This window comes from Jaculus jaculus, chromosome 3 (genome assembly GCF_020740685.1).
Source record: "Jaculus jaculus isolate mJacJac1 chromosome 3, mJacJac1.mat.Y.cur, whole genome shotgun sequence".
NCBI lineage: Eukaryota > Metazoa > Chordata > Mammalia > Rodentia > Dipodidae > Jaculus > Jaculus jaculus.
Genome location: NC_059104.1, coordinates 84,870,208 through 85,014,386, shown reverse-complemented (window position 1 = coordinate 85,014,386; position 144,179 = coordinate 84,870,208).

Here is a 144,179-nt window from a genome sequence, read left to right as displayed (position 1 = left end):
TTCATTCAGGTCAGGGACATTTATTCTAGGCTGGATTTACAGGGGAACAATGCCATTCCTAAGCCAATGTAAGGAAGGAAGAGATGCTGTCAGAATTTCTAGGTATAAAATGAATAAATATTTAGCACAAAACTGAAAACTTTGGGGTACTAAGGGAAATAAAATTGAAATGTAGATGACATGGAGGAAGGGGTCGTGTCAGTGGAATTTCCCAATGTAAAAATATCTGTGCCTCTGACTCCCTGGGTCTTAGAGTCCCCATTAATTAAAGTAAAGGGAATGTAGTGAAATCACAGGGGATAAGAGGCACAAGGAGTTTCTGTGTACAGCAGGTCAGGTGCATTAATGTAGAGAGTTACAGGACCCATGTCAAGGTGGAAAGATAGATAATGAATATCTTTTGAAGACATTTAAATACTGTTGTGGGCTGGAGACATGGGACAGTGGTTAAGGTGCTTGCCTGAGAAACTAAAGGAGCCAGGCTCGATTCCCCAGGGCCCATGTAACCCAGATGCACAAGGTGGCCTATGCATCTGGAGTTTGCTTATAGTGGCTGCAGTCCCTGGCACACCCATTCTCTTGCTCTGTCTCTATCCTTCTCTTTCTCTCTCAAATAAATAAGTAAAAATAAAAGTATTTAAATACTGTTGGATATATTCTTGGAGCCAGTTTCACTTTAAGCTCTGGGGCATTATTTTATAACCTTTGGACTCAATTTATTATTTAACAAGCATTTATATCTATAAAGTTATCTATTATTTCTAATTTTCAGTCATGAGAAGTTCATCAAATTCTTCTGGATTTTACAAGCTGTAGTTTGAAAGTAATCTATATTTCACAGTCAGAATATGTGGGTCTTAAACAAAACTGCTGCAGTAGCTTTCCCTGGGGAAGTCATACTACTCAATGACCCCAAAGAAGGTTTGAGGTAGAGAATGAGTTATTGACTTATACTCTTGGTGGCATTTGGGTGTTCATGTCATCCAAAAGTAGGGGTTCAAGCTGTTCCCAGGAGCTTCAGCCTGGGACTCATGTCTCCCATGGCCACTTGTTGCTTTAGGAATGGTGTTCCCTCCCTCTTCCTTTCCTCTTGTCGCTCCAGTGATAGGGAAGTTCCTATGAGGGTACCATTTGTTTTGTATATGCATGTGTGTTTTCTTAGCTCAGCCCTATGGGTCTCTCTGGGAACTTACAATAGGACCACACACTTGATATCCCAGAACAGTGAATCCCTGTCTGTGTGGCCCCACCTTTGTTTTCATGGCCAATGTTCTCTTTGCCTCTAGAGTGCAGCAAGATACTAACTTCTCTAAAGCTTATACTTTCTCCTTGTCTGTGGTTGTTCACATCCTTCATGGTGGGATCCATGGCTCCAGTGAACCATCATTGAGCAACCCTCTTTTTTTCCTGCTACTTCCTGTCCAGGCTAGAAGCACAGGCAGGGAGAAGTTGGTTCTTGTAGCTCTTCTGTGTTCTGAATTGTTTATACTTCCCAGAAAAACTAATGGGAGGTGATGAGCTAGCTTCCTCCACTGGGAAATCCTGGAGGTTTAGATTGTTTCTCAGCAAACAATGGTTTGTTCAGATTCTACCAGCAAACAGGAAGGCCTCACTCTTTACTTTTGGATATAAGAGACCTTTGTTTTACTCTCTCTAGCATGGCCTCAATCTTTCTTCTTCCTGATATGGAAATTGGCCCAAATATCTCACTTTTCACTTTCTGTTCCACTTGAGTTTAAAAAGGCAGCAGCAGGAGGAGAAAAACAGCATTTTGACCTTCTTTCCACCTCTACTTCTTTTTTTTGAAGTTTGAACGTGAGGTCTCATTCTGTTTCTAGATATAACAGTTATTTTGAAGATTTCTGGCCCTTATTATTATATCTCTGGGAGAATTCACAATAGATGGCTTTTCTCTGGAGGTGTCGTTGAAAGGAGGAGCTGAATAATTTTATGTTGTTCCTACAATTTCTGCTCCCTGCTGATATGTTACTTCATTCTCAAGATGTAATTGTGTGCTTCTTGGGAGTGGCTCTCAAGAGTATAGAGACCTATTTAATTAGTACAGTTCTGAGGAAGAGTGCTCAGGACTGTCCCTAGAAGAAGGCTTTGAGCAGAACTAGAGTCAATTTTTCATTTTTATAAAATGGGCATAATAAATTGTATTTTCTTCAATTGATGTTTTGAAAAAATATTCTAAGGCATTGTTCTGTCTGTTCCATGCCTATCTGTGCACGAGACCCTCCGTCACCCAGTCAGGGCTTAGGACCAAACCCATGTGTTGAAGTACCTACCTGCATAGAAGACTGAGGTACAGAGAGAGAGAGAGAGAGAAACAGGCAAAAGAATGACTCTAGTAGTTATATCTTAAATTCCTGGCATAGGAGCCACTTTGATCACCCACTATGAAACTGGGACAGTTTTTTTTTTTTTTTTTTTCTGTCTTCACAGTGAGAATTTTTGCCCTATTCCCACACATGGCTGAGAGACCCTGGCATCTTTCTGCTCAACCCTTCACCATGTAAGACAATGTAGTCCCAGGTAATCAACCATCTAGGGCCCAAAGGAAATCAAGAGTTGGTCATATTGTAGCATGACAACTTGCAAGCCTTATAGTAGCTGAAAATTTAAATTCAACTAATGTAGATCAACTGGATTCAAAAGCACATTAGAACTTATGTGGTGGAGGCAGGGGGATTGCAGGTTTGAGGCCAGCCTGGGCTACATAGAGAGACTTTGTCTTAAAACAAACAAACAAGGAAGCAAACAAAGAAACAAACAAACCCAAAGCACCTAGTCTAGCTGCTTGTTTAAAAAAAAAATTGAACACCAGAGAAGACTATTTCTATTTTTCTTTAACATTTTTATCTTTGTGTCCCCTAAACCTCCCCCATCAAGATTCCCAGTATTTCCTTTTGTCTAGGGAAATGCCATGTAAAATTAAAGTTTGAGTTACTTTGAGTTTCTTTGCTCAGAGGGTTTATGCTAAAAAAGATCAATAAATAAAGGAAAAAATTCTTAACAAAATATATTTAATCTTCATATGGAACTTTGATTTCAGTGAGCAAGATATATTTAAACAGAGGGTCTTTGCAACGCAAGCTGAGAAATCCCAATCCTGTTTTGCTTCATCAAAGATCAGCTGTGGGGATCCAATTTAATAATATTACTATCAAATATCATATAAACAAACAGTACTTGTGGGACGTTTGACTATGGCCTACCATTGATTTAATGCTTGCAATGTTTAAACTTGTTTAGTAAATGATAGCAATGAGATATTCTGTAAGTTGAATGCTTCACTCATTCCTGGTTAAAGATGAGAAACCCAAGACACGAGCTAATGAGAGTGACTTTGTGTTAGGGTCTGTATTGAGAGTCACAGTGGTTACTAAGAGGGCTCAAGTGCAACCATTGTTTGCTGGAGCTCAACATCCTGGGTCTGTGGGAGACCTGGGAATGTGTCATTGTCCTAGTGTTCAACTTATCCCATCTGAGGATGGGGAGGATTTGGGGAGGGCTAGTGAAAGAGGAACCCATAAAGCATCTGTTTTTACTTCAGGCATCATTCAACAGAGTCTGCGTGGGCTCCCACATTAGAGTCCAGGGACGGCTGGAGGTAGCACTCAAGTGCATTGTCACTTCTGTGTCAGGAAAAGTGTGCAGGGAAGTGCTATGGAAATAGAGGCAGTTGGGCAGTTATTCTGGCTTTCCTGTCCTCCTGCTCTTGCTCAACCATTGTCTCTGCTTTGTCTGTTTTATTTTTATTTTTATTTTTTGATGCAGTTTCACTCTTGATCAGGCTGATCTAGAACTCACTCTGCAGCCCAGGCTGGCCTTGAACTCTCTTAGAAATCCTCCTACCTCAGCCTCCAGGTGTCTGCTTTTTCTGTGTGCATATGTGGTGCCTGTTCATATGTGTGTAGGTGAACATATACTTGTGTGCACATGCATGTGGAAGCCAGATGACAACCTCCAGTGTTGGTCCTCAGGAATACCATTCAAATTTTTATGAGACAGAGTCTTTCATTGGCTTGGTGTCCACTAATTAGGCTAGGCTAGTTGGTCAGCAATCTCAAGGGACCCTACTCTTTTCACCTCCCACAGCCCTGGGATTACAGGTACTCACAACTACACCTGACATTTTCACATGAGTGTTGGGGATCAGACTCAGATTAACATGCTATTTGCTCCCTGCCTCGGCTTTGAGAAATCCAACCTCAGTTTACAGGTGTTTTCTTTAAGGCTTTGTTTTAATCAAGACCAACAATTCATTATGAGAAAAAGAAACCAATATGGATTGGTGTCTTCTCTACTTAAGCCTTGCTTCTTTCCATTCCTTACAAGTGAGGGTGGGGAGGGTGAACAGCTTTCAAACAGGCTCCATCACACTGTTAGCTAATCAGGGCTTCCTCAGAAGGGGCTCCAGCTACCTTTCCCACTGGAGCTCTGTGGGTTCTGTGGCTAAGGCATCTAGACTTCATTTTCTCTTATTGTTGCTTTGCAGTTTTGTATTGTTTCAATTTTCTGCCCTCTGGGAACTTTTCAGAGACATGGAGCCTCCATTTATTATAATTTTGCATTTTGTTATTTAGATTAAGAAGATTGTGGGTGTGAGCAGCTTAGATTAACATTCATTATGTCCACAAAGTCATGCATCAAAAATTTTAGAACCTAAGAAGTGTTTTTGTACCTTAGTATGAATAGGTAAGAATGAAAAGGAGTGCCCATGGCTATAGAAAATGTATTTCTTTGGTTTCTCTGCTTCCCAGTCTGAGGCAGGCAAGGGGTTACTAGAGTCATTCTACAGGGACGAATTTGCCAGGCCAGTGTAGTTCTTCAGCTCTTAAGCTATGCAAAAAGAATAGTCCCTCTTCTCAGTACAGCATTTGTTCTGTGCCTTTAAAATAGGCAATTTGAACAAAGCCCCATACTTAAAATTGATCAGGAAACTTGATAGTAAGAATATAAGAACCTTAAAGCATTCAGCAATTACTGTGGAAGACTGGTGAAAGTGAGAGGTTTTGGTGTTGTTGCTCAATTACTAGAGACACTCTGGGGCAAGTGGAGTGGGAGAATTCATTTTTATCAAGTATCTGTGGGGACCTACTCTATCACAGGCCCTGAGATTACATAAAGATTCATAAAATGTTCCTTAACTTTTTAAAGTTTATGTTTACTCTTGTGTGCATGTGTGTGTGAGTGCACATTGTGTGTTTGTATATGTTTGTAGTGCTTACACACCTGTTTCTTTGCTTCTCCAGTGCTAGCAGTGCAGTTGTACGTGGCCACTATTGGCATTTATGTGGGTTTTGGAGATCCAAATTTGGTTCGTCACTTTATCCACTGAGCCATCATTCTAGTCTATTTTTTAAATTTAATTTTATTTATTTACTTATATGAGAGAGAGAAAGAGAGTGACAGAAAGAGAAAGAGGCAGATAGAGAGATAGAATGGGTGCTCTAGGGCCTCCAGCCACTGCAAACAAACTCCAGATGCATGTGCGACCTTTTGCATCTGTCCAGCCCATTTCTTAGTTTCTGAGAGCTTGAAATCAACTTGGGTAATTGAAGGTGTGCATTCCACAATTTTTCACACACAACCCAGGACAAGATTTGCTTTATGATATTTGGATATGAGACTCTGGAAAAGGCAGGATGCCTAAATGAGATTTAGAAGGAACATCAGCTTCTGATGGATACAAAGTGGAGGCTTTCAGATGAGATATTGCATGTCCTTGACCTGTCCCATGATGCCAAATAGTTATAGGTTTGTTAATTTCATTCCAATGTCCCTCAATCCATGATCATAGTTATAGTTTTGTGCTTGTATATTTACATACCCCAGCTCATTCAGGGTAAGGTGGTAAAAACTTGGATAGAATCACACTGTCTTGAAGAAATAAAGAGCTTGGGGAATTTTCAGCAGCTTGACTGTCAAGAAGAGGGGACTCAGAAGGGACATCTTCTACATCCTGAGGACAGAAACAAAGTTTGCTGTGAGTATTGCAAACTGGCCTCCAAGATATGCTTGCACACACATAGCTCAGCAGGCCTGCTCACCTGATCTCCAGCACAGTGAAAGCAAAATAAAATTGAACAAATAAAATGACTAAAACAAGGCAGAACCACAGAAATATACATGCACTATCACACACCAAACATCCTAGTTACTATATAAAGAAACAACAGAGATTTAAGCTGCTTCCAACAAAAATGCATTGAGTTTAAAATGTGTCCAGTTAAGTTAATAATTACTAATATAAAATAAATACAACTCTCTGTAGCCATGTAAGGAATGGATCCAGAGCCACTACCATATAAGTATTTAGAAGACAATTTAAACTGTATTGATTTGACAAGGGAAGTGTGACAACCTGAATTCAAGGGAGAAAGCAATGCACTGAGACAGATTTTGCAGATGAATTGAACAGGGAAGGATTTGAAAGCATCTCCTGTGACTATGTTTAGGATTATAAAGTAAGCCTGTAATAAGTGAACAAGTAGGGAATATCACAAAGATAAAAATTCTAGAAATAAAGAATATGAAATCTTATGATAAAATACTTCACATAAGCTTAGTAGTATATTAGTGATGACAAAAGCAAAAAGAAAAAAATAAAGTACACTTAAAAATATACCAGTAAACAGACTTTCTAAAGATCAAAGAAACAAGTACTTTAAAAAGAAGCCTGAGATGGGCTGGAGAGATGGTTTAGTGGTTAAGCGGTGAAGCCAGTTTGAGGCTCGATTAGCCAGGACCCCATGCTAGCCAGATGTACAAGGAGGCGCATGTGTCTGGAGTTCATTGGCAGTATCTGGAGGCCCTGGCATGCCCATTCTCTCTCTCTCTCTCTCTCTCTCTCTCTCTCTCTCCTTCTTTCTCTTGTTTGTTGCTCTCAAATAAATAAATAAAAATAAAGAAAAAAATTTAAAAAGCCTGATATATCTTTGGCAAAGTACAAAATTCTAACATATGTTTATTGGGCATTTTAGAAGGAGAGGAGAAAGTGAGAGTGGTGAAAAAGTTACTTGAATAAGGAAAGAATAAAGTAACTTTCAAATTTGATAAAACACAAAGTTACAGAATCACTCCTTCCTAAAAAGTCCTAGGAAGGATCAAGACTAAGAAATTCATATTTAGCAAGTCAGAGTATTGAAAACAATCAGTTGAAAGAGTCTTGAAAACAGCAAAAGGAAAATGACACATGGGGGTCAATGACAAGGTAAAGACACACTTGTCATTAGAAACAATAGATACCAGAAGGCTGAACACTGGCCTCTTTAAACCTGCTAACTGGAATTCTGTACTAAAAATATGCTTTTAAATTAAAGACAAAATTCAGAAATTTATGAGCAGCCAATCTGTATGACAAAAAATACTACATACAGTTCAGCAGGCTGAAATGAAATATTTGATGAAAATTTGGATTTTCTGGGAGGAATGAAGAGCATGGGAATAGTAAATGCATAGATAAATATAGAGTTGATTTTTATATTAACTTAGCAAGTACATATCACTAAGTAAAACTTATAATGTTGTATATTGGGATTTGTGGTAGTTTAGATGTATGTCCACCATACACTTAGGTCACTTGGGTCTCTAGCTGCCTGGCTACAGGAGGTATCACTGGAAGAGGGTCATGGGGTCTAGCCCAAAAGTGTGTTTGGGGAAGGATCTGATTTCCAACAAAAAAGTATGCAGAGAGGTCTGAGCTCTGGTGGAATTTTGTGTTTGCTGGTTGCTAGTGGTTTCACTACTTGGATTTATGAACCAGAGCCAACTTCTTCTGTCATTAATGGAACTTCCCTTGGATCTGTAAGCTTGAAATGAACCCATTTCTCTCCTGAACTGTGTTGGATGTTTTTCCCAGAAACATGAAAGTGTCTAATACAGGGTCTATAACAGAGGTTTGTGCAATGCAGATGGTAGCCAAAGCAAGGGGTTGAGAATAGATTCATAAAATTGCAAAGAAAATACAATTTATTTGATTTGGTCTCAAATTAACTCTATGAATGTCATTAAAAATAAAATAATAAATTTTAATCCCTAGAACCTACCAAAAAGTGGGGAAAATGTCACTTTAAGAACAAATTGACAAGAGCTGAGGAGGTATCTATCTTAGCGAGGGCACATGTGTGGCATGTGTCAGACCTAGTGTTTGGTTTTCTTAGAAAAGGTCAGGAAAAAAATATAGAAGAAGGTAGAAATATGAATTGTAAGAACAACATAAAATAATAGACTTCAATCCAATTTGTGGAAAAATAGGTGCTCCAAATTAAAGGCAGGATGATAATAATAACTAAATAAACACATTTATATTCTATCTTCCAGAAAATTGTTTTTATTATAAAAAATGGGGATAGCATGAGAGGCATTGGATGTAAACAGCATGGTATGCACAGAGCAGGCATGGGAGGCTTCAGTGGCTACAATAACACCAGATGGAGAAGTTCTCAATACAAAAAGTGATGCTGGAGATACAATGGTCGTATTTCATGACAATAAAAGGGCTTATTCTTTCATAACACAATGCATAAAAAGCATGAAAGGTCTGCATTAAACAGTAAAGCTCTAAAAGATAGAATGTCAATATTAATAGAATTAAAAGAGATAGAAAATTCCAGTGTTTTCAACCACAGTGTTATTCTATTTTATTAAATACTATTTATTTGAGAAAGAGAAGAGAAAGAGAGAATTGACTATGGACATGCCAGGGCCTCTTGTAGATTCCAGACATATGCTCCATTTTGTGCATCTGGCTTTATTTAGGTGCCTAGGAATCAAACCTGTTGCTTCAGGATTTGCAAGCAAGTACCTTTAACCACTGGGCAATATCCCCAGCCCTCAATCACAATTCTATTTCCTCCTGTCAGTTACAGTTAGAACTACTTGGACAAAAACATTACTGAAGTATAGAAATCTGAACTACATAGTCAACAACCTGGATTTATTTAATATTCACCAGGGACTATGCCCAGTAACTATGGATAACAATTTTTCCAAGCACATATGATGTGTTCCCCAAGTCAGACCATATGTTGGCCCATCAGTCAAACCTTAGAAATTTAAAAGGATTGAAATTACACAGATCATGTTCTCTGTTTACAATGGAATTAAGTTATCAATAAATAATAATATGTCTAGAAACCTTGAATATTTGAAAAATAAGCTATGTATTTCTAAATATTCCATGATCAAAGATAAAATCACAGAGAATGTTAGAAATGTAATGAAGTGTGCGCTCTACAGTCCTCCACTCTACCAGCTGAGCTATCGAAGGGTGCACATGGTACCATAAAATTCTACTTCCTAAAAGACAGACCAAATGACTGAACCTTCACTAGTCCCTTACAGGAAACACCTGAACCACAAGACACTGGAGAGGGTAGGATCAAGACTGACCTAAATCTCCTACATCTTCCTTCCCTCCCTCCCCCCCTCTCCCCTCTATCTCTCTCCTCTCTAACTCTTGTATATTAGTTATCTTTTTCCTCAAATTCTTAGTGGACACTGACCTGTAACCCCCACTTCCAGCTTGGGCCTACAATCCACAATGAGCTTTTGATCAGAGAAACCTACAAGGTTTCCCAAAACAATGACAGACTTCTGTCAGAGTAATTGATGACCCACCAAAGGCCAGTGGTAAGACCCTATTGCTGAAGACTCCATACGCAGCTGACACGTAAAATGGAATGACATGGCTGGAAGCCAGGAGAGAGTCAGTCCCCAGACAGTCAGCGTGTCTAGTGCCAGAAGGCACTACATAGGCGACTGGGGGAAGTGACCAAGATCTGTCCAAGCAACACATTGTTTAACCTAAGTAGCAACAATTAACCGGATGTGATACCCACACAAGTGCAATAGTGGTACACAGCCATGGTGAGGAATCAATTGCTCTTGATTTGGCTAACTGATCCACTCAGTGGTACTAGACCCTTAGCTGGAGCTGGGAAACAAGTCAGAACCATACCCAAACACAAGCCCACTCTACAATATCAAGCTACCATCAATCACGGGGTATAAGAGGGCCTACACCTATCAAACTGTCTATCAAAAAAGTAAGTGTTATCTCAATTTTCTGGGTGCTAACTTACTCTCCGTTGGAGAATCTGCTTCTCTTTTCCAGATAGATGCAGATCCTAAGAAGAGAGCTGCCCCAACATACCTCAGAAGGGGCCCAACTGAAACTAAGGACAACTGGCGAAATAAGCAAGGGTGATGTTTTCCTGTGAACTGGATACCAGCACAAAGGGGAAGGAGATCAATGCAGGGAAAAATCAACTCCTACCAAATCAGAGAGCCAGAGCCTCAGAGGCCCCCAACACCTCAGCACTGAAGCAGACCAAAAATGAACCCAACATGGCTCAGGGAAATCTTGCGGAAGAGGGGGCGGAAAGAATGTCAGAGTTACATGTTGGGTCATGATTTTCAGAGACATTTATCATACTAATAACTGGGGGCTAACTCCACAATGCACGACCCATTTTCAATAACAAGGAGGGTCTAATGGGAGGGGTTAGATCACAGATGAGCCTAAATAATGGTACCAAACTGCCTGTATTTACTGAAAAGAAAACTAATAAATTAAATTAAAAAAAAAAAAAGAAATGTAATGAAGTGGTAAGGAAAATATCGTGTGTCACAGCAATTAAAGAACTGCTCAAAGGAAAGTGATACCATAAAAACACTTGTTAGAAATGAAGGAAGGCATAATATTAATAGCCCAAGAGTATACCTTAAGAAGAAAGAAAAAAAAAGAACAAAGTAAACCAAAAATAATTACCAATTACTGAAAAAGAAAATCGACACAGAGAACATTATCAGAATGCAAAGTTGGTTATATGAAAAAAAAATCAAGAAAATTGAGAAACTTCTAGAAGGAGTTTTTAACATCAGTAATAAATATGGTATTACCAAGGTTATATGTATCTATTCATATATAAAATATTATGTGGATATATATTATATTGTATGATGAAAGATTTAGTGTCAGTAATTTCAACAACTTATAATATTCTTTGGGAAATGCCATTATCAACACTAGTTCAAGATGAAATTGAAAATCATTATAGCCTTCTATCTCTTTATTAAAGGGGTTGAATTCATAATCATATGGATACAACTCCAGGCCCAGATGGTTACATTGATAATTTCTTTCAACAGTAAAAAAAAAAAAAAAAAAAAAAAAAAAAAAAAGTAAATTTTCACAAACTCGTCCAGGAAATAGCAGATAACATTCATTGATTGTGAGCTTATTAACCATGCATAAGGCTAAGAGTTTCACACCTATTAACCTTGGTTCCTTAAATAACTGCATATATTATATAATATATAATGGACATGAATGAATTCATTTAGAAAGGAAATGCTATTCTCATGATTTGAAAGAGAATCAGATCATGTATGAGTAGCATAATACACACAGAGGCCTTGGGTTGTGTTGTATCTCATTGGTAACTTTTGCTTATGGGGATCCTGAGGTAATTTCTAGTCTCTGTACCCTCTTGTTCCCTGTGCCATAGACATTCTTCCATCTAGTTGTCCCCAGTCCAGGGAGTGGCCTGATTCTGTGTGCTTCAGCTCCCTCACTTCCTCTCTCACACTGATGAACCAACACACATACACATTATATGGGGCTGGGAAGGGCTTGATAGTTGAGAGTGCTTGTTGCTTAAATATGAGGGCTTCTTGGGCTGGAGACTGCCAAGTTCAAATCCCCATAACTCTCAGAAAATGCTGACTGTGGTCACACATGTCTGTAACCCAGTCCATGGGAGGCAGAGTCTAGGGAATCACTAGGACTCACTGATGGACAGCAGCTCAGGGTTGAGGAAAAGACTCATCTCAAGGAAAGAAATATGGATGAGAAACATGAGAAGGATCTACAGTCTCCTCTGGCCTCCTCATGCATACACATGTGCACACATTTGCATACACTACACAAATTAATATACACATGACATCACACATGCATGCACACACAAAAACAAAAGAAAACAAAATAATCTTGTCTAATGTTTGACATGGTAGAGCACATCATGGCACTCAGGAGGTAGAAAAAGGTTTATCATGAGTTTGAGGCCAGCTCTGACTACATTTAATTTGGGCCCACCCTGGGCTACTATATCTTAAGAATAAGCAAGTAAGCCAAAACTTTATGTCATCATTGAGTTCCTTTGGACTAGGTTGCTGTGTTGTGTGGTGTTGGTAAGTGGAGCTACTCAAGACTGTATTTGTTATGTGTGGCAAAAATGTGATAAAATAGCTTTTTAGAAACTGGCTAAAAGTTATGATTAGAAAAGTGGCGTTTATTAGAATCAGAACTATGATTTTTTTTACATGTGATTTTTTTCTACATCTGCTACTGGGAGACTCTGGCTCTTCCTGTGGGCCTGAAGCCCTGCGAGTAACTCATTCACATTCACTCCATGTTTGTGTCACAGCCAGAGGTGCCAAGTGTCAGCAAAAGGGGGAGGCTGAAAAGCTGATGAGCTAAGCAGAACGAGTCTGGACAGGGTGAAACTGTGGATTCCTCATTGGCAAAAACCACTCTGAGTTGGGAAAAGGGGGCAGGAGACAATAGCCCTGGACAGCCATTCCTTGGGAGTAGCTTTAAGTGCTTAGTGTCTATTTTCCTTGAAACTGGGGGCAGAGGGTTTTCTTTCTCTGTTTTAGTTTTGTTGATGAAAAAAATATATATCACGAAACTACCTTAGTTTAAATTTACAAATCAACAATATCCATACATTGAACCACTGCACATACATCAACACATTCTAGGTTCAGAAAAGTTTTATCACATTGAAAAGGCCTTTCATGCCCAATTACCATCAAGTCTCATAGTCACCCCTTCCCAGACAACCAGTGAAATTTCTGTCACTGTGGAAATTTCTAACTGGAACTTTGAATATATAAACTAATTAATAAAAAAATTAAAAAGAAAAAAATTAAAAAGAAAAAAGAAAAGCAAATTAAAAACAAAGAGCACTTCATTCTTGACTAGGAAAAAACATGAGTTTAAAACTGAGTTAAGAACTTAGTTAAAGCTAGGTCATATGTAGGAATTTTTCCCCTGTGCTGGGTCAGATTTCAGTGGCACTGAACAAAAGTATACCCTTGGATACTGGGAATAAAGTCAATTTTTAAACTATAAAAAAATATATAAACAATTAATACAGTTTGTGGCCTTTTTGCGTCCAGTTTCTTTCACTTGGCATTGCTTTTCCTTTTTAATTGATGACTTCCTTAATTGTAAACAATATCCCATGGTAATTCCCCCCAATCTTTCCCCTTTGAAACTCTACTCTCCATCATATCCCCTCCCCCTCTCAATCAGTGACTCTTTTATTTTGATGTCATCATCTTTCCTTCCTATTTTGATGGTCCTGTGTAAGTAGTGTCAGGCACTGTGAGGTCATGGATATCCAGGCCATTTTTGTCTGGAGGAATGTATTGTAAGGAGTCCAGCCCTTCCTTTGGCTCTTACATTCTTTTTTTAATTTCATTTTTAAAAATTCGTTTTTGGACTGGAGAGATAGTTTAGTGGTTAAGTGCTTGCCTGTGGAGCCTAAGGACCCTGGTTCAAGGCTCAATTCCCCAGGACCCACGATATCCAGATGCAAAAGGGGGCACATGCATCTGGAGTTCGTTTACAGTGGCTGGAGGCCCTGGCATGCCCATTCTCTCTCTCTAAAACAAAATAGTTTTGTACTCAGTGAATATAGTCAAGTTGGTACCATCGTTAGCACTTTGGGTCAAGCAACCATAGCTCTTACGTTCTTTCCGCCACCTCTTCCACAATGGACCCTGAGCCTTGGAAGGTGTGATAGAGATATTTCAGTGCTGAGCATTCATTTGTCACTTCTCAGCACCATGGTGCCTTCTGAGTCATCCCAATGTCAGGTTCATTGATGTTGTAGACTGCATCAGTATTTTATTTCTCTTCCTTTCTGCATAAATTTTTATATCTTAGCCATGTAACATTTTATTTATCCATTTACCTTTTTGAAATATTAATGTATATTTATATTTGATTGTTTTTATAAATAATTTATTTATTATAATTTATTTGAGAGAGAGAGAGAGAATAGGCACATCAGGGCTTCCTGCCACTGCAAATAAACTCCAGATGCATGCACCACTTTGAGCATCTGGCATTACATAGGTACTGTGGAATTGAACCCAAGCCATCAGTCTTTGCTAGAAAGCATCATTAACCACTAAACCATCTCTCTATCCCCTTATGAATAATTTCCTACACTGCACTTTCACTTGTTGTTTGGGTTTTAGGTGAATATATATTTTAAATATAAATGACTATGAACTCTATTAGGCAAGAAATGAAAATACCTTTCTCCTCTCTGTCTCTTTGCCTTTCTCTATCTCTGTCTGTGTGTGTGTGTGTGTGTGTGTGTGTGTGTGTGTGTGTGTGTGTATTCACAATACAGATACATTAGATACTTATGTACATATGCACTAAACTACTTGATGTTGTAGGAGTGATATAAAGTGGGTAAAGTCCTTCTTTCTACAAGGCTTCTCTTCTCTTTGAGTGAGATAGACAAGAAGGAAAGGAGGGGGAAGGAAAGGAAGGAACAGAGGAAGGGAGGGAAGAATGCTATGGAGACAATGAAGTTAATCAAGAGTAATAATTAGATACATGGCTCTTTAGATTCACTACCAAAGAGTGCCTCTTTGAAGACTTGCTTGAGGTAAAGTCTGGGCAATGCTAATCTATGGGCACAAACAATATAAATATTAGAGGGCACTTTCGACAGCCAATATTGTGTGTTCCCCGTAGGTTCCATGATCTTCCCAGTTGTAGGTTTTGGAATTGTTTTTCAGTACCAAGGATAAATTCTCTCCAAAACTTGTGTCTGCTATCCACTGAGAGAGCAGTTGGTAATCCCATAGTCCCCACAGCACTCACGTCACCATGGCACTGATGACTACCTTTTGCCTGCTAGTCAGTTGTGCTGTACAAGGCTGATCTACAGCTGGCTAAACCTGTTGATGACTTTTCTACTCCAGCAGCCTACATGGCATTTTCCAGTTAGGAGGGAGAAGGCTTTCAGCTCAGTGCCAGCTTGAGTTTTCAGTATACTGCAACTGATGTTTTTGGTGTCTTCAGCAACAGGTTCTTACCATCTGTTCATGGTGTGGAACCAGTAGCCTTGGTAATAGCTTAGGTTGTTTTGGGGGTAGCAGGGGTCTCTATGCCCAACAATTCACTGGGAGGCTTCCCCACTCTTGGCATTGGGACTTTCCTATTACCATCTCTATGGAAGGAGCATTATCTAACTACATAGGAAGTTCTTGCCCTAACTATAGCCCTCTCTTTTGTTCGCAGTTATATTTTTAATTAGTTAGTAATGGAGTGTGTTGCTTTGTTTCTTTTTTATAACATATTTAGTTTTGGTAGGCTTGCCCCCAATCTGTCCTCTCCTCTGTTCCTCTCCCCTGTCCCCACTTTAAACTTTTCCATCCCTCTATACAGACAGACCCTCGAATTGCATCTTTACTGTACCCTCCCCTTAAGCCCTAGTCTCACTCTATGCATTCTTTCTAGATTCCTTGCCTCCACTAATGACTTTTACTCTGACTTGCATAAAAATCAAAAGATTTTAAGTTAGGATGCACTTGCATATGAGAGAGAAGATGTGGAATCTGTCTTTATGAACCTGTGCTACCTCAGTATGATATTTTCCAGGTTCACGCTTTTTTCCATAATTTTCACAATTTCATGTGTATTTATAGCTGAATAAAACTCCATGGTGCATATGTACCACATCTTCATTGTACATTCATAAGTTTATGGGAATCTAGGCTGATTTTATTTCCTAGCTAGTATGAATAGAGCAACAGTAAACATGGATGAGCAAGTATCGCTGAGAGTCTAAAGTCCCTAGAGCATATGCCCAGGAGTGGTATAGTTGGCTCATATGTTAGATATATTTTTATCTTGTGAAGAAACCTTATGCTTATTTCTATAATATTTTCTGTGTAACCAGTTTACATCCCACCATTAGTGAATAAGTGTTCCTCTATCCACACATACTTGTGAGCATTTGTTGTTATTTTATTTATTTATTTATGAGAGAAAAAAGCAGATTATATATATATATATATATATATATATATATATATATATATATATAGAGAGAGAGAGAGAGAGAGAGAGAGAGAGAGAGAGAGAGAGAGAGAGAGAGAGAGAACAAGCACCAGAGCTTCTAGCCACTGCAAATGAACTCCAGATGCACATGTCACCTTGTGTATCTCACTTATGTGGGTTACTGGGGAATCAAACCTGAGTCCTTGGGCTTCACAGGCAAGCACCTTAACCATTAATCCATCTATCCATCCCTAATTGGAGTTTTGATGGTAGCCATTCTGGATGGAGACAGGAAAAATCATAATGTAGTTTTAATTTTCATTTCCCTGATAGCTGAAGATGTTTAACATTTTTGAACAAGTTCTTTTTTTTGCCATTTGTATTTCTTCTTTTGAGAACTCTCTGTTCAGTTCTATAGCCCCCCCCCTTTTTTTTGGATTGGGTTATTTGTTTTTTATTGTTTAGTATTATGTTATTTATATCTTCTAGATAGTAATTCTCTTCATCTGGTGAAGATTTTCTCTCATTCTATAAATTGCCTCTTGATTGAGTTTCCTTAGCTATGCAGTAGTCTTTTAGTTTCATGAGGTTCCGTTTGTTGATTGTTTGCTGTATTTCCTATGTAAATACAGTCCTTTTCAGAAAGTCCTTCTCTCTACCTATATTACCCTTCTGCCCATATTTCTCTACTTGTTCCTGTAGCTGTTTCAAAATATCAGGTCTTACATTGAAGTCCCAGATGTATTTGGATTTAGAAGTGAGAGAGAAGGTTCTAGTTTCATTCTCCTTTATGCAGTTATCCAGTTTCCCCATCATCATTTGTTGAAAAGGCTATCTTTTATCCAATATGTGTTTTTTGTCCTCTTTGCAAAAAATTTGCCATGGAATTTTAATTAAACCATGTATTACTTTCAATAGTCTTCTTTTTTTAAAATTCTTTTCATTTGTTATGGACATAGTATGTAAACATCACATGTTGGTACCATTCTTTCCCTCATTCCTGTACCCCTCCAATGGAGCCCTCCTCACTGAGGATGCTGATTCTCTCCATGGGTATTATGGGTTATACATTGTGGGGCCAGCAGTCAGTTATAGGGAGGAGGCAATGTCTCTGTGCATAATGTCCCAACTTGTATCTCTAACAATCTTTCTGCTCCCTCTTCCACAAATTCCCTGAGCCATGTTGGGTGCAGTTATATTTTAAGTCTACTTCAGTGATGGGCTCTTAGGAGCCTCTGGATGTCTGGTTTGGTAGGTGTTGAGTATCCTCAGTGTCTATCTCCTTCACCCTGTGCTGATATCAGGTTCACGTAGAAAGCAGCACTCTTGTTCATATCTCCAATTCCTCCAGTGTTTCAGCTGGGACCCTGGTAAAGTGTGATGGGTTGTTTCTTTCCCCAGGTATGGATCTGTTAGTCAGTCCATGAGCAGTTGGTTACCCATAATGTCTGTGTATCACTATTGCACTTATGTAAGCATCACATCAGGTTCTTTATTTCTGAGTAGCTTAGATCTTGAGTTGCTGAGACAGATGTTGGCCACTTTCCCCCAGTAGCTCATATACCACCTTCTAGCACTAGATGGGCTGTTTGGGGACTGGGTCTCTTCCAGATTCTAGCCAGGTCTCTCCATATTCCATATTGACAGCATAAGGTGTCTTTAGCAGTATGGTCTTACCATTAACTTGTGGTGGGTAATCAAGTGCTCTGACAGAGTCTTGTCTTGGGAAACCTTGTAGGTCTCTCTGATCAACAGCTAATTGTGGGTATTAACCACATCCTCGTACTTACTGGCAGTTACAGGCCCACACCAAGTGAAGAGAAAGAAGAAAAATAAAATAACAAACAAGAGAAATTTAAAGTTGGGCTTCATCTCACCTTATTCAGGGCCCTTCAGTTCAGGTGCTCTTTCTAAAGATCTGTTGAAAGAACAGAACAGTGTTCTTTTTACTGAGCATAGTATTGGTTAACTTGGGTATTTTGTGCTGTCATATGAATTTTAGGATTATTTTTATGCTTCTGGTAAGTATAGCAATTTTTATTTGGATTGCATTGAATCTGTATATTGCTTTTAGTAGGAAGCCATTTTAAGAAGATTAATCCTTTTAATGTATTAGCATGGGAGATATTTCATTGTCCCATGTATTTCCCAATTTCTTTCTTTAGAATTTTGAAAATTTCATTGTAGAGGTTTTTCACTTCCTTAGAAAGGGGTATTCCAAGTTATTTATTTTTTTGTGTGTATGATTATTGTGAATGGGACTGCTCTGATTTCCTTCTCAGTATGTTTCTCATATTAGGCTATGGATATTTGTTTGTTAATTTTGTATTGCCATTTTACTGAAAGCTCTATGAGATTTCTGGTGTGATATTTAGAGTCACTCTCTATAGAATCACATTGTTTAAAAATCAGGATAGTTTTTCTCTCTTCCTTCCCTCTTTGTATTCCTTTTTTTCTCTCTCTCTTGTCTTATTGCTCTGGCTAAGACTAAACACCATATTAAATAGAAGTAGAAAGAATGGCCACTCTCATCTTGTTTTTTGGCTAAATAGATACATTAAGCCCATCATATTACTTCCTAATGTATATATTTATGCTCATTTGTTAATGCTGTTCTTATTTTTGTTTTGAAAAACTTCTTTTTATAGGTGGTGGTGAATACTGGACAGACACAAGACTCATCAAGTTAGTGAGAAGAGAAAGCTCAGTTCTTAGCACTGGATGAGTCATCTTTACCACCCTCTTCAGGGCTCCAGGAACATTGCAGAGAGGTGGTAGAAAGAATCTTAGTTGCTCCTGTTGCTATTTAGAGAAACTTCTCTAAGGAGATAGCCGTAGACATCAGGGAGATTCAAAACTCAACAAAGCTGAAAATAAGAGGCTTCCAAGAACACATCACTAAATTAAACAACTCTGTCATGACCTCCAAAGCTCAAGAAAACAGGGAAAAAGAGGGCAGAAAGAATACAAGTGCCACAGCATGGGAAGGAGTACTTTGAGCACAGTCATCTTGACATGAACTGACTAGTGAACTGACCTCAGAGGAGTTCTTTCCTCCACAAGACCTGCACAATTTTGAGCCCCCCCCCCCACTGCCTTTTTTTTGGTTTAGTTTTTTCAAGGTAAGGTATCACCAGCTCAGGCTGGCCTGGAATTCACTATGTAGTCTCAGGGTGGCCTTGAACTCATGGCGATCCTCCTACCTCTGCCTCCTGAGTGCTGGGATTAAAGGTGTGTGCCACCACACCCGGCTCATCATTTTGACATAGAAGATAGAGGATGGCAAAAATAATGAGTCATCAAAACGGAATGAGGGCTACTTGGAAATAGGAGGGTGCTCAGTGAATATTGGTGGGGTGGGGGCAAGTGAGTAGTAGGACAAGAGTATGAACAATTACTGTATGTGCATGTATTAAAATTATCAATAAATATATGAAAACAAAAAGCAGTATGGGGCTAGGGAGATTGTCCTGCTTGGTATACAGTCATGAGGGCGGGGCTGAGAGGGGTTGATATGCCTGTATACAGCTTGGCATAGTCATGCATGCATACGACTTCAGTCCTGTGGGGAGCAGAGAGTGAAGGACTGGGGTCAGCCAGTCTGACCAAAAACAGTGGCAGCTTCATGTTCAGTGAAAGACTATGTCTCACAGAAACATGCAGAAGAATGATAAAGGAAGACACCTAATGGTGTCTTCTGGCCCCTGCATGGTTACTTGCTTCTGCACACACACACACACACACACACACACACACACACGCATATGCTTCTCCTCCACCTCCTCTTCCTTTTTTCTGAAGGGCTGGGGATCAAACCCAGAGTCTTGGAACCACACTAGGCATTCATTGTGCCACTCAGCCTCAACTTTAGCCATAGAGAGACAGAGAATAACTATAATATACATATATTTCTTATTCCACACATTCTGTCTGTTTAGAGATACTTTCTTTAAAGTTTCATTTCTTTCTTTTTTTTTAAATTTTATTTATTTATTTATTTATTTGAGAGCGACAGACACAGAGAGAAAGACAGAGAGACGGAGAGAGAGAGAATGGGCGCACCAGGGCTTCTAGCCTCTGCAAACGAACTCCAGATGCGTGCACCCCCTTGTGCATCTGGCTAACGTGGGACCTGGGGAACCGAGCCTCGAACCGGGGTCCTTAGGCTTCACAGGCAAGCGCTTAACCGCTAAGCCATCTCTCCAGCCCAAAAGTTTCATTTCTTAAAAGCTCTAAATGCAGCTTATAAATGAACTGTGAATGTGCGTGCACACACATGTATGTGTGTGTGTAGGTACCCATTTTTTACTCAATTTACTTGTTGTAGCAAGCTATACATAACATAAAATTTTACGACTTATGTTGTTTTTTGTTTTGTGTTTTTCATTGCTGAGGAATACTGCCAGGGTCTTGCACAGAAATTGTAACCATTTTTAAATGCATTATTTAGAAAATATGCATGAACACACACACACACACACACACACACACACACACGAGTGCAAATGGAGTTTCTGACACTGTGCTTCTAACACTTTTTTAGATGGGATACTAAGAAAATATTTGTTCTTTTATTTTGCTTCCTGACAGAGCTCCTAAATACCTTGGAATCTCCAGAATCCCCTGTGTTTTGAGGCATCTTTTGTACTAGGGTGACTGTTGGTGGCTTCTGGATAGCCTCAGGATGGTATCCAGCTTCTACTGAAAACAACTGTGATTAAAGGACTGCAATCTTCACTCTTACTTCAACCTCTTGAGAAGAAGTGGTATACAGGGACCAGAGAGGAACTTAATCCCCAGTGAGCAATCATTCCTAAGGTAATGACCTTCCATCAGAATCCAAATTGACCCTATTTGGAGACCATGTAGACAGCTGAAGTTGGGCATGGAAAAGCCACACCCTCCTCCCATACCTTGCCCTTGTACCTCTTCACTTGGCTGTTCACCTATGTCCTTTGTAAGAACCAGTAAGGATGTTTCTTGAGTTCCAGAGGTGTCCTGTAAAATTAAGTGAACCCAAGGAGGAGGCTGTGGAAACTTCTGTTCATAGCAGGTTGTTCAGAAGTATACGTGAAACTTACTTCTTGTGATTTGCATCTAATGTGTGTACAGTCTGTGGGGCTGAGCCCCCTCCACCTGTGCGATCTCTTGCTATTTGTATGTGATGCTGTGAATATTGAGTTGAATTATATGACTGGAGAACTGGGTGAAGTGTTCTGAATTAAGAGTGAATGCAGAGGAAAAACAGCCAAGTTTTCTGTTATTCAGAATGGCATGAGTGAAATCCTGACAACAAGAAACATACCAGTCAGAAAGGGCGCCATCAGGGTCTAGCGCATTCAGGCAGAATAATCAGGCAAAGTTCAATGTTAAATGTTTGTGGGAAGGGCTTAGGGAATCTAGCAAGGGATGCCACATCACTCTGGGTAAGTGACACTGGGGAGTCAGCCTCACCTCCTAGCTGAGCAAGCCAGAGGAGGGAGTGATAGGGCATTAACTCCACAGGGAGAGGTTGCAGGGCAAGGGCTGTCTAAAAGGACCTTGGTCTTGAATCCATACTCAGATTCTTTACCTTGTGTGCCATACAAGCAGAAGTGCCCCAGGCTCTCTGTGGACAGGGTGAAACTTCTGTGTAAGGCTCTATAACTTTATATCTCATTACGGCCTTGGCGATAATCCAAGGTAATCGTGGTGGGAGGCAGCAGTTGTCCCAGGTGTCAGTATTGCCTTATAAAGTAGTTCTCTCATGGAAAGCCTGAGATGTTTGGCTCAGAAGTCAGGTACTGACTGCTGAGTGGTAGCTGCTTCTAATGACAATGGATGTGATCCCAGTTCTCAGATTCTGGGCCCTTCTGTCTATCGTCACCCTCTCATACCACAGGATTCCACTTCTTCCTACCAGTGCCCTATCTTGACATAAGACACCTGGCCAATTGAGATGTTAAATTGCCACTGTGACTTTCCTCAGCATATGTGCCCCACAGCTGCAGAGATGAGGGTCTCATTCAGAACTTTCCTGGAGTGTTTAGATTCTCCACCCAAGCTGCAACTTGAAGAACTTTCTGTATACTCTCTTAGCCTGTTGTGAGCAATGTCATGTGATCTTAAAGGTTTAGAATCATTGTTCTCCTCATAGCTGTTTGATCATTACAGGGTTAATTTCAGTCATATCCATACCATTAAAGTTAGGTATCCAGAGTCTCATTTCCTGTTTTCAAGATGGGCCTGAACCCTTCAAATGCACACCCTCAATCACCAATAAGTTTCACTTTCTTAGAGCCACTCCTAACACCGTTATTCTATCAGCCAGGGACTTAGCAAGGATCATACAGGTTCCAGTTATTCAAACCACATAACTGAAGAGAATTTAATAAAACAATTGTCTACCAGACTATGGTTACTAGAAAGTGGCCAGAGAGCTTAGTTAGGAAGGCTTCCTAACAGCACCTCAACTTTTAGAATAAAAATATGAGATATATTGATAATTCTATAATGATTTTCTTCCTGCTGTCTGATCCATTGGAAAATGGCTAAACCCAAATATAAACCAGAAAGCAAGAAAACCCCCATGGTTTAGTTTCCTGGTACTCAGGGCAGCCTGGAGAAAGTATAGGGTACATCTTGAAATTACAACACAAATGTACAAAGAGAAAGTTTTCAGCTCAGCTGGAGATCAAGTTTGATTAGCAAAGAAAATCAGGAAGCTAAGTTTGTGGTTTGTAAAAATAATTTGGCCAGGACAGAGAGTCCCTTAACAGACAACAACCTGTGTCCCCCAGTGCAACTTTCAGCAGGTAATAGATTGCCATTTTCTGTTATTAAACACTACTCCTACTACTGAGTAAATTTTAATGACTAGACCTCTATTTATTGTATGTTTCTGGTGGCTTGGAAGTACAAGAGTATAAGGCCAACTTTTGCTCAGAATCTGAAGACCTCCTTACTGCATCCCAACATGATGAAGAGCATCCCATGGCAAGACAGAGCAAGCATGCTAGTTCATGTGTCTATTCCACTTCTTAAAAAGCCAGCAGTGGCATGGGAGCCAGCCCCATGACCTCCTCTAACCCTCATCACCTCTCGGAGTACCTCCAAGTCCATTAGCACATGACTTTCAGGATTAAGTTTCCAACACAGGAATTTTAGGGGACACATGAAATCCATACTCATGGATAGAGAGGGCTTTTGAAATGACATCATCAGAGGTATGTCTATGATACAGTAACATGCTAATGCTGTGGGGGTGGAGTATACTGTTAATGGATCTGGAAGGGGTCATCACTACAATCTATGATTGTAGTTTAAATGGGAGTTGGCAGGGGACTGTCTAGTTGTTTAGAGAACAGATCATAGTAAATTAATTTAGAGGCAGAATTGATAAGCATTGGAAACTGATTAGCTGTAAATGACAAAAAGGCACATTCTCCAAAAAGAGGGGCTGGAAGATTTTTTGCCTTGTGCAATGTGTAGACTGAAATGGCTGTTAGCATTCTCATTATGAAGAAAACTGGTCTTTTCTAGACCAAGTTAATATAGTTTGATGGGAAATCCTACCAGGCCAATTTGATTTTCCTATGACATTATTAAGATGTTAAAGAAAATGATTAATAATAGAAAATTCTATAATATGAAAGAGATCACTTAGAGGAAACATTGAAGCAATGATATTAATCCTTAATATGGAGATGACATCGTCTCCAGGACTGAGTGAACATATTCAACATGGACTATTAATATTTGACATGCCAACTGAAACATTTGCAACCTATGCTCTGAATATGCTTGGAAGATGATATGTTCTAGACATTTTTCTAGTTTAGGAGAGCCATATGTTCACTGACATTTACTGGGTCTCTGGCAAGGTCTTTCAGCTTTAAAAGTTAATGGGCCTTTGAGAAAAAAACTTCCTTCTTTTTCTACATGTTTGATGTTGAAAAATAACAATAGCAACACCAATAGTAATGATAATTTCTAGTGTTTGATGACTCTACATGCTGGTGCTGTGTTCAGGACTTTCTTTCTTAGTCCCTACACAGCCTTCTAATATGGAAACTATTATTATTTCAGTTTTTACACATAAAGGACTTCATTAGTTATCCAAGTCAGACACTTAGCCAGTGGTGAAGTCTGATTAAGCATACCAGTGCTGGCATTTAACTCTTGGCAGCCTGTAAGGTCAAGTATGAAGCCTGACAGAGAAGTGGATAAAGGAACTGGCTATCAAGAGATGTGACCCTGGGCAAAGGGGGATAGTGAACTTGGGGCAGGAGATGAGGGAGAAACGCTCTGCTGCAGCCTTCTCCTGTCCTTGATTCTTTTGTTCCTCCCGCTGGTGGGTCCCATCTAGAAGGTGCATGGTGGAAGATGGCAACTGACAGCTAGAAGATGAACATGTTGACTTTGGGGCAAAGCATCGTGGGCAGTAGCTGAGCAATCCTGAGAATTGGATGACTTTCTGGAGAGGCCTGATTATTTGCCCCCCACTCCTGTTTCGTATTGTCTGTAAACCATAGAGAACCAGAAATGAAACCCAGCACTTTTCTTCTCCCCAAATCCACTTGTACACACTGAAGTTGTGAGGTAAAAATATCTTTTTTTTTTTTTTTTTTTTACTCCAGAGGTAGGGTCTCATTCTAGCTCAGGCTGACTTGGAATTCACTATGTAGTCTCAGGGTGGCCTCGAACTCCCAGTGATCCTCCTACCTTGGCCTCTCAAGTGCTAGGATTAAAAGCATGTGTCACCACATCTAGAGTAAGGTAAAAATAAAATGTCCCATTAGATAAGTCTGTTCTCTTTAGTATCTGCCTTGACATCTTTCAGCTCCTAAGGTACTGGTTTCCCACCCTGTGGGTCTCTTATACCTTGACTCTTTTTCTACTCAGTATAGTTCACTTTTCTCTGGCTCTGAACTTGACTCATGCTATGGACATTTAACTCATCTGATAAAGGATCCATGTGAGGACATGGTCACTCGTTTGAGATTACATTCCCCTACTATTTGTGGGTATAGCATATGTGTGTGTGAAGTAAGTGTTTATTATTTCCACATATATACACTGAAACTGAGAGATGTCTGACAAGAAGCATAATTTCATGGATGTTGAAACACTCCAGGTTCCCAGATATTGCCTTGAACTTGGAGATATAGCCTAAATTCCCATATTTAATTTTATTTTTATATTTTTATTTATTTATTTATTAAATAGAGAAAGGCATGGGGGTGGAGACAATGAGTGTTCTAGGGCCTTCAACCACTGCAAACAAACTCCAGATGTATGCACCCCCTTGTGCATCTGGCTAATGTGGGTCCTGGGGAATCGAACCTGGGTCCTTTGGCTTTGCAGACCAATGCCTTAACTGCTAAGCTATCCTTCTAGCCCAATTCCCATATTTTAGAATATGCAATTAGAAATAGGCTTAAGTCCCAGCCCCCAAACTAACAAGTTTTACCACATAGATTATTTAAACTCAAGCTGACCATAATGCATTCTCCCCTTAGTTTTGTAATATAATTCTGCTCCAGTCTCTTGTGTTACTGCACATTTTGCAATGATTCTGATGCCTTGTTTTAGACTCCTTTAAAAGAATTATTGCACATAGACATTGCTCTGGAAATGAATATGAGTTTCTTACCATTCAGTTCAATAAAGACAATACCTGCCTTCAGAGGAAAGGATAGGCATGCTTAATTCCCCTTCTAAAAGATGCATTCCTTAAACTTAGGGTTTCACTCTTCTAATGTAGTTTACTGCATGATTAGGAACTGTGTTGAGGGAACTGGGGAAATGCTGTTTCCTTAGCCATGACTCTCCTGTGAACAATTGTCCTTTGTTTCTGAACTGATAGTTTCATGTTTTCTACCAGTGTTCATGAGACTGTATTGCAGTTACCTTCTTGTTGCTGGAACAAAACACCCAACTGTAAGCAGCTTATAGAAGAAAAGAATTTATTTAAGGCTTATAACTTCCAGGGAAAGCTTCATTATGGTGGAAGAAGCTGGACTACATCATTATACATCCATAGCAGATAAAGAATCAACAGCCACAGCTCATGCTGACTCTGAACATGCAGGACTGGACTGAACCCCAAGGTCCACCTTTGGCGACACACTTCCTCCAGCAGGGCTCCACCTCTGAGATGCTTTCCTAGGTGAGGACTGAGTAGGAAACGTAGTCACCAACATTACATTCAAAATCTACACACTGTATCATGTTAACTTTTAGCGTAAGATTTGTTCCATTTATTTTATGAAATTTTGTTGAGACAAAGTCTCACTAAGTAGCCTAACCTGGCCTCAAACTAGCAATCATCTTGCCTCAGCCTCCAAGGGTGGCAATTACTGGCACGCACCCCAAGTGGGGTACTTGCTCAGTTTTTGATTCTAGCATCTCTTAGAGCACTGGGGAGTTTAAGAGAAAGCACTGGATGCTGCACTAGCTAAGCTTTGGAGAAATCATGTGAGTGTGTTAAGCCTTGGTTTCCTTGATATATCAAAGAAACTTTTATGCTTTTCTAAACTTTTAAACTTTTTATTTCCTATAGCCAGAGAACAGGATGAAAACATGTCTTATCTGACTTAGTGTTTCTTGGAGAATTGAGCACAATAATATATAACAATAACGGTACTGTATTATGGTGTACAACAGCTGTCCTCTGAACATACTCTGTAAGGGAGCACTTTCTTTCTACTGTAGATGTGGGGAAGGACCACATTGGCTGCATAGCAGGCTCTAATGAGAATGGACATTTCTTATTATTGATATTTGGTTTGCTTCCTATTAAATTTAATAATAATGTACAACTAATTCCATGTGTTTTAAGATTTTGAAATAATAATTTCAAAGAATAGATATCAGTGAACTGCACAGGACACTTCAAAATTGAACAGACGAGATTTTTTTGTGATTTAATTGCTAAGAGTTCCTAATGAGGAAAGAGCTCAAGAATATGCCAGGCTGTATAAAAGGAAAATGTCACCAGGTTCAGGACCAAAGGGATGCAGATCGCTTAGCAGCTCAAAGCGTCCACTTGAGTGAAGACAAGCTGTATGGGATATGGTGTTATCAAGCCATATTAAACAAGGATCCTAGAAAATGGTGACTTTATGTTTTTTTTTAATTTTTTTGTTCATTTTTATTTATTTATTTGAGTGTGACAGAGAGAGAAAGAGACAGACAGAGAGAGAGAGAGAGAGAGAGAGAGAGAGAGAGAGAGAGAGAGAATGAGCGCGCCAGGGCTTCTAGCCACTGCTAAAGAACTCCAGACGCGTGTGCCCCCTTGTGCATCTGGCTAACGTGGGACCTGGGGAATCGAGCCTGGAACCGGGGTTCTTAGGCTTTACAGGCAAGCGCTTAACTGCTAAGCCATCTCTCCAGCCTGACTTTATGGTTTTAAAGAAGCAGGTTTATCATTAGAGATAGACAGATTCCACACTGAGTACAGGTGGTGAAACTACACTAATCCTCACCAAATTAATTTATCACCATATAAATATGCCCCCAAATAAATAAACAGAATCAAAGACCTAGCTTTATACTTCCAGTAGCCAGAGAATAGATTACATAGTTTCATTTTCTAACTATAAAAAACAGTAACATAGCTTGGGGCCCCTTGTCTTCTTATTCATTTTGCTGTTTATTGCCTGTGATTGTTTGGTCTATGTGTTTTCATAGAGATGAATAGAGTTTTTGATGAGGTAGGTACTGCCTTGTGTTTTGCTTACAACGCCCCGTATGTCCTGTGCCACACGAGGGCTATCATAGTTGCATTGCACTTTAGTTGAAGTGAGTTGTTTAAAAGACAAGCGGCTAAGAAAGCAGAGGCTCTTCTTACACTCAAATGAGAGAACTGCAATGAGCCAGGCTAAAGGAGGTACTAGAGAAATACAAAGGAACCCAGCGAACACAGGAGTGCTGGCTCTGGCTGCCATCCAAGTTGAATAATTGCATCCTGTCTACAGAAAACCCCCTGCAGTTCCAATCAGATATGGTACTCAGCTCCATTTCTTTTCCAATGTCTGTGTGCTGATAAAAAGAGGCTGTGGAAAGGAGTGGGTGAAAGGCCCAGAGGGCAAAAGAAGGGACGGAGAGCCTCAGCGTTTTCCTGTGCTCCCTTCATTCTACCTCAGAAGGCCTGTCTCAGGCCCTCACTGCTATTGCCTTGCTGCACGTCCTAAGAAAGAGACTGAGAGAGAGAAAAAACAACAGGAGTAGACATTCTTAAAGGAACCTAATTTTTGCTTAAACAATCTCCTTCCGTGTAAGAGAGGATGATAATAAATTATCTAGTGAACTGTGACCTATGTAGATATATATTAGGTGTTTGAAATTCAGGGCTTCTCACCAATTGACATTTGCCTAAATTATTTAGACACCCCATCTCATTCTGGTCACAATACTGCTTTCAAAGAGAGAGAGGCGATGGGGAGCTGGACTCTCTCTCCACAGCCTCCCCATTCCACTTAGGCCCATTAAGGACAAGTTCCTCAATGATTTCCTCTTCTTGGCCTATAATGAAGTCAAATCGACTCTGATTGTCATCAATAATTAATGAGTCTGATGGCTCTCAGCCTCTCCAGGCCATTTGGCAGATGGCATTGTCGATTTACTATTGTGTCTGCCATTCTGGAAGCTTCTCAAAGTGGTTTATGTTGTGAAATCTCGTTACAAAAGACTTTACACTTTAGGCACTCTCTGGGTTTTGACATTTTCTATGTGACTTGTCTTTCTGTGACTATGGGAGAAGTCGAATAGCTAAGTTCTGCTGTCAGGGTTCATTTTCCCTCCTCTACTGCAAGGTAAATAAAACAAAACAGATCTATACATTTATAGCCAATGAGAAAATACTTTGGTAAAGAAAAATGGCATGGTGGGAAGATATGAAGCATCCAGTAGCCTGATGTCTTCCCTCATGCCTGTACATAGTGGCCTTGGTGGTCAGTCACACATGTCATTGAAATAAAATAAGCCTTTATCTGTTAAAAAAAAAAAGAAAGATTTATTTTGAAGATTGAGAGATAACTAAGGAAATCTATTCATCCAAACTTTGAAATTTTATGAGCATAATAAAGTATAATTTGTCATACAAACTGCAATAAATGATACAAGTATTTGTGAAAATGGAGTGTGTCTAGGTAAATGTTTGAAATAAAAATACCACATCATGTGGTGTGTGTGTGTGCTTGTGTGTCTATGTGTGTGCATGCATTTCCTCAGAGAAATGATAACTATAGTTTGTATTACTAGGGACGGAATATCAGGGCTGGGATTCTATTGACCTTTTACATAAAACCAATGTGAGAAGTAGAGGGAATGGGCTCAATGGGATTCATCACACATGTACTCATGTGAAACAAAGACATGTTCTAGGCATAAGCATTTTGTAGGAAAAAAATCTTAGGTCCAAATAACAAATCAATGTTTCCTTTCCAAAGATGTTTCAGAAAACAAAAACTTCTAAAAAAAAAATTAAGCTTTTATTTATATAAGAGAGGGAAAGGGAGAGAGAAAGATAGAGACAGAGATATAGAGAGAGAGACATAGAAACTGGAGGAGAATAGGCATACCAGGGCCTCTAGCAACTGCAAGCGAAGTCCCACAGATCCCAAAGAATATTGCCTAAGTATCCCTTGTTGATAGTTGTTACAATTTACAAGACTAAAATGGTCCTTTAAAAAGTAAGTGCATTTTTTGGTCAAAATGTTTAAAAATATATCTTCCAGAGACAGAGTTCAAGAAAAGGAAAGTTCAGGAATGGGATTTTCTTTGCACAGATTCTGCCTCTGGGGAACAAGGTAAATCCTGAGCCCAAGTATTGCTTTGCTTTATCTTTGGTGCTCTTTTTAAACTTTGCCAAAGTCTGGCTTACCATGAAATAGCTGAATCAAACTGATGGTCTTGGGTCCATAGGAGACCTCCTTTATGACCACAGTATTATACTGAAGTTGCTTCGGATGTAGGTTGGAAGATCTGGAGGGTTTGAAATCTGTAACCTTTCTCTTTAAGAGGTTTTCTTTGTTTACCTGTTCTGAAGCAGAGTCCCTCAGTGTACCTCCCTAACACAGGCATCATTCCAGAGCAGCAGATGGAAGCCATCTCCAACACACAATAGGGCCAAGATAGTTGCATTGTGAGGGTTGTCAGATTTAAGCACATGAAAAGATACAAGCAAGTATAAGGGAGCTGTTCCCATTCTTCATATGGTACATGGAAACTTGGTAATGGATGAGTCAATACTTGGTAGAAATTGTAGCTTTCAAAACAGCAATGAGCACATAAAACCACATACTGTGTTTAGAAAGGTGGTGTTCTTCATAAAATCTACCTCCTTCTTCCCTATACCAGCTGTCATATTCTATCCAGGTTATCTTTCTTTTGCACACCTCCATCACGGCCTTGTTATGCTAGCTGTCAATCCCACACTGGTTTAAACAATTGGCTAAACTTTCCTCAATGGTTGTTGCACATGACTTTTTCAAGGACAAGCAGAGATGAATTGCCTATGGATTGTAGCTGTCAGATGATGAGGTAAGACATCAGAAAATTTCTGTGAATTATGAATGTGGTCACTCCTTTCTTCCAGCTTTCTGTTACCTGGTCACTAATATGAACTCCCAGACTGAATATCTATGTGGTGATATAAAGGTGCCAATATCTGAGAGGATGAAGGCATGACAATTTAGGCATGCTGTCCTAGAAATAAAATAATTCACATGTTCATTAGCCTCTTATAGGTTTTCTGTCCGTACCTTTATCCATATCCTTGGGAGTGCATCATTATCCATAAGATAGGCTCAGAAAGGTACACACAGAAATATTCTTAATTATTAAGATTGCATTTTATATTTCTTTAAGGTATGAATATATTTCTTATTCATTATTGAAAACTTCTAAAAGACAAACATGTTAAAATCAATCATAATCTCCCAATCTATAAATAACTAATATCAATATTTTGGAGTAGTAGTATTTGGATATTAATATTTTTAAGACAGTAATGTAGCAAGAACATTTTGTCTCATTCGCAAAGTAATTATTAAGGGTCACATAGGTTGGGATTTATGATAGGTTAGTAACATTTTATTTAGTCCTGCTAAGTTTGAAAGGTAGAAGAAATGGATATTGTTGGAATGAAATAGTTTGGGAGGTTTCAGAGTATGTGAGGAAAATAGTACTTCACTTCAGTTCACTGTCTACTATATGCAAGGTCATGTGTTGATACTGGGCAATCAGTAAATACATGCATTGTTCTCATGAGAGTGTTCAGAAGTGATAACATTGCTTTATGATCATTCTATAACCATGTCCCATCCATCTGATCTTCACAAAGGCCAAGAAGTAGGTAGTGTTTATATGCCCATTTTGTGGTTAAGGCTCACAGAGTTTTAGGATCTGTATGTAATTAGCTATTTCAGTCTCTGAGTGGTGGAGTTATTGTTTCTCCCCTGGCTTGCTTTTGTCTGTGTACTTTGTTATCTTGGTCCCCCTCTGCAGCAGGTTAATTCCTATATTTTACTTCTCTTTCATTTTCAGTTGCCTATAGCTAATGGGTTGCATTAAAGAGGAATGCCTGTCTCTTATTTTCTTTGGTCTTTATTCCCACTGTCTTCATGTGTTCTCAGTTCTCGGCTGGTCCACCTGAGAATGAACAGCCCTAAAACACACCGTAAGGAGTACCTTGGATAGTCAGATGGAAGAGAGGTGGGAGCTGTAAAGAAGAATGGCTCACAGCAGTACAAAAGGTAGAAATATGGACAATGGAGGAGAAAAGAGGATCGAGGGTATCCAATGGTAGAAACAGAGGAAGAGACTGATTTGGGGTCTGGGGAGAGGGTTCAGTGGATAAAGGGGCTTGCCACACAAGCATAAGGATCCAAGTTTGAATCTTCAGCACCCATTTGAAAGTTAGTGGCTATGGCTTGTGGAGTGCTGTTGAGACAAGAGGGTCGCTGGGCTCATTGACTAGCTGATTAGTGAGTAAAGTGCAGAGCAACTGAAGTAGACATCTGATGTTGGCCTGTGGCCTCCACATGCATGTATGCATATGTGCACTTGCATTCTTCATATGTACCCCCAAACATGCATGCATGACACATACACATAAATTTACAAAAAAGAGACTGATTCGGGGGTGGGGTGGGGAGAAGGATGGAAAAGGGAGATAATGAGAAAGGAGGAGCACATCTTTGGGCTACTTCAGCATTCTGAACCGTGGGTTAATTTTTTGTTACATTTTAATGGGGTCTGGCTCTTTTGCTGTCTCTCTCACTACATTGGTCACGCTATTCAAATAAGAAGGAAAAAGAAGGCACATGGTAATAGTCCATTTAGGGGAGCAGAGAAGCCACATGTACAGGGAACAGTCACCAGCTGCCAGCACAAAGGTGTCTTATACCTTTCCATCTGGGCTTCTCTTGCAGGTGGTGTGGCACTAACACAGCTCACCAAAAGGAGCAAGCCTAGTATAGCAGGAGAGGCCTCAATGGGGAGGCCTGGGGAAGGGGCAGGAATGGAGGGTCAGGGGCTGCAAAAGAAGATAGAGAGTGAAGGTGTCCAATTCAGCGTGCTGAGAAATTCTGCCTACCAGCTATTCCCATGAAGCAGAGCTGTGGTAAGTTGGAGCAGGAGGGAATGGACCGGAGAGACAGAATGCCATTGCTACCTAGGATAAATTTTCTTCTGACTTCTTGGTGGTGGTCACTGACTTCTCCTTTCCCACTGACTTTACTATTAACATTATCATTACCTTTTCTCCAATTGAGCAATTTTATGCAACTCTCAAGATACGCCATGTCTATGAGAGGCTCGGGCTCAATTCCTTATGTTGCTACACAAAACAACAACAAATATTTGGAAGATGGTCAGCTCCAAAAAGGTGCTTCATATTAAAGTCTAGTTTTCTGACACATAATATCAACAACCCTATTTTTTTAAAATATGCCACCAAAAAATGACAATGATAGGTTATATGTCTCAGCTATTTGGACATCCCAGGAACTTTTCTAAGCAAATCACAGACATTTATTTTTCACAATTCTCCTATTAAGTGTATGCCATTATTAGCATCATTTGATAAATGCATCAATGGAGTCTAGGAAATGGTAATTGACCCAGTTTCTAAGTAATAATTGAAGCCATTAAAAGGATGAGCAGAATAGTGGCATGATCTAACATTCTTAAGGGACAGCTTGGAGTGGTGGGCAAAATGTAGATGTCATCTAGGAGGTAGAATCAAGGTTTACATCCAGGTGGGAGAAGTACAGTTGAAGAAAAGTGCTCCATCATCAATAGCTTGATTGGAAATCAAATAAACATTCTGGTATATTGGCTATAAGGTCTGAAGAAAGGAGAAAGCCCAGATGGGAACTTGGCTTTGAAGTGAGCAAATAAAGGAGGAGCTGCCAATGATCCAAAAAGGAATGATGGTGAGCAGAGCAGCTTTAGAAGGAATTGAAGGATGTCAGGTTGGGACATTTTTAGCTTAAGATGACCTTGAAATATCTTGAATATGGTTAAGTATAGATGTCTGTGCTGGCTATATACATTTGGACATCATCACATGAACATGATATTTAAGGCCAAGAGACGAGATCATTAAGAGAATGAATATCAGTAGAGAATAGGGAGGACTAAGGATTATGCTTTGGGTCATTTAAACACTGAAATGTTTAAGAGGTCAGAGAACTGAGGAGGAGCCAAAACTGAAAATGAAGGAAGATCTACAAATGAAGTCAGGAAAACAACCTGTAGCCGAATGAAGAAAGTATATTAAGGGGGAAAACACAATTACCTCTTAAAATTCTTCCAGGAGGTCAAATAAAACTATGACTGAAAATTGGAACTTAGATTTAACCTCATAATGATGGCTGTCCAACTTGACAAGAGCATTTTTATTGGAGCTGGGATATTGAAGACAGTTACCATAGATAATACTTTGGGGGAATTATTATAAGTAAGTGTAGAAAAAAAGCCACTAGATTGAGGACATCATGGGTATAAAGGTTTCTGTTAATATGCCTGACTATCAATGGAATGGTCCAGTGCTAGAGGGGAAACAAGGAAAGACACTGAATAGTGTACAGGATTTTCATGGAAGTATACTTTAGTAGGGACAGGTGTGGTATCTGGAGCCTGGGGAAAGAGCTGCCTTTGGCTATTACCACACAAACTCACCAGTGGTTTCCCTCATATATGGGGGAAAAACAAGGGCTAAGATATGGGTAGTAGGCCAAGGTTTGAGACAATTTCTCTGATAGTTTTTAGAGAAACAGGAGGCAGGTTTATCAACTGAAAGGAAGAGGAAAGACTTTTGAGAAAAGCAGCTACAATGTTAACTTATTCATGTTTTTTTTTCTTTCTATATTTGACACTGCAATAATAGAAAAACACAAGTAAGTCAGTGTTTCCTATTTTATCGCCATAACCTGTCCATGCTTAACTTCTGTTTGTCCCATGCTCCAAGCAATTTTCCAGTGGATTCCAACAGACTGTTCTGAAGTTAAACTCAATTCTAGGAATGTCTGCTTAGAGTAGAGTCACTCACACAGGCTAGGAATTTAGTCCCATAAATCTATACTTTACTTCAGATGCCACTCACTAGTCTTTACTTCTCTACTAACTGATTGGTTATAAATTGGAGGGGCCCATCACCCCACTATACATTTTACCATAAAGACCAGGGTCTGCTATTTGCTGAAATGATTCACAAAAGGCAGGAAGGTACTTTCCCTTACACTTAATAGCTTATTATAAAAGAAATTACAAGGATACACATGAATAGCAAGATGGAAGAGCAAGGTATAGCAGAGTGTATGCAGCTTCCAGGTCCCCCAGGGCACAACCCTCTAAGCACCTCCACAGGGTCAGCAGCCAGAATGCTCTCGAAGTCCTGCCTTTTGGGGCTTTGTTTACAGAAGCTTCATCATGTAGGCATGATTGATTAAATCATAGGCCTTTAGCCCCTGCATGCTCCAGGTTCAGAGGGCTGAAAATTCCAACCCTCTTATTACATTGTTGGTTCCCCTGGCAACCAGCCCCCCATCTTGAAGCTGACCAAGAGCACCAGCCATCACTTATATCATTACCATACAAAATGACATATATCACTTCAGAAATTCCAGACATTTTATAAGTGGCATGTCAGGAAGAGGGCAGAGACATATGTATGTATGTATGTTTATATATATTTACATATATATGTACATACATATATGTATATATAATTTCTTATGAATCACAGTATGAATTATTTCTCAGACATGAATTATTTTACATAATAGAATATGCCATGGAAAATACATGTGATGATCTTCTCTTCTTAGTGGGATGCATTTAGGTTTTTCGCTAGTGGTAGACCTATGTAGCTGACATATTGTATTGTCTTTTGCTGTGTGTCATTGGCTATTATAGGACCCAAGTGTGGAACCTTGGAGCTTGACTACACCACAGGAAGGCACCATAAAGTGACTGCTGCAAAATGTTCTTAGGGAAAAGAGCCTCTGGGGTCTGGATGTGAGAGAATGCCTATGGCACCCTCTTGCTTCTTGTGCTTTTCTGTTCTTTTTTTTTTTTTTTTATACCACCTTGAATTGGATATTTTGTATTTGAGATTCCTACGGATTTCACAATAGTGAGTGTGAAACACAGATTAAATGAAGATTAAAAGACTGCAGAGAAAACAGAAAATGGAGAAGACAAATGTATTGCAAGGAGATGCTGCTGGGAACAGCTGTTACTGCATGTTAAAAGGCCACTTATTTTAATTGAGGGCCAATAGGATTATAATACTGTCTGATAATGGTACACCTTTGTGTGAGACCCTTAGCGATCTCCCCAGGCATGATGCACTGTGATCCCACAACACTTGGAGACTGAGCCACTGGAACTGTCTTAGTTTTGCAAAACAAATGAAACTGGGTCATGGAGTTAGCATGCCTTTCCCAAGAAAAGAATTGAGAGAAACATTTTCTGGACTTTTGATGTAGACACTGAAATGAATGACCATGTAATGACAAGTATTGTTGTCTGACTCTTCACATCACATAACAGAAGTAGCCAGGAGAGCACTCAGCTATGCATGTAAATTTGTTCCCAAGAAATAGGTTAGTAGCGGCTAGAGAGATGACTCAGGGATTAAAGGTACTTGCTTGCATATCTTGAAGGCCTAGGTTGGATTCCCTAGTACCCATGTAAAACCATAGATGCATGGTGGCACATATATATGCAGTTTATTTATAGTGGCAGGAGGCCCTGGAGTGCCCATTCTCTCTATCTGTCCTTTGCTGTCTCTCCCTCCCTCCCTGCAAATAACTAATAAAAAAAGGAAATAGGGTAATAGAGTAGAGAAATATCAGAAATTTAAAGTGACAAAAAACCCCACAAGTCCATGGGGTTTGAGGCATGCAAAAAATACAGATAAACAAACAACAACTTCAGTATTATTATCTCAGGTCTGATTTATGTTTCCATTCACCACTTTGAAATCTGTTTGTGGACCCAATTTTTCTCCTAGTTTAGGTATCTAAGAGACTACTGACATTAAATGGACAAATTAATGTAGGCAGTTGGATGCATGTGCTCAGAAAGAGGGTTTAAAAGGATAGCTTGGCAGGTAGGTACTAAAACTCATAATTTGGAGCAGCAGTGCCAAGTGGAATCTGCCTTCTCTATCAATGACAAGAACTGTCCCCTCCAAATTATTTTTATTTAAAAATTATTTATTTTTTATTGATATATGTGCATATATTTCTGGGTACATGCGACATACTACAAATGTGGAAGTCAAAAGTAACTTTGAGGAGTCTGTACCCCCCTTCTTTGAGACATGGTCCTTTTCTACTGTAAATTAACTGCCAGACTGTGAATGGACACTAGACTAGCTATATAGTGAGCTCTGGATTCTCCTGGCTCTGCCTCCCATTATCTAGGCTGCTGGGTCTCTCAGATGCATGTGCCACTTTGCATTCAGCTTTACATGGGTGTTGGGGAATTGGACTCTGGGCCAGGAGGTTTGGCAACCTAGCATTTTTAGTTAGTGGACCATCTCTCCAGTCCCTCCTTCAAATTATTTTAAACCAATGCTTCTACAATATCAATCTGCACATGAATTACTTGAGGCTTTTATTTCAAATGTGGAATCTGATTTGTAGTCTAGAATAGACTTCAATATTCTGCTTTCATAAGCCTGCAGGTGAACATGGCACTGCTGGTTTGAGGACCCCATGGTGAGGGCTAGGAGAGAGGCAATTGCCTAGCTCTCCATTGATGTGTTAACTCAATTTACTCCCCCACTGATTGTTTGGTTGTGCATTATCTTCTCTCAAGGAGAATTCATTTGCATGAGGTATTTTTAGCTACAAGGGTCCTCTTGATGAAGCATAAGTATGAACATTTCTTTTTCCAGAGGAATTAGATTGGCTGGGAGAGATCAAGTCCTCCCAGTCTTTAACTAGGTTCCACAAAGTGGTTGGTATGACTTTGCAAGACCTTGAAGGGGTCTAAACCTCTTCAGACCTGTCAAAACAGAACCTTATCCTACTGTTATTTGTATTCAGTGTCCAGGGTTTAAACCCTCTCTGGACTGAAAAGAATGGTGTATTTGTACTGCAGGAACAGATGTTAGGTAAAATGGTTACCCTATTCCTTTAGTTACAGGGCTTATTTCAGCTCCTGGAGAGTAGGCTCTTCTCTTCAACCTGATTTGTGTGGTTCTGACCTTTTCAGTTGAGGTAAGCTCATAGTCTGTAAGAATCCAGTACCTCCATTCGGGATAGTTACCACTGTATTGAATGATTCTTGCTGCATGGGCTATCATTTTTGAACCCTAAGAACAATTGGGTCTTTCTCACATGTGTTTTCTGATGATGTCAGCATAGTAAATACCATTCTGTTTCTGAAATGAGATCTTCTATCATTGACTCAGTACAAGTCTCAGTACATCTGATTCCACAGTCTTCCTGGATTTCACTAAGAAATCTGCTGTCCCTCCTTCTTGCTCTACAACTGAACCTGTGGCATTCTGGTGAAGATCCTACTGGGGGAGGGTGTGTGGGGAGGGCAGGGACAGAGTGTCTTAGGGCAGGCAGACCAGTTGCAAAGTGATACTGTGGCCTATTTGGAGGGGTTCATCTCCACATCACAGTACCTGGATTTGAGGATAGAAACAAGGCTCTGGCTTTTACAGAAGGAGAAGTTATTAGCGACAGAAGGAGAGTACTGTGTCTCCTGAGGGGATTGTGCCAGCTGTCACTTACAAGGTAAAGGAGAGCCACTATCAGGTGAGGGAGAGGTGACCTCCACTTCTACATGAATAGAACAACTCAAAAGGAAGAGTTCAGGGAAACATGTAAATGGGGCTCCCTGCAGAAGGCCAGGACAGGACGGTCAGCTCAGCACTGGGTATTTATTTATCTTCGGGAGTGGCTTCAGCCCTGGTTGGGTATCTGTATTTGTTAGTCATATTGCATTTGTCTTCTTCCTGTGAGCTTGCTTTGTGATGCATTTTATTCACAGTAATTCTCCCAAGTGGATCTCTGTGATTTATTGCCCCATGGTGTTTATCTTACACTCCCAGTTTTACCTTTCCTTCAACTAAGGTCTAACATTTTACAGTTTGACTTTCTATGCTTCTGTAAGAGGAAATTTATCTTCTTTTCATATTTATTTCAGCATTTGTCTTATTTTCCCAACATGCTTCATTCTCAGAACTTATCTCTTATTTTAAAAATATTTCTCAGAATGCAATCATTTCGTTTTCCCTACTTGGTCTTTATTTGTTTAATATTTTATATTTTGTCTGTGCTTTCTGAACTTGTGCTTTCTGAAATGGCCTCCTCTTGGCTAGCAGAGGGCTGGGTGTTTGCAGCAGACGTTGGGTTGGTGCAAGCTGCTTTATATTTCTGCACACCTCAATATTTCAATCCATACAAATGGGGGATATTAAAAGCCCAAGAGATAAACTGTGATCTCTGCTTTGTCTCAGAATAGCTTTGAGAGTTGGCAGGAATGAATATTTAGTTTCAAGGCAGTAAAAGGGACATTCTGCTAAGGATATAGCCTGTTTTTCATTTTTCTTATCAGCTTTGGAGGGAGGGCAGGTCTCTTTGAGTCATGTTTTTGTAATTTTCTTTTTGACAGATCTAGACTGCTACAGGTTCCTTAGTAGTGGCTGCAGTTACAACAGAGTTTGCTTAGCTTTTAATGGCCATACAAATGTATGGACCAGAATCCCATTTATCAATGATGAAGATAATGCCAATTACAGATACTAGCATTTGAACACCTACATAGATAGTTTATTAGGGATATCCATAGGTCTTCTGTCCTTTGATTCTCATAAATTAGAATTATTTTCGCCAGACGTAGTGGTACATACCTTTAATCCAGGCACTTGGCAGGCAGAGGTAGGTGAATCACTGTGAGTTCAAGGCAATGTTATGGTGAGGACTACCAGGGAAGACCACTTGGAAATCAATTAGTAGGAAGGAATCTTGATTGTCTGGCCGGCAACTACACTCAAGATTTGGAAGCCTGAATGCAACGCCAAGCTGTATTTAAGGGCTTCTTTTATAGGAGAAAAATCATAAGATTTCACATCTTAGTTTTACAGTTCAGAAGTTTAGTAATCATAGTCTTACAAAAACAAGAGTTAATTTCAGTTGATTTTAGATAAAAACAGGAACTTTCCTGGAAACTCCCTTCCTTGCATTTTCTCTCTCCTGAGACTGCAAGCAAGCAGCAGTTAATCCAGAAGCTAAAAATTTCATTTAGCAACAGTGAGAAAAAACATCTTTTCTTGTGGTGACCCATTGTGTTAAAGCAAGTCAAGCATAAAGTTCAAGTGCAGGTGAGACCATATCCTAAGGTACCAGCTAAGCTGAACTTCCTTGTACAAGTTCACAGGATGGAGTCACTTATATCCTTCTCTAGCTTAGGCGCTTGTCACAGCCAGCCTGAGACTATATAGTGATATCCAGGTCAGATTGAGGTAGAATAAAACCCTGCCTCAAGAAACCAAAAAGAAAATAAAAAAGGAATTATTTTCTTTTTAGTAAGGAAAACACAACACTCAGAGAGATAAAGTAGATAGGGTTGTGGTACCTCAGTGGCTTAGTGGTTGCCTAGCCTGAGTGAGACCCTAGGTCCAATCCACACCACTGTACATGGTACATGTACACACACACACGCACACACACAAATGAGATTAAATAGTATCTAATAAGCAGCAGAATGAACATTTGTATTGACTTGCTCAGTGTCTGTAGTACTGGATATATGTTTACAAATCATTTCCCCTTCCTTGAGCTTTCTTGCCTAAACTTTTTTGACTTTATATGGCCTAAATTTTCCTCTACCTGCCTTGGTCTTGCTCTATAACTGTTAGCTCTGTAGCTTTCCTAATGGCTGTGAATGCAAAGATGCTGTGAGGGTGGATTGTGGCTCTTACCACCTTCTAACATCATTGCTTTCCAATCTCTTTCATAGTTTCTATTCTAGAAAAATGCTTTACCATTTCTAGGTTGTCGGGGGCAAGGATTCTTAGATATTTTGTCCACCACTAACCCCTTTTCTATGAGCCACATTTCTATGACCCTGAGTATTTAGCTATATAAAATAGGTATACCAATGAAATACTTGGTGACAACAAATAACAAAGAAATGTACTTTAAAACAATTATTTGGGGGGTGTTGGAGAGATTACTGAGTTGGTAAGGTGTTTGCCTTCAAAGCGTAATGACCTGTACCCATGTAAGTCAGATGCACAAAATGGCACATGTGTCTAGAGTTTGTTTGTAGTGGCTAAAGGCCCTGGTGAGTCTATACACACACACACACACACACATACACACACACACTCTCTCTCTCCTTCTGTATCTGCTTGAAAATAAATAAATAAAATATTTTTTAAAACATCAGATTACTTGGTATGAATATGATTTTCTCACTTATGAAAGATAAATGTAGCTGGGTATGGTAGTACACGCCTTTAATCACAGCACTTGGGAGGCAGAGGTAGGAGGGTCACCATGTGACTCTGTGACTCCATAGTGAATTCCATATCACCCTGGGCAAGAGTGAGACCCTACCTTGAAAAACAAAAACAAACAAAAGATAAATGCATACTAATGAGCTGAGCTTGTTTACTTTATATAAAAAATTAAATCTTGGCTGGGTGTTTGATAACATGGAACACAGAACATTTCCAACATTTTTTTCAGAGTTGATTGATAGTTTGATTTTATAGTTATCAATTGGGGGAGCATACTGACATATGAAGATGTAGTACAACATAGTAGAAGGTTGTTTAGGGCCATTTAGAAATTATTGGAAATTCTGTCCTAATCCCCAGTAAAAATTTATTTAGCAGTATTTTTTTAGGAGTTAGTATTTTTTTTCAAATTAGCAACTCACATACCAGCTTTGAAATCAAACATTCTGACACAATAAAATCCAAAGATATGTTAATCTGATGCCTATAGGCTGAGAAATAATAGCACAAAATTATTAAAAGTCTTTATTTCCATAACTAAACCATTATGGTTCTATGTAAGCAAAAAGCTCAGTATTTCCAGTAAAAGCGCTACAGTTGATAATATACAGCAGTGCTAAGTCTGAACTGACGTGTTTCAGGCAGTGGACACTGACGTGTGGCAGATTGCATGTGCAAGAAAACAATGCCCACATAGCGTGTTTAGAGCTAAGCTACAGTGAAGTCACACTATACAACATGGATGAGTGCTGCTGGAAACACCTAAAATGCATTATACATTTGATTTTGATTTTTTTAGTCATTTTATATTCTGTAACCTTTTATTTTGCCAGAGTTGTGGCGACCTTCACATCCAGTTATGCAGCCAGAGGTAAGGTAGTTACATGCAGTGGAAAAGTGGCCACCTAGGGCTCTCTGCTGCTGCTGCAGTTTCCCAGCACTCTCCTCTAAAGCGGGTTTCCTCTCTTCACTGTGACCATGAAGGTTCAGTCTGACTATAGCAACAGCAGTTGCCCAGAGCCTGCCTACCTTTTGCTTTCAACCTTGAAGGCTTCTCAGAGTTGGGACCTGAGTATTCACAACGACTAGGACTCTGTTAGAAACCCTGCTGATGTTTAACAAATGTCACTCTGCTTCCCTGATGTTCTGAGCAATTGGAAGAGTGAGCATGCTATGAGCAGGCGGTCCCATCCTGGGCACATTTTTAACTTTTGACCTTATTCTTGGGACAGTAGGTAGGGATTTCCATCATAACACCAGTGAGGGCAATGGTATTCAAAGCCTTAACACAAAGCCTCCTGCCATTGCAGAGGAAGTCTTGGCTGTGACAATCACAGGAGGAATGGCTTTGTTTGACTTATCTCATGTGATGGCAAGCTCACAAGTTGACTAGACTTCTGATGTTGCTCTGCACCCATGTGGCTCAATCACTCCCAAATGACCCCCAAACTCTATCTTCTTGGTGGGCACTGTGGAACAATTTGCAGAGAAGCCCTGTCCCCTCCTCCTTGACTTGTGTTATGCCCTGTTTGTTCTCTCATCACTTGTCTTTTCTATGAAAGAGGAGAAAGGAAAGAAATACATTCAAAACAAGTCAAAACATAAAACATATCTGCATTTAATATACTTTTACTTATACCTACAGAGACTTTCTTCCTTTCATGCATCTTCCAAGGATTTTTCATTTTTCTCTCTTGCTCTAGGTGTTGGTGCCATGTTTTTTTTTAAAATATTTTTTTGTTCATTTATTATTTATTTATTTGAGAGCGACAGACACAGAGAGAAAGACAGATAGAGGGAGAGAGAAAGAATGGGCGCGCCAGGGCTTCCAGCCTCTGCAAACGAACTCCAGACGCATGCGCCCCCTTGTGCATCTGGCTAACGTGGGACCTGGGGAACCGAGCCTCGAACCGGGGTCCTTCGGCTTCACAGGCAAGCGCTTAACCGCTAAGGCATCTCTCCAGCCCGGTGCCATGTTTTTTACACTACACATCATCTTCCTCTGCTCCCTCTCCATCTCCAAATCCTAGGTATACAGAACTGCCCACAGAAACACTCATCCTAGCATTTGTTTCTAGGACAAAATGCCTCTAAGCTTCAACTCTGCTTTTTTGACTTGTTCCTCTTTCTTTTGTTTCTTTAGTCCCATGAAAGTAGTTAGCATTTCCCTGGTCTTATGTAATAAAGTCTATAATGAATATAGCCACACTTAATTAACTGCCATATGCTGTCTTAACACATAGAATTTCAAAATCAACATATGATATTAAGGACACTTGGACTGGTTAGTATTTACTCCTGTTCTAATAGCCTGACTGAAAAATAATGTTACTTAAGAAAAACTCAGATGATGGTCATAGGCCCTAGTTAATTAGAGGGTCAGTAGCCATTAGGCTAGGTTGCATTCATCATAACTGCACTGTGGACAAGATTCCATTGGCCTGTTTCATAAAGGTGTTAGGTTGACTTCATCAATTGTTCCAGTCCATGTCCTGTATGCATCTGTACCTTTTTCAATGTAACTCTGGCACCCTTCTCATTAAAGAGTGGAGTCGGGCTAGAAAGATGGCTTAATGATTAAGGCACTTGCCTATGAAGCCTAATGACCTGGGTTCAAATCTCCAGGTCCCATGTAAGACAGATTCACAAGGCAGTGCATGAGCTGGAGTTCATTTTCAATGGCTAGAGGCCCTGGCATGGCAATTCTCTCACTCTCTTTCCCTTTCTCTCCTTCTCTCATAAAAATAAATAAATAAATAAACTTTTAAGAGTGGATTCTATAGTTAATCTGCAGATCTGAATGGGTCTTGGCGACTGTGGTGGAAATGATGAGTGCTAGTTTCTCAGGAGGGAATCTATTGCCTTGCTTGTGTTTTCCCCTTCTCTGTGAGACATGCCTGTTCATCCTTAGAAAAAGCCTTAGCTAGCTTGTTGGAGAAGAGACAAGCCACAGGCATTGGCCACCCATGACCATGAGAGAGCCTGATGGAGACCAATAGAATGTCAGGTACAGTACATGGGGAATTTAACTGAGATTCACAGAATTGTTCACCTAATCCTATGTGTTAGCCAGGTATGAATATATGACACACACATATGTATGTATAATATATATTGTATGTGTGCATACACAGGAATTTTAAGAAACTGGCTCGTGCAATTTTGGAAGCTTAACAATATGATGTTGGCATGGTGAGCTAGCAGAGAGGAAATTCAGGCAAGGTTTCTTTTTTAAAATGTTTACTTATGAAAGAGAGAGGGGAGGAGAGAGAGCTAGAACTCCAGATGCATATGCCACTTTGTGCATCTGGCTTTATGTGTGTACTGGGAAACTAAACCTGAGTTGTTAGGCTTTGTAAGGAAGTGCCTTTAACTGCTAAGCTATTTCTCCAGCCCTCAAGTAACATTTCTAAGTTGAAATCTTCATGTAGAATTCTTCAGAAAATATAAGTGCTTGTTCTTAGTACATTCAACAACTTTGATGAGGTCCACTCACATTATGAAATCCTATCTGCTTTACTTAAAATTTATTGAAATATGTGTTAATCACATCAGAAAAACAAAGACATAAACGTCTTTGCTGTGATATCTAGACTGGTGTTAGACTAAACACCTGGCCATCATGGCTTAGGCAAAATAAAGCATAAAATTCACCATCACATTGTTTGCTGTGACCAAGGATGAAAGCTCTTTTTAAGTCCATAAATTTGTTATACAGCATTGTGATAAAACATATACCAAATCGAATCATGTCCTTACTTTTAATGACCCTATTTGATCTTCATTAAATGTCTGATACAATAGGACTTAAGATTTAATGCAAAGCCCCACCCCTACCTAAGCTTTTTATTTTAAAACTAAATTGTATTAAATCTGAGTCAGGATACTTGCCAGCATTTGCTTACTTTAACTTGTAACACAAGCTTCTCAGATATTCAGAGGAACCTTCCTGTGAGTTCCCAGGCCAGTTGAAGATGCAAGAGCCATTAGCCTAGCACTGGTCTAGCTTTGTTGGCTTTCCTAAGTGTGAGGAGGATATAAGCAAGTCCTTAGTGGTCTCTGATCTGCAGCATCTGACACTTCCATTTTATGTCTTTTCTTCTACCACAGCCAGCCTCTAGCAAAAGCAGAGTCACTGATCATTAACTCCTCACTACAAACTGCTTTGTTTTTATTCCAAGGAATATTTTAAATCTAACTCCTAATTATGGATTAAAAGATTGCTTCTTATATAAAAAAAAATACCCTCAGAGCTAGGCCTGGTGGTGCACGCTTCAATCCCAGCACTCAGGGGCAGAGGTAGAAGGGTTGCTGTGAGTTCAAGGCAAACCTAAGACTACATAGGGAAATTTTGATCACCCAGATTAGAGTGAGACCCTACCTCAAAACACCAAAAAAAAAAAAAAAAATCGATATTTTTATCATGGTGAATTCACTGTATTTTATGTCACAAAGGACAACTTCCCTTTAGCAATTCAAAACTATGGCCAAGTAGTCTCTTTAGCCTGTTGTTTATAATCTAAATATCACCTTCTCCTCTGGGGTTGCTGGATTGAGTTTCTAAGGGAATGCACAAGGTTTGGTTTCCTTGTGAAACTTGATATAATTTTCCTCAATAACACATTATTTCTTCTGAGCCACAGAGAGATGCTTTTGTAATCTGGTGTTCATTCCTCTGCCTCGAGCTGGACTTGTTTGCATCATGCTTGGCCTTTCACTGGATGGATAGAAACTTGCCTACAAGGAGCTCTTCTCTTTGCCCCTTTCCTCTTTATACATCTTGGGAAATATTTCTACTGAATTCTGATGCTGGAGCTGGCCTCAGGAGTAGAATGAGGTTCTGAGTTTAAAGAGCTCTACTGTCTTGGGAAAGAGTCTTGTGCATAGGAAATTACAATGTAATGTGATGGAGGTATGGCAGTTAGTGATTTCAGTTTTATTATCTAAGAAAAAAAAATGTCATCTCTATAATGGGGCTAACTATAAGACAGGAAAAGAATCTAGCCATTATAAAGCTTTTTGTTTGTGGTTGGTTTTATCCTTCAGTGTAACAGTATCTTTTGGCCTAAACAAGTCAACTCTTTTCTTTCCCATACATAGTGAAGGGTCAGTGTTTTATCATGTACAGTTTTGTTTTTTTTTTTTTTTTCCCGAGGAAACTGTTGGGAAACTCCTCTCCAGAGTGACTGTATGCTGTTGTATCATCTTGGCCCCAGAACTGGTCATGTCTCTTAAGCCAAACCAATCAGAACCTTTATCTGGGAAGGCCCTTCTTTTTTCCTTGCTCATTTTTTTTTTTTTGAAAGGGATTCAAGGAAAGAGACTATGGAAGTGAAGGTAATACAGGAAACTTGCTCTCTAATTGGATGGAGGCCTGATCCCGGGGAGGGAATATGTTCCTGGTACTGAAAACCTAGTCGAAAGCCTATGGCAGGGAAGGTTGTAAGCCCTAGATGAATAATACCTACTGTTGCTTGGCTGAATGCACATATGTTTACCACACTGCCAAGTAAGCACATTTCTTAACATTCATACTTATATATTAATTCTACTCTCATTTGGTCAGCAAAGCTTCTCTTTTCAGATGATGGTGACTACTAGGATGACTCGAAAGGCATTATAGTGCTGAGAAGAAGTGATGGAGGAATGTTAAACACTGAGACATATCTATCACACCTTCCAAGGCTTAGGGTCCATTGTGGAAGGAATAGGTGGCAGAAAGAATGTAAGAGATCAAGGAAGGGTAGGACTGCTTACAGTGCAACCTTCCAGACACAAAATGGCTTGTATGTCCAAGAAGTCACAGTGCCTGGTATACCTACACAAGACCCTCATAATAGGAGGAAAAGAATGATGACATCAAAATAAAAGAGAATAATTGAGAGGGGGAAGGGATATGATGGAGGGTAGATTTGTGAAGGGGAAAGTGGGGGAGGGGAGGAATTATCGTGGTTTATTGTTTATAACTATGGAAGTTGTCATTAAAAAAAGTTAAAGGCCTGAGTCCTCACAGTGTCTGTGGCCATGGAGCCAGCCTCATGAAAGTAAAATTCAGAAGGAGGCATGATGAGAACAGAAGCCCCATCTGTATCTTGCTTTGGGTATGTGATTGATTTCTATAGTCTTACAATGCTGCAACAACGTTCTCATACTGTCCCAGCTCATTTCAGTTGAATTCCTTGGGAAACAAAGAATTTGACTCTTATAAAGTTTGACTCAAGAGATTTATGCCTATCTTCCAATATTCATTTGCCAAGATTGGAATTTACATACCTAGAGTGTCTGAGGCCTTGCTTTTCTTATTAAGCTGATGCATGACAGTGACCAGCCTGTAACCCTCTCCCCCACAGACTGGCATTGTCTCAGAACTTAGGTTAAGAGGATTACTATGGGATCATAACTGAGCATCATCCTTTGCCTCCTAAACATTTGTGTAATGACTACATTTGAGCAAAAAAGTTCTCAGATTTGACTTATAGGCCTTGTAAGAATCAGGCCTTATAGTTTAGCAGGTAAATTTCTGAGAAAAGAGAAGTAGACAGTCAATAGGCTTGATCATCCAGCCACAGAGGCTGAGAAAGCATAGGATGACATTGACATTGGGGTTGGGGTGTGAGAAATTTAAATAACACTAACAAACCCGTATTGAAATAATTATAAAATAACATCGTAAATCAGCACCTCTAGTTCAACTACTGTTTCTTATTTATTATTTTAAAATATATTTTTATTTTGTTTGAGATAGAGAATGAGAGAGGAAGAAAGAGAGGGGTGGGGGGAATGGGCTTTCCAGGGTCCCAGCCACTGCAAACGAACTCCAGATGCAAGTGCCCCCTTGTGCATCTGGCTTACCTGGGTCCTGGAAAATCGAATCATAATCCTTTGGCTTTGCAGGCAAATGCTTTAGCCACTAAGAAATCTCTCCAGCCCATTCTTTCTTTATTTTTACATTTTTAAGCAGAGACAGAAAGTGAGACAGAGGGAAAGAGAAAATGAGAATGTTAGGGCTGCCAGCTGCTGCATCAAACGGACTCCAGATACATGTATCACTGTACGTCTGGCTCTATGTTGGTACTGGAGGATCAAACTCAGGCTGCTAAGCTTTGCAAGGAAAATGCCTTAGCCACTGAGACATCTCTCCAATCTCCCCTTTTATTAAAAAAAAAATCTATCTTCAAGCAGAGAAAGATAGAAGAGAGAGACAGAGAATGTGCACTTTTTTTTTTTCCTGTAGAACCATGGAGTTTACAATAGCTTAGGTGCTCTAAGTTTTTATGCTGCATGCAATACATTCTAATATTAATTCATAATAACAGTTTCATTATCATTCTTTCATCCTCTAAAAATTTTAAATTCTAGTTATTTCAGATATGGTTATGTCTAAAGAAATAGTAGGTATTTAGCTTCTGTATTTCTCTTCAAAGCATTGGAAAGATTAGACATTCACTAAAACACATAAAGTTATTGTCAAGACAAGGTAAACTAAAAGGTGAAGAGACTTTATCTGCAACAGTGTTAAGACTGGTAAGAGTGGGCCAGGAAGGCTAATGGAGGTTAACCTTGAAGAGTAGAGCTTGGCTAATCAGAACACAAAGGAAACTCTGAATGAAATAGGAAATAAAAAGGGAATTAAAAGGTATCACCAAACAAGAATGGAACCATACCCGAAAGAGAAAATAGTTCTTTTTAAACTCACAAACAGTTATTGGCAAGATGAAAAGGAAAGCTTTATAGTGGTAAATTATTTCTTTTTCTGTAGTTAGCTCCATTATAGAGATGAAGTACTTTACTATAATAGATGATAAAACTCAAATCAATATCTACCTTAGTACCATCACATCATATTATTATTTCCTTATGCATAACTCTCTTTCCCAAAACAGTTGAGCTTCTTAAACCCAGGTTCTTAATATATATTTTTCCTGAAACTGACTTCAGCACTGCAATGCAATGGCAAAATTTCTCCTTATATGTAAACAGGGAAGATAAAAGGAAGGGACAGGAAGTAATTCTGATAGACAGGTCACTCACCATCTAGTGGAAGTTCAAGTGAGATACAGTCAGTTACAGAATTAGCATCAAATGGAATCACAAAAGCATCTCTCTATGGCTCAGAAGAAAAAATTTATTCACTGGAGAGAATTAGATGGAGCTCCACAATGAAGCTGACCTTTGAGTATCTCCATAGAAAATCAATCCAACAACCCAAAAAGAGAAGATAATGTCCAGATCATAAGCAATAGGTGTGAGGAAACACCATGCCATAGCTTTAGATTGCTACAGGACAGTGGTTCTGAATAAAATAGACAAAAGTGACAAATTTGTAGCTATATTAACTAATAAGAAAAGATAAGCTTTAAATAAAATCATAAATGAAAGTGGCAGTACACAGGGAGCCTTGGAAAAAAATAATCACAAGGGGTTATCATAAGCAATTATATGCCAGTAAATTGGATAACTGAGGAAATACATTCCAAGAAACATAAAACTGACCAAAAATGAACTAAGAAAAGAAACAGACCAATGACAGATAAGGAAATCGACATAGAAATTATAAAGCCTCCTCAGAAGAAAAGCCCAGACCAGGTGGCTGCATGACTGAATTCGAACAAATAACAATTAACATAGTTCTTAACTTCCTTAAAATAGTAGGAGTATATTTAAAGTGATTGAATGAAGCCAGAATCATTCCAATACCAAAGACAGACAAGGACCAGTGCAAGAAAAAAACTGCCGGGCAATATATGTGATATCTATAGATGGCATATCTTCAATAAATACTAACAACCAAATTCAATCTCTCATCAAAAAGATTCTATACTATGAGCAAGTAAGATTTATCTCAGGGATGGAAGCTTATTTGCACATGCAAATCACTCAGGGTGATATGCCTAATTAGAATGAAAGTAAAGAACAATATAATCATCTCATTAAATGAAGAGTTGGCAAACTCCAATATTTTGTGATAAAACTCTTATCAAGATAGGTATGGAAAGAAATGTGCTCAATAGCTATTTATTAAAAACCCATAAGGAATATCATAATTATTGGGAACCCGTAAGATTTTTCTGTGATCTAGTAAAAGGCAACAATGTGCACTTCCAATGTGGTTCTTCTATAGAGCACTGGAAGTCCTAGCAAGAGCCATCAAACAAGAAAATGAGGCATCCACATCAAAAGGGAAAAATAAAAATATGATCTTTTTCAGAGGACATGATCCTTTATGTGGGAAACTCTAAAAACTACACATACACATGTACTCACACATGCACATAGCTGTTAGAACTAATAAACAATCTCAGTGAAGTTGTAGTGATAATCAACATACAAATATAAGTATGCATAAATAACTACCTATTCTAAAAATAAGTTTAGAAATTAATTTTGTTCATGACAGCATTAAAATATTATATTTAGAAAAAAATAAAACATAAGAAATGAAAGACCACATGCTGAAAACTATAAAATTTTGATGAAAATACAATTAAATGGATAGACATCCCATGCTAGTGGATTGGAATGACTGATAGTGTTTAAATGCTTGAACTATCTAAAGAAATATATTGGGGCTGTAGAGATGGCTAAGCAGTTAAGGTGCTTGCCTACAAAGCCAAAGGACCCAGATTTGACTCCCCAGGACCCATGTAAGCCAGATGCACAAGGGCTGCACACATCTGGAGTTTGTTTCCAGTGACTAGAGGTCCTGGCACATCCACTCTCTTTCTACCTGTCTATTTCTATATATCTCTCTCAAATTAGTAAATAGAAATAAAAATATTAAAAGAGAAATATACTTGAAGAATGACTTAGTAAAAATGTCAGTTGTGGTGGTACATTACTGGAATCCCAGGCACTGGGAAAGCAGACACAGAGAATCCCTGGAGCTCACTGTTTAGTTAGTCAACCAAATTGGTGAACTCTAGTTTCAGCAAGAGCCCCCTTCTCAAATAATGAGGTGCAGGGCAAGTGAGAAAGACACCCAACTTATACACATGCATGCACACACAAGAACCTGCACACACACAAACATACATGTTTACCACAGGCACATATACACATCCAAAGCATACAGATAGTGTAATCCTTATCACAATTCCAATGACATTTTTCTCAGAAATAAAAATAAATCTGAAATTCATGAGAACCATGCAAGAGCTCAAATAGCTAATAGACTCTCAAGAAAGCAGAATGAAGTTTGATGAATGCTATTGCTGATTTCAAAATACATTAACAAGTTATTGTCATACAAACCACATGATTCTGGCATAAAGATAGATAAATGAGTCAATGAAACCCAGAAGAACACTCAAAAATATACTCAGGCAGGTATAATCCTTTAACTTTTGAAGATCACTGGGGATGATCATTTCTTTCATAAAGAGGGTTATAAAACCTGCATAGCTGCATACAAAAAAATGAAATTAAACCCTAATCTTATATAGTCCATAAAAATTAACTCGAAATTAAAGAACTGAAACTGTGAAACATTAGAAGAAGATGAAGAAATAAAGCTCCTTAACATTAGCTTTGAAAATAATGTTTTTATATGACACCAGATGCTCAGACAACAAACAAAACTGAAGGAACAGGAATACAGAAAACTACAAAACAACTTTTGCAAGGTAGTGGAAACAAAGTGGAAAGGCAAACTACACATTGGCACACAAGTATTTGCAAGCTGTGCATATGATAAGGGATTTTGGTTAAAAATATGTAATTAATTCATACAACTTAATATAAAAAATGAAGACATTTTTTCCAAGGTAAGTTCTCATGCTAGCCAAAGCTGACCTGGAACTCACTCTGTGGTCCCCAGCTGGCCTCAAACTCAAAGCAATTCTTCTACCTAGGCCAAAACACTTCTAAAATAGACATGCATTTTGAAAGAACACATAAAAAAGTACTGATATCCAGCAAATAGATTGGAGGTGATCACCAATAAACATCAGGGAAATGCAAATCAAAATCCCAGGTTCACTGTTGGTGTGGCAGTAAGTTGGTAAAGTTATGATGAAGACAGGATGGAGGCTTCTCAAACAATTAACTATACAACTAGCACATGATCAGATAATTTCTCTTCTGGGTTTATATATATAGAAATGAGACCTGTTATTTGAAGACATGTTGGCACCCAATATTCATTGTTGGTGGATGACAGGATAAAGAAGCTGTGGTGTATATGCACAGTGGAGCATATGGCATTTACAGAGGAGGACATCCTACCATTTGCAACATCCTGCATGGACCTGAAGGACATTATGTTGAGCTAAGCCAAATGTGAAAGATTACATTGCATGATCTGTCTTGCATTATACAATTTTATATATTTATATCTGTGTATATTATTGCATAAACTATATATATTATTATGAAAATGCCAAATACATGGAATCAAAGAGTAGATAGTAGGTAGACGGGAGAAACTGGAGATGTCAAATAGGCACAAGCTTGCACTTATAAAGTGAATGAATTCTGGGGTTCTAACATATAGCATGAGATTACAGTTGCTGATAATTTAACCTTAAAATGTATACCAGCAATATATATGTATGTATGTATGTATATATGTATGTATGTGTATGTGTGTGTATATATATATATATAAATATATATATATACATATATATATATAAATATATATATATATATGAATTTTATTTATTTATTTGAGCAAAAGAGGCAGAAAGGAGAAGAGAGAGAGAGAGAGAGAGAGAGAGAGAGAGAGAGAGGGAATGAGCATGCCATGGCCACCAGCCACTGCAAATGAACTCCAGATGCATGAGCCCCCCCTTCCTTGTCATATGGCTTACATGGGTCCTGGAGAGTAGAACTGGGATCCTTTGGCTTTGCAGGCAAACACCTTAACCATTAAGCTATCTCTGTAGCCCCAGCAATATATTTTCAAGTATTTTCATCACACACAAAAATAACAAGGTGAGGTGATGTATGTGTTAATTAACTTGATTGTGATAATCATTTCACAATGGGTGTATAAATATATATACACATATCAAAACATTATGTTATACACACACACACACACACAGATATATATATAATTTGCTATTTTTATCTCTTAATTACAATTAAAGCCAAAGGGAGAATAAAGGGATGGAAAGATAAGACCCCCTTTTTTTAAATTGGGACATCAAATGGATTGGAGCTGTCCATGTTATGTTTGTGACTTAAGACTAGAATGTAGCATATACACTATTTAATTAGCAGGTTCCTGGGAAATTACATTTGTGAAGCTGGTTTGGGTCACATCATTAAGTCTCTTGAAATCCAGTCTGTGGCATCAGAACATGACAAGGAACTTTTAACATCTGGCTGCCTGCGAGGGTATAAACATTAGAGGACAGGGCCTTTACCTCATGATGCTTATAGGCTAATGGTGTATGTGAACAAAGGCAATCAAACAAACAATATAACTAACAAACACATATTTTGCATCAGAATTGCTTATCAATCCACGTTGGTGGGTGAATAGTGTGCTGCATTTTGAGGGGGAGGGAGACCAGCACTGAGGATTACTGCCCAACTTTCTGGCTTGGTTCAAGTCTCTCTCTTGCTTCCAGGTCCATACAGACATGAGCAAGAAGAAGTCTCATGTTTACCTCACCAGGATGGACTGTATTCTCCTAACTCAAATTTATCTTTTCTATTTTTGTTATCTTAAAAATATCTCTGTCGGCATCAAGGGGTGCACACATCTTTTCTAACAGGGATGACAGTGTGTCATACTCCATAGGGGCTGTTATGACAAAATTTCATAGGCTGGATAACTTATAAGAAACAAAAACTCATTTCTAATGGTTCTATCCTGGCAGTCTGAGATTGGGACAGAGGCAGAGTGGGTGTGTGGAGGGCTTGTTTCCTGGCTTGTGAATGGCATCTTCTTGCCGTTCCTCAGTATGGTGGTGGGAGCAAGCAAGTGCTCTTTGGTATCCTTCATTTGGGTACTAATTGTTTTCCTGAATATTCTACCCTCAAGACTTGATCATTTCTTCTAACTACCATTATATTAATGGTTAATTAAGGTTTTAACAAATGAATTTTGGTAAGTTTCCTGCTTTAGTTATCTGCCTTGAACGATGACTGAAAGATTATTTGCATAACTATGGTAACTAATATGCAATATTTGAAAACCTTTTCCTCTTTAACTCAGAAGTCAGTTAAGCAGCTGATTTCCTCCTCCCCATTCTTCTTTTTCTGATATTTTCCTTCTCCAATGTGGTCCTTCCATTCATCCAGTTCTGCTCTGGCCCCTTCTAGCACTGAATTGCTCAGAAAAGTAGCCAGAGTCCTCACCAAACTCTTCTTTCTCCTCCCTTTAGATTCAGTTTAAATTATCATTTGCCTAAGTAATTTTTTTTCTTCACAGGTGGTACCAAGGTAATTCTCAGGCCTGCCAATACTGGAATAATCACACATTTTTAATTGGTGGAGTCCAAATTTAAGGTCTCAATGTTTCATTAAAATCTGTATCCTGTATGATTCACTTAGCATTCTCAAGGCTCATCTGTTCTGTGTTTGGAAACAAGATTCCCACAAGTACCAAAACCCCTTGGAACAAGGGAATGAAACTGGGCCCTGAATTTACAGGGGTCTGTGCTTTTTCAACAGGGAGACTAGGGAAGGATCTGGGAGTATGGGGTCTTGTGTTGCTGATAGGAGAATCTGTAATATGTTTTAGCACTTGGTTCTTAGTTGGTGGTAATATTTTGGGAGTTTACAGAACTTTGAGTATTTGGAGTAGATAAAAGAAGCGATTTTGAGGGGGAGGGAGACCATACAGACATGAGCAAGAAGAAGTCTCATGCTTACCTCACCAGGATGGACTGTATTCTCCTAACTCAAATTTATCTTTTCTATTTTTGTTATCTTAAATCCTTGTTGGGGGTATTTTAAGACACTTTAAATTGTCTTAAGAATTTTTCACGCAGTACAGTCACATGTATGTGCATGCATATACCCAGAGAAGTCCAAAAGAGGCAAGAGCTTTAGAAGTACATTATATGTTGTAGATAGTGTAAAACTTTTCTTTGTCTTCCATGTCCTTCCCTCCCTTTCTCTTCCTCTCCTCTTCTTTATTTCTTCTTTTCCTCACCTCTTCAATATCCCTTCCCCCCTACTCTCTTCATTACTTTTTCCTTCACTTTTGACAAATCATAGGTACTCTAGATCTAACTAAATTCTTTGCATCAATATTATCTTAAATAATAATATTTTAAATATCTATTTATATCCACATTCCAGTTACCTGTTACCTCATATTAAACCCTTTCATGCTCAGTGGATGGAACAACACTGTTACCATAAGCTCACTGACTATGTGGGTCTGGAATTCAGGCAGAATGCAGTCTTTGTTCTGTGTGGTACTGCCTCAGCTGGGAAGACTCCAAAAACTGAGTGTAGGAATTGAATCAGTCATGTCCTCTCCTATGCATTCATGTACTGTTCATACTGGGATGCCTCCTGGAAGGTCTTGTCTGGACTGATGAGAAATGGGCTCTGCATGTGGGTTGGGCTTTGTTGCAGCATGGTCACTGACTTAAGTGAAAGAAGGCTTTCCTTTCTTAAGTTGCTTCTTGTCAGATATTTGGCCATATCAATGAGTAAAGTAACACATACTGAACTAAAAGACTCATCATGCATAATTGAAGGGACTTCCTGAGTGACAGTGGGTTTCCAGAAAGGAGAAGTCTGAGACCAGACAGAGGCACATGGGACCAAGTGGAGAAGCCCAACAGCTGTCTGCAATCCAGTCAGGACAAGAAGGGTGTGTCAGAAAAGATCCCGGAGATGTAATTCTATGGCCCTATAAGCAGAGACTTATTTGTAAAGATCACCTGTGCCATCCCTGAAGCTGGGGATCTGGGAACCGTTCTGAAGATGGTATACTCTTGAGCTGGTCAATTTGGTCTTACTTTGCCTTTGTGTCTGCAAAACAAAGGTTGGCTTGCCTACATCACACACTCAGGTGAAGTTAGATGCCATACAGTAGGTGGTGAAAATAAATAAATGCTTTCAAGTAACTCTATATGGTTCTACTTTGCTCACTCTACAAGCTTCCCCTTAAGGCTGGAAAGAATCACGTGAAAGTCTCCTGAGAGTCACAGGAAATCTTCTTGGCCAGAATCTGCACACTGCCATTGCTGACATTTTTTCAACTCATCTGTTGGCCACAGGTTCTTGCTCCAAGTCTCTTCTGTCCTTTAAGGACTTTCCTCTTATACTTCTTTCTTAAACTTTTCATGCTCATTAAATTAAACTCCAATTTTTGTCAAAACTCTGCTCCTGGGGGAATTCTTTAAAAGTCCCACATTGAGTTAAAATAAAATCCTTCTTCTACAATCACTATGGTAGCAAATCTTACCTGTGTTGAAATGTCTGGAATCTACACAGCCTTACATAGCCCATGGTTGCTTCTCTTTGATACTGGAAATTATCATTTTACTGAAAACACCAGGGAAGCTAGATTGTAACTAGAGGACTCTTTTAAATTTGCCTCACTTCTTGGAAAGGAGCAGCTCATTATAAATCCATTCCTTACCCTGCATTGAAGGCTAAAGGGAATGTTCATGCTTCCTGCACCAAAGCTGCTTTGCCTTGTCAGCCCTTTGAGCCTTCTGATCTTCTGTCCTGCATTTCCACCCCAACTGCTAGGGAGGAAAGAAAGGACTGTGTCCAGGATCATAATCACTCATGCCTTCCAACAAATAGCTTCTCCTACCTCCCTCTTTAGAATTTCTTCCTTTTTCCTGGTCACCCTTATTTAACCACATTGTGGCTGTTTATATTTTGTTATTTATTGCAATTTTCTAACACCCATGTCTCATGACATGTAGACATTACAAACAAATTGTTACTATAACAATACTGTACTAGGTCATAAAGCCAGTGAACATGTATACAACTGTTAAGAATTGTGAGGAAACTGGAAATGTAGCTATGTCTGTAGTGATAGGAGCAGAGTGGGGTTAGAGGGTGGAGGTCTGCATGCTGAGACTTCTCATCCTAGCATCCTTTTGTTCCTTTGTATCTGCTCAACTCAAAATTACCTCTTGTCCCTTCTGAGACTCCAGTCGATCTTCCTGGAGTATTAGAATATTCGTTCATCTGTTCATTCATTCAGTAAAACGTCTCTGAAGTGCTAGCATTTTTCTGACTCAGCACTGAAGATACAACAGGTAATAACTCTCTCTGAGTCTAACAGGAGAACGAAGTGGAATTTTAATGTCACGTGACAATGGGAAATAAGAATGTCTGTATAAAGTACTGAGTGTAGGTCAATATTCTCAAACAGAGATGTGTACAGAGGTAGGAAACATTTCCATACAGAAAATGATGTTTTAAATTTGCTTTTGGACACAATAGGAGTTTTCAGCATGAAATTAATTGATTTGTGATTGATATACCTGACAGCTAGGAACAGGTGACCAGTCAATAACTCAAAAGAGTGGAGAATCTCACATTTGAATGTTATATAGCCAAAATAATTTGGGCTCATGTCAAAACTATATATTCTATTTCTCTGGCACTGGGATGAGTTTGAGAGTCTAATTATTTATTAAGTTTCCAATTAAAAAATCATTATTTTTCTTATATGTTTCATAATTCTTTATTAAAAATACTTTAAAAGTATACTAATTTCAAACTTGTACAAAAATTAGAAACTGGCACATGAAACTATTATATATCTAATATCCACTGTTTAAATCACATTTAAATCCACCAGTTGTTTTCATTCTACCTGATTCATCTTGCCATGCTTTATGTATCTGTATGTTTTGTTTTTTAGGCTGCTTGGAAGTGACATTGTGCTGTGTCCCTCTGTCCTTTTCCAAATTCTCCAGGGATGAAGATTCTACATTTATCAGTCAAGAAGCCGAACATGGGCACATCACTAAGTAGTCCACAAGCCGTATTTAAGCACTCTCAATTATTCTAACCAACCCCTTTTATAGCAATTCCCCTACCTCTTAGTTTAGGATATAGGCCAAGGTCAAGCCCTGCATTCCTTGTGTCTCTTTAATCTGGAAGTTGCTTAGCTGTTGCTATCTTTCTTGGCCTCAACTTTTGAATAGTACACTCCAATTATTCTGCAGAATGTCCTTCCATTTGAGATTACCTGATGTTTCCTTATAATTATGTTCAGGTATGCAATGTTGGCAGGACTTCAGGGCAGTAGTGTTGTGTCCCAGACCTTGCTCTGAATGGTAAGAATTTGGTGAATGCAGGCTGTGCACTGACATTGACCACTCATGTCTCTACAGTGTTTTTACTCTTTGACAGGAGCTTTTTGTTCTTGGCTTGGCCCACATTGGCTGGGAAAGGCATGTGGGACGCTGGATTTACCTGAAAATGTTGAATGATCGATCTTTCTGTTTCAAATTGGCCTTTGCATTTGTCTTTGTAACATAGATCTATTTCCCTTTCCCATGTAACCCCTCTATTTGGCTTCCTGCACTGTAGTCCTCGGCTCAGACCTGTTTCTATCTCCTGGATCATGTGGTCCTCACAATGTCTTTAGGATGGGAGCTATGCACAATGGCCTCACATAAGATCAACTCAGATACTGAAAGTTCCAGTTCCACTAGCTGTGCTCCTCTTTCTGGTAATTCTTCCCTCTATTCTCTCTGCCTCTGATGCTCTAGTACTTGTCCTCCACTTCTCTATGAAGCCTGCCTCTGCCTCCAGTCCCTTATCAGTGATTTGTATGCATGGTACATTCCAAAAATCCTTGTATAGATTTTAGCATGAAGAGTCACGGTGTCATTGGGGAGAGAAGGGGAGAAAGGGAGATGAGACCTTATTGAGATTTATCAATAGGCTCAAGTTGCAGTTACATAGGAGAAAGAAGTTTTGTAATTCTAGTCAGCAAAGTGAACATAGTCAACAGTAATGTTCCAAATAAGTAGAAGACAGGATTTCAATTGGTTTCACCAGAAAGAAATGATGAATGTTTGAGGTGATGGCTATGCTAATTACCCTGATTTGGTCATGGCATAAAGTAAGTGAGTAGCACAGTAGGAAATTGCATTCCCTATATGTGCATAATTATTGTATGTCAAGTAAATAAATAATAAATAAGTAAAATCTTTAAATAAGTCATGTTTTCTGAAGAGTTATTCCAATTAGCAAATAGAGAAGTGCATTTTGGTAGAAGTTTATCTTGTCACTTAGCTCTGCTGAGAACAGCCAGAGGGGTGCCAGGTGGACTGTCAGAGAAGGCCTTTTAAAGACAGAGGCTCCCATGTCTGGCCAGTAGACTCTACCACTTCCTAAATATGGGCCCTTGACAAGATGGTTTTCCTCTCTGAGCTTCAGCCCTTTCATAGGCAAAATGAAATCATATTGTGGCCTACCTGGAAGGTTTGGGAGCAACACAGACTACCTCAGGAAGGCTACTTGTTTTAGGGTTCTCTGATAGCATCCCTGTGACTAATATGGTTACCTGCAGAAACACTGACCTGGCGTGGAATCAGAGCACCTACATTACTCCTCCCTAGAGACTGAACAAGTCTCAGTTCTGAACCTGAAGATGATATAAAGTGGCCCCAGCTTCTCAGGTTAGCAATACTCAGGGCCTGGAAAGTAAATCAATATGAAGCTGTCAAAGACCCAGGGAAAGGGGATCGAAGCTGAACAGTGAATATTCCTGGGGCAGTATTTGGACCAGAATTGCCAGGGTAACAGAAGTGGTACTTCCACAGGAAGGTTTTTATAAGAATTACTGATAACTGTGACAATCTGTTGTGAGAGTAAACTTCCTGCAGTGCCTGAAGAGAAACACTAAGGAAAACAATCCTGATCAAAGTCTGGTTCCGTTGTCATAGGCATTTTCTCTGCAACACACTCAAAGGCATTTTGTGAAATAGCAGCATCATCCGAGGAAGATGTGCTAATAGGATATGGTGGTTTTGGTGTCATCAGCTGGCCCCCAAAATGGGCTTTACATCGAGATAGACATCAAAATGGAGAATGGAGATGAATTCTCTCACATGGTGGCACTTGCTAGGAAGAAGGACAAAAAATCAAATGTTTTAGTGGCCTGGATACTATAACTCTTAACGTGAACATTTTTAGCTCCATTTAGCTCTCTCAAACTAATGGGGTTATAAAATATTTCTGCAAGAATGACACCATTAGTGAAGACAGTTCTCTGCCTTAAAGTTTGAAATATATCAGCTAGCAAATATTTACCGAGTGTCTACTATACAACAACACTGGTAGAGGCATGAGTTTGGAAACTGGTGTAAAGTGAGTTGAAGTTGGCAACAATGATCATAGCTACTTTTTATGGCCTATCTGTGTGGGTTCAAGACTTGTTTAAATCATTCTCTCATCAAGTTCAAGGTTGATAACCCAAATCTCATTACATAAATGAGAAAACCAAGGGGCAATCATTTATCCAATGTCGTACACAAATAGCTGAGCTGATATATTTTTGTACTTAAGTGCTTTTAAAAAGAATATTTTTGTATGTATGTCTGATGTGTATATGTGTGCATGGCCCTGGGTTTGAGTACAGGCATATTTACTTCATTGATTGCATGTGTAGTTCAGAGATCAACTTCAGATGTTGGACGTCACCTTCCATCTTGTTTGAGGCAAGGTCTCTCTTTTGTCTGTTTTACACACACATACACACACACACCGTGTGTGTGTGTGTGTGTGTGTGTGTGTGGCATTGCCCATGTGCTCAATGCAGGGTCTCTTGTTGCTTACTGTTGAGTACTCTAGGTTAGCTGGCCTATGAGTTTCCTGGGTTCTCCTGTCTCTGCCTCCCATATTCTAGTAGGAGGACTGGATTACAGATGCTGCTGTGTTCAGCTTTTTATCTACTTTTTCAGTACACTGAAGCATTAGACAAGAACTACACATATTTAAAGATGACAAAGATTCCAAAACAGTTTTTGGTAAATGTGAAAAATCATTTTCTTTCAGTCTGTATTCAGTTCACTGGATAGATGGTGAAACTGAGACAGATATAGTTTCAGTTATTTGAAGGGGTTTATTATTGAGCATGGAGAACTCAGATACTTTCCTACCCAGCACACATGACTTATGATAACCCTTGGCACCAAAACTCTGTGGCTGCTTTGCAGGAATATCTGTCTTCTTTCTGGATATCTATGTCCTGCACAGATGGTGTCTAGAGTATTTAGTGTGACATCTCTCAGCTACCATTTGGAATGGGTCAGTGTGATCACTCATTCTAGGTGCCCCACCTCCTGCCAGAGCTCCTTGAAGTGCTGGAAACAAAGCAGCTAACCACTGAGAATGACTGTTTGCATCACAGTTAAGTGGATGGAAATGTTGATAGGAAGGGAATCCCACCACTGAGAGACTGATGTGTGCAGCTTGCCCTGCACAGAGAGGAATGGCCACCTGACTGATGCTCTCTCCTCCCTACTTCCTGACAATTATAGTGGGCTGCTTGGGGAGGAATTGAACAAGTGTATCTGGGTTTATTCAATGAATGTCAAGGCTCAGAGATAGAACATGTCCATCCAGAAGGGATGAAAGAGACATGTTGAGGAGTGTTGGTAGAGATGTACTGCTGTCCATTGAATTTATCACTGAACATCTCATTCCCATTCCCATCCCTTAGAAGAAGAAAAAGAAGGGTGGGAAAACAGTTAAACATCTCATTCCCATCCCCAGAAAAAGAAAAGGAAGGGTGGAAAAGAAGTTAAATAGCAGGCAAAGATAGTTAATTTATGTCCAGAGAACTTGAAATAATAAAATCAGAGCAGTTCATTGGATCCCATCCATTTCATTTCATGCTCTCAGAGCCTGAAGACAGACTGATGAGTTTGGCTTGCTGGGTTTGTTCTTCCTTTCTTTGGCTTACTGTCTGACTTTGTTCTCCCTCCTGCAATGGTGGGATGCTTTGAGGTAACCTGCATGTTTCACTTAGGAAAACAAGAGAGCAAGTCCCTACTTCTTTCCTTGGTCATGGAGGAAATCCTCTCAGACAGCTTTATCTTTTCTTAAAGCCTCCTTATACCTTCCAGATGGGCCAGAAAGACACGTTTTTCAAGGACACTGCTATAGACAGCTCCTTGTTCAGATGATTCCAGGAAGTCATGACAGAGTGTCAGAGCAAGTCAGACTTGAGCGCCAGCAGCTCAAGCTCATCTCAGGAAGAGTTTTGTCCTCTTGCCCAGGCTGCCTGGAATTCTGTAGTGTGCTATGTGGTTATACCCATGTCCCTTAGTCTTCTGGGACAGGGGAACAATAGCTCAGTGATAGCCTGCTTGCCTTCTAGGATCCAGTCAACTTTTATGCTACAGCCCAAAGAAAAATGGAATAATAAAAGACATCTGAATTCTCCTTAATAACATTTGAAAGGACCTGACATGCAGTCATTGTACCTCAATTTTATTACTATGACAGTACCTAGGAAGTATTGAAGAAGCAGCATTTTGCTAGAAAACAACAAATGTCTGTTAAAATCCACCCCTGCTGCAAGAGGGATATAGCAGGGCCTGAGAGCAAAGTACCATGATGCTTAGCAGCTTTCACTACCCTCTCATCATCTCTAGGCCCAGAGTAACAGCATTAAAATGACCTTGGGAGAATGGTCCACCTTTTAGGTCTAAGGTAGATGGAGTCTTAGAAAGGAATGGAGGAGGAAGTCCTTACAAATGCCATTAATTGAAGGGCTGCCATGAGGTGGGTTTATACATTTTATTTAACTTTTATAATATTCCTATTATCACAATTTTGCACATGACCTAATTCAAATTCCTAAGTACTAAGCAATTTTTACCCAAAGCCATGAAACTCACAGCTTCACAGGAGTGATTCCAGCCTAACTTCAAAGCTTATGTGTTTATCTTTTTCCCAGAGAGCACAGTCAACTTCAGCTCAAGAATTTTGGGTCCATGTCCTTAAGTGAGAAAAAGATTTCTTTTTTCCCAAATTTTTATTAACAACTTCCATGATTATAAAAAGTACCCCATGAGGGCTGGAGAGATGACTTAGCAGTTAAGCACTTGCCTGTGAAGCTTAAGGATGCTGGTTCAAGGCTCGATTCCCCAGGACCCATGTTAGCCAGATGCACAAGGGGGCACACGCGTCTGGAGTTCATTTGTAGTGGCTGGAAGCCCTGGCACATTGGGTCTCTCTCTCCCTCTTTCTCTCTCTGTCACTCTCAAATAAATAAATAAAAATGGAAAAAAAATACCCCATGGTCATATCCTCCCTCCTCCCACTTTCCCCTTTGAAACTCCATTCTCCATCATATCCCCTTCCCATATCAATCAGTTTATCTTTTAATTTTGTTGTCATGATCTTTGAGGAAAAGCTTTCTTATAAAACACACCCTATCTTCTATCTGTGGGGCAAAGGCTGAGAAAGAAGACATTTTCTTTCCAATCCCTTTACATGTTAAGTTTCTTTCTCCATAAATAAGATATAGAGTTGGTTAATTAAACAATTAAACACAATTTTTGAAGTAGCTACTATTTGCTGCACAGTTTGTGGTATGCTGTCACTACCATGTGAGAGAAGACACAGTGCTTCTGGGCAAGGAGGTACATTTTTTTTTTTATAAAAAAAGATTTTTAAAATAGCAGTAAAACAAATGAGTGTAGCTTATGGGTGGTGCTCCTTAAAATACTGAAACAAAACAGGTGATACAATATGAAACAGATGAAATCTTTGTAAATTGAATGACATGATTTAATTTAACTTAATTTAATGTCATGGGTCGGTAGGATGAGTCCACGTGAGCAGAAGGAATACCAAGTACAAAGGCCTTGAGACAGGTGAGAACTTGTCAGGTTCAAGCTTGAGATTTGCTTCAAGAAAATGGGACTGAAGGAAATGGAGGGACAGTATATACTCTAGCAAGAGAAGTTGATGAAGTGTAACAAGAGTAATGAAAGCATTTATATCAGTAAAGTTGTATGTGCTGTTGTAATTTTGATAATTATGTTTTAATAGAAACACAGAACAAAGAAGAAAATTATAGACAAATCTCCTTCATGAACATGCATGCAAAAATTCTCAACAAAATATGGGCAAGTAGAATGCAAGAATATATCAAAAAGATCATTAACTCTGACCAAGTAGGCTTTATCCAAGAGATGTTGGGTTGGATCAACATATGCCAATTGATAAATGTAATACACTACATAAATGCACTGAAGGACAAAAATCTCATGATCATCTCAATAGATGCATAAAAGGCACTTGACAAAATCCAACATCCTTTCAATGTAGAAGTCCTAAAGATACTGGGAATAGAAGGAATATGTCTTAGCATAATAAAGTCTATTCTTAAAAAAAAAAATCTACAGCCAACATAAAACTAAATGGGGTAAAAACGTTGAAGCTTTTCCACTAAAATCAGGAAGAGGATACGGGTGTACACTATTCTTTATTTAATATAGTACTGGAAGTCTTAGCTGTAGCAATAAGGCAAGAGAAACACATAAAAAAGGATACAAATAGGAAAGTAAGAGATCAAATTATCATTATTTGCAGATGATATGATTCTGTACAAAAGGGATCCTAAATACTCTACCAGCAAATGGATAGAGCTGCTAAATACTTTTAGCAATGCAGTAGGATACATAAAAAACACACAGAAATCAGTAGTCTTCCATATACTAACAACAAATATGCTGAGGATGAAATCAGGGAATAACTTTCATTCACGATTGCTTTAAAAATAAAAATAAAGTGGCTTGGAATAAACCTAACCAAGGAAGTGAAGGATCTCTACAATGAAAACTTTAAAACACTCAAGAAAGAAACGGAATCACTAATCAACCACTGAGACCTCATGAAATTTAGAAAAAAGAAAAAGTTTTGTACAGCAAAGGACACTGTGAAGAGAGCAAACAGGTAACCTATAGAATGGGTGAAAATTTTTGCCAGTTATACATCTGACAAAGGATTAATATACAGGATATAGAAAGAACACAAAAAACTATATAATAAGAAATCAAACAACCCAATTAAAAATGGGCTATGGAACTAAATAGAGTTCTCAAAAGAAGAAATACAGATGGCATATAAGCATCTAGAAAACATTCTATATTCGTAGCCATCAGGGAAATGCAGATTAGAACTATTTTGAGATTCAATCTCATTCCTGTCATAATGGCTGCCACCAAAAATATAAATAACAATAAATACTGGTGTGGATACAGAAAAAGAGGAACCCTTTTAAACTGTTGGTGAGAATGTAAACTGGTATAGTCATTGTGAAAATCAGTGTGGAAGTTTCTGAGACAGCTAAAAATAGATTTACCATATGACCCAGCATATATCCCAAGGGCTCTTCACACTACCTTAGGGATACTTGCTCATCTGTGTTTATTGCTGCTGTATTCACAATAGCTAAGAAATGTAACCACCGTGCATGTCCTTCAACTGATGAATGGATAATGAAAATGTGGTACATTTATACAATGGAATTCTATTCAGTGATAAAGGAAAATGAAATTATGAAATTTTCAGGGAAATGGATGGATCTGGGAAGGATTATACTGAGATAACCTAGGTTCTGAAAGCCACATACTGCATGTTCTTTCTCAAATGTGTATCCTACCTACAAATGTCTAGACTTATATGTGAGTTGGAGTCAAAATTGGTAGCAAAGGCCACTGAGCTATAAAGGAGGTATAATGGAGGGGGAGGAGGAGCACTTAAGGAGATGGTATGGTACAATGTAAGTAGATCTACACATTACTGGGGGTGAATGGCTTAAGTGAGGTCAAGGGAAGAACTTGAATAAAGGAAAGGTGGGGAGAGGGCTAATCATAATTTAAGATGATATGAATAAGCCATCTGGAAACCTACATTTTTGGATAATGGTGTACCCAGGAGCCATAGAGAGTTATTAGAAAAATTTCAGTGCCAGAAATGGAATACTGTCCAGTGAGCTGTTGGCCAGGGAGGTCCCTGATGCCCCCAAAATGCCCATTACCAAGGCTGTTGTTTCCCACAAGAAATAGATAGCAAGACCGTATTACTGAAGACTCCACATACTTGTGCTGCAGGGCACTGAGAAATCAAGCTGGAGCTGAGCTGAAAACCTCCTCCTGGTAGGCTATCTGACAGCAAAAGCTATGCTGCATGCAGCCTTATGGAAGAGAGAAGTTATCAGTGGCAATTAACAACAGTGGACACTGCAAACCTTAAGCTTGGCCAACTAGGCCAAATGAGCTAACAGGTGAAATAGTGGCATGTCTGTTATGGGGGAAACAAAACACTCTCTAACTGGACTGGAAGCTCATTCCACAGGAAGAAGTGCATGCTTGGCACTGTAAGCCTAGTCAAAAGCATGTGGTGGGGGAAGTCATGAATCCTAGGGATGTAACACCTGCTCTTGTGTGGCTAAATGCATATATTAATACTCACCCAATTGCCCTGTAAGTACTTTTCTTAACATTCATGCCCATATGTTAATGCTACTCTCAGTCTGGGTTAGAGAAACATCTGTTTTCAGATGGTGGTGATCAATGGAATGACTCAAAAGGCACCATAGTGATAAGAAGAAGTGACAGAGGCGTGCTCAGCACTGAAACATCTCTATCACACCTTCCAAGGCTCAGGGTCAATTATGGCAGAGGTGGAAAGAAAGTAAGGGCCAAAGGAAGGACAGGACTGCTTACAATTCAGTCTTCCAGACACAAACTGACTTTGATATCCTTGATCTTGCAGTGGCTAGTACTATATACCCAAGATGCTCATAATAGGAAGAAAAGATGATGACATCAAAATACAGAGAGAGAGTACTGGAGATGGGGGTGGGGTATGATTGAGAGTGGATTTGTGAAGGGGAAAGTGGGAAAGGGGGGAATTATCATGGTTTATTGTTTGCAGTTATGGATGTTGTTAATAAAAAATATTTTAAAAATAAATAAATAAATAAAAGAAAAAAGAAAAAAAAAGGTCTATGGATCCAATCTCAAAATATAAAAGTTTATTGGGAGAAGTATCTTCTTATTCCTGCCCTCCCTCCACCTAGCTGCTCCACCAGGTTGGTGAATGTTCTTTTGAATAAAGTATACACATAGTCATTATACATAACACTTTGTATACAGTTATATGTGGCATTTTGGTCAATAATGTTCCACATACTCATGGTGTTCATAGGGTTTATGGGGAAATGTCACTATGGTCACCGATTGTGTGAATATACCCTGTGATGGTCACACAATGGTGAAATGGCATCAGGACACACTTCTCAGATCTTATTCTTCATTAAACCACACATGACTGTGTGTCTGTGCCTGCCTTTTTCCTCTTACTTTAAGACATCTTGGAGATTACTCTAGTACCTGTAAACAGTGTGAGCCTTTTTAGTGGCTACTGGATAGTCAGCATAGCAAAGTGATTAAGAATGTAGTTTTTGGAGGCCCATCACTCAAGGGCAAATCCTATTCTCTTTAACCTTGGGCAATTTGGCCTCTCTGCACTGTGATTGACTCATGCTGTTAATTGGTATGCTGAGAGTGTTGTCTTACAGGATTGCTTTGAGAATGGAACAATGAAGAGACTCCATATGCAGAAGATACCTGGAACAGTGGTGTGTATGTGCTCCTGTTGCTTGTGGGGACACAATGAACTCACAGGCCTATTGTTGTTTATTCAGGACACTCTCAGTGCCTGCTTTTTAAACATAGCAATGGATATCATCCACTGAATGCCATTCTCTCATGTGAGTTGTGTCTGTATAAAAAACAAATGAGAATGAAATTTTTGCATCTAGGAGGGGCATGTTTAATTTTGATAGATGTCATCAAATCCTTTTGTAGAGGAATTTTCAATTTACAAGTTCGTCCACAATCTGTATCATCAAACATTTTGGTAAGCACCAACTAGACAGGTAAATAATGGTATCTGATTATAATTTTATTTTCTATTTCCCTTAATTTGATTGTGTTTGAGCATCATTTTTTATATTAAAAGTTATTGCATTTCCTTTTGTTTATATTCTCTACTCAATTCTTTGCCCATTTCCTTTCATATTGTTCATATTGACACTTTTCTATTTAATTGTACTAGTTTATTTGGTGAGAGGGCAATATGGGCTCTGAAGACAACTCTAATTATAATCATAGTTGTGCTTCTTACTAGCTGTGTAGCCCTCATAATTAATCCTTTCATGCTTCAGTTTCCTTTGGAAAATATAGTATGCTTGTCATATGTTTGTTGTAAGACTCAACAAATTCTTAGTGATTAAATATACAAGCAGAAGATGGTCAGACCATATACAAAGATATAACTCTGACTGATGCTTGTTTGGTAAGAACAGGAAACCAGATTGTGACCATGAGGGTTATTGGGTATCAGTGGTCAAAATTTGGTTCAATAACTTCCAACTTCCCTAATTTTTGTACCACACAGGAAAAGGTTAACATGTTTCCTGTTGTAGTTACCTTCTCATTTCTGAGAAAAAGAAGCCAACCAAAAGCAACTAATAGAGTTCATTTTGGCTTATACTCTCAAGGGGAAGTTCCATGATGACAGGGGAACGATAATAGTGCAGAGGCTGCACATCATCTCATCGCCTCAGAAGGTAACAAACAGCAGCAGGAGTCAAGCTCTGTCAAGGGGGAGCTGGCTATAACACCCCTAAACTCAATCCAAACAATACACCACTTCCACCAAAGATCCACCTCTAAATTGCCACCAACATGGGACCAAGCATTCAAAGCACATGAGCTTATGGGGACATCTGATTCAAACCACACTCTCCTAGACAATCCATACTGCCTAGCTTTTGTTAGCTTTCATCATACTTTTCCATAGCTCACTGCCAAATTGAGGGCAAACCTGAGCCTTTTCAGTTTTTATCTGTGAATCTTTCCCATGCCTTTGTTGACAGTTGAGCATGGCCAAATGATGGTAGTTAAATCTTGCAAGCTCTGAGGAAAGTGCTTGCTTTGGGTGGACTGCATTTATTTCTACAATTAGTAGGAACACCATTTGTCACATACCAAACAACCAATCCCTTAGTTGGCAGTGGTGCTTCATGATGTCATTGTTGTAGTTGCCTTCTCATTGCTGAGATAAAGCACCTGACCAAAAGCAACTGTTGGGAGGAAAGGTTTTTTTTTTTTTGTTATTGTTGTTGTTGTTTTATTTTATTTTATTTTAAATTTTGGATTACAGTCTCAAGAGGAATCTTCATGATGGCAGAGGAAAATGTGGCATGAACAGAGCCTGGACATCAATTATGCTACAGCACATAGAAGATACCAGCAAGACAGTGAGCCAATGTCTGGATATAATGGTAGCTGGATATAACACCTCTAAGCCTGCCCCCAACATCACTCCTCCCTTCAACATGCTGCATCTCTCAAATTGCCAGGAGCTGTGGGCCAAGCATTCAGAACACATGAGTTTTATGGGGGTCATCTGGTCTAAAACACCACAGTCATGAATAGTTTTTACAGTTGTCTTCTTTTCTAGAATGCAAGCTCCTTGAGGGAAAACACTGCTGCTGTGGATGCACTGTGAAATTTTTCTTACAGCCTAAAGTAATGCCTCCCCGGAGAGAGAATGTGTGAACTGGAGAGCAGATGAATGGTGCTAGACTTTTGGGAGAGTCCCATAGTACAGAGGACAGGAATCAAACTTTGATTTCCACTTTGATACTGCCCCTTCAACCACAGGGAGAACTGGATACAATTAGGACCAATGGGGGCCATTTATGCTGGATTAGGGACAAGAGAATAGATTAGAGGGTTAACAGATTATAAAGCCTTAAGTATGAATTTATGTGACCACTGCCAGGTAATAACAATCTTTAGTTTCTTTCCACCTACATCAGGAAATAGTAGTTTCATAGGGGTTTTGTGAGAAGTAGAGATTATTAAGCAATAGAATCCTGAAAAGGATCCTTTTGGGTATAATTTCCTCATCCATTTACATAAATAAGCAAGGTTTATCAATCTTTTATCTTTATAGGAGCTCACTTGTCAATCACTACACTGTGAAGGGAGGCAACATCAGAGTTGCTTCAGGGCATCAGGACAGTGATTATAGACAAAGTCAAATGGTAATCTCAGTCTTAGTTTTGAATTGTATGTTAGCTCCCAAACCAGTACTGCTTCATAGATCTGTAGATCTGTGTATCTCTTGCATATTCATACCTCTTTTGGGTACAAAAGACAAATATGGAGAAAGTGTGAAGGCTGACACACCAGGAGCTATGTGTCTTCCCCTCCCTCTCTACCTTTATTTCCATAGCAGTCAGGATCAGCAGCCCAGAGAGGGGGCTCAGAGCCCACATGTGCTCACCATACTCCATCCCCACCTCTGTGATTCAGTCTGGGCTCACTGCTGCCATTTCCCCCTAGGTCCTTGGGCACTGCAAGAAACAGCAGCTGTGGTCATCTAGTTCATGCCACTAATTAAATGGAATTTATGTTTCAAATTTGGAAATGGCTATCTTCTTGCCAAGGCAACATAGCTCTCCAAAATCAAGTAATTGAGTTCTCTGAGCTTCTGAAGCCCCTTTCTGGCCACATTCCTCAATTCTATACCAATCAGTATTTATCGATCATGTGCTGTATGCCAATGGTATAGAAAGTAGAGGTTGTGGCCAAATCACCCCCACGGATGTTTCTTGAGTACCTGCAAAGTATAAGGCCATGTGCTATGTTCCATAATGGGGAATATTCAGAGACATGGATGAGAAAACTCATAATCCAGAGGATGAGGCATCTTGGATTAAAGTAAACCAAGTGAAAAATGAGTCTTTGGGCAAGAAAGATAGTGGAAGTCAAGAAATGTCTAGGATTCTTACCTTCTACCCCTGGGGATGTAGTAGTTCAGTGGTAAAGTGTTTGGCTACAATGTGAAAGGGCCAGGTTCAATTTCCTAGCACTACTTTAAAAAATCACAAAGACATAATAGAAACACAGCCCACATCATTTTAGCAAATACCAAATTTGGCTTCTTTCATTTGCCTTTAAGCTCCCGAGGACTGTTCAGGATGGGGAAGCTGAGTTGTAAAGAAGTCAGAGAAGTCACAGAACCCAGAACCTTGTTATGTGGTTCCCTCAGCATCATATCCCTCATTCATGACACATTTTAGAATGATATTTGGGGTGGTTTGATTCAGGTGTCCCCATAAACTTAGGTTCTGAATGCTAGGTTCCCAGCTGATGGAGTTTTGTGATTAAATCTTCTGGAGGGAGTTTACTGTTGGGAGCAGGCTCATGGGTGTTATAGCCAGTTTCACCATGGCAGTGTTTGGCACACTCTCCTGTTGCTATTGTCCACCTTATGTTGGCTGGGGGGTGATGTCCAGCCCCTGATCATGCCAACATTTTCCCCTGCCATTGTGTAGCTTCCTCTTGAGCCTGTAAGCCAAAGCAAACCTCTTTTTCCCAGAAGCTGCTCCTGGTTGGGTGATTTCTACCAGCAATGCAAACCAGACTGCAACAATAGTTTTGCCGTTTTTCTCACCAGTTACTCTGGGGAGAAAATTCCCATTCTTCACGCCTTTGGTCTAGTGAGACCATTTGAACCTGGACTAGTGGAGGCAGACCCCCTTTCTTTGGGTACCCACACTCTACCATGATACTTACTGATAACTTGGCTCATAGAGTGAAGGAGGAACTTAGAATCTTCTCTCCCCTGACACCCTCTAGGAGTTCACTGCTGCCCCATGTGGTCTGCTTTTGTGAATATACTCAAGGCTTGAAATAGAATCTTGTGGGAATGGTTCCATTTAAAGGAAAGTTGAAAGCACTTACCTTAGCTGGCCCTTGGTCTACATCAAAGGATAGTGTCTACCCAGTGGGAGCTCTCTTCTCAGTCCTTGCTCTGGTCAGAATTAACCACAAATGTCTTTTCATTAAGTGGTTGTTAAAAGCCTCATTTTTGAAAGGGAAGGGGAAACAAAGGATATAAAGAAGAAAGAAAATAAAGGAGTTTGAACATTTTCTTCGGAGCCTACGTAATTCTAAAATTATGAGAGTGCTTTCCTAACACTATGAGAAAGAGAGCACAGGGAAGGGTGCAACATGTAATTTTATTTTATGTAGTTATATTAATTAATTTATTATTTTTTATTAAAAACTTCCATGCTTGTAAACAATATCCCATGGTAATGCCCTCCCTTCCCCCACTTTCCCTTTTGAAACTCCATTCTCCATCATATTCCCTTCTCAAGCAGTCTCTCTTTTATTTTGATATCATGATATTTTCCTCCTATTATGATGGTCTTGTGTAGGTAGTATCAGGCATTGTGAGGTCATAGATATCCAGGCCATTCTGTGTCTGGATGAGCAGGGTGTAGGAGTCCTACTCTTCCTTTGGCTCTTAAATTCTTTCTGCCACCTCTTCTGCAATGGACCCTGAGCCTTGGAAAGTGTGATAGAGAAATTGCAGTGCTGACCACTCCTGTCACTTCTTTCTATCACCATGATGCCTTCTGAGTCGTCCCAAGCTCTCTGCCATCTGAAAAGAAGAGGTTCTCTACCAAAACTGAGAGTAGCATTAATATATATGCATGAACATTAAGAGAAGTGCATACTGGGCAGTTTGATGAGCATGGTATATACATTTAGCCAGACAGCAGCAGACGTTATACCTCTAGGACTCTATTTTTTTTTTGGGGGGGGGTACTTTTATTTATTTGAGAGTGACCGAGAGAGAAAGAGGCAGATAGAAAGAGAGAATGGCCACACCAGGGCCTCCAGCCACTGCAAATGAACTCCAGATGCATGCGCCCCCTTGTGCATCTGGTTAACGTGGGTCCTGGGGAATTGAGCCTTGAACTGGGGTCCTTAGGCTTCACAGGCAAGCAATTAACCACTAAGCCATCTCTCCAGCCCATAGGACTCTTGATTATACTTGTGTTAAGTTTTCAATATCAGGGATGTATTCCCTCCCATGAAGCAGGCCTCCAGTCCAACTAGAGGGAAGTTTGTTTCCACCCTGACAGACATGCCACTATTGTACCCATTGGCTCATTTGGCCTGGCTGGCCAAATATAAGGCTTGCAGTGTCCACTGTTTATCATATTCACTAGTGATTTCTCTCTCTCTCCTATTGAACTGCATGCAGAATGGCTTCTTCCACCTTTCTGTCAGGTGGTCAATATGGACGAGGTTATCAGCTCAGTTCCAGCAGGATTTCTCAGGGGCCTTGCAGCCCAAGTATGGGAAGTCTTCAGTAATAGGGTTTTACCATCTATTCCTAGTGGGAAAACAAGTACCTTGGCAATGACCTGTAATGTTTAGGTGCATCAGTGACCTCCCTGGCCAACAAGTCACTGGAAGGTATCACATCCCTGGCACTGAAAATTTTCTAGTAACAATCCATGGCTACTGAGTGTTCCATTTTCCAGAAAAATAGGTTTCCATATAACTTATTTATATCCTCTTAGATTTTGATTAGCCCTACTTCTACCTTTCCTTTGCTCAGTCTCATCCTCTGACCTCGCTTGGGCCTTTTCATCACCATTGCTCTGTTCTTATACTAACATATATACAATACCGTCCTATTAAGTACCCCCTCCCTTTCTATCTCTTCCCTTTATACCTCTTTTCTAGCTTACCGGCCTTTGCTACTGAGTTTTCTTCCTACTTACACAGACATCTAATCACCTGTACCTAGGATCAACATATGAGAGAGAACATGAAACATTTGGCTTTCTGGGCCTGCGTTACCTTACTTAGTATAATAATTTCCAGATATATCTATTTTCTGGCAAATTTTATAACTTCATTTTTCTTTACCATGGAGTAGAACTCCATTGTATAAATGTGCCATATCTTCATTATCCACTCATCAGTTGAGGGACATCTAGGCTAGTTTCATTTCCCAGCTATTGTGAATGTAATAAACACGGTTGAGCAAGTATCTCTAAGGTAATAAGATGATCCTTAGGATATATGCCTAGGAATGATATAGCTGGGTCATATGCTAGATCTATTTTTAGCTGTCTTAGGAACCTCCACAGAGAGTTCCACAATGGCTGGACTAGATTGCATTCCCACCAACAGTATAGAAGGGTTCCTCTTTTTCCTCATCTTCGCCAGCATTTATGATCATTTGTTTACATGATGGTAGCCATTCTGACAGGAATGAGATGGAATCTCATCGTAGTTTTAATCTGCATTTCCCTGATGACTAGGGATGTAGAACATTTTTTTTTAGATGCTTATATGCCATCTGTATTTCTTCTTTTGAGAACTCTCTATTTAGTTCCATAGCCCATTTTTAAGTGGGTTGTTTGATTTCTTATTATTTAATTTTTTGTGTTCTTTGTATAGCCTAGATATTAATCCAAATGTATAGCTGGCAAAGATTTTTTCCCATTGTGTAGGTTGCCTCTTTGCTTTATTCACAATGTCCTTTGCCATGCAAATTCTTTATAATTTCATGAGGTCCCAGAAGTTAATCTGTGGTTTTATTACCTGAGAAATTGGGGTTATATTCAGAAAGTCTTTTCCCAGACCAATATGTTGAAGGGTTTCCTCTAATTTTTCCTCTAGCAGTTTCAGAGTTTTAGGTCTGATGTTCAAACCTTTAATCCATTTGGACTTATTTCTTGGGCATGGAGAGAGAGAAGGATCTATATTCATCCTTCTATAGACAAATATACAGTTTTCCCAGGACCATATGCTGAAGAGGCTGTCTTTTCTCCAATGAGTATTTTTGACATTTTCATTGAATATCAGGTGGCTATAGCTGCTAGGACTAACATCTGGGTCCTCTATTCTTTTCCATTGATCTACATGCCTGGTATTGTACCAGTCCCATGCTGTTTTTATTACTATGGCTCTGTAGTATAGGTTAAAATCAGGTGTGGTGATAACACTAACCTTATTTTTGTTGCTCAGTATTGTTTTAGATATTCGAGATGTTTTCTGCTTTCAAATGAATTTTTATAATTTTTTTCTATTTCTGTGACAATGTCATTGGAATTTGGGATTACATTAAATGCATAGCTTGCTTTTGGTAAGATTGCCATTTTCTCAATATTGATTCTTACAATCCAAGAGCAAGGGATGTCTTTCCATTTCCTAGTGTCTTATGCAATTTCTCACTTTAGTGTTTTAAAATTGTGATTGTAGAGATCCTTCACTTACTTGAATAGGTTTATTCTAAGGTATTTTATTTATTTATTTATTTTTGATGCAATTGTGAATGGGAGTGATTCTCTGATTCAATCCTCTGTGTGTTTGTTGGTAGCATATAGGAAGGCTACTGATTTCTGTGTGTTTATTTTGTATCCTGCTATATGGCTATAGGTGTTTATCAGCTCTAACAGTTTGCTAGTAGAGTCTTTAGGATCCTTTATGTATAGAATCATGTCATCTGCAAATAATGATAACTTGATCTCTTCCTTTCCAAGTTGTATTCCTTTTATGTGTTTCTCTTGCCTTATTGCTATGACTAAGACTCCCAGTACTATATTAAATAAAAGTGAGGACAGTGGACACCCTTGTCTTGTTCCTGATTTTAGTGGAAAAGCTTCCACTTTTCCCATTTAGTAATATGTTGGCTGTAGCCTTGTCATAAATAGCTTTATTGTGTTGAGATATGTTCCTTCTAGTCCAATCTCTTATCATGAAGGGATTTGGGATTTTGTCCAGTGCTTTCTCTGCATCTAATGAGTTGATCATGTGATTTTTGTGCTTCTGGCCATTTATAAAATGTATTACATTTATCAATTTGTGTATGTTGAACCACCCCTGCATCTCTGGGATAAAGCCTCCTTGGTCACGTTGAATTATATTTCTGATATATTCTTATATTCAGTTTGCCAAAATTTTGTTGAGAATTCTTGCATCTATATTCATGAGGGTCATTGTACTGTAAGTTTTTTTTTTGTTTTTTTTTTTTTTTGTTCTATCTTTGCCTGGTTTTGGTATCAGGGCGATTCTGGCTTCATAGAAGGAGTCTTGTAGGATTCCTTGTTTTTCTCTTTTATGGAAAAGTTTAAAAAGTAATGGTTCTAGTATTACGCTGAAGGTCTGCTAAATTCATCAATGAATCCATCTGGTCCTGGACTAGTTTTAGTTGGGAGATTTTTGATAACTGCTTGGATCTCCATATTTGTTATAGGTCTGTTGAAGTGATTAATCTAATCTTTAAAATTTTTTTTTATTAGTTTTCTATTCAGCAAATATAGGCAGTTTGGTACCATTATTAGGCTCATCCATGACCTACCCCCTCCTTGTTGAGGTATATAGGTCATGCATTGTGGAGTTAGCCCACAGTCACTGGTACGATAAATGTCTCTGCATATATTGACCCAACATGTGGCTCTGACATTCTTCCCGCCCCCTCTTTTTCAAAATTTCCCTGAGCCATGTTGGGTTCATTTTTGGTCTGCTTCAGTGATGAGGTGTTGGGGACCTCTGAGGCTCTGGCTCTCGGATTTGGTAGGAGTTGATTTTTCTCTGTGTTGGTCTCCTTCCCCCTTGTTCTGGTATCAGGTTCATCAGGAAAAGAGCACCCTTGCATGTTTTTGCCAATTTTCCTTAGTTTCAGCCGGGGCCCTTCTGAGGTATGATGGGGAGGCTCTCTCCTTACAATCTGCAACTGTCTGAAAAAGAGAAGCAGATTCTCCAACGGAGAGTAAGTTAGCTCCAGGAAAAATAAAATAACCCTTACTTTTTTTTATAGAGAGTTTAATAGATGTAGGCCATCTTGTAGCCCATGATTGATGATAGCTTGATATTGGAGAGATGGCTTATGTTTGGATATGATTCTGACTTGTTTCCCAGCTCCAGCTATGGGTCCCGTACCACTGAGGGGATCAGTTAGCCAAATCAAGAGCATTTGGTTCCCTACCATGGCCACTATTGCACTTGTGTGGGCATCACAACCAGTTATTTGTTGCTAAGTAGGTTAGACCATGAGTTGCTTGGCAGGTATTGTTCATTTCCCCCAGTCACCCATGTAGCACCTTCTGGCACTAGATACACTGACTGGGAACTGATTCTCTCCTGGCTTCCAGCCATGCCGTTCCATTTTATGAGTCAGCTGCATATGGTGTCTTCAGCAATAGGGTCTTACCACTAACCTTTGGTGGGTCATCAAGTACTCTGACAGAAATCTGTCATTCTTTAAGGAAGCCTTGTAGGTTTCTCTAATCAAAAGCTCATTGTGAATGATAGCCCCATGCTGCTACTGGGAGTTACAGGTCAGTGCTCACTAAGAAAATGAGGAAAAATATACTAATATACAAGAGTTAGAGAGGAGAGAGAGAGGGGGTGGAGAGGGAGAGGGAGGGAGGAAGATGTAGAAGGTTTAGGTTAGACTTGATCCTACACTCTCCAGTGTCTTATGGTTCAGGTGTTTCCTGTAACGGCCTGGTGAAGGTTCAACCATTTGGTCTGCCTTTTAGGAAGTAGATTTTTATGGTACCATTGCCATTTGGGTATAGATTAGTGTTTCCCACCCTTTCAATGCCCTCCCCTCCCTCCCTGTCCATCCTAGTATCTAGTCCATGTGATGCTTGCTGGATATGTAAGGTATCTTGGGTAGATTCAGGTTAGGTGTTGTAGATGAGTGAGACTATGTGGTGACTTTTTTTTCTGTGATTGGGTAAGTTCACTGAGAATGATCTGTTCCAGGTTCACCCATTTTTCTTCAAATTTCTTTGTGTCATTTTTTTGTACTGCTGTGTAGAATTCCATTGTATAGATATACCACATCTTAGTTATCCATTCTTCTAGTGATGGACATCTGCATTGATTCCAGCTCTGAGCTATTACGAATTGAGCCACTACAAACATGGTTGAGCAAATCTCTCTGGCCTGTGGCTTGAAGGTTTTAGGGTAGATGCCCAGTAAGGGAATAACTGGATCTGTTAGTATCTCTATAGTCAGCTTTTTCAGGAGTCTCCATATTAGTGATTACTCTGCTCTGAGTTTAGCTTTGATAGATGGTATGTGTCCAGGAATTTATCCATCTCCTCCAAGGTATATTATATTTTTTGTTGCTATTGAAAATGGGACTATGTCACTTATTTCTTTCTCTGTATCTTTGTCATTTGCATATAGAAATGCTACTGATTTTTGTGCATTAATTTTGTATCCTGCTACTTTGCTATAGGAGTTAAGCACCTTCAGGAGTTTTGGGATGGAGTCTCTCAGGTCTCTTACATATACAAACATGTCATCAGCTAATAGAGCATATTTAACTTCTTCCTTTCCAAATTGTATCCCTTTTATTTCCTTCTCTTGTCTTATTGCTTGAGCTAGGACTTCCAGTACTATATTGAAAAGCAGAGGTGAGAGAGGACAACCCTATCTTGTTCCTCATCTTAATGGGAATTCCTCCAGTCTCTCTCCATTAAGTATTATTTGGGCCTTCGGAGCTTTGTATATTGCCTTTAATATGTTAAGATATGAACCAACCATGCCAATTCTCTCCAATGTTTTGATCATGAAGCAATGTTGTATCTTGTCAAAGGCGTTTTCTGCATCTATCAAAATGATCATGTGTTTTTTATGTTTAATCTTGTTTATGTGGTATATTACATTGACAGATTTCCATATGTTGAACCACCCATGTGTTCCTGGGATAAATCTCACTGGGTCAGGTTGGATAATGCTTTTGATGTGTTGTTAGATTAGGTTTCTGAGGATTTTGTTCAGGATGTTTGCACCTAAGTTCATGAGGGAAATAGGCTGGTAGTTTTCTTTTCTTGTGGCATCTCTGCCTGGTTTTGGAATTAGGGTGATACTAGCTTCAAAGAAGGAGTTAGGTAGCTTTCCCTGTTCTTCAATTATGTGGCACAGTTTTAGGAAGATTGGTTTGAGTTCTTCCATGAAGGTTTGATAGAATTCATCTGAGAAGCCATCTGGTCCTGGACTTTCTTTTTGGGTTTTTATTTTTTATTACTTTTTCAATCTCCATGAGTGTGATGGGTTCATTGAGGTGATTACTCTACTCTGAGTTTAGCTTTGATAGATGGTATGTGTCCAGGAATTTATCCATCTCCTCCACATTATCCACTTTTGTGGAGTAGAGGTTTTTGTGATAAGCCTGATGATTCTCCCAATTTCACTTATGTCTGTTGTGATCTCTCCTTTTTCATTTTTAATTTTGTTAATTTGAAGCTTCTCCTTTTTTTGCTTGATCAAATTGGCCAGGGGTTTGCCAATCTTGTTTATTTTTTCAAAGAACCAGCTCTTTGTTTTGTCAATTGTCTTGTTTCCTTGGTTTTCAATTCATTAATTTATGCTCTAATTTTAATTATTTCTTTCCTTCTGGAACTCTTTGCGTTGGATTTTTCTTGTTTTTCCAATGCCTTTAGGTGGACAGTTAGGTTATTGATTTGGGATCTTTCTGTCTTTTTTATGAAGGCATTCAGTGCTTTGAATTTTTCCCTGAGGACCGCCTTCATTGTGTCCCATAAGTTTTGGTATGATATGTTCTCATTGTCATTCAATTCCAGAAATTTTGCAATTTCATTTTTTATTTCATCCACTATCTATTTGTTGTTTGAAAGTGTGATGTTCAGTTTCCAGGTGCTGTTGCACTTCTTGATGAGTCTTTTGTTGCTGATTTCTAGCAATATAGCATTATGATCTGATATCATGCAGGGAATTATGTCAATTTTCAAAAATATGTGGAGGCAGTCTTTGTGACCCAGTATATGGTCTATTTTAGAGAATGTTCCATGGGATGGTGTGAAGAATGTGTACTCTGTGGATTTGGGATGGAAAGATCTGTAGATGTCCGTTAGGTCTAAGTGCTCTATGGTACTGTTGAGCTCTCTTACTTCCCTGTTGAATTTCTATTTGGATGATCTGTCTATTACTGATAATGGTGTATTGAAGTCCCCAGCTGTGATGGTGTTGGTGGTTATTTCTGTTTTATTGTCAAGTAGGTTTTGTTTTATGAACTGTGGTGCCCCTGTGTTTGGTGCATACAAATTTATGATTGTAATATCTTCTTGATGAATCGTTCCCTTAATGAGTAGGGAGTAGCCTTCTTTGTCCTTTTTGATTATTTTTGGTTTGAAATCTATTTTATCCTATATTATAGCTACACCTGCTTGTTTCTTATTCCCATTTGCTTGGAATATTGTCTTCCACTCCTTTCCCCTGAGGAGATGTCTGTCCTTAGTGGTGAGGTGGGTTTCTTGAAAACAACAGATTGAGGGCTCTAATTTTTTGATCCATCCTGTTAGCTTGTGTCTCTTGATGGGTGAATTAAGGCTATTAATATTTAGGGTAATGACTGTGCGATTTGATTTGATCCCTTCCATATTGTGGTGGTAGATGTGTGTTTGTGTTTTCATGGGCTTTGAAGTTTTTTGTGCCTACTCTGAGTTTGGTTGTTGTGATTTGCTTCTTGTAGGCGTTTGAGTTTGGTTACTTGTTTCTTCTTTGTGGAGAATTTCCTGAAATACTCTCTGTAGGTTTGGTTTTGTGTTTATATAATTATAAAGCTGAGTTTTGTCACGGGAAGTTTTTCTTTCACCATCTCTTATGAGGGATACTTTTGCCAAGTAGAGTAGTTTGGGTTGAAATCCATAGGTTCTTAGACTTTGGAGAGTTTTACTCCAGGCCCTTCTAGCTTTCAGGGTTTCCATTGAGAAGTCTGAAGTAATTCTGATGGGGTTACCATTGAAAGTGGTGCACTATTTTTCCCTACTTGTTTTCAGGATTTTCTCTTTGGTGTCAACGTTTAAAGTCTTAATGAGAATATATCTTGGAGAGTTTCTCCTTTCGTCCAGTCTGTGTGGAGTTCTGTTGGCTTCTTGTATCTTGATGGGCCTTTCTTTTAAGAGACTGGGGAAGTTTTCTTCAATTATTTTGTTAAATAAGTTCTCCATGTCTTTGGTCTGAAATTCTTCTCCTTCTGGTATTCCAATGATTCTGATATTAGGATGTTTAAGTGTATCCCACAATTCCTCATGTTCTGTTCGCAGGAACATTTGAACTTACTGAAGTTTTTGAACTCTTGAATTGTTTCTTCCATATTGTCTTCTAGATCAGAGTTTCTATCCTCCACTTCACAGACTTTATTCTTGAGAGCCTCTAGAGAGTTTTGAATATGTTCGATTAAGTTTGCATTTTGTACTACTTTTCTATGTATCATTTCCATCACTCTGTCAAGCTCCCTTTTCACATCATTTTCTGATTTTCTTGATGATTCTTGGAATTCATCCTTGCATTTCTTTATGTCTTCATTTAGTATGGCCAGCTGATTTTTAAGGTCCTCTTTTTTTTTTTTCCCCTCTCCTTCAAACTCTTAACTCTCTTTGAACTCCTTCCAATCTCTTATCAAATTATTCTAGCTTAATGATGGTAACATCCACGTGATTATCAGTTGATTGTTGCTTTCCTGCAAGTTCTAGCAGTAGGTTGGTCAGGGTTGCATTGCTCATAGCTTCAATTTGATGTTCTGATCCTAATAACTCTTCTATGTTTTGGTTTGATGCATTCATTGTAGGACTGGGTGGTCTAACTGAGTTTTCTTGCATTTGATTTTTCATGTTATTTCTTTGTGCTGAGGTCTGCCCATTATATTGTATGGGCAGGTAGGTGGGTGGATCACCCTGGCCTCTAGTGCAATGGGAATCTGAGGCAGCCTGGGGCAGTTGCCAAGCAGCCTGGGCTTTGGCTCCCACTTGCCAAAGCTAGCTATCTACTGCCTGGCAGGGGCGCCAAAGTTGCTTGAATTCTCAAGCGGTAATGCACCAAAGCTGCCTGCGCTCAAGCTTGGAGGGGGACTGAGGTACCAAGCCTTGAAGCATCCCAAACTCTGGCTTGGAATGCTGGGACCCGGAAACTGTCTGCACTCCCCTGCCACTGGAGAATGTACGACGGCAGTTGTGGCAGACAGCTAGGGGAGGGCATCTGAGCTGGCGCAAGTGAGGACACAGTCTGGGCTTGTGTGGCAGTTGCTGTGGGACTGGGCTCACTGAACAGTTATGTGGGCAAGTGTGCAGAGCAGTTTAAGCTTCTGCAAGCAGGGACCGGCGTGTGATCAGACCACATAGGTCAGGGGAGCGGGGCTGTGTCGGCAGGGTTGCAGCAGCATGGCGTGGGGCCACAGCAGTGGGCTACAATGGCTATTTGGTGGTAGGGGTGGTCTACCTGCCCACGAGGGGATCCAGGATTCCCTGTCTCGTCCCCCCGCCCCCGTCTTCCCTCTAATAAGAAGACCCAGAAAACCCTTAATTTCTTGCCTTTCTTTCCCTGTGATTTGCAGTGCAGCTAGGTGGTCGCCATCTTGGCTGGAACAGCTAATCTCATCTTGATTTCAGATTTTCATACTTAGTGGAGTATATGTTTTTATAGTATGTCCATTTGATTTTTTAAATTTCTCTGGTATCTGTTGTGATGCTGCCTTCTTCATCTCTAACTTTGTGTTGGGTAATCTGTGATGGGCTTGCCTTTGTAGGTAACTTGATCTTTCTCTCTAACTGCTTTCAATATTTTTTCTTTGGTTTGTATGTTTGGTAGTTTAATTGTAATATGGCAAGGAGAGGTTCTTTCCAGGTTTTGTCTGTTTGGGGTTCTAAAAGATTCCTGTATTTGCATTGGCATCTCTTTCCCAATTTGGGGGAAGTTATCTTCTATGATTTTGGTGAAAATGCATACTATGCCTTTGGAGTGAAATTCTTCTCCTTTTACTATACCCTGAATTCTAATGTTAGATCTTTTCATAGTGTCCCAAATATCTTGAAATTCCCATTCATACTTTGCTATTAGTTTGTCTTTCCCTTTGTTGGACTGTGTTGGATCTGCCACCTGGTATTCTAGTTTAGATATTCTGTCCTCTCTTTCATCCATTCTACTGGTGAGATTTTCTACAGAATTTTCTATTTCATTGACTGTGTTCTTTATTGCTAGTAATTCTGGCTGGTTTTTCTTCATTATTTCTATTTCCTTATTGACCTCTTTATTTCATTAAATTGGTGGCCTGTTTCTTCTTTGATTCCTCTGATTTCCTCTTTGATTCATTTGATTTCCTCTTTGACTTCTTTTTTGTCAGTTTACTTTCTCCTTTTGATTTACTTATTAAATTTAATTTATTATTATTTTTTTTTACTAATTATTTTTGTACTCAGTGGATACAGTCAAGTTGGTACCATTGTTAGGCTCATTCATTTACTACCCCCTCCCTCTGGTCCCTCTTTGTTGAGGTATATGAGTCATACATTGTGGAGTTAGCCCTAGTTATAAGTAGGAGAAATGTCTCTTCATATCATGACCCAACATGTGGATCTGACATTCTTTCTGCACCGTCTTCTGCAAAATTTCCCTGAGCCAGGCTGGAGAGATTGCTTAGTGGCTAAGCACTTGCCTGTGAAGCCTAAGGACCCTGATTTGAGGCTCAATTCCCCAGGACCCACATTAGCCAGATGCACAAGGGGGTGCACACATCTGGAGTTCATTTGCAGTGGCTGGGGGCCCTGGCACACCTATTATCTCTCCCTCTCTCTATTTGCCTCTATCTCTCTCTGCTTGTCACTCTCAAATAAATAAATAAGTAATTTAAAAAATATATTTAAAAAATTTCCTGAGCCATGTTTGGCTCATTTTTTGTCTGCTTCAGTGATGAGGTGTTGGGGGCCTCTGGCTCTCTGGATATATGATGTGGTAGGAGTTGATTGTTCTCTGTGTTGATCTCCTTCACCCTTGTGCAGGTACCTGGTTCACCAAGAGAACAGCACCCTTGCTTGTTTTGCCAATTATTCTTACTTTCAGCTGGGATTCTTTTGAGGTATGATGGGGTGGTTCTGTCCCTAAGATATCCATCTATCTGTAAAAGAGAAACAGATTCTCCAACAGAGAGTAAAGTTAGCACCAAATAAATGGTATAATCCTTATTTTTTTTATAGAGAATTTAATAGGTATAGGCCTGCTTGTAGCCCACGATTGGTGGTAGGTTCATAATGGAGAGTGAGCTCATGTTTGGATATGGTTCTGACTTGCTTCCCAGCTCCAGCTATGGGTCCTGTACCACTGAGGGGATCAGTTAGGCAAATCAAGAGCAGTTGGCTTTCCACCATGGCTGTGTGCCACCATTGTACTTGTGTGTACATCATGACAGGTTATTTGTTTCTAAGTAGGTTAGACCATGAGTTGCTTGGATAGATATTGGTCATTTTCCCCCAGCTGCTCATGTAGCACCTTCTGTACTAGATGCACTGACTTTCTGGGGACTGACTCCCTTCCAGCTTCCAGCCATGATATTCCATTTTACATGTCAACCACATATGGTGTCTTCATCAGTAGGGTCTTACCACTAACCTTTGGTGGGTCATCAATGCTCTGACAGAAAACTGTCTTTTTTTTTGAAACCTTGTAGGTCACTCTGATCAAAAGCTCATTGTGGATGAAAGCCACTGCTGGTACTGGGAGTTGACTTCTTTGAGCATATTTGTAATCATTCTTTTGAAATCTTTCTCAGGCATTTCCTACAACTCATTCTTACTGGAGGTCATTTCTGATGCATTAATACTGTTTGGTGGATTATATTGTCTTGATTTTTGGTGATTCTTGTATTATAATGTACATGTTTTTTCTTCTTGGATTAATTTAATGCTTGGATTTTCTAGTAAGCTGCAGTATTATTAGATGTATCAATCAATCTGATGCTATATATCTTCTGGGTAGGACCTTAGGTTGCTATGTGTGGCTCTTAAGACTCTCAGAGTATCTACAAAAGTAACAGTTGATGTTGGGTTTGCCTGCTATGAGAGTATTCAAGTAGACTGAATGGAACAAATTACAGGCAGATTCTAAAATTTAAATAAATTTAAATTTAAACTATATACACATTCAATGAAAATTGCACAGAGTATTTATTGCAATAGTAGGTATGATTACAACAAGATCCTCTAAAAAAGTCGCAGTCCCTTAGGGTGTGTGTTGCCCCACACCCTTAATCCTGTCAACCAGGAGGTTAAGATTTCTGGTCTGCTGAGGGTTCCAAGTCAGCTTGGGACCAAGTGAGACCCTTGGTTAATGAAAAACAGAAGAGGAAACAAAGACTCTATAAATCAGGAAGCAACAAATAACAAGCCCAAAATATAGCTTATTTAAGAATGACAAATCAAACCATCCATCACATTCTATATATAATTTATCCTAATATGGAAGGTACAATTAGCACTTCTGATTCAAGCCTATATGCCAGGCTTAGTTGGTAGGTACTGACCTGGTATAATCCCAGTTACCTTTTGGGATGATTGTGGTCTCAGTTATGCTGCATTTCTGCTTGGGTCCCTCTTTGGTGCACTGTGGGTTCAAGTAGGCTGTCTGGGTCACTGGATCACTGCTCTGGTTGCCAGTGCTGGGTACTCTTATCTCCCTTCCTCAAGTCTTTGGAGCTTGCTGGTGCTTGTACTTGTGATGGAGGAGGGGAGGCTGTGGATGGTGGTTCTAATTCTCCCACTGGTCCATGTGATCCTCTACACCATGATCTGCTCCTTCATTGGTTGCTGTAGTTCTCCTTTCACATTTCTTGAGTTTATAAGGAGCTCCAGTGTGAGTGGAAAATCCCCTAACCTGGCTTTTCCTGTGGTTCAAGCCAAGCCTTGTAGCTGTTGCCCTGCAGAACTGCTGCCACCATGGACCTGGTGCTTCTGCTGTTGGAGACACTTCTGCCTGCCTATGTGGCCTCTAGATGCTCTGGATTTCTCCTACTTCTCTGTTCCAGTTGGAAATTTCTTATACACTTCAATTTTTAATAGAAGAGAGTATTTTGCTGGTTTGTTTTGTTTTGTTTTGTTTTGGCTTTTTCTCCCTAAACTGCTTTAGGGTGGTTCCTATGCTGCCATCTTAACTGGAAGTCCTTACTTTATGTTTATGTCTATATATCTATATGTATCTATACATTTTTATATAGGTTATAGTCTTGTTTTCTCTCATCCCTGGTATCCATTACCCTAAGGGTCCTCCTAAGTAGTGTCCTGAGAGACCCAAGAACCATGAATTCAACAAGAAAAGATAGCTGATTGCTCAGCATGAGACATGAAACCCCTACTACATTTACCAGGGCCCTGGAGAAACCACCGAGGAAGCAGCAACATGTACTGCTCCCACTGCTAGCCTGACAACTGCCTCCAGGGAAAAAGCAAAAAATACAGAGATGGGGGATTGAGAGATGGCTTAGTCATTGAGTGCTTCCTGTGAAGCCTAAGGATCCCGGTTCAAGGCTCAATTCCCCAGGACCCACGTTAGCCAGATGCACAAGGCGGCGCATGTGTCTGGGGTTCATTTGCAGTGGCTAGAGGCCCTGACATGCCCATTCTCTCTCTCCACCTCTTTCTCTCTCTGTCTTGCATTCAAATACGTAAATAAAATAAACAGAAAAAGTTTAAAAAAAATACAGAGATGAAGTAAAACTCATCATAACAGAAATAGAGAGGCTACAGTGAACTCAACATCCAAGGATCAGGATTGCTGTAGTAGAGAGGGCTAGAAGATTGTAGAGCCACAGGATGGGGAGAAATATCTTGAGGCATACCTCCCTACCCTTAAAACTAAAAGAGACTCTAATTATCTGAAAATGAAAAACAAACAAACATGTAATTCTTAAGACTCTTATAGTGTCTCTGTAGGTTTAAATTTGATTGAAATATTTCTTAATCCTAGTTCTAATCAATTTGTCTTTGGGTAAGGCGTTTGGCATTCCTGAGCCTCAATTTTGTAATCTAGTAAACATGGGTAGTAACCAAAGCATGGTTGATGGTGACAGAAAGTAAACCTTTCATCATTCTTACCCTTATTACTAAGGTTGTTTCTATTCATTTCACATATATTTATTTTGCTTTTTGGGGGTCAGTTTCTGTACTTGATTCTATCAAGACATAAAGGTGGATCCAATATAGTTCCATCTGCCAGAGTGGGTCTGATCTGAAAAGGTAGACAAAACTCATACAGAATAACATAAACATAAGTTAAAAAATGACACTGGAACAAGAAATAGACATGATGTGTAAAGAGGGACCAAAGCAGAAAAAGGTTTAACTTCAACTGGCAGCAGGATAAGATGTGAGCCTTGCATAGAGAGCGTGGGAGAAGAGGAGTTTGTGGTCTGTACCTTGTTGGATAAATAGGATTTTAAATAGCAAAGGGAAAAAGTCATTTCATGGGCAAAAAACTGCATGATTTAAGCCTTGGAAACTCAGAGACAAGTAATTCCATTTGGATTGAGTACAGATTGTTTAAGGAGAAAGGAAGAAAGAAGAATGGGATAGATTGGAAGGCAAATTGGGATACAATCACAGAAGCACAACAGACATTTTTAACAAACATACTGTCCACAAAGATCCTTGGAATTCCACATGGACACTTGTATGGATTGGAGCCAGAGACCCTTGTCCATTGTCCACTCTACTCTCCAGTGTCTGGGAGAGCCATGAATGGGAAATCTTGGAAATCCCTTGCTATGGCTCCTCAGGGGAGAGGGCCGTACTTTTCTTTCTTTTTTTTTTTCTTTCTTTTGGTTTTTAGTTGTCTCAGGTCACTGAGCATGTCCCCAGTAAAGTCTTCTCTGCTGAAATGAAGTCATATTATAGTCAGGCATTCCTTAACCTGTTTCTCCTTACATTCTCCAGCCTTTCTTAACTCCATGGGTTGGTTCACATGGAAATCTGTCAGATTTTGAAGCCTGGGCCCATTATACTTGGGAAGCTATCCCTGGGTTCATTTAGGGTTTTTCCAGCTACTGAAATAGATTATCTAGTTATCCAGTAGAAGATGGGGATCTTTCTTTGTCCTATCTTGTTCACCACTCTTCTTGGGCAGTAATCACCTTTGATATTTATTATTATTTATATAGTACCTAGCATGTATTCAATCAATATTAACTGCATTGCTGAATCCAGGTCTAAATTCAGCTGCTGTAGCCCTAGAAGGTAGTGTTGTACAGTGGTGAGTGCAATGACTTTGGTACAAAACCCAGTTTCAAAACTTGGCTTTACTACTGTTTACCAGGTGGTGGCAAGATCTTTGTAACATGTCATAGATCCTTGATACAAAATGAACATATAAATGCAAAAACCATCTACATTTTGGAATTGTAGTCTGAAGATTAAGTGAGATAATTGCATTAAAAAGATTTTCCAAATTCTATCTCAATTCAGATCAGACAAGGGCAATGAACCTCAAGGAGGGAGCCTATTCATAAAACCATTTCTATATGAATAAAAACCAGGGGTTTGGGAAATGGATCAGGCACTTGCTTGCAAAGACTGTCAGCCACCCAAGTATAGCTGAGTGCAAAGTGGCATATGATCTGTGACCTCAGTGTTTCTACAACAATGAAAGGCAGAGCCAGGAGAATCCAAAGCTTGAAGGCCAGCTAGTCTGAACTGCAGTCTGGCCGTTCCTTTGCAGTTTCAAGAAACCCTGTCTCAATGAAGGTGGAGCACAGAGACCTTGAAGCTGTTCTCTGACCTCCACAGGCACACACATACGTGCACAAACACACACTTAAAAAACTTAAAAAATAAATAAGTAAAAGTCAAAGGACTGTTATTATACATAGGACACCACCAACTTAATACCAAGAAAATCTCACCCTAAGATTTATTTTCTTCTCCTTGTTTAAAAATTGAGCACATTCTTTTCCCTATGACATTTCATCTAAATCAAGTTGTCAGGAGGGTGTAATTTCTTCTAGATGTGCATATGAAAATAGATAGGCTGCTGTTTCCTTGGGGTCATTAGCACTTACCAATGTTCTGGATCCCTGGTTCACCGAAAGCAACAATGGATGACATTCCCAACTAGAATAACTGCTGGACATATTCCCCCTTTGATGACAGTTTTGTCCCTTTGCTTTCCCTAGAATGCTAGGTAGCTTTTCAAAACAAACAAACAAACAAACAAACAAACATGGCATATGTTTTCTCCTAAACATGCCCATATTCTTTGATTTTTATATTAAGAAATCCCTGGAAATGAGTACTAACCATAATCACATAGATTATAGTAAAGTCTGGGTCAAAATTTCAGAATTAGTTGAAAATTCAGTTTAATGTCTTCATTTGACAGGTTAGGAATTCCAGGCTCATTTATTCACTCATGCATCCTTCCATTAATCTGTCCACCCACCTATAAATTATTTTGGCATCAATGATACCTGAATTCAATGGGTTCCTGCTATATGCCGGACATCAAGGATAAAGTTTTCAATGAGTTGATGTTTTTCAAACTTCAAAGGCCTTAGTGATATTGGAATAAGTTTTAGTGTGTGTGTGTGTGTGTGTGTGTGTGTGTGTGTGAGAGAGAGAGAGAGAGAGAGAGAGAGAGAGAGAGAGAGAGAGAGAGAGAGAGAGAGAAAGAAAGAGAGAGAGAGAGAGGAAAATAGTGTGTGCAGAGGAGACTGGGGGATGGATCCCAGGGTCTTGTGCATTCTATGTAACTCTTTCACCATTGACCTATATGCCTAACTTGTTACTTGGTTAATTTTAAACAGTGCCAATAATAATTTTTTTTGAGTGTGTACCATATGATAGATATAGAGGGGTGCCTTTTCATGCAGTATTTATATAATAAGTTTATGTAAGGTAGGTACTATGGTTGTTTGAGGTTTGCAGATGGTATATCAGAAGCTCAGAAAGATTAAGCAGCCTGCCCAAGATTATACAATTAGCAGCAGAGTTAGCTCTGTAATCCAGCTCTTACTCCGAAGCACTTTTGACATTGCACAGTGAAGCTCTGATGGTTCCCAGAAGAGGAATGACTGCCCATGAGATCATAGAATAACTTATAATAAGAGACAGGGTCTTTTAATCAAATTACCATGTGTGTGAATGTAAGTATGTATATGTGTTTGTTTTCCTTTAACTTTGCTCTGTTCAGTTAAGAAAGTTTGCACTTGCTAACTCTGCTAAACCAATAATTTTTTTTTTCGAGGTAGGTTCTCACTCTAGCTCAGCCTGACCTAGAATTCACTATGTAGTCTCAGGGTGGCCTCAAACTCACGGTGATCCTCCTACCTCTGCCTCCTGAGTGCTGGGATTAAAGGCGTGTGCCACCACGCCTGGCCTAAATCAATAATCTTATTTTTCCCCTTAAGTATCCTGTAAAACTATTCAAATTTTTCCTTAGAATCTGGTTTAGTAAAGTCTGAATATGATGATTTGATAATAGAGAACTTCAAAAAAATTGTATAAATCCTACAGAACCAGGAAATTATTTGGAGACCTACGTTTAGAGAGGACAAATGTGGTGCCATTCCTGAACAATGATTATCCTGGAAATCACACTTCCATCCATACCTGGGTAAATCATTAACTATGAACTTAAAGTCCCTTAAGAAAGCATGGTTTACTTTAGAAAACAGCTGTCTAGGTCAGGGGTTCTCAAGCTTGAGCTGACAATTGCTGTGTGCAGCACTTTGGTCACTGGACCTGAAGTGAGACTGGGACTGCTATTCTGAGACAATTCTAGATGCTGTTGATGTTGCTTATCCATTGACCACATTTATGAGTGGTGAGTTATCTGGACCAACATGTTCCCCTGTTATACTCCCAGATGAAGCTGGCAAAGATGCTAATCTCAATAGATTTTTTTAAAAAATATGTTGAATATATCTTTCACCATTGATAAAATCTTGACATCATCATTATTGTTGGATGAATCAACATTTGAATAACATTCTAAAAAGGTGGTTATTGTTAAAGTGTACATAGACGACAGTAATATTCCAAAAGGTATTTCAGAGAAAGGTTTGGATGTTAGTCTAGTTATTTCAGGTATGACATATGGCATGAGAAGTTGAAAATAATCCTAACATATACCTGATTAAAAAGAAGAAAAAGAAAGTCATTCAAAAATCAACTTGTCAAATTAAAACTGTGGCAAAACCCAGAAAGAACAGGTACATAGTAGAATATTCAAGGCCACAATATCAGAATATGAATAGAAGTTATCAGTACTGGGAAGCATGGAAGGAAAGACCTGAATGCCACACTCCTTGCAAGCTGCAGATGAGTCAGCAATAAGCTACCACAGTGGGATGCAAATAACAGATATAATAAGAGTTTAAAGTAATGTGTCCACAAGAGCTTGCCCTGTGCTATTAAAATTTTATGTAGAACATTTTAAAAGAGATATAGAAAATTGTGGAAGATTTAAAAAAATAGCATCCTCACATGTCTTCAGGTCTGAGAAATGTCCACCATTCCTGGCAAGTTTCCAGCTCTTCGTTCTTCCCTCAGATGGTTTATTTCCCCTCTCTTGTCATTTACAACATCTCATAAAACTGAGCTGCAGTAAGACATCTATCCAATGGGAGCCACTGTTAAACTTGCTGGCTCCCTTGTAAACATATATGAAATTCAAGCTGTATAACTGGTAAGTTTCCTACTTGGCCAATGCAAGTGGTTTGATTCAATGTCTTGAATTCATAAAAAGATAACATTGGTATTTGTACAGTTGCTTCATTACAACAGAACTACAAACTAGGCCCCATATCTCCAATAGAACAAGCTAGAGAGCAAATATTTTTTTCTACCAATGGTGGATATTTGACATTTGTTTAATATGGTTGTGAAAAAATATATCAGTACATAAGGGTACACTGGACATTTGGGAATTTATATGGAAAGTCAAAAGTCATGAAAGGGTTTAGGGACTGTATATAATATTCTTGTTCAAAGTTAGTTTACTTCTATTCAATGTTGTTGCTGGCAAGCTTGACTGTGAATGACCTTACAGGCAAAGATTAATAGCAAAGTTGATTTTGCTTCATTTTAGGGAGCAAGTGGTTCCTTTGGGTTGTGAATGAACCTTAGATTTCCTCTGTTGATAAAATTAGCTGTTAGCAGTGGCATCTTTCATGCAGGTAGCCTAGTCATTTAGTGAAGAAAATTCACTTATTCAGTCATTTTTAAGAATATTTTCTGCAGTCCCTCTTGAGCTGGAAGAGCATACATCTACACATCTTAACATCTTTCTTCTCACTTTGCTAAGCAGGAAACAATGCTGTCTTTCCAAGGGGAAACAAAAGCATCCATTAACAAAATATATCTTGGGGGCCATGGCGTTATTTTCTTAGGTTGTGAGCAGGTCTAGAAAACTGGTCAGATTAGAGTTTCAAATGTTTCTAGTTCCTGACTGACACTAGGTTGAGAGAGTAGATATACCAGAAAGTGAGTACTTTAATTTGTTTTCAAAAAGCTATATGATGTGTTAGAAGCTTCCACTTTTTTCACTTAGCATTTTCAATATCCATGGCTACTTAGATATCATTCTCTTCATTTTATCACAAAAATGTAGACCCATGGAAGCTATAAATTGTACAAGTTCATGCAATATACTTATGGGGACTCAGTTGCTTCCTCCTTCTCTTCCATACTTCCTCCCTCTCCCCTCTCTCCTTTTCTAGTATGGACTTCCATCATGGACCAGTCTCTGGTACTTGGTATAAATCATAATGATTCAGATGTACGCATTGGCCTTTGTGACCCTGGAATATAGAGCTAAGGGCAAGCAGAGCTGAGGTAATATAAGGGCTATTACAGAGGTAGGCACCACACTATCCCTCAGATGCAGCTCTCTCTGCCTCCCAGTGGGCTCCACTTTGTTCTTCAGGACCAGAGGGACCATATAGCTTCTCAGTGATGTTACTTTTTGGACCTCTTCCAACTGGATTCATTCCTTTAACCCTGTTCACTGAGGTAAATGCTACCTTTATTAAATTCTTTTCAGAAGACCTTAGCATCTGTTTCTAATGGACTCCCTAATTTATGTACTCTTAGATCTTAAATATATATGACATATTTAATTATAATGTAGCTTTACATGTTCATATATATATTAAGGTACGCTATCCTTATAGTTGTAGCAAAACTGTAATGTCAACAGAAATGTATTACTGAGAAAACATGAAACTAAATCCAATACAATCAAATTAACAACACACATTTGTACAGTGCCTTAGGTTATTTGCTTAAAATGAATTGCAGTTGTGTATTTGCTGCTGACTGCCACAATGTGGGATCTTTTGTGCTGGGCACACATTTGCTGCCATGTACAGAGTGCTGACTCAATTCTCTCACCCTATGTTTCTGTTCAGTCTACTGGGAAATCTTCATTCACACAGTGAGCACTGAGGTCATTTGACCTTCACTTTGAACTAAAGCATAATTTATGTATTTCCTCAACCTATATTTTTTCCTCATTTATTTTCTGTGTTCAAGGAGTAAAACTTGTCACTGTCACTGTTGTGGCACAAACTTCAGTCCTGTAATTGCCCAATGGTATTCTGTGTAAGGTCACTGTTCTGGTAACCCAGAGCATGCTTTGGTTAATTTCACATCACCAGAAAACAAAACAAAACAAAACCATAAACCCAAGGCATTCCTATAATGCTAGGGTTATATGTAAGTACTTTTAGTGATCAGGGACTAGAGTTCAAGTGGAGAGCCACTAAAGGCCAGCAAGCAGGTGACTGGAGCAGGAGACGGGAAGAAGGCAAGGGGCCAAGCAGAAAAGCATCATTTGGGACTGATTTCTTTTCACCTCTGCTGTAATTAGAAATGTGTTTGCTAAGATATAGGAAGACCCCCCTGGAACTCTCCTTCAGCCCACAACAGATCATCAAATCAAGCCACAGCTTCTTCACATTCCAAAGAGAGAAATGCTGTAGATAATGAGTCAGGCACTGAAATGGAAACAGTACACATTAAGACTACATGGTCAAAAAATTATAGGCCAAAAACAATAACAAAAATATAGATAGAGATAGAGATATTCATCAACAACTCAGCACAAGGCTATAGGAACACTCCACAGAGTTAAGAAGCTGACATCCTTATTTGGCTCTGCTACTAACTTTATTTTGTCAATAAGCTCTCACCATTAATACCCATTTTTCTTTACCTTGAAGCTGGAAGAGAAACATTGAACCACAGGATCCTTGAGATGCATTTTCAGCATTACTACCTGTGTTCCAATTAAAAAAAAAAATATGGCAGAGGTTTTTGAGGATATCATTCTTCCTAAAACCCAATCTTCAAATTCGTTGCTTATGTAAATAAGCACTGGGTTTTGAATGGCCGGGTCCTCTAAGCATCAACAATGTTGTGTTCTCCTTCACAGATACACCTTCTCTAGGCTGCACAGAGAAAGCCTGTTAGAACAAAATGAGGGATTCAAGCCATAGAGGAATTCAGAAAGTACCCACTCTATTATAGTTCTGCAATTATCACCTACTCCCTGAAAGGAGACTACAGCAAGATAAATGAACCCATATTCCTAATGGACAATTGTTTTGTTTTGTTTTCTTTTTTTTCTTTTCTTTTCACAAAGGAGAGAAACTTTGTTAACTATCCCTACACCAAACTAATTGTAGAGAAATCATTTCCTATTGTTCTGGCCACTCGCTGTCTCCTGACAGGGGGAGAAGTAGCCAAGACAGAGATGATTTAGGGCATTCAGAGCTGGAGAGCAACTAGATACTATTTGCTAGCAGGTAGAGCTATAGATAGTAAAGCAGGGATCAATGGGCTTCTTTGGAGTGAAGGTGCAATAGGCACTTTCATTTCCTGTCTCTTCAATGCAACACATTTACAAATAGTATTGAGATAGGGTGCTTAATTTAAACCTCAATTACAACAATATCAGTAACAAAAATGCATCTGACAGGTTGCATACCCTAAGCCCTGCATTGTGGGGCTGAAGGCTAATGGCCCACATTAATAAGGAGGGGAGGGAGTCAGTGCTTATTTTGGAAGTAGTATCTGTGTGTCTGTCTCTATTGACTAGGTTTCTGAAAGGAAAGAGATGAAGGGGTAGATTAGCAGATGTTGAGGCTCTAACCTTTGTCACTGTTAATAGTCTTGATTTGGATCAATGCCATTCCCAGCTTTCTACTGTCAATGCAGTAGATTGAGTAGAACCCTAGATATCTAACACACCTAGTAGCTCACCTCAGGTTTGCCACATCCATATTCCCTGGCCATTAGTGCTGAGTACTGTGAGGTGCTGCAGGGCTTAGACTAGGTCAGCATTGTTAGCTGGTCACCACAAAAGCCATCTATTATTGCTGGGCCTGACCTATTCACAGAAAATGAATGAGCAATTATCATTCACCTGGTAGCCCTAAGATTTTTCATTGCTTTCAGAGTCAAAATGAAATGAACAAGTGCTAAACTTATTAAATCTACCACATGTAGCACAGGAGGGTATCATGCGTCTTTTCCTACCTGCTTCTGGGGAGGAAACATCTCCTCTGTCAGTGGGACTGAGATGAAATTATGCAGCTCCCTGATCTTACACAGGCACTGTCTTGGACTAGCATGTCACAACTCCTGATGTGGACAAGGGCCATGTTATCAGTTACCCAGCCATGCTATCCCCTCACCCATCACTTGCCAGCGGGAGGGAATTTATTTGTTTTTCCAAATTAGCAAGCCATCCTGAGGGGTGTGTTAATTGGGCAGCCAATCCTGGTTCCTATGTTTTAAATTGTTTCCTTATGGTATATAGCAGACAGCTTCAGGTTCACTGAGATGAACTTCCAAACCAGGCACAGTTATGGAGGACGGGGTTTTTATTGAAGCTTATAGATCCACAGGAAGTTCCATAATGGCAGAAGAAGCTGGCTGGCTTTCACAGGTCCAAGCAGAGAGAGAAAATCCACAAGTCAAAAGCCGCAGCATACTTCAGGAACTCTAAGTAGGCACACTTTGCATATTTTTAGATTGGAAATTCAAACCAACCACCACACCTTAAGATCTGACCATTGACAACTTCTCCAGCCAGGCAGCTGCAGATCCAAACTACCAACTGAATATATTGGGGTCCATCTATTCAAACTACCACATGGTCTAACCCAGATTACACAGAGACAAACAAATCCATAATATTCTGTACTTATCCCCATGTTGACTGCTAGGGGCAGAAATCTTCTCTGTTATACTTGTTCAGGCCTGTATATAGGACTATTCAGGTCATAGTTTCTAAGGTCTTCATATAGCCCATATTCAGGTTATTTATTATTTGTTTTTCCAAACCTCCTCCTCTTGTTTTTTTTCTAATTATTATAAGAAGCAATTATTATTTATATGGCAGACATTTTTCCATATGAAATCTATCTGTCTTTCTATCTATCTATCTATCTATCATCATCTATATATCACCTATCATCAATCATCTATTTATCTTTTTGTTTATGTGTTCATCTATCTATCCATCCTTTCATCTATCATGTGTCTATTATCATTTATTTACATATTTTCATCTATATGCATATATATATATATATATATATATATATATATACACATACACACATATGCACAAACATGCTATAAACCTCTGTTCATGATTCAAAGTTTACAATTCATTAAGACTCTAGGCCCCTGGAACATGAAGGTCAGATGTATTTCCAAATACCCAAGTATTATAGATACCTTCATGTTGTTGGGACAAACACCTGACCAGAAGCAGCTGATGGGAGGAAGGGATTTATTTTGGTTTACAGTTTTAAGGGGATGCTTCATAATGGCAGGGGAAAGGTCGTAGAGCAGAGGCTCAATATCTCCTCTTTTCCAGCATCAGGTGGACAACAGCAGCAGTAGAGTGAACCAAGTTCTGGCAAGGACGATTTTGCTATAATATCCTTAAGCCCATCCACAGAAATACACCTCCTCCAGCAAGGTTTCACCTCCCCAAATGCCACCAGTTGGGAGCAAGCATTCAGAACACATAAGTTTATGAGGGACACCTGAGTCAAACCAGCACATTCTGCCTCAAGCTACCATAAACTAATGGCCATCCAAGTTGTAAAATGCAATGCATTCAGTCCAACTTTAAAAGTCCCCATAGTTTTCTTAAATAATAATACTATTCAAGCATATCCAGAGGATAAGGTCTTCTAACTATGAGCTATAAACCCCAAATCATATAATAGCACAGAATAAACATGCATACTACAAGTGATGGCATTGCAAGAAAAGGTTGAACCAATGCAAGATCTAAAACAACCAAGGCAGACATCTAATCCTGTAGTTCTAAGTCTGACATCTGCAAAGAGTGACAAAGTCTCTGGAGTTCCAATTTCACTACTCTCCAATGGAGAGTATAACCCAGGGAAAACTCAATCCCAAACCAGCAGTTCTCCTTGGAAGCCATCTCCTACTCTTGGTATATCCAAAATCTTCTGGGATCTGTACTGAAACCCGGACTTCATCCTTATGACTCCATCATGCTTCTACACAGGAACTCTAATAACCCTGCCTCATATCACCTAATAGCCATTTTCAAAAATGGTGTCACAAATTCAATGACTTTTTCTTTCCTGCATTTTTTATACTTCCAAAGTACCAATTGGGCTGCCAAATTTGTTCATCTAGTGTGGAATAAAGCTAAGATGGAAGAGCAAGATACTTCTTCAGCTTTTAGGCCTCTGAGTCTCAAAACCATCAGTATTATTTCTGCTATCTCAATGCAGATCAACTGGCTCGATTTCAATTATGGCAACCTCTCTGACAATTGTAGCTGAATGGGCAATGTATCAAGTCAAAAACTTTCATTTTTTTCTGTGTCATATCCAACTACTCACACAAATCCATTTCTTCTAAACTCAACCCTGCTCACGTTCCTGGGACATGGGCATACTTCAATGAGCTTCTCACACAAACCACCTCTAGCCCAGTGCAGACAAAGCTATTTCTTCTCCCTTCTAAGCTAATCCTGCCTAGTTCATAGATCTTTGTTCATTTAGGTCTTATAATTCTGACCAGAATGGTTCAGCAAACTCTTCTTTCAGCACTGTGGGGCATTTCTTTGACAAGGTTTCAAATCCTTCTATATTCATTCCATTGATCAATTCCAAGAAGCCAAAAGCCTTCTAGAACCAATGACCCACTCCTGGTACCAATTTTATGTTGTAGTTACTTTTGCATTTCTGGGACAAGCACTTGACCAAAAGTAGCTGATGGGAGGAAAGGATTTATTTTGTGTTTTAGTCTCAAAGGGAAGTTTCATGATGGCAGGGAAAGATGGTAGAGCAGAATCTGGATATAACATCCTTGCCAACATATTGTGGTCATCAGCAGCAGAAGAATGAGCCAAGTTCTGGCAAAGATGAGCTGGCTGTAACACCCCAAAAAATCACCTCCATGAATGTACATCCTCCAATAAGGCTCTACCTCCCAAATTTCTTGGGAACAAGCATTCAGATCATTTGAGTTTGTGGGGGACACCTGACTCAAATCACTACACCATAAGAAGTCAACCCTCTTCCCACCTCACAGTTGTGGTGAGAGCTTTCTGGTTGGTTGTGGGCTGCCTGTGTTCCAGGCCCTTGCTGCTTACTGGTCTGGCTCCTCCCACCTCCCATGGCTCTGACAGAAGTACTAAGGAGGGCAAAGGTTTGAACCTCAATGTCAGATTCTAGGTTCCTATTCCCTGGCACTATGATTTACTGCATCCTGCTTTGTCTTAAAGTCATTTTTAGTGACCTGCTTTTCATTTTATTCTGTGTTACCTTTTCTTCTAGGACACAGATCTGTATCTAGCTTCTCACTCCAAGTCACTCCATTCTTATGGTACAGTTTGGAATTAAAACTTACCACATAGTTTCTCAAGTAGAAAACACAAAAAATACAAAATAAAGAAAACCCACTTCAAATATGTGCTTGCTTGCACAGGGGGCATTTTCTTTACTGAAACACAAAAAATCTTTTCCTTTTATAGATATAATTGTTACATATTTTCATTATGAATTCATAATGAGGACCCAGAGCAGATGGTGCAGGCTTAAAATGGCATACACTGCAAGTAGTGTCTCCCTGTGAGGGGGTGCTGTCCCTGTGGGAAGGGCATTTGCAGAGATGGCCCAAAGTTGCTTGTCCTGTTTGAGGGGCTGGGCAGGAGGGTGCTAGAAATAAGTCGTATTTAGCCAAATCTTGTAGCAGAAAGCTTTGAAACTGGTCCTTGTACCTTTGGCAGCTGTCTTGGTGTCACAGGGACCACCTATTGTCAGTGTATCAGAGCCCTTGAGTTTTCTTTACCTAGCATTTGCTCAGGCAGAGCTGTGGAGGAGATAGGCAGGGCTTGGTAAGCCACTTGCCAGGAATTGTTCCTGTGTTCGTTAAGGAGGAGTGTTCTACCTGGTCCTGCATGTTAGCCCAAATGCTCACTCTTCTGCTGTGACCCTAGCTTATGTTCCAGGGATGGGAGTATGTTCTATCTTTTACATGTGGAGTGAAGGACATTTATATAAGTTCTCTATTATTTTATGACAATAATATTTATTCAGTAAGATGTCACATGTATCATGCCACTTAAAATATATGAGTTTCAAATTCTATATACCTGTGTGTATTTTGTATTTCACTGAGGAGACACAAAATTAAATTGAAGCCCATTTGCTTGCAAAGCTCATGCTTTGCTTAATGGAATCTATTGCTGGAGTGAACTTTTGTTAAAGACTACATTTGTAATCCTCTTCTTCAAGAATATTAATGATTTCCAGGAGATGGCTATTAAATTGTTGTGGTAAGAACACCTACCATGAACTCAATATGTTTAACAAAAAGTCAGGGTACAATACAGGCAGACACAATATTGCACAGTGACAAGTGACAAGTCTGAGGTGAGGTACGTGAATATCCCATAGCAAAAGTTCAATTTTGAGGAATTTGACTTGTCTCTAGCTGCGGACTATCCAAATGGTAATCTCAAATCACAATGCAAATACCACTCTTACTCAAGAATAAGTAAAAATTGAATATGTGTTAGTTCTTCCACACTCCCCTTCTCTGTGAGAACTAAAGCATGTTGCTGAAATCTCTTATCTTTTTCTCTCTTGCTTCTCTCAGTTTTCTAGGAAAAGTCATCATCTGTGGGAAAATGAGAAAAACATTATGATTCCTCCTATGATCTTATCAAGATTGTTCAGGTTGGCTAAAGTCTGAGGACTGTGCTCTACATCAAAGACTCTTTAAGGGGCTCTCTTTAGAACTCTTTGCAGGTGGCAACTTAAAAAACTCTGCTAAATGCACCAATCCCATATCTCCTACTCCTATTAATGATTTTATGAAAGGGAGAGAGGCATCTCGTAAATTGCGTGTGCTTGCTGGTAAGGTTGTATTCATTGATTTAAAACAGAAATTGTAGAGCTTTTATTTATGTGAGATGTGCCTCACAAACTTCAAATTATTAGGTTTATTATCATTTCATTGAGAAGGAAATAAACAGTTGGTCGCTACTCTTCTTATTCTTTTGGGAGACTTTGTAACCACATAAACATCTCTAGGAAGAGGAGGATATGTAATATACAGCAAGTACAGCAGCCTGCCTGTAGGACTCTAGAATCCACACTGCAGGCTGACACTGGACCATGACTTCTAGTGGCAGCCTGTCCTCTGTGCCATGCTGGAGCCTGCTCTTCCTCAGCTAAATGGATATTGTGAAGTAGTCTGCTTTCTTATTTCAGATAAATGTCATCAGATCAAATGAAAGAACATAGTAAAAAGCCTTCTGTAAATTTTAAAGTGCTTTGCAAATATCCATGGCTTCTACAATTTTATATTAATACAGAGTTTTTCAACCTATTGATATTTTGGGCCAGATAATTCTTTTCAGGGAAGGAGAGTTGTCCTATGTATTATTGTAGGATTTAGAACAGTGGCTCGGGCCTTAACATGCTAGGTTCTGGAAGTAACCCCAGTGTGACAACCGTAAATACCTCCACCTAGTAAAATATCTACTAGAGGGTAAAGGCAGCTTCCCTATCCTAGATGTTAATAAGTAGAAGGTGATTTTTTAAGATGCCTGATTCAAAGGCTGTGTTTTGCTTATGAATAAACTGACAAGTGGTTCACTAAAAGAAAAAAGAACCGTGGACTGAGGAGATTCATTAAAATATAATTTCTGAACATCATCTATGGACTCATCTTCATGTACTGTGATCATTACTGTGTTGGAAAGCAAGTGGAATGAGGGACGGGAGTTTGTTGTAATAGGGCAGCACAGAAAGCCTTCAAAAGCAAGGCCATTGTTCAGATAGGTGCAAGGAACTTGTCAAGCAAAATTTCTAGTGATCAATAAAATCTAACCCAGAAATGGTTGGGGAAAGTAGCATTCCAGAAAAAAAATGAAGGAAAACAAGCTAAATACTTATTTGGCCTCATAAAAATGTTTAAATGACAAGAAATGAGACAGATGAAACACAAAAGTAATGTTGAATGCTATGATCAAAGTGGGTCAAATGTGCAAGTCATAGAGGAGACTACTGAGAATGTGTTCTATAATGTAAATAGTTCTTCAGGGTCGGGCATGTTATCAAGTGGAAGAAAGGAGATCAGAGTAATAAGCTGTAGTGATACCAATCACAGATACATGAGTTCAAAGCCTATCTTCCTCACCAAGAAAGAATGAATTTGGGGATATTGTTTGCAATTCTGAGCTTGGACTTCTCATAAGTGCACTGGACACCTGCTGGTACTATCATATTCATCCATGTCATTCTCATTCCCAATAGTAATTACATAATTTTATTTATGTAATTCACTGAATAATACTAACTTTAGTGATTCTTTCATCTATGTGAATGTATGTATGTATGTATGTATGTATATGTATGTATATATGTATATATACGTATATAAAATATTTATTTGAGAAAGAGAGTGGGGGGGGAGAGGGAGGGAGGGACGGAGAATGGGTTGCCAAGGCATTTAGCCACTGCAAGAAAACTCCAGATACATGCACCATCCTGTGCATCTGGCTTTACGGTGATCCCGAGAATCGAACCTGAGTCCTTTGGCTTTGCAGGCAAGTGACTTAACTACTAAGCTATATCTCAAGCCCAATTTTAGTGATTCTTTCTGATATGAAGATGATCCCACAAAATCACTCTCTATAAACTATGCATCCCAAAATGTATAGCTGAGAAATAGTGATGGTTTTGCTAACGATGCAATGACTTTATGTACTTGTATAAATAATTGGAATGGCATTTATTCAGCATATGGTTTGGTAGAAATTGTGTTATCTTTTTTTCTCATAAAAATGAATGGAATTTTATTATAAAATTGATTAAAATGCTTTATAATAATAATTATTATTTTTTAACTTAATTTATTAGTTTTCTTTTCAGTAAATAAGGGCAGTTTGGTACCATTATTTAGGCTCATCTGTGATCTACCCCCTCCCATTAGACCCTCCTTGTTAATGAAAATGGGTCGTGCATTGCGGAGTTAGCCCCCAGTTATTAGTATGATAAATGTCTCTGCAAATCATGACCCAACATGTGACTCTGACATTCTTTCCGCCCCCTCTTCCGCAAAATTTCCCTGAGCCATGTTGGGTTCATTTTTGGTCTGCTTCAGTGCTGAGGTGTTGGGGGCCTCTGAGGCTCTGGCTCTCTGCTTTGGTAGGAGTTGATTTTTCTCTGCATTGGTCTCCTTCCCCTTTGTGCTGGTATCTGGTTCACAGGAAAACATCACCCTTGCTTATTTCGCCAGTTGTCCTTAGTTTCAGTTGGGCCCCTTTTGAGGTATGTTGGGGCAGCTCTCTTCTTAGGATCTGCATCTATCTGGAAAAGAGAAGCAGATTCTCCAACGGAGAGTAAGTTAGGACCTGGAAAATTGAGATAACACTTACTTTTTTGATAGACAGTATGATAGGTGTAGGCCCTCTTATACCCCGTGATTGATGGTAGCTTGATATTGTAGAGTAGGCTTGTGTTTGGGTATGGTTCTGACTTGTTTCCCAGCTCCAGCTATGGGTCTAGTACCACTGAGTGGATCAGTTAGCCAAATCAAGAGCAATTGGTTCCTCACCATGGCTGTGTACCACTATTGCACTTGTGTGGGCATCACATCCGGTTATTTGTTGCTAATTAGGTTAAACAATGTGTTGCTTGGACAGATCTTGGTCATTTCCCCCAGAAGCCTATGTAGCACCTTCTGGCACTAGACACGCTGACTGTCTGGGGACTGACTCTCTCCTGGCTTCCAGCCATGTCATTCCATTTTATGTGTCAGCTGCGTATGGAGTCTTCAGCAATAGGATCTTACCACTGGCCTTTGGTGGGTCATCAAGTACTCTGACAGAAGTCTGTCATTGTTTTGGGAAACCTTGTAGGTTTCTCTAATCAAAAGCTCATTGTGGATGGTAGGCCCAAGCTGGAAGTGGGGGTTACAGGCCAGTGTCCACTAAGACATTGAGGAAAAACATAACTAATATACAAGAATTAGAGAGGAGAGATATAGAGGGGAGAGGGGGAGAGGGAGGGAGGGAAGATGTAGGAGATTTAGGTCAGTCTTGATCCTACACTCTCCAGTGTCTTGTGGTTCAGGTGTTTCCTGTAAGGGTCTAGTGAAGGTTCAGCCATGTGGTCTGTCTTTTAGGAAGTAGAATTTTATGGTACCATTGCCGTTTGAGTCCGGATTACTATTTTCCACCCTTCGATTCCCTCCCCGCCCTCCCATCCATCTTATTGCCTAGGCCATGAGGTGCTTGCTGGGTATGTAAGGCATCTTGGGCAGATTCAGGTTAGGTGTTGCAGATGAGAGAGACTATGTGTCGATTATTTTTTCTGTGATTGGGTAAGTTCGCTGAGAATGATCTGTTCCAGGTTCAACCATTTTTCCTCAAATTTCATTATGTCGTTTTTTCTTACTGCTATATAGAATTCCATTGTGTAGATATACCACATCTTTGTTATCCATTCTTCTAATGATGGACATCTGGGTTGATTCCAGCTTTTAGCTATTACGAATTGAGCCACTACAAACATGGTTGAGCAACTCTCTCTGGCTTTTGGTTTGAAGGTTTTAGGGTACATGCCCAGTAATGGTATAACTGGGTCTGTTGGTATTTCTATAGTCAGCTTTTTCAGGAGTCTCCATATTGCTTTCCAAAATGGTTGTACCATCCTGCATTCCCACCAACAGTGAATGAGTGTCCCTGCTTCTCCATATCCTCACCAGCATTTATTTTCATTTGACCTTTTGATGTTGGCTATCCTTATTGGGGTAAGGTGGAATCTCATAGTTGTTTTAATTTGCATTTCTCTGATGATTAGGGATGATGGACATTTTCTTAAGTGTGTGTTTGCCATTTGTATCTCTTCCTCTGTGAATTGCCTGTTTAACTCTGTGCCCCATTTTGTGAGTGGGGTATTTGTCTTTTTATTGTTTAGACTTCTGAGTTCTTTGTAAATTCTAGAGATAAGGCCTCTATCAGTTGTAAATACTTTCTCCCATTCTGTGGGTATTCTATTGGCTTTGCTTATTATATGTTTGTCTGTAAAGAAACTCTTCAGCTTCATATGATCCCAATGGTTGAGTGACTGTTTAAGAACTTGAGCCACTGGGGTTTTGTTCAGGAAGTCTTTTTCCATTCCTATATCATGGAAAGTACTTCCTAAATTTTCTTCCAGTAGTTTTCGAGTTTCTGGTCTTATATTGAGGTCTTTGATCCATTTGGATTTGAGTGTAGTGCATGGGGAAATGTGTGGATCAAGTTTTAGTTTCCTGCATGTGGTTATCCAGTTTGTCCAGCACTATTAGTTGAAGATGCTATCATTTTTCCAGTCTATATTGTTTGGGCCTTTGTCGAATATCAAGTAGCTATAGTTGCTTGACCAAAAATCTGGGTTCTGAAGTCTATTCCATTGGTCTATACTCCTGTTTTTATGCCAGTACAATGCTGTTTTTATTACTATGGCTTTGTAGTATAGCTTTAGATCAGGTATGGTGATACTACCAGAGGTATTTCTTTTGCTGAGGATATGATTGGATATATGAGTCCTTCTGCCTTTCCGTATGAAATTTGAGTTCATTTTCTCTATCTCTGTGAAGAACACTGTAGGGATTTTAATTGGAATTGCATTAAATCTATATATTGCCTTGTTAGGATTGTCATCTTCACAATGTTAATTCTGCCTATCCAGGAGCATGGGAGGTCTTTCCATCTTTTCAAGTCCTCTTCAATTTCTTTTTTGAGAGTTTTTATATTTTCGTTGTATAGATCTTTTACTTCCTTGGTTAACGTTATTCCAAGGTATTTTTTGTTGTTGTTGTTGTTGCTATTGAAAATGGGACTATGTCCTTTATTTCTTTTTCTGTGTCTTTGTCATTTGCATACATAAATGCTACCAATTTTTGTGCATTGATTTTGTATCCTGCTACTTTGCTATTGGAGTTAATCACCTTCAGGAGTTTTGGGATGGAGTCTCTCGGGTCTCTTACATATACAATCATGTCATCAGCGAATAGAGCTAACTTAACTTCTTCCTTTCCAAATTGTATCCCTTTTATTTCCTTCTCCTGTCTTATTGCTTGGGCTAGGACTTCCAGAACTATATGGAAAAGCAGAGATGAGAGAGGACAACCCTGTCTTGTTCCTGGTCTCAATGGGAATTCCTCCAGTCTCTCTCCATTAAGTATTATTTGGGCCTTTGGAGCTTTGTATATTGCCTTTATTATGGTAAGATGTGAACCGGCCATGCCGATTCTCTCCAATGTTTTGATCATGAAGTGATGTTGTATCTTGTCAAAGGCATTTTCTGCATCTATAGAAATGATCATGTGTTTTTTATGTTTAAACTTGTTTACGTGGTGTATTACATTGACAGATTTTCGTATGTTGAACCACCCTTGTGTTCCTGGGATAAATCCCACTTGGTCAAGGTGGATAATGCTTTTGATGTGTTGTTGGATTCGGTTTGCGAGTATTTTGTTGAGGATCTTGCATCTATGTTCATTAGGGAAATAGGCTGATAGTTTTCTTCTCTAGTGGCATCTCTGCCTGGTTTTGGGATTAGGGTGATACTAGCTTCATAGAAGGAGTTGGGTAGCTTTCCCTGTTCTTCAATTGTGTGGCACAGTTTTTTTTTTAAATTTTTTTTTTGTTCATTTTTTATTTATTTATTTGAGAGCAACAGACATAGAGAGAGAGACAGATAGAGGGAGAGAGAAAGAATAGGCGTGCCAGGGCTTCCAGACTCTGCAAACGAACTCCAGACGCGTGCGCCCCATTGTGCATCTGGCTAACGTGGGACCTGGGGAACCAAGCCTCGAACCGGGGTCCTTAGGCTTCACAGGCAAGCACTTAACCACTAAGCCATATCTTCAGCCCTGTGTGGCACAGTTTTAGGAAGATTGGTTTGAGTTCTTCCATGAAGGTTTGATAAAATTCGGCTGGGACTCCATCTGGTCCTGGACTCTTCTTTTTTGGGAGGTTTTTTATTACTTTTTCAATCTCCATGATTGTGATGGGTTCATTGAGGTGGTTGATCTGCTCTGAGTTTAGCTTTGGTAGATGATATGCATCCAGGAATTTATCCATCTCCTCCACATTTTCCAGTTTTGTGGAGTAGAGGTTTTTGAAATAAGTCCTGATGATTCTGCTGATTTCACTCATATCTGTTGTGATCTCTCCTTTTTCATTTTGAATTTTTTTAATTTGGAGTCTCTCCATTTTTTGCTTGATCAAATTGGCCAGAGGTTTGTCAATCTTGTTTACTCTTTCAAAGAACCAGCTCTTTGTTTCATCAATTGCCTTAATTGTTTCCTTGGTTTCCAATTCATTAATTTCTGCTCTGATTTTAATTATTTCTTTCCTTCTGGAGCTCTTTGGGTTGGATTTTTCTTATTTTTCCAATGCCTTTAGGTGGATGGTTAGGCTATTGATTTGGGATCTTTCTGTCTTTTTTATGAAGGCATTGAGTGCTATGAATTTTCCCCTGAGGACTGCCTTCATTGTGTCCCATAAGTTTTGGTATGATGTGTTCTCATTGTCATTCAATTCCAGGAATTTTGCAATTTCATTTTTTATTTCATCCACTATCCATTTATTGTTTAAGAGTGTGCTATTCAGTTTCCAGTTGCCATTGTGGTTCTTGTTGGTTTTTTTTGGTTGTTGATTTGTAGGAATATAGCTTTATGATCTGATATCATGCAAGGAATTATGTCGATTTTCCTAAATATATGGAGGCTGTATTTGTGACCCAGTATATGGTCTATTTTAGAGAATGTTCCATGTGCTGCTGAGAAGAATGTGTAGTCTTTGGATTTGGGATGAAAAGTTCTGTAGATGTCTGTTAGGTCTAAGTGCTCTATGGTTTTGTTGAGCTCTCTTACTTCCCTGCTGAGTTTCTGTTTGGATGATCTGTCTATTACTGATAATGGTGTGTTTAAGTCCCCAGCTATGATGGTGTTTTATTGCCAAGTAGGTTTTGTTTTATGAACTGTGGTGCCACTGTGTTTGGTGCATACAGATTTATGATTGTAATATCCTCTTGATGGATTGTTCCCTTTATAAGTAGGAAGTAGCCTTCTTTGTCTTTTTTGATTGTTTTTGGTTTGAAGTCAACTTTATCTGATATTAATATAGCTACACCTGCATGTTTCTTATTCCCATTTGCTTGGAATATTGTTTTCCACCCTTTCACCCTGAGGAGGTTTCTTTCTTTAGTGGTAAGGTGGGTTTCTTGAAGGCAGCAGATTGAGGGGTCTAATTTTTTGATCCACCATGTTTGCTTGTGTCTCTTGATGGGTGAATTAAGGCCATTAATGTTTAGGATGATGACTGTGAGATTTGATTTGATCCCTGTCATGTTGTGGTGGTAGAGGTGTGTTGGCATTTCCATGGAATTTAATTTTTTTTTTTTTCTATCTACTCTGGGTTTGGTTGCTGTGATCTGCTTCTTGTAGGCATTTGTGTTTGGTTATTTGTTTCTTCTCTGTGGAGAATTTCCTGGAGTACTTTCTGTAGGTTTGGTTTTGTGTTCATATCATTGTAAAGCTGAGTTTTGTCATGGAAAGTTTTCCTTTCACCATCTATTATAAGGGAGACTTTTGCCAGGTAGAGTAGTTTGGGTTCGAAGCCATAGTTTCTTAGAGCTTGGAGAGTTTCATTCCAGGCCCTTCAAGCTTTCAGGGTTTCCATTGAGAAGTGTGAAGTAATTCTGATGGGGTTTCCTTTGAAAGTGGTGTGCTGTTTTTCCCTAGCTGCTCTTAGGATTTTTTCCTTGGTGTCAATGTTTAGAGTCTTAAAGATAATATGTCTTGGGGAGTTTCTCCTTTGGTCTAGCTGGTTAGGAGTTCTGTTTGCTTTTTGAATCTTGATGGGCCTTTCTTTTAAGAGACGGGGGAAGTTTTCTTCAATTATTGTGTTAAATAAGTTCTCCATGCCTTTGGTCTGAAATTCTTCTCCTTCTGGTATTCCAATGATTCTGATATTAGGACGTTTAAGTGTATCCCACAATTCTCTCGTGTTCTGTTCACAGGAACTTTTGAACATACTGAAATTTTTGGACTCTCAAACTGTTTCTTCCATCCTGTCTTCCAGATCAGAATTTCTATCTTCCACTTTGCTGACTGTTCTTGAGAGCCTCTAGTGAGTTTTGGACTTGTTCAATTAAGTTTGCATTTTCTACTACTTTCCTATGTATTACTTCCATCGCTTTGTCCAGCTCCCTTTTTGTCTCATTTTCTGATTTTCTTGATGATTCTTGGAAATCATCCTTGCATTTCTTTATGTTTTCATTTGGTGGGGCCAGCTGATTTTTAAGGTCCTCTTTTTTTTTTTTTTTTTCACTCTCCCTCAACTCTCTTAGCTCTTTTTGAATTCCTTCCAGTGTCTTACCATATTGCTCTAGCTTAGTGATGGTAGCATCCACACGATTATCCTTTGTAGCTTTCCTGCCAGTTCTAGCAGTAGTTTGGTCAGGGTTGCATTGTTCATTGCTCCCACTTGATGTTCTGCTCCTAAACACTGTTCTATGTTTTGTTTAGTTGTGATCCTTGTTGGACTGGGTGATCTGTCTGGATTTTCTTGCATTTTATTTTTCATGTTATTTCTTTTGTGCTATGGTCTACCCATGTCAGTGTATGGGCAGGTAGGTGGGTGGAACAGCCTGGGATCTAGCTTAATGAGAATAATCCAAGGCAGCCTGGGGCAGTTGCAAGCAGCCTGGGTTTTTGCTCACTCTTGCCAAAGCCGCCTATCTATAGCCTGACAGGGGCGCCAAAGTTGCCTGAATTCTCACCCAGTAATGCACCTAAGCTGCCTGCCTTCGAGCTTGAAAGGGGACTGAGGTAGCAAGCCCTGAAGCTGCCCAAACTCTGGCTGGGTACACTGGGGTCTGTAAACAGTCTGTGCTCTCCTGTCTCAGGGGAGTGGAGTTGGGTGGCGATGTACAGGTAGGGGATGGCACCTGCGCTGGTGCTAGTGACTCAGTGTGTACTTGTGTGGCTCTTGCTGTGGGAGTGGGCCCGTTGCACGTGCAATTGTAGTGTAGAGGCAGATGATGTGGGTACGGGATCAGGACACAGCAGAGGCTGACCAGCGGCAAGTGATGTGAGCACAGCAGTAGGGGATCTGGCAGCCACCTATTCACGGCAGGGGTGGCCCCCACGGGCCTGCGAACCGAGCACCACGTGACTGGTCTACTCGCAGGATCAGAGAACAAGGGCGAGGTAGGAGGTCTCAGCTTCAGTGCAGCAGGCTGGCAGGTGTGGCTGGTGGGTGCCCAATCAGAGCACAGCCACGTGAGTTGTGCGGAGGGTGCGTGGGTGGGGGGGTGGACGGGGGTCACGGGGTACAAAGGGGTGTATGGAGCGAGTGGGGCACGCAGTGGGGGGGTGCGCCAGGGCACCAGGCAATCAGGGCGGGGAGCCCGGGATGTGTGGGGGGCATGGGGCGCTCTGGTTGGTCGGGGGGGACGAGGGGCATGCGGTGGGCGCAGGGGGCGTGCGCACAGGAGGATGTGTGCAGGGCACGGGGGGGGGGGGACCTGGGGTGCTCAGGGGGCGTGGGGGGGGCGTGGAGCACTGCAGGGTGCACGGTGCGTGGGATGCGCCGGGACGCGCGGGGGGGGGGGCACGGGGCATGCAGGGGGACACAGGGGAGTGTGCGGGAGGAGTGGGACACATGGGATGCTGTGGTGCACGGGGGGCTAGGGGTGCGGGGCTCGTGGGGGGGTCGTGGGGGGCACGGGGTACAGGGGCGGGGGTGGGTCACACTGAGGCATGCGGTGGCACGGGACGCCGTGGGGCGCTCTGGATGTGCGGGGGACGGCGTGCTGGGGGGGGCGCGAGGTGCGTGGGTGGGGAGCGCAGGGGGGCATGGGGCGTGTGGGGGGGAGCCCAGGGGAGGGCGCACAATGGGGGGCACGGGGCCGTGGGGCACACCTTGGCACGCATGGACACGGGACGCTGAGGGATGCCGCGTGGTGTGCTCGGGATGCGCGGGGCATTCGGGCCACGTGTGGAGTGGGGGCATGTGGCACACAGGGTGGGGGGGGCAGGAGGCGCCCAGCGGACCTGTGGGGGGGCGCGGGGTGCTGCGGGGCGCACGGGGCTCGGGGCGCGCTGGATGCACCAGGGCGCGCGGGTGGGCATGGGGCACGCCGGGGCGCAGGAAGCCGCGGGACACTGTGGGGCACTCTGGTCTCGCTGGGGGTGGGGGTCTCGGGTCGCGCGGGGGGTGTGGAGCACACTGAGGTAAGCCAGGGCGTGGGATGCTGCGGGACACCGCAGGGTGCTCTGGACGCATGGGGGGGTGCAGGGGGTCGCGGGCGTGGGGTGCGGGGGTCACAGAGCGCGTGGGGCTCAGTTTTCATGGTGCTGCTGGGGTGCGTGGGGCTCGTTTATCGCGGGGCTGCCGGGCCGTGCCCAATGCGGCGGGTCACGGCGGGCAGGGTGGTGGGGCGTGGGTCGCGGGGGTATGTGCTTCCCTCTTTTACCCCTATCTGTGCCCTCCCTCTAACAAAAAGTTCTTAATTTCCCTAGAATACTTGCGTTTTTTTTTTTCCTTGTTGTCTATAGTGCAGCTAGGCGGTCGCCATTTTGCCCGGAAGTCTGCCTTCTATCTGCTTTAATATTTTTGATACCTAACACTATAGAGAATTTTTTTTTAATCCAATGCATTAGGCATATGTAGTTTCTATATATGTACAAAAGAGCTGTATATAGTATTATCTGAAATGATATTTTGTCATTATTTTTACAATGTTGTTAAGATATATTTAAAGGTAATTTGCTTATTTGCTGGTCATTTGTTTTAAGCTCTGTACTTAAAACATCATCTGATGAGCCTTTTTCAAATCTTTTTTAAATATGTTGACAATTTTTACACTTGCTCATAATTTAATTTTTCTTTTCTTTCTTTCTTTTTTAATTATTACTTATGGACATACTTTGTGTATGCAAACATCACATGTTGGTACCATCCTTTCCCTCCTCCCTGCCCCTATTCTGAAGAGGCATTCCTCATTGGGGATGCGGGTCAACCCCATGAGGATTGTTGGTCATGCATTATGGCGGTAGCAATCAGTTATGGGGGACAGGCAATGTCTCTGTGCAAAATGTCCCAACTTGTGGCTCTAATAATCATTTTGCCCCCTATTCCTTAAAACTCCCTGAACCATGCTCAGAGCATTTTAAGTCTACTCTAGAGATGGACATTTAGGAGCACCTAGATCTCTGGTTTGGTAGGTGTTGAGTGTCCTCAGTATTTTCTCCATCACCCTTGTGCTGATATCAGCTTAATTAAGAGAGTAGCAGTTTTGCTTATTTTCCCAATTCCTCTGTGGTTTCAGCTGGGGCCAGGGTAGAGTATGCTGGGTGAGTTATCTCCTGAAGTCCAGTTCCCATCTGAAAAAAAAAGAAGCAGATTCTCCAATGGGGGTGAAGTTAGCACCAGTTAAATGGGATAACTATTATTAATTTAGAGATAATTAAAAGGGTTTAGACACATTTAATCTAAAGTTAGTGGGAGTCTGTGTGTCAGTAATTTTAAACTTTCTGGAGTTTTTCCAACTTAAAATCTTAAATCTCTCAGTATCATATCTTCAGCCAAGAACATTAATCCATTAGAAATTTAAACTTGATCAAATTTTCTGGGCCTGGGCAGCAGAACACAATCATCCCATACATCAGTAGCCTAGTATCAACAAGGTTTTTGGCAGTCTTTTCTTTCCCTTAGAAAGTTCATAAGCCAAGCCTCCAAATACAGTTCTTTCTGCACTTAGAATTTTCAAATTCTCATCAGAATACTTCATAAAACTTGGTGACCACTCCAGAAGGCATTTTCAGTTGTAAGCACCAAGTTTCCATTCTTCCTGCACACAAATTTCAAAAGACCAAATTCCACATGTTTAGATTCATCTCAGTACTCCACTCCTGGTACCAATTATGTAGTAGACAGCTTCAGGTTGCTGAGATGCATTTCCAAACCAGGCACAGTTACAGAAGAAGGGAATTTATTTGAACCTTACAGATCCAGGGACATTCCATAATGAATGGCTTAAGAAGCTGTCCCACTTTTACAGGTCCAAACAGAGAGAAAAAATGCCACAAGGCACACCAGCACCATAAATAAGTGGAGTTAGGAACTCCAGCAAAGCTTGGGCACTTTGCATATCTTCAGACTGGAATTCCAAATCCACCCCCACACCTTAGGGCTAGACCCTAGTGACACATTCTCCAGCAAGGTGGCTTAGATCTAAATTACAAACCTTAATAAAATCCTGAATATAGTGGGGGCCATCCATTCAAAGTACCACAATCCCCTTTAACAGACCTTGTCTTTAAATAATAAAAATGATCCTCAATTTATGATATTTTTATGATGCTATTAAAGCAATACCAATTCAGTAAATATGCTGCTTAAAATTCTGAACTTTTACCTTTTGCCAGGTTAATGATATTTGGTATGATCCTTCCCTTGAGCTGCAGCTCCCATTTATCCATGTATCCACAAGAGCAAGCAGCTGATTCTTATCGTGTGCCACTTCCAGCATTTTTAAATGTATATTTAGTAAATGACATGAAAATTTTAACACTAGTATACAATAGATGTGTTTGGTTATTTTGCTCAATCTTGTCACTTGTCTGAAGCAAATGCTCTCTCCCTGTCACCACTTTCCTCTCTCACACTCACTCTGTACTTGCTGTGTGTGTGTGTGTGTGTGTGTGTGTGTGTGTGTCCATATATTTGAGTGTGTGAGAGTATGTGTAGAAGCCAGAGGCAGCCTCTGGTGATATTTTTCTCAGGTAACATCTATCTTTGCTTAAGATAGGGTCTCTCTTTCATTGGTTCACCAAGTAGTATAGATTGGCTGGCCAGTAAACTCCAGGGATCCTCCTATTTCTGCCTCTCCAGTGCTAGTAACACAGGCCCACACCACCACACACGGCTTTTTGAAGTGGGCTGAAGGTATCAAGCTTCATACTTAGGTCCTCATGCTAGCAAGGTACACCTTCTACGAAATCTTCTTCTTGTTTTACTCCAGCCTCTTGACTAGCAACATATGGTGCATTACCGTGTTCCCTTCCTTCAGTATTCTGTTGTTGTCTAGTTACTTTCTCCACTTCCTCAAGTCCAATTTACAGGGAATTATATGGCCAGCCTTATCATCAGGGGCTATACAAACTCATTATGGACTCTTCACAGGTGCTTCAAGTCACAAAATTTACTTGAAGCTTTAGTGAGCTATGTATTTCAATGTTAATCTTACCTCAGAGAGCTTTCTATACATCCTGTTATCAACACAAAACATATCTCTCACTTCAAAGGGAATGGGAGAATGTTCATTTTGAATCAAATATGAGAATTATGAGTAATCATGGCCTAGAAACACAGATTTAGAATGGCCCAAATAATGTGATATAACATGGAAGTAGTTACATTGACTTTTATAGTCATTGAGTGAAAGAAGTCCATAAATAAAGCTATTTCCCAACTATCTACACATTTTTTATTCTCCCAATTTTGGGAGTGTTGTAATAAATTTATTGGAGAGACTTGAACAAATGACTATTCACCCCAGATAGGCAATTATGACAGAGCAAAGAAAAAATGCCATCCAAGTTCAAGCTACTGAACCAATGAATTTATTGGGCTCACATAAAGGATTATAAGTGAAGGTTACTTACAAGAGTGTCGGAGATACAAAAAGCTACATTGCTAAAACAACAAACAGACAGACAAAAACCTCACCCCTTCATGGTTGAGGATCTCGAAAATGTTGTATCATGTTGTCCTTCTTAAAGTTAAGCTTGTACCACCCAAAGTCATGTACAACTGGGGGACAGGAAGAAGTAATGACTGGAATCCCAGAGGAGGTCCAGTGATCCTCCTCCTATGTCTAGGGATTACTAACCTCACCAGTAGGCTAGCTGTCACTGCATTGCTCTGCTAATTTTGAGGCTATGAGTACAGAAACAAATATCTTGTAGGTCACTACAGCAAACTCTGCTCCATGATGGCCAAGGACCTGTTGGTGTCTATACCTGAAGGAAGTTACTTTCTTCAACAGGGAGCATTTGGAGGGAACAGAAGTAAGAGATATAATCCAAACCCATTTGGAAAGGAAGCCATTTTAAGACTACAGCTTTACCCTTATTGCCAATTGCACTTGCTAAAACTTTACTCCAAAGCCAGACAGACCTAGTGTCTTTTCACTTATCCCCAGATGATGACGGAAAGCCAACCCAGTGAGGGATAGGGAAGGAGACTGTCTTTTTCCTAGGCCTTCTATATGGATACACAAAGCCAAAATAATGTAATGTCTCCTGTAACCTTTGCTGCTAATCCTGTGTTATGCTTGTATAAACTTTACAAGTGGGCTGCATACCAGAATTTACTACCCATCAGTATAAATAATTCTAACGTTATGAAAATTATCTTTCAAAAGATTATGATAAAATAATTTTGGAAAGTTCGTGTTTTCTTTCTGCAGGATTTCTTAGAGCCTATATTATATAAATATTCTCTGTAGGGATACATGGCATTGATTGCCACTCAGACTTTCCTAAATGGATATGCCTTCTTTCTAGGGCATCAAACACACCTTGTTCAATGCCATCTAAAGCTAAATATGGAGAAGAGGGGTCTGTTATCTTTTAAATCAGTAAGCCATTAAAAGAGGAACTTTACATATAGAAAGTAAGTCATATGAGAATTAACTAAATTGCTTCCAATTAGCATGAGGGAAATTTTGAAACTAATAGGTTGGGATTTTACACTCTGTTATAGCAAAGGGGTATTTTTATAGGCATATGCAATGAAGACTTGCTTATAGCCTTGAATTAAATATATATGTATCTGCATATGAACTCACACATATGGGTGAACACACACACACACACACAGAATTTCCTGCTGATGGAGAGGTGATTGTTTTTGTACTGATTTTTTTTTTCTATTGGATGTTCAATAAAAGTTCCAACTTTTGCCTCCTATAACTTGGGATATTTTAACTAATTTGGTGAAACTCCAAATGATTTTAGAATATGGAAGTGATCAATAAAGGATTTCATGTGACTGGCTGAGAAAGATCTTTCTGTTGTGTGAACATCAGCCAATCTTCTTCCAAAGAAATGCTTTCTTGAAGATATGATCTGATAGGAGAGGCCAGTCTTGTCCCATTGGTTATAAATTCATGTGGAATGTGAATCTAGGCTGGTTTTGGGACAACACCTTGGTTGTTCTGGGAGGCTTGGGGGCTGGCCAGAAGGATATTGAACCCTGGTGAACTCTTCCAGAGTCCCCAGGGTTATCCTAGCCTACTTGTGACAGTTGCCTCCAGTGAGAGACTAGCATCCTTCATAACTGATTTTTCTCCCATTATAAAACTTCCTATTCATGCACTAAGTATTTTTTTTCTCCTGAAACTTGCCTGTCTCTTTAGCTGGCAATGGAACAGACTGGAAGAGGTGTTGATCTAGGAAGAGGTGACTACATATCCTGGATGTCCTTCTAAGCATCATTCAAAAGCATCTTCTTATTATAATGCATGTACTTGCAGAGCAGTGTCATACTCTACAGCAATGTAGTTGCAGCTGTGAAGGCACTTCCATTATAAACCCCAGTTTTCAGGTGCTCATGACAGCCCTGAGGGAGAATCACTCCTTAGGCTGAAATTTCTCATATCTTTTCTCACCTTAGAAGTGAAAGTCTTGCTTTGAAAGTCTGGCAGAGAGCTCTGGAATTGTGACTGTGAGGCCTCTCAGGTGGTGGCTGGGGGTGGTGGTACAGTAAAAATTTAGTGGAAATGAGATCTGGGAAGTTCAGGGTCTCCATCTGCATACGTACCTAGAATTTCATATTCCATGATCATTGTGTTACTCTGCTTCCAGTAACCTTGCAGTTTAGCAAGTAGACTTATTTCTTTGGTTCCTGTGGTGGTAAATAGTAGATTGATTCTAGATGTAGACCAGAGAGTGATTTTGCCGAACAACTTGACTTGGGGTCTCACCTGTTGATCTTGGCACCTTGTAGACACCAATCTGTGGTTGTAGTCTGGTTTCACCATCATTTTTACTTTTTTGTGCTTTTCATCACTTATCTAGTCTGAAATCTACTTCCTGCTGTATTTAAACAAATACTCTTGCTTTGAAATCCAATTCATATGCCACTTTCTCTGTGAAGACCCCCACTTGTCTGTATTCTGACTGTATGTTTTGGGGCCACTAGTGTAACACATACTTGATTGTTCTTCTGTTACACTTATCTGTATGTCTTCTTTTTGTGTCCTCCTTTCATTGCCTTTCAGGTATGCAAACGTTGTCTTACCTTATGCACATTGTGCTCAATATAGGTTTGCTAGATCAATTCACTTTTTGTCACCAGTCATCAAACATCTGCTATATGTCAAGCCCTCTTAATAATAATAATAATGATAATAATAATAATTTTTATGCATTAAACAAACATACCTAAGTGGATAGGGCACTCGAGCTCTAAAACTGGGATGTTGGATATATAGCAAAAAGACATGGCTAGAGAGATGGCTCAGCAGTGAAGTCACTTGCCTATGAAGTCTAAAAACCCAGGTTTGATTTCCCAGGACCCACATAAGCCAAATGCACAAGGTGGCACATGCATCTGGAGTTCTTTTGCAGTGGCTAGAGACCCTGGTGTGCCTATTCTCCCTTGCTCTCTTTAATTAAAATAAATAACGAACTAACTAACTAAATAAATATTTAACGACAGACAAACTGGAGGATGTGGTAGAAGAGTCACTGTGAGTTTGAGGCCATCCTGAGATTACAGAGTAAATTCCATGTCAGGATGAGTTAGAGCAAGACAATACCTTGAAAAAAAAAAGAAAGACAGAGTAAAAGCATTGAGATCTGATCAATCAATACCTTGGTGAGTAAGGGGTTAAGACATACATATATCACTGGAGTGGATGATGGTGGAGGAAAGAATCTATGGGAAGTTTTCTGACCTTTTTGCATCATTAAAGTAACAGAAAGCTCTTTTAGAAAGCTATCAGTAGAAGTTAATATAAACATTTTTTAAAATCATTTTTAAATTGTTCTTGAAATAAATCAATTAGGCATTGACTTATGGCAAAAGTTAGTCCTTTTAGTATTGCTCACCTGAGGAGATGGGTTACACCATACACCATCATTCATGTGAGGTCTTTGATGAGTAGACTGGAAAGATGGCTCAGTTGTTGAGTGTCTGTAACTCCAGTCCTGTGAGAAGCAGAGACTGGAGAATTGCTGGGACCCACAAATAACGAGTTCTGGAATCAGAAAGAGACTCATCTTAAAATAAAGCAAGTGGGTAAATGATGGTGGTAGAACCTGATGTTTTCCTCCAGGCACTGCAAGCAAGCCTATGGAGTGCTACAGGCAAGTGTACGGGGCGCCAAGTCAGCACATGCATCTGAACCCCCCCACCACGAACAAATACCACTGAAGAGTGTAAGTATAAGACAAAATTTGTCTTTGCGGGGAGGGCTTTCCATTGTCTCTCAGTCCCTGTTTCAGCATTACTTTCCCTAATATTTTATTTTTTATCTATTTGTGTGTGTGTGTGTGTGTGTGTGTGTGTGTGTGTGTGAGAGAGAGAGAGAAAGAGAGAGAGAGAGAGAGAGAGAGAGAGAGACAGAGAGACAGAGAGACAGAGAGACAGAGAGAGAGAGAGACAGAGAGAGAGAACAAAAAACGGGTGTGCCAGAGCCTCTAGCCATTGAAAACAAACTCCAGATGCAAGCAACACTTTGTGAATCTGGCTTATGTGGGTCCTGGGAATCAAACCTGGGTCCTTTGGCTTTGCAGGTAAGTACCTTAACTGCTAAGCCATCTCTCTAGCCCTGTTTCAGTACTTCTGTTTTTAATGTCTCCCCACTAATTGATTAGATATCCTTTGTCTCTTCTTGTAACTCTGTTGTATTAAATTTGAGGTTTGTTCTGCTGGGGTCACTGACCCAATGAGGAGGATGTGAACCAATGATCAGAGCCAGCACTTGCTTCTTCACTGCCATCTGCTGAGTTGCTACATAAAAGGAAAACAGGAGCCAGTGCATGGCTAAGCCTCATAGCTTCTTGTCTCAGTGTAATTGTTGCTTTTGTCACCGATTACTGAACGAGGTATCTCTTTGGAGAAAGTGACCCTCCAGTCAATTTTCAAATGGATTTGGATGTTGGAATATATCCTCTGCTTCTGTGATTAAATCCAACTCAGGATTTAAAAGTAGGCATTCTGCTCATTGGGATAATTAACCAGAGCTTATCCCACTTCATTCCAAATCCCTGTTGACCCATTTTAGACCCTGGTGACCAGTAGTGATCCAAAGGTGGGAACAGAGTTGATTAGTAGAATCTCGCCCTCCCAGTCCTATTTCTCCTCTGCAGCTCTCCTCCTATGTGGCCTGAATATTCTCCCTTGAAATTAAACTGAGATCAGTGCTCTATTTTTTTAACATGCTTGCAAGATACACACTTGCAGCTTGGGCTATGGTTGAGAGGAGCATTGAGAATGAGTGAATCAGAGAGCTTTTGGCTTACCTTGAAGGTGCTGACTGCTCCCATCCACATGACCTTGAACATGTAGGTGCACACTCAAAATAGTGCAATAAAGTGCCTCATTCTCCAGTGATACTAGACATTGCTATGCCAAAATATTTCTTACACACACACACACACACACACACACTTGCAGAATCAAGGGAGAAGGAAAAGGAATAACAAGGGAATCTGGCAGGAATGTCTGAGCATTCAAACAGAACAAAACTCTTTCCCTCACTCCAGAAGGAAAATAAGCAGGAAAAAAAATAGGCCAACTATTTCACAATCACAGAATAAGGTAAAACGGCATCAAAATGGGCACAGAGGTTTGCTCTTTATATAAAAAAAGTTTTACCATTGTGTAGCAAGCACACTTTCTTTTCCTCCCTTCCCACATTTTTTTTTTTGACCTCTGCCACTATCTCCTGATTTATCAGCAGCACTAGATGGCTTTTTCACATCAGTAAGCACCGTCCAAAATCTAACAATCAGAAAGAATAAGAGAAAATAAATCAATGTCCACAAACAACTGGCCAATTTTGGCATGTACAATTTATTCATAAAAGCTACAGTTCACTGGGGATTCTCTTGTCTTGCATCCACAATGCCCTTGATTCATATGCCAGTGTGGTGAGCGCCAGGTGGCAGCCAAGATGGGAAGGCATGCATTGTTCCAGAGGGTTACTCTGCTCCCTGATGCCTGTGTTCCCTCTGCTTTCATCTCAGAGGTGTACTCTATGCTAGGAGTCCTACATAAATGTTATCCTAACTAATTGAAGAGAGGAATTAAGGCAGAGCTGGCCTTTTCTGTTTGTAAGGAATGTGGTCAAAGGGAGAACTCCCACTCTTGACAGTTAGCTAAAGGGTCATGAGAAGCCCCATGTTCTCTACTGATCTTGCCTATCATTGCTCCTTATAGCTCATATCAGGCACTCATAGAAAGCATCTTAGCAGAAAGACTTCCATATTTCAACCCTGTTATGCCGAGGATTAATTGCATATTTTTCCCCCAAGGGACTTTATATTTCCTATGCGTAGCCAAAGCTAGGAATACTTTGCTTCAGATTCTTGCCTTGCTTTCCTGCTTACATTTCCATTAATAAGGACTTCTTTTTCTCCGTATGAAAGCCTGTCTCTGTCAGTAGTGAAAGAAGCTGCTGACTTGTTTGCTCTTTAGTTCAGGACCTGAGGAAGGTGAACAGGAAAAAAGCCAGAGAGGAAAAACAGGGAGTGCATAGGCCACAGCTGGGGTGGGGGAGAGGACAGAAGTGTAGAAAGGAAGCTTTGTTGGACCAGTAAGCCAGGCCTTCCAGACATGAACACAGGGTACATAATTCCATTGACAATAATTAATTAACGATAATGGCTTGCACAGGACCTCAGAGAGCCTCCCGACCACACTTACTGAAGATTTCCCCTACCTCATGGAAGGAAACAGTATTTATAGCACCTTTCTTCCAGTTCTAGACAAAGACAAGGTGGGAGTCAGTGGCTCACCAGTGACTAGTTACTCTGCAATTGCCACTCAGTGGGGGGAAGAAAAGAACTTTCAATCAATTTCCCAGGGTCTGTGTTTGTGTCACTGAAGTGGAGGGCAGTGACCTGCCTGAGTGACCGATGTGTTCTGCTGGCAATTAGTTACCAACCTAACACAAAGCCCATTGTGCCTGTGGGTTCACGGATCTCTTTCTCACCTACATGGACTGGCTGGCTTTGTAGGCTCTTATCTAGCTGGAGCATGACAAATCTGGGCTTCCTGTTTTCAGAGCAAGCTGGGAGGAACTCTCCTGCACAGACAGTATTTAATTTGTGATGGTTTGATGAGGTTAGTCACCTTGTTCTGCCCTGCTGTGTTTTCCTGGCTCTGTGCTCACTAGACTTACTTTCTGCCAGTGTTTTGTCATTTGTGGTTGATGGAGAAAGATCTGGAAGCAAAGAGGCAAGAGGCAAGTGTCAGCTTAGGTGGTACCATCATTACCCTTCTCTGCTAATCCTCTGGTTGGCCTTCAGCTGGCAGCTGCTGCCACTCTCCCCACCCTCCAGAGCTCACCCTCCAGATAGGAAGGAGGAAAGATGAATTCTTCTTGTATCTTGTGCCAGGGTTGTATGGTAGATTAGGCTGGCAGAGAGACCTAAATAGCTTCATCTTCAGAAGCTAGAGAGACTTTCTCAAGGTCACCTTGCAACCACACATGCTTGAGTTGCTCTGTGAAACTGCCTCCCAAGCCCACTGTCTGATCCATGGGGTTCTTCTAGGACAGGTGACCTCATCCAACTCTTCTGGTCTTGGCACTGTTTTTTAACATCAAATTTTTGCAGAACACACCCCTCGCCAATTTCTCTACAATAAAATTTTATATTATTATTAGTCCTTTTTATTTTTATTTTGTAGGAAAATGGGTAATAACAAACAACTATTATAAATTAAGTAATTATTTTTATACACAGTACTCTTTGTTTATAACAATATGTAATGCACCTGAAAATAAGATAAATGTGGGAATATACACAAACTTCTATTGTTTCTAGAGGAGAGATGACAGTGCACACTAAAATTTGAAACCTTTTGCAATAGCTCCATACTGTTCAAGGGCACTGGATCAGTAAGTTGGAAGCAGTTGGTTTACAACATAAGGTGTATTAAATTTGGAGTAATTAAACCTGGGAGGATTTTTGAGATAGATTTAACACATTCCTGGATGTCTGGGTCACTTGGCCCTATGTGTAATGCTATAGGTTCTCTGTGCCTCTGTGGAGAAGTATAAACCTGCAAGTATGTACACAGACTATTTGGCAAAGTGACTTGGGGGCACCCTGAACCTTGGGGACATTCTTTCATAAGCTTCATTTACTTCATGATATGAAGTATCCATAATATGTGTTACAAAAGCCATGTGTGGTGGTTAAATCAGGTGTACCTCATAAACTCATGTATTTTGAATGCTTATTCCCAGTGGATGGCAATTTGGGAGATAGAGCCTTCCTGAAGGAATCACCTTGTTGGGGGTAGGCTGAGAGCTGTTGAAGCCAGTTGTCCCTTGCTAGAATGGGGTCACTCTCCTACTGCTATTTTCCACCTTATATGGCAGTGGTAATGTCCAGGCTCTGCTCATACCATGCCTTTCACCTAAGCCAAAACCAACAATTTTCCACCAATCAGCTGCTTTTTGTTGGGTGAGGTGCTTCATTCCAATCACGAGAAGGTAGCTGCAAACAGACTGTGTCCATTTTGTATCTACAGTGACCATATAAAGTGGCATATAAGAAGTGACACCAAATAAGAAAAAAAATGACTTTTTCTCATTGTACTAGCAAGGTCTAGAAAGCCAACGAGGAGAGCCAGAGAAGATTTCAAGGCTCTGAGCAGTTGTTGGAAACAGAACAGCTTGTATAGATCAGAATGGCTTGACTGCACTCATGGTTATAATTTATTTGGCTCTTGCTATGCTAATATATTTTCAGAAATCCGGTAACAAGATACATGAAAAATGTACATATTACAGCTATCATCTGTTTTCTCCATGAAAACCATGAAAGTTGGTCAACTTTAGTCCATTGTTAAGACTAAAGAAGCTTAGTATGTTGTGTGACTTCCTCAAGGTCACAAAGCTGTCCAAGGGCAACACTGGGGTTGAAAGTAGGTTCTGCTCTAGATGAGAAGCACAGACCATGGTTTGGTATCCGTGAGAGAGGGAGTTTCCTCTGCTCCGAAGGATAGTTTGAATCTATAATCTTCTACCCATTTTGAGGACTGTCAAATCAGGAGTCCTTCACTGCAGAGAGTTGACTGCCCTCCACATGGGGGATATAAATCCACTGGAAAGTTCATTGACCATGAAAAGGAATGATGCCTTCTAGAGAGCTTTCACATAAGTGGTCTCGCATAAAAGAATCAGAAATTTTTGTTTTTTCTATCAAGGAAAACTCTTTCAGTCAAGAGTTAGGGGGTTTTAGCCCCAAATAGGTCAGTATTTGGCTTTTAACAAGATTCTCCAATATCTTTAAATCTCAGTTTTTTTGCTTTCTGTAAATCAATAATTCATCCATCAGGCAGCTTTCTTTGTCTTTAGCTTGAACCAGCCATAGTATTGGGAGGTCTTTTGTGTCCTTTAGCCACTCAATTCTGTGACAAATTAAAAAAAAAAAATCAGCATTAAAAAGTAGGGTACAAAGGACATGGAGAAGTTGCTGTGGATGCCTGGTGACAGCCTGACAGGTTTTAAGCAAAAGATGATATTTGAATCAGGCCTTGAACACTTACAAGCTTCCATACTGGGAATTAAATTTACTTTTCACTAAGCAAGAGAGACAGACAAAGAGGAAGAGAGAAAGAGAGAGAGTCAATCTACTATGTACCAGTTATTATATTAGGCTTTTACACAATTGTGATAAAGGCCAAGATCTTCTTCTTAAAATACTTAGCCTGATGAAGAGGGAAATAGAATATAGCTTGCAGCACTAGGAAGTGCAATGAGCACCCCCAGGAGGGCTTCTGCTCTGGATCTGGGGCAAGGGAGAGTGACAAACAGAGAGCAAGTTGCTTCAAGACCAGCCTGAGACTACATAGTTATTTCCAGGTTAGCCTGGACCAGAGTGAGACACTACCTCAAAAAACCAAAAACCAAACCAAAACAAACAAACAAAAAAAAGATGAGTTCTACTCAGCAGTAAATAAAAAATGAAGTTAATAAATTTGCATGAAAATGGATGTATCTGGAAAGTATTATACTTAGTAGTGAGGTAACCCAGGCCTAGAAAGCCAAAGTCACATCTTCTCTCTCATGTGGATCCTAGTGGCAAATGATTGGACTTCTATATGAGTAGGAATGAAACTCAGTAGCAGAGACCAGTAAGCTAGAAAGAAGATATAAAGAGAATAGAAAGGGAGGGAGGGGGGACTTAATAGGATGGTATTGTATATATTTAATTAAAAGAACAAATTAATGGAGGTGAAAAGGCCTAAGTGAGGTCAGGGGAAGAGATTGAGTAAAGCAAAGGTGGAGGAGGGCTAATCAAAATCTAAGAGGATATAAATAAATCATATAGAAACCTATTTTTTTAGACAATGGAACGAATACTCAGAAGCCATAGATTGTTACTAGAAAATTTTCAGTGCCAAGGATGGGATACCTTCCAGTGAGTTGTTGGCCAGGGAGGTACCTGATACCCCAAAACATTACAGACCATTGTCAAGGCCTTTGAAACCTTATTTTACAAAGTAATGGCTCAAAAGCAGAAGATTATTGCTGGTGGCAGTTTGGGTATGGTAAGAAGCCATAAAATATTTTCTATAAGTCATTGACATTATCACACAATGAAGAAAGTTAAGGAGGTTCAAGACATAAGAAAGTTAAGTAACTATAATAGCACATGTATGCATATATAATATCTCAAATAGATAGCTTTGACAATATATAATACTATAAATACATATATATATGTGTGATGGGGAGATAATTTAGCAGGTAAAGTGCTTCGCTTGCAAACATGAAGTTCTGAATTTAATGCCTAGTACCTATGTAAATGCTATAATCCTACCATCTATTATCTGTTTATGACATATCACCATGACATCCAATCTCAGTTCTCTCCTATGAATAAGAGTCTGGTTTTATCTCTCTTAGAATTCTCCCAGTCTAGCCCAATGCTGAAACTAACAGAATTTATATAAACATTCACTGAACACATGATCAAATAGATGCCATTTTTCTTCAGAGTGCTCAACCTTAGAATGGCAAGTGGTTCTCTTCCACCACTCACCTACAACACCCAGCTGCTCACTGGGATTGGTGACCACATCAGATGCCAATACTAATTACTACATCTGGCTCAAAAGTATGCAAATCCAGAAACAACATGTTAGGGATGATAATTCCTGATCTGAACTCCTACTCAAAGATTTTTTTATTGTATGTTTTTTTTCAGAGGTCGCCTGTTTTATAAGTGATCAGCAGCAAGGCCACTTGACAAAAGTATTTGTATTTGATAAGTGTAGGTGGACATGTGGGTGTGAGAAAGCAGGGCAGGCAGGGCAGTAGCAGATGATAAGTAAATTGTAGAGGCTTCAGTAATGAAAAAGAAATCTCCAGGGACCTCATAACATTTGGGGCTAGAAGGCATGAACAAGGGGAAAACAACTGCCTATCCCATGCAAAAACCTTAGATAGCTGAGCTTGAGGCCCGTTGGCTTTCCAGAGCTGCAGCTCAGCTCCTTGAAACCAGTAGGCTCAGCTCATGGCAACCAGTAAGCTTATTTGGCAGGGGCAATTGTTTTCTAAGAATCTCCAGTGTTGCTGGGAGGAAGTTCAGGGACTGGGATGGAGGGAGAGATTTGTGTTCTCATTTATGTTTTTTCTCAATTTTTATTAACATTTTCCATGATTATAAAATGTATCCCATGGTAATACCCTCCCCACCTTTTCCCTTTGAAATTCCATTCTCCATCATATCCCCTCCCCCATCTCAATCAGTCTCCCTTTTATTTTGATGTCATGGTCTTTTCCTACTCTTATGATGGTCTTGTGTAGGTAGTGTCAGGCACTATGAGGTCATGGATATCCAAGCCATTTTATGTCTGGAGGGAGCACGTTGTCCTACCCTTCCTTTGGCTCTTACATTCTTTCAGCCACCTCTTCCGCATTAGACCCTGAGCCTTGGAAGGTGTGATCTAATGTTACTCAGTAATCCAGTCACTTCTTTCCAGCACTATGATACCTTCTGAGTCATCTCAAAGTCACTGCTATCTAAAAAGAGAAGATTCTCTACCCAAAGTGAGAGTAGCTTTAATATAAGGGTATAAATATTAAGAGAAGTGCTTACTGGGCAGCTTGATAAGCATAGCATATACATTTTTCCAGACATCAGCAGATGTTATACCCCTAGGGGTCATGACTACCCTTGTTTTAAGTTTTCAGTATCAGGTATGTGTTTCCCCCCATGGAATGGGCCTCCAGTCCAATTGGAAGGCAGTTGGTTTTCACCATGATAGATGTTTCACTATTGCACCTGTTGTCTCATTTGGTTGGCTGGCCAATTATAAGGCTTCCAGTGTCCACTGTTAATTATCTTCACTGGTGCTATTTCTTTCTCCCATTGAACTACATGTAGAATGGATTCTTTCAGCTTTCTGTCATCTGGTCTACGTGGGGGAGATTATCAGCTCAGTTCCAGCAGGATTTATTAGTGGTCTTGCAGCCCAAGTATGTGAAGTCTTCAGTAATAGGGTCTTACCATCGATTCCTGGTGGGAAACCAAGCTCCTCAGCAATGGCCTGTAATGTTTTGGGGGCATCAGGGACCTCCCTGGCCAACAACTCACTGGAAGCTATCCCCTACCTAGCACTGAAAATTTTCTAATGACAGTCTATGGCTCCTGTGTGTTCCATTGTCCAAAAAAGTAGGTTTCTATATGACTTATTTAGATTGAGTAAGGAAAGGTGGAGGGAGGGCTAATAAAAATCTAAGAGGATATAAATAAGTCATATGTGTTCTCATTTCTATACTCCTATAGGCTGACTGTGTATAATTGGGCAAAATATATGGCTTTATCTCTTGTCCTTCAAATGAGAGACTTTGTCCCAGCAGATCACTAGAATCCCTTATTATATGACTATAAAGTACTACTCTTTCAATTTTATGAATATGGATACCTGCTATGTTCATGCTCAATAGGAGAAAGTGAACCAGATCATGGAATGTCTACTGAGCCACCATTTCCTGACCAACCAGCTGGGGCTTAGATCACAATTTACTACCACATATCACTCACTGTTCATTTGGCTGAGTCTCTGATATCTTTCTCTCCTGGCCTTTGGTGGTCCTTATTTTCTTGCTCTGACTTTCACCAGTGCTGCTGGGAAGCTGTGAGTATCCAAGATCTGCCATAGAACATGCATAGAGAGAAAGAAAGAAAAATTCACTACATGTACACCTGCACACTTTGTGGAGCTCATACAGTTCTCTGCAGCTGCTCACAAACCTGGCCAGGATTACAATCCACAGAACTCCCCAAAGTGCCAGCAATAATAGTCCAGGACAGTATCAGGCCTGGAGGGTTTCTCTTTTATACACATGCTCTCTGGACTGCCGGCTTCAGCTCCCTCCACTAATAGGGATGGCCCTGGAAGACTCACACTCCATTCTTTGTGCTAGTGACAGAGGAGACATGTTACATTTCTGCCATAGAGGATTAACCAGAAATTTTAGGGACCTGTGGCAAGCTAGCATCCCTCCTAGGCATGGATAGACAATGCACTAAACTAATAATTATTAAAGCACACCTTTAATTTTCCTTGAATATTTTTTCTACATTCTCAATTAGTATCATTCTAACAAATCAGCCTGCATTATCTGTGTTTAAGGAAGTCAGCAATGATTTAACAAATAATGGGAATTCATGGCTTTTATTCAACAGCTTCAGTTTATTCAAGAAATATCTATTAAATACCTACTGTGTGCCAACCAGTTTGCTAGAGGACATGCTTATAAAAATTAATAAGCCTTGTTCAAATCTGACCCTCAGGCTCCTGAGTCCAAAGATAAGTTTGTTACCAGGAGTGTGAAATAAGGATCTTCTGTTAAGGCAGAAAAAGAAAATGGCCAGAATCTCTTGTTTTGGAAATTGGATATAAACTATCATGGGAGATTTTGAAAATGGAATCTGGGTATGGTGGCCATGGGCAGGAGAGGCCTATACCAAGGATATATGTACAAGTGTGAAAGAATACTGGGTAGAGGCTGGGGATAAGTTTCCAATGGCTATAGTATAGGATACTGGAATGAAGAGGTGGGAGATGGTGTAGGTGAAGCTCTTGTCAGGATAACCTCTCCCAAATGGTGTTCACTGATGGTTGGTAACGGGAAAGACCTGATAGTTTTGGCTGTCTGTTCCATGTTCTTCCATGTTTCTGGGCATGTGTCCACACCATCTCCTCAGATCCTCTATGGTGTCTAGTGCTTAGACCCTTCTCCACTAAGTCTATGAGACAAAGATATGTGACTAACCAAAACCCAGATTAAAAATCATCCCAGGGATGGGATATCTTACAGTGCGTTATTGGCCAGGGAGAGTCCTGATGCCCCCAAAGCATTATACACCATTGCTGAGGCCCTTGGTTTCCCACCAGGAATAGATGGTAAGACTCTATTGCTAATGATTCTATTGCTAAATACTTGGGCTGCAAGGTCACTGAGAAATATTGCTGAAGCTGAGATGAAAACTTCCTTCATTTAAACCAGCTGACAGAAAGCTGGAAAAAGCCAGGCTGTATGTAGTTTAATGGGAGACAGAGAAACAACCAGTGAAGATATCCCATAATGGACATATATTTGGCCAACCAGGCCAAATGAGCCAATGGGTGCAATAGTGGAATGTCTGTTATGGGGGAAATCAACTGCCCTCTAATTTGACTGGAGGCTTGCTCAATGGGAGGGAATACATCCCTGATACTGAAAACCTACAACAGGGGTGGTCATGAGCCCTAGGGGTGTAATGTCTGCTGCTGTCCTAAATGTATATATTATGCTCCCCGAATTTCCCAGTAAGCACTTCTCTTAAAGCTCATACCCAAATATTAATGCTACTCTCACTTTTGGTTAGAGAACCTTATCTTTTCAGATGGCAGTGACCTTGGGATGACACAGTAGACACCATGGTTCTGAGAACAAGTGACAGAGGAGTGCCCACACTGCAATACCTCTATCACACATTCTAAGTCTCAGGGTCCATTGTGGAAGAGGTGGCAGAAAGAATGTAAGAGCCAAAGGAAGGGTAGGACTCCTTACAACATTCTCCTCCAGACACCAAATGGCCTGGATATCCATGCCCTCACAGTGCCTGACACTACCTACACAATACCATCATAATATGAGGAAAAGATCATAGTGTTCAGGTTTGAATATAGTTTGTGCCTATGAAAACTCATATTGCAATGTAATGGTCATTATAATACTAGTTAGAGGTGGGGACCTTAAGTGGTGATTAGATCATGGGACTCTACCTTCATGAATTGCCTCCTTACACTGGGTCAGTTCTGGTGGGGAAGTGATTAGTTTTCTTAAGAGTGTGTTGTGGGGGAGGTGGTTCACAAACATGCTACCTGAGTCTACATCCCTAGTATCCATGTAAAATTACAGGTGTGGTAGCAGGTGCCTGTACTTTCAGAGCTATGGAAGCAGAGACAGGATTTCTAGGGCTTATTTTATAGGTAGTTTCACTGAATTGGGTGAACTCTAGACCTTGTTCCAATGACAAAGTTGGAGAGCAATTAATGAATATCTCTGATGTTGACCTCTGGCCTCTCCATACACATAAACATATGTGCATCTACACTTTCACATGAACTCATAAACATATGTGTACACATGCGCAGCATGTGCACGTGCTCATGCAATACACACAGAAGCAGACAAAAGAAAGTAAATTATTATGAAAATATTGAGTCCAGCCTTCTGCAGTCTCTTGCTTCCCTTTTCTCACATGTGTCCTTTGGCATGTTTTCAGTTCGATTTCCACTTCTTTTTCCACTGTGGTGCTGTCTAGGGGCCCTCCTGTGCACACTTGCACTAAGCTGGTGGACTCTTCAGACAGAATAGCATGCCAAATAAGCCTATTTTGCTTATACCTTACCTAGCAATTGGGATCCAATTAAATCAACACAAAACAGATGAAGACAGAGCAATATGGGAGTCATAATGTCTTCCTTGCAGGTCTGCCTTAAAGGTAAATCACAGAAATATGAATACTGGGCTGGAGAGATGGCTTAGCGGTTAAGCGCTTGCCTGTGAAGCCTAAGGACCCCGGTTCGAGGCTCGGTTCCCCACGTCCCACGTTAGCCAGATGCACAAGTGGGCGTACGCGTCTGGAGTTCGTTTGCAGAGGCTGGAAGCCCTGGCGCACCCATTCTCTCTCTCTCCCTCTATCTGTCTTTCTCTCTGTGTCTGTCGCTCTCAAATAAATAAATAAATAAATTTAAAAAAAGCAATATGAATACTATTGTTTCAGCTGGGTTGGAGTCTCATTGCCTGTTAAAATGGGGCTTTGCAAATGCAGCATGTGGATATTGATCACAGAGCAGCTCGCCTTGGAGGTCCACCCTGTGGACAGACAGAAGCCCAAGAGCATGTTCTTTCTTTGGTCTTCAGGAAGTTACATATAAGCAAGAGGACAATTTGTGAGCAAAGCACAGGAAGTGGCATGAGAGACAGACTGGGCATCTCATGGGGAGTGTGAGCTGCTGAGGATACCAATGGCCCATCAAGGAAGAAGGAGACTGAATGAACTAGGCTAACTGCATTTACTTCCAAAACTATAATAGAAGAAAGCAGTAGTAAGAGAATGGTACTAATTCCCACTTACTTGCCTTCAACCAGACATTCAATGAACTTTACTGAATGGGATTTTAGTATTGCTTTATTTTATTTACATTATTTAGTTTCAACCTCAAAAAGTTCTCAGGAGATAGATACTATTGACTCCCATTGTATGGATAAGGAAATGGAGGTGCAGAATGACTGAGTTCATGCCTTAGGGTCATGTGCCTCATCAGATAAAAATAGGGACTCTGCTGTAGGCTGGAGTTGGAAGAGACTCCAGAGCTCAGGTCTTCCTCAGAACTGTGGAACAAACTTGGTCTTTCCTTTTCCAAGAAGAATCAGTCTCGTCTGTTGAATTCTTTCCTACCTTCAGTAGGGAAGGCCAGGGAGGGTGGGATGTCTGGAATTGAGGCTAAGCACTGAAGCCCAGCTCTGTGGAGGGGAGATAACTCAGTAAAACTATAATGAAGATCCTCCTGTTGGGCTACAGTGGGAAGTTGTGCACCAGTAACCCCTGTGCCAGAGCTTGCTAATAACTGGGTATTGCCACAGACTCCCACACAGTAATTACTAGACATGGATTTAGCCCGAGGGCTGAGAGGAGAGTTGTGACACTAGCATGCTTTGGGCCCCTTTCCCAGGGTTAATGGCTGAAGTGAATCCTGAAAGACCTAGAGCAGGGATTTTGGAATTGTAGATGTCCTGTGCCTCCAACTGTAGAAGAAGTCATAAACAACTCTACTGATACCCAAACTGACATATTCAAATACTTTGGCAAAATGATCAAAGCAGGATATTAGACAAAAATAGATCAATGCTGCCTTATTAGAAGATAGCTATCCCAACAGCTCTCATCCAGCACCCCAGTCCACTCCAGCATAGCCCCATGAAAAGAATTTAATCCAACCTTAGATATTTGATAGATTTTTGCATTTTCACCTTAACTTGTTTTCATGTCTTGATTTGGCTCCCCTTGCCTGAACCTCTTTCTTTCACGACTATTGCTATTTTGGATTTGTGAAGTCATTTCTATTCTTAAGTGAGGAAGTGTGGTCAGACAGTGTGATCACACAGTCAGGCGCTCAAGTATCTCCCCAAGCAGGGAAAACAAAGCCCTAACCACCCTACCTACTGCTTTCCAGGAGGTCAATGGCCCAGGAGGGGCAAGTAAAAGCTCCAGCTTCAAGATCCACATAACATGAATACAAGGTATCTCTGCTGTACCTGCATAGCCAAAGCGGGCAGTAACCTCCACAGCCTTCTACACAGGGGCTGGTCTTGCTGTCTCACACTCAACATACCCATTTTGATCACAGAGAAACTTGGCAAGCCAGCACACCTCAGTCTCCCCTTCCTGCTCCACCTGTAACTGGGAAATGCTTTCCTGTCTTACAAATGCACATGCACAGAAGATGAATAAGGAATCAGAGCTAACTCTACTATTATGATTCTATTCGAACTTGTTGTTTATTTTCCACAGAAACTAAATAATGGATCTAAACTGTTTGTATTACTTTAAGGAGCTGCTGGTGCATCATTGAAATCTTTGAAAACATTCTCTTTACATTCATGATTCTACTTTAAATATAGTCATTTATTCTTCTCCTCTCTTATTTATTTTATCAGTATTTGTGTTTTTTGGCCTGTGTAAGATTCCTTTTTCAGTTTTTTTTTCTTTTCAATTTTTTTTATAAACAACTGCCATGATTATATACAATATCCCATGGTAATACCCTCCCTCCCCCACTTTCCCCTTTGAAACTCCATTCTCCATCCCCTCCCCCTCTCAAGTGGTCTCTCTTTTATTTTGTTGAGTATCTTCACTGGTGATTTCTCTGTCTCCTGTTGAACTGCATGCATGCTACTTCCAGCTTTCTGTCAGCTGGTCTATGTGGAGGAGATTGTTAGCTCAGTTCCAGCTGGATTTCTTAGTGGCCTTGTAGCCCAAGAATGTGGAGTCTTTAGCAATATGGTCTTGCCATCTATTCCTGGTGGGAAACCAAGGGCCTTAGCAATGGCCTGTAATAATTTGGGGGAATAAGGGACCTCCCTGGCCAACAACTTACTGGAAGGTATCCCATCCTTGGCACTTAAAATTGTGTAGCAACAATCTATGGCTATATGATTTATTTATATCCTCTTAGATTCTTAGCCCTCCCTCCACCTTTCCTTTACTCAATATCTTTCCCTGACCTCACATTTATTTAAGAGAGAGAGAGAGGCAAATGAGCCAGAGAGAGAGAGAAAGAGAGAGAGTGTGTTTGTGTGTGTGAGAGAGAGATAGAATGGGCATGCCAGGGCCTCCAGCCACTGAAACTGAACTCCATATGCATGTGCCCCCTTGTGCATCCAGCTTACATGGGTCCTGGAGAGTCAAACCAGGATCTTTTCGGCACAGGCAAATGCCTTAACCACTAAGCCAACTCTCTAGCCTCTTTGTAAGATTCTTGATTGGCTTGAGTCTCAGCAATAGTTTCTCTTTACACAGAGCTGGAGCACTGTTGATGAACATGAACTCACAGCCACCTGTGCCATTCCTAACTATAAGTGCTTTGGTCCTCTGCTAGCATGCACTACTTCACTTAATCTCCTTTCTTGAGCGCTGGCCAAGGCTTGGCCAAGGCTCTTTAACAATCTGATGACAGACTTAAATTGGCCTGTGTCATGATTCTAATATTAGACCATGAAACTCAGGATTTATATTCCAAAGGAAAGAAAAAAATTAAATTTATTAAAGTTCAATTACATAATTGTTTAATCATATAATTTTGCTTTTGGAAAGGAAATTTTATTGATCATTTATTCCAACCTCATCTTACTGCTGGTGAAGAAACTAATATTAGAAAGGAGTTCAAGTGCATACCTAGTACAAGATTGTCTGGGTAGGTGGTAATGTGACCAAGTCTGGATTCAGATAGCCTACACTAGGGCTCTTGTCACACTTGCCTCCTTCTACTCACAATTCCATGTGAAATAGGAGGATTTAATCAGCATATTTAGTTATTTGATACATACACACATATATCAAATACTATGCAAATATCAACCTAGTGAAACAGGTTGGATTAGGTTATAATTACAGACACTTTGAGAGGATATAGTCTCCAGGTCCTGGAGTTGACAAAGTTACAGGTCACTTTTAACTCCCAGTACTAGAGGTTGGTGCTACCTACATTGAGCGGTTGATTGGATATACCTACAAGGTCCCCAAATCAAGACAGCTTTCTGTCAAAGCACTTGATTACCTGCCTGAAGCAAAAGCTAAGATCCTATTGCTGAAGACACCATATGCTTCTGACACAGAGCATAGAGAGACCTGGCTAGAATTAAGAAGAAAGCCAGTCCCCAGACAGTTGGCCTGTTTAGTGCGGGGAAGCGCTACATGAGCTACTGGGGGAAAATGGCCAGCTACGGTCTGAGCAACCAGAGGTCTAAGCTACTCAGAAGCAAACACCCTGACAGGATTTAAACACCAGTGCAATAGTGTCACACAGCCTCAGTAGGTAACCAATAGGTTTCTCATTGGCTAAGAGATCCCCTCAGTGTAAAGGAACCCATATCTGGAATTGGGAACCAAATCAGAATCCTATGGAGACAAAGAGTATGTTCTCCAGTGTCAAGCTCTCACTAGTCTTTGGATACAAGAGGGGTTACATATGTCAAATTATTCCTAAATTAATAATGATTATCCCATTTACACTATGCTGACTTCACTTTCCACTGGAGAATCCATTCTTCTTTGTCAGAATGTAGTGAGACAGTAAGAGTAAATTACCCCTCACACTTTAGCAAGCCACAGCTGAATCCACAGAGGAATGGGGAGACAAGTAAGAGTGCTGCTTCCACGCTGAACCTGACAATAAGTGACAGGGTATGGGAGACAGACCCTAAGGATACTCAACACCTACCAAAGCAGAGATCCAGAGGTTCCTAAGAGCTCATCACTGAAGTAGATTTAAACTCACCCACCACAGCTTAAGGAATTTTGTGGAAGAAGGGGCAGAAAGATTGTAAGAGCCACAGGTTTAGACATCATTCCCAGAGACATTCTCTTCCCCCCCTCCAAAAATAAGTAACTACTGCTCCCACAATGCATAAACTACAACTCTATGGGGAATACCTACAACCACAGGAGCGACCCCCAACAGAATGGGGCAAGGATGAGGGAAAAGAGGGTACTAACATCATACTAAACATCTTTATAATAATAATAATAATAATAATAATAATAATAAAAACATTAAAAAAGAAAGTTACAGGTCACTATACCATAGTTTGGCCTCGCCTTCCTCTCTAAAGCAGGGATTCTTAGCCATGAGATCCCATTCCAGGCACCAGAGGACCTTTTTGAAAATGTGTACCTTTGACACTGAATAAGAATTTCCATGTGAAATTTATATGCTCCTAATGTGACTTTGAAGAATGTCACTGTGAATAACAGTCCTGTTATCATAGATGTTGAAGGTTATAGGAAGGAGTGCAAATATTGATGGCATAGGTAGAGGACTGCCCTTGCTGCTCTAGAGGTTACCTTCAGAGCAGAACTCATGCTACTCTCTGCTTTAGAGAGGAAGGCAAGGCCAAAGTATGGTATAGTGACCACAGGACAGTAGCTCCTTGTGCTTTCTTTTCTGTCCTTTATATGGTTTTACAAGGCCCACCACGTGGTCTCTCATGTCATGTGGGTGTATTCATTTTTATTCCCTTATTTCTGTACTTCCCTAAATAAATATAATAATTTAATAATTATACTTTTCTAATTTTATTCAATTCTGTGGTTAAAAGTAGATACAAACCAAGGGCTTGGAGTTCAAAGACTTTCCTGAACTCCTAGCACTCAATTTCAGAAGAGAGAAGAAAGCCAGCTAGAGACTGAGCAGTGGAGGTGGGCAGTGTCATGATTATATTTTGAAAGCATGTACCTTGTTTTGATGGCCCAGGTTTATAGCCTAGAGGAATGAGCCTAATAATAAGTCATGCTTAGATTTTCCCACATATATGACTTAGATGAGACTGAGGGCTTTGAACTTTTCATTTGGTACTGTAACAAGTAAAGTCCATTCATATGATGAGGATGGTATGTGTGTAATTTGCATTATGAGGACATAAATTGGGTACAGGGGCACAGTTAGTTTAAAAACTCATCTCCCAACACAAGGGTGGAGGAGTCAATCCTACAAAGATGTCATAAGGTCATGAGGATTCTGTCCTCATAAGTAAGTTTTATGCCATTGCTATAGGAGTGCATTAATGCCAGAATGGGATTGTCATCAAAGTATGTTCAACCTCCTTTTGCTCTTTTATTTTAAATTTCCAACTTTGTTTTTGTGGTGCTGGGGTTTCCCACATGCTGACTATGCACTGTACCATTGGCCTAGCCCCAGTGCTTCTCTTGTTCTCGCCTGTTGACATCAGATGGCACAGCACAAAAGCACTTTCCAGAAGTCAGCACTTTGATAATAGAATTCCCAGCCTCCAGAATAAGGAAAATATTTATTTTCTTTATAAATTATTCAGTTTGTTATAGCAACATAAATAGAAAAAGATAATCATGTCCCTACTAGGAGGTGTGGCAATACTACACAAAAAAACACCCAGTCCCATCTTTTGCATCTCAGACCTTACAGGAGAAATAACAGGTAAAAGCAGCTGCAAGATACTTAAGTATCTTCAAAGTCATGAGCATAATGATGCAATTCACATCAAAGGATGAAACCTAGAGAGAAAACCCTCCTTCATTTTCTGTCTCTTATCCAGGCCTTATATGGAAAGATATAACTGAATTGTCCTGCAGGGGTAGTCAGCATCAACCAAAGACTATATTCAGCATCTAACCTCTGGGACAGATGAGAAAGGGTAAAATTACACCAAATTTGCTCCTCGTGTGGTCCCCAGGTCAATAGTCTGTTGTTTGGAGACTCCTTTCTGGTCTTGAATAGCTAGGAGTGGGCACACTTTCCTCCTGAAAATCTGATCACATGATGTGATCAGGTTCTGACCTGACACAGGAGAGAGGACCAGGGATGGCTCTGAGCAAACATGTGGCTCAAGGACAATTGCAGTCAGCATCCTTGGTTGAATGACCCTGCCAGTGACTCTCAGTCTCTGCATGGGGTCTGGCAGTGGGATGAGAGCCAGGAAGGGAGTGGAAGCAAGCTTTGAAAGCATCTACAAATAGAGATTGTGTCCAACTGTGGTGTAGTTTCTGAGGGTGGTCTTAGCTCTATGGGACTTCCGGGTTGGGTTAGGGGAATATTGAAGCTCTGTGAGAAGAAATAAACAATAGCCATGATTCTGGCAGCTTCATTCAGGCTACACGTCTTTTGAGAGTTCTGCTCTGACCAAGGTAGGGATTCACCTGGAAGAAATAGTCATGTGTCCTTTTCAGGACCAGGCATTGTCTTGGTTAAGGAATATCTAGATTAAGGAATATTTAGATTCAACTACAAGATGTACATTTAATGAAGTTTTATGTATTGGTTTGAAGATACCTTATAAGGGCATACACATTTCAGCTTCCCCACTCCTTGTTTCCCACTGTATAACACCCAGCTGAGTTTACCTTTCATCTTATTGCTTGGCCCCTACCGTTGCGTGGGTTTATTCACTTCTTTCCTGTTTTCATAAATGAACACAGTTACAGGGGGCACTGAAATCTTCATTATCTAATTGATGTAACCCAGGAAAGTACTTGAGAAGACTGAGGTCACCACCCAGGCTCAGTATCAGAGGCAGAACTCTAATCTATGAACTGTGGGTTATGAAGCATTTACTTTGTTCACATACCTAAGATATAGTTCTGGAAATCCATTACCTGTCCCAACTCCAACTTGCCAATGTCTTTAATTGATACCCTTCTACATATATGTACATACCACACCCTCCCACAAAGTATAAACACTCTACATGTACACATCACATACCACATACATACCATATGCATACCACACATTTGCACACAGTATACACCAGACACACCAGACTATATCAAACATATAAGATACACACACACACACACACACATGCACCCACATCCCACCCTCTTCACACACTGTTGATATCCTTGAGTTTGGAGATAGATGCAGTACACTTCTCTTCCACCTTTTGCTTCTTCTCCTCCCTCCCCTTCCTTCTCCTTCTCTGGCCTTAAAACGAAATAGGAAACTTAGCCAGGTATGGTAGCACATGCCTATAATCCCAGCACTGAGGAGGCAGAGGTATGAGGATCACTATGAGTTCAAGGCCAACCTGAAACTACAGAGTGAATTCCAGGTCAGTCTTGGCTAGAGTGACACCATACCTCAATGCTGGGCTCTGCCGGCAGGTAGTGCTGAGGAAGGACCAGGCCCGCTGGTTCCTCCCAAGGTGTTGAGGAGGAGGATGAGCGTCGACAGCTTAGAACCTCTCCTAGTCACCAGAGAAAAACCGCACTGAGTCAAAGCAGGAACTTACTTTATTGCTACAAGCAGTTACTTATATAATGTTGAAAACAAGGGTGGAGATTTTAGGACCGGGGTAAAGGTAAGGACCAATACTAAACCACAACTTTTGAGATGATTGGTCCCAAGCACGTTTGCAGGAATTCCAACTCCTATGTGGAAGTAGCAGGCCAGAAGCCATTAGGTGCCTTGCTGAATCATAGCTGGCCAGAGGCAGATCACCAAACTTTAGCTAGGCTCAGGAAGTTCCACTAGGCCACACGCCCAGGCCTTTCAAGGCCCAACATCTCCCCCTTTTGTTTTTGTAAGAGCATTAATCACCATGGCCCCTGTCTTAGGTTGTCCCCCTCTGTCTCAGTCAGAGATCTTACCTGTCATTGGTCACATGGAGGGCAGAGGAGGTGGCAGTGGGTCATCTGAGGAACTTAATTCCTGAGTTGCCAGCCTGTGATAATGTACCTCAACCTGATGGATTTTTATTGTGTCTAGCCACTGGTGAATGAATTGTGTAATTTTGTTAATTACATAAGACCTGACAGTGAGGAGAAGGAAAAGGAGAAGGAGGAGCCCAAGCAGAGGGAGGAGTAGGGTAAGAAGCCATGCAGGCCCATCCACAGTGGGTTGTCCTGGAGGTCTCTCCATCTCTTCTCCAAGTCTTCCTGTAGCCTCTTAATCTTGTCCTGGATGATTTCCAATTTATTGGCATAAAAGCAGAATTTTTCCTGTAAAAACAAGCATATGCCTCCCTTTTCGGCCATTAGTAGGACCAGTCCCCTACTGTTTTGTAGAACTACCTCATCCAGGGAATCTAGCTTCCAGGAATAATATCTACATCTGGGATTAAGGTGGCTGGGGCACAAAGGCCCATCCAATTTGTGGGCATTAAGTCATAGGCAATCCTGCCTCCACAAACATAAACCATTCCAGAAGGCGGGCAGCATTGAGCACTGGGCTCAGTTGTGTAAAAAGTACATAAGGAAGGATGAATGTATCCCACATCTATACTGGAATTATTAGGGGAAAGCGGGGCCCAAATGCAAGTTCCAGAGGAAACATTGGGAAAAGCTGGATAGGGATGGGGAAGGTGGATAAGCAATTTTTTAAGGATGTATGGACAACTGTATTTGTATCATTGGTGATTACTGCAAGCAGCTGGGGAGGCCCAGATTGGAGGTGAAGCCAGCAATCCTTTGAAAGGGAGGGAGTTGGTTGGTTTAGCAGGGTGAAGACCATTTTAGGAACAGTCCTCAGGGGTTGGACACTACCTGGAGAAGTGACTGTCAGTGTCCCCTTGTTGGGACAAATATTTTAGGTCTCTCTCTGGTACACAAATGAGTCTTTTTCTAATTGCAATGTTTTCCCATGGACAAAAATTCCATGAATTTCATACAAGTTTCTATCAAAAACTCCTTCCTGTTATAGTTTTTGCACTTCAATCACTTCTCAGTACAAGAGACTATCAAGGCCAGCCAAATGGCTTCCAACACTGAATATACATAATCTTGCTTACATGTAGGTGCTAAAGTCTTGCTAAAGTGGGCTGGAGAGATGGCTTAGTGGTTAAGCTCTTGCCTGTGAAGCCTAAGGACCCCAGTTTGAGGCTCGATTCCCCAGTACCCACGTTAGCCAGATGCACAGGGGTACATGCATCTGGAGTTTGTTTGCAGTGGCTGGAAGCCCTGGAGTGCCATTCTCTCTCTCTCTCTATCTGCCTCTTTCTCTCTCTGTTACTCTCAAATAAATAAATAAAATAAACAAATAAATAAAGACCTCTTGATCTACCAATATTAAAAAAAAATGTCTTGCTAAAATCTTGCTGCCAAAGGGCTCAGAGTTGTGGATACAAGGCCAGCTGAGTAGCTCCAGACAATTCCCCACCCCCTTTTCAATGAACCAGGCCCTCTGGGCCTCAATGCAGAAAGACTGTGCCTGTCTTAGGTTGTTTTCTAAGATATTTAGGCCTTACCTGTCATCAGTACATGAATTCCATCATTCATGCCCTGTCTTTGGTTGACCTAACTCCAGACAATCTTACCCATCTTTGACTACCAGCCTCTGTAGGGGCTTTAAGATAATGTCTCAGGAAGCTGGGGTTGGGTCCGTAGCTGTATCCCATGTACTTTTGTATGGGTGTCCATAATGGTTCTCAAAAGGCATTTGAGTATGGTCAACAGACACAGAATGAGCAAAAGATAAACACCTTTAATAGCAAAGCTTCCTATCCAAGAAGTGAGAGAATTCCATCCAGGCAAGGCAAACTTAAAAGCAGATATTAAGTCATCAGCAGCTTTAGCTGCATCAAAAGTAAGATGATTATTCTGTAAAGACAAAATCTCTGAATGCAACTGAATCAGATCCAAGGAAATATTATCCTTATGCAAAATACCTCTTAAATGCATTTTCCCAACACAGCTGACTATCATTATATTTTTTTAGAAGTAACACAAATCCATTGAAAATTTACATGACACTCCAAATGAGTTCTAGCTTTTAACCCTAGTATCTCTTCGTCCAAATATATAACCACATCATACAGAGCATCTAACAGGTGAAACTGTATCTAGGGTAAGGATTGAGCTCAACCACCATCCCAAAATGTTTGCATTTCTATGATAGTCTTCCCTCATGCATCCTTTACATGGTAAAGCAGTTGGACCATATTCCTTAAGATTCCTAATGTGTTGACAATAGCAGCTTTAGTAATCTAAAGCCAGTCTCTGTGCCAGTAAATTTAACTTGCTTAAAGTTTTCCAGCTTAAAATCTTAAATCTCTTAGTCCAATACCTCTAGCCAAACACATCAGTTCATTACAAATTTAACCTTGATTAAATTCTCTGGGCCTGGGCAGCAGGACACAGTCAGCCCTTATGCCATTAGCCCAGTTCCAACAACATCCTCTGCAGTCTTTCTTTCCCCTTAGAAAGCTCATAAGCCAAGCCTCAAAGTTCAATGCTGTCTTCACTTAGCATTCTCAAACTCTCATCAGAATAGTCCATAAAATTTGGCTTACCACTCCAGATGACACCTTCAGTTGCAAGCACAAAGTCCATGCCTATTCCTCCAAAACAAAGGTTCCAAAAGATCAACATCCATGTGGTCAGGTTCATCTCAGTCCACTCCTTGGTACCAAGTTCTGCATCAGACAGCTTCAGGTTCGCTGAGATAAACTTCCAGACCAGGTACAGTTATGGAAGCAGGGATATTTCTTGAAGCCTACAGATCCAGAAGAAGTTCCATAAATGGCAGAAGGAGTTGGCCTGCCTTCACAGGACCAAGCAGGGAGAGGGGGAGAGAGAGAGAGAGAGAGAGAGAGAGAGGGAGAGAGATAGAGAGAGAGGGAGAGATGCAGAAGCCTAAAGCCTAAAGGTCAAAAGCCACACAGTGTGTCCACTAGAGACATATGACCCGTTTAGAAATACAAAAGCTGTAGTAGCTTGCCAGTGAACTGGAAGTGAAAGGAAAGAGAAAGGGAATGAAAAGATGTTGACAAAAAGCACAGGTTACAGAAGCAAAGTTTAGCACATTAAATATGAAGATTGCCTCATAACTTATGAGGGTACACTCACCCACATGCTGATTGACATCCTCAATGAGAATGCCTCTCATGGGGCACTAATCTTCTGGGTTCCCGTCACCCCACGTTAGGCACCAGATGTCAGGCTCCCCTGGCAGGTAGTGCTGAGGTAGGACCAGGCCCGCTGGTTCCTCCCAAGGGGTTGAGGAGGAGGATGAGTGTCAACGGCTCAGAACCTCTCCAAGTCACCAGAGAAAAACCACACTGAGTCGGGATTCTTGTCGAAGCAGGAATTCACTTTATTGTTACAAGCAGTTACTTATATAATGTTGAAAATGAGGGTGGAGATTTTAGGAAATGGGGAAGAGGTCAGGGCCAATAGTAAACTGTGACTTTTGACATGATTGGTCCCATGTGCGCGTGCGTGGGAATTCCAACTCCTACAGGGATGTAGCAGGGCAGAAGCCATTAGGCGTCTTGCTGAGTCATAGCTGGCCAGAGGCAGATGGCCAAATTTTAGCTAGGCTAAGGAAGTTCCACTAGGCCTCATGTCTGGGCCTTACATGGCACAACACCTCAGTAAGCAAAACAAAACAAAATGACAACATAAGAAACTTAAAGAAATAGTCCCTCTGCTGAATAGTGATGTTGAGCACACATTCATCCACCTGTTGGCCATTTGTATATCTTCTTTGAAGAAACATATGACTCCTTTGGTCACTTTTAATTATTATATTGCTGTTGAATTGTAGAAATACCTCCAAAGTCATCAAAACAGTAGAAACTTGGTTTCCAGGACTGTAGGAGGCAGAAATAAAAAACTGAGTGTTGTTAATAGTTATAAAGTTGCAGTTATGTTAGATAAATGAATTCTAAGGGTCTGCTGTACAACATTGTGATCACAATACTTCATTGGGTACTTAACAAGTTGTTAAGACATATCTCAAGCAGAGTGTTCTTATACTGCAACAACAACAGCAACTGAGGAGAAGAAGATAAGGATGTTTGGATGATGAGTTAGTACTACATTTATTTCCCAGCATCTTTGGAAATGCTGCAATACCTAGACTTTTTTTTTTTGGCAAATATCTAGATATTCTTTATCCTTCCCAGACTTATTACTGAAGACCAAACCATCCTTTGCTTTGAACATTTATCCTGAGAGAAACCCAAAACTGAGTAGATAAAGGTAAATAATAGCTCAACTTGCATAGAACTCAAATGCAGGTTCTGGAGTAATATATGTTGTTTCAAAAACCCTCCTCAGTTAGAAACCTGTATGCATCTTTCTTTTGGCATCCCCATCCCTGTGATCTCTGACAATCACAGATAAGTCATCTGGTATCAGGGAACATGCAGTCCTGGCTGATAGAAATTATTGGGTTTTCCCTCTACTGAGCAAAACTCTATGGGAACTAAATTACTTTCTAAGTTTGAATGGGTATCCCTGCCATCTTGAACTTTCTGGCTAATATAGCTCAAAGGTCTAGCCTTTCTAATCAACCCTATAGTATTTTCTTCTATGATGAAGATGGCATGTTTATTTCCCTTCAAAATCCATTTTTCCCCATACTGAATCCAAGGTCATTTTCTGGATGCCAGTGAAGGTTTGATAGCACTGGGATTAAATCTACTGGGTGATGGAAAATAGCTATATCAGAGCTGGAAGAAGGCACTACCTTTTCTCATTGTCCCTGTGGATGAGCTCCTTATAAGGGGTCTTTTGAAGCATGACTTTGGATTCATAGCACTGATTCATAGGGAAATCCAGGTCTCAAATTAGCGTTCATCCCAATGATAAATTATACATACTATGATTTCCTCCTGCACAACCTGTAATGTTGGACCACTCTCTTCCAATGTCTTGTTGTTCTGATCTTCAACTGCTGTTTTCTTATAGCTGAGATGTTACCACTGCTGTCCCCTAGAACTTTCATGGTGTGGACTTCCTGCCTGACCCAATGCTTACTTATCTTGCAGAATCTCACTGCACTCAGCATAGGGGTTAACTCAGGGTGTAGCCTGAGGTCAACAAGAGAGGAATTGGGGTGTCATAGTGCAAATAGTGATCAAAAATGGTCACATGCTGGGCATTGTAGTCTATGTCTGTAATTCTAGTACTTGTAGGCTGAGGAAATAGGCTAAATAGTGAGTTTTGGTACTGCCTAATATACAGAATGCAATTGTGATCCTATCTCTGAAATAAACAAACACAAACAAAATATGGTCTTGTGAAAGGAAGTCTGAGTTTTCTTGAGATGATGTGTGAACCCAAGACTAACATCAGACACCTGAGCCGAGAATGGGAAGGGCTTTGGACAATAACAGAGTGAAAAAAAAAAAACAAAAAAAAACCACAAGAACAAAAAATATCTTATGGAGAAACATCATGATAATTTGAAGAGTTAGTAGAAGGTTTTGTTTCTATGATGCCCAGAAATCAAGCCAATGGCTAGTGTGATTAGTGCCAGTGGCCATTTATGTAGGCTGGTGTGGTGGTTAACACTGATCATCACCTTGAAGAGATCTAGATTCAAGTAGGAGTCAAATATCTAGATGTTCTGTGAGAGTGGTTTCAGATAGGTTAACTGAGGTTGGAAAACCCTGGACTGAATAAGGTTAGCTGGTCACTAATGTGATCAGCTGCTTCATGCCCCTACCATCATGCATTCCTACTATGATGGACTTATATCCCTTTAAACAGTAAACTGAAATAAACACTTCCTCTCATAAGCTGTATCTTGTGAAGTAGTTTACCAAAATTTAGGAAAAAATGAAAATAACTCATGCAGTTGGCTTTTGCCTCTTGCCTTGGCTTGCCCTCTGCCCATGACTCTCAGTATCTCTGCTTCCACCCTTCCCACCAGCAGTTTCAGGTTTCTGGAGCAGTCTAACCTTACCTTCATCAAATGAGTGACAGGTGCTTCTTTGTTTCAGGCAATGGTCTAGGTGTCATTTCCTCTAGGAAGCCAACCCTGACCACTTTTCTCCCTTAGTTTTGGATAACACACTACTCTGTGCCCTTATAGCATCCATCCTTTTCTTATCTCAGCAGATGTCATACTTTCTCATGGTTCTCTATTAATCACTACTCTCACTTACAGA